Source organism: Vulpes vulpes, chromosome 15 (assembly GCF_048418805.1).
Source record: "Vulpes vulpes isolate BD-2025 chromosome 15, VulVul3, whole genome shotgun sequence".
Lineage (NCBI taxonomy): Eukaryota > Metazoa > Chordata > Mammalia > Carnivora > Canidae > Vulpes > Vulpes vulpes.
In genome coordinates this window covers 51,700,044-51,836,099 of record NC_132794.1, presented here as the reverse complement: position 1 = coordinate 51,836,099, position 136,056 = coordinate 51,700,044, and the positions used below count along the sequence as shown (strand labels likewise).

The following is a 136,056-nucleotide window of genomic DNA, read 5'->3' as shown; positions in this document are numbered from 1 at the left end:
AGCTTGAAGATAAAAATGGATACATAAATAAGTAGGGAAGAAGGGAAAGCTCTTTCCTACAGTTGAACGCCAACTCATAAATGTAGATGGAATGATGGAAATAGAAAGTCATCATTTGGCAACCATCACGGGGAAGTTACTAATAATTGCTAAGGCAGGTGAGTAGAAATTTAACAAGGAACAGGATATTGGTATAATTTCAGAATATCTCCCTACAAAATATTTACTAATCGCAATGAGGGGGGAAGGGTGGCTTTATTGGTGGAGAGACAGAAACCAACTTGACAAGGTGGTCAGGATTAATACCACCAGATGTTAATGGAAAGAGTTACCATCATCCTCCTGCTGGTATGAAGCACCAAGAGCCTAGCAACCTCTCTGTACAACTCTTGCCAAGAATGTATGGCACGAGTCTGGTCATAAAAGCACATCAACCAGACCTGGACTGAAGGTCAGGTTTCAGAAGGGAAAGTCACTACTCTGGAAATCTTTCTAAGTCATGCAAGAAAGAAATACCGAGGAACCATTCTAGACCAAAGGAGATTCAAGAGACATGACAACTAAATACAGTGTGACCCAGGGCTGGATCCTAGACCAGAAAGATAAACTGTCCCATGGCTGGGACAGTTGGGGAAAGTTGGATGCAAATGTATTAATGTTGTTTTGTTTTTCATTTGAGGACTGTAAGATGGTTATTAAGGAAAGTATTAAGGAAAGTTATCAAGGAAAGGAAAGTGAGGGAAGATCCACTGTGGTATTTAGAGGTGTTGAGGTTTCATATCTGCAGCTTGCTCTTAAATAGTTCAGAAAAAAAAAAAGAGTAATAGCAATAATTCTATATAATAACAAGGTTTTATGTTTAATTATAATAAGATGGTATATAGAAAGCCCCTGGCACGTGGTAGATTCTCCCTACAAAGTTTGTTGTCTCCCCCAAGAAAAAGGGAGAAAATATTAAGGCTGTGTCTACACACTCTGTCCAAAATAAAGGTATCACATAAAGTCTCTCTTCAACTTACGAGGAAGCCCACCCAAAGACAGCAGTGCTAATAACAGGTATTGAGCAACATGAAGTATAATGATAGTTCTTTTTGGATTACGAAGCACTTTTGAGTCCATTATCTCATTTTATCCTCGCGTTACCCCAGGGAGACAAGCAATTATCATTATTGTTGCTGGTTTTTTATACTATTATTACAGTTATTATTATGAAGAAATGGCAGTTCAGAGACCTCAGAGTCAGGCTAAATAAATAATAATTAAAATGATGGTTTACCTTTGCTGAGAGAGAAGCATGATTATACTCATAACTTGCATGCACTCACATATACAACCACAACCTAATATTCTGTAGACCACAGAGGCATCTCTCAGGACCCAAAGGAAAATGGCATGATTGTGTACTCACTCTGGAACTAGTCCAGCCTGACCTTAACATGCCTGTAAATGGGCTCTATGATCCTCAATATATGGTTTCTACCTCTGCACCAGTTAGAAGATGAATAAGTTCTGGGGATCTGGTGTGCAGCATAATGATGATATTTAATAATATTGTATCGTATACGTGAAAGTGGCTAAGAGAGTAGATCTTAAACCACAAAAAAGAAATCGTGATTATGGGACATGATGCAAGTATTAGCTAATGCTAGGATGGTCATCATTTTGCAATCTATAAGTGTATCAAATCAACATTTTGTACATCTTAGACTTACACCATGTTACATGTCAATTTCATCTCCATGAAGCTGGGGGGAAATGTCAATGTTATAAAAGACAAACAAAGGCTAGGGAAATGTTCCAGGTTAAAGAAAGCTAACGGGACATGACAACTACATGTAATCCCTGACACGACACTGGATTCTATACTTGAGGGGAATGTGCTCTGGAGGACATCATTCCATCAACTAATAAAACTGGATTATTAACAGTAGATTAGGTAAAACATTGTATCAGTGAAACTTTGTGAGGTTGATAACTGGACTGTGGTGATGGAAGAGACGACCCCTATTGCAGTATTTAGTAGACCTGGTATTGTAGTTTAGTATTTAGTATAATGCATTATTTAGGGTTAAAGGCCATGATGCATGTAACTTACTGTAAATTATTCAGAAAAAAAGTATATACAGATATAAAATATGTATTCGTATACATATAATATGTATGAATATATGTACATACGTATATAAGTGTATGTACGTGTATATAAATGTGTCCATACAAATATTCCATATATTTACAGAGAGAGGGAGAAAGACAACACAAATGATTAAAGAGGAGCAAAATGTCCTAATAGGTAAACCCGACTAAAGGGTATTTAGGTGCTACTTGCACTACTTTACGTTGGCAACATTTTGTTAAGTTTGAAATTATTTCCAAATAAAAATTAGGGGGAAGAGAAAGAAAGGCACTGTAACCCTGGCCCCCACTGCTGGATTCTGGAAGACCTAAGCGACAGGGACAATTCAGCTCTAGCCCTCTCAGTCCCTCTTCTTAGCACATTAATGTAGCGGATGCTTTAACAGCACTCTGGCACTTCTCAGAGATTGCTTTACGTGCTTTATGTTTATTAACTCACTTAATAATGGTTCACACACGGTTATCCCATTTTTATAATTGAGAAGAGTATAAATGAGTAAGCCAGTACCTCTTCATGAAGGGAGGTCACCTTGGACAAGCAGTGAAGCCAGGACTCACATCTGCCTCTTTCTGCTCCATGTTCGATCTTCTTTCCCCCCTTACGTGGTTCTCAAGCCTGGGCGAGCACCCAACTCACCTCAAGAGTTTTTTAAAGTATGGACTTCCACATCCTGCCTCAAATTCATTAGTCAGAAGCACCAGACAGGGGACATAGAGACCTATTTCTGGGTTTTGTTTGGTTATCTGCTACCCTCTTCTGTACCCATTAAGCTCTTCCATTGTCCCTGCTCCTAGATATCTAGTGTCCCACTGAACACACCCTCCCAGGGTGCTCTTACTCATCTGGCCTCTGGCCTATGGACTCCTCTATGGAAACATAAGCATCCAGAGTCCCCAGATGCCTTAGAGGCCCTATCTCAATGTCATAGCTGACATCTGTTGCCAACTGATTCCAGCTGATGGGTAGAAGGCACCATAGGCCATTCCAACCTTCTGTTTGGCTTCTATGCCATATGGCATATGGTAGGCCCAGATGATTCTGTGCTCAAATGCTCACTATCACACCTCCTTCACTGTAAAAAGAGGCCTCTGGTATGAAAAGCTATTACATGGGATCCCTTGTCAAAAGCAGACACTCTGTAAACCCTTAATGATACTAGTAGATGCACAGAAAGGAAAAGAGATATCTGGGGGGATCAGTTCCATAAAGGATGGATCACTGTCCCCTGTAGGATGATAAAGGCCTGATGGAATCAACTTGCCAGCAAATCCAGCTAGACTTCATATTGAGAGTTCTGTCACCAACACATTGGGTTTTCAGCAGTGACAGTAACTCGACCAGCTTTGGAAAGAGGGAATCCCTGCAGAGCCTCTATCCCTGCTATTATGACTCTGCCAACCACGGACCCATTGGGTGAGCACTAGGGTGATCAAGGGCAGAAGCTGACAGGCAACCACCGGATGAGTCATCTCATCTACCTGGTTATGGAGTGACTTTTTCTGGGTATTAATGGTCAACATTAAGATCTACATGTTTTGTGCCCACTCCTGTGGTTCAATCATGTGCTTCTCCAGAATCCTGGTCTCAGATCTCCCACACCATTCCTTCCAGACTTCTAACCAAATTATTCACTGCTTCTTAGGAGTTCATGTAAACTACCTCAGGCTACCTGTCCATACAAAATGGACAAACAAGGGTACTGCTTACAGCTCTGCTCATTCTTAGGATTTCCCTCACCACAGTTCTTAAGGCCAATCCTGAGTGGAGCAGTATTGTGACAGGTGTCCCTTTTTAAGCCCTACAAGAAGACTCAACCTCTTCTTTAAGTGTCATAGAGAACTCTCCACCCTGCCCCACTTCATGAAGCCATTATATAAGCTGGGGGAAGCATCAGTGTGGGTGGACACCATAGGAATAGGGGCCACCTTTTAATGTAACACAGATTGCCAGGCTTAGGCCCAAACTGATCTAAGCATAATCCCCAAGCAAAGGCTCTTTAAAAGAGAAAAAGAAAGAAAAAATTGATTGTGATATGCCACCATGTTTGGGAACCACAGATATGCAGATACCTAGAAGACCCAACACAGCTAGGTGGTAAGGCTTCAAAGTATAAAGTAGATAGGGTCTTTGCCCTCCAGAAGCCTAAAGTCTGGTGGCTGGGGGCAGGGGAGGATCAGTGGATACAAACTTCTTTAATGAAGATTTTAAAACTATCACTTTAAATCAATCGATAATTAGAAACTAGATTATGGTGCTTACAATCAGAAACGGACTATTGAAATGAAGCAATCAGAAATGGCCTCTCCTAATACTAATATTCCCCTCTGTAAAGAATAAGTAGAATTTCACAAAAAAAAAAAGTCAAAATGGACTAAAAATCTATATGTAAGATATGAAACCATAAAACTCCTAGAAGAAAACATAGGTAGTAATTTCTTTGACATCAGCCTTCATAACATTTTTCTAGATATGTCTCCTCAGTCAAGAAAAACAAAAGCAAAAACAAACTATTGGGGCTATATCAAAATAAAAAGCACAGCAAAGGACATCATTGACAAAATGAAAAGGCAACCTACTCAATGGGAGAAGATATTTGCAAGTCATATATCTGATGAAGGAGTTAATATCCAAAATATATACAGAACTCATAAAACTCAACATCAAAAAAACAAATAATCCAATTTATAAATAAGTAGAAGACCTGAATAGCCATTTTCCCAAAGATATGGAGATGGTCAACAGACACCTGAAAGGATGCTCAACATCCCTAGTCATCAGGAAAATGCAAATCAAAACCACAATAAGATATCACCTCGTACCTGTCAGAATGACTAGAATCAAAAAGACAAGAAATAACAAGTGTTGGCAAGGATGTGGAGAAAAAGGAACTTCTGTGCACTGTTGGTGGGATGTAAATTGGTATGAGCATTATGGAAAACAGTATGGAGTTTCCTCAAAAAAATTAAAAATGGGAATATCACACAGTCCAGTAATTTTACTACTGGGTATTTAGTGAAAAACAAAAACAAAAACACTAATTCAAAAAATATGTTCCTTTATGCTTTTTGCAACATTATAGTAGCCAAGATATGGAAGCAACCCAAGTGTCCATCAACAGATGAAGAGATAAAGAAGATGTGGTATACATATATATACACATTCATATGTATCCAATGGAATACATATACATGTGTATACATATACATATATATGCAATGGAATATTACTCAGCCATAAAAAAGCAAGAGATCTTCCCATTTGCAACAATACAGATGAACACAGAGGGTATTATGCTAAGCGAAATAAGTCCAACAGAAAAAGAAAAATACCAGACAGCCCAGGTGGCTCTGTGGTTTAGCAGGGCCTTCAGCCCAGGGCCTGATCCTGGAAACCCTGGATCGAGTCCCATGTCGGGCTCCCTGCATGGAGCCTGCTTCTCTCTCTGCCTCTTTCTCTGTGTCTTTCATGAATAAATAAATAAAATCTTAAAAAAAAAAAAAAAGAAAAATATCATATGATTCCACTTACATGTGGAATCTAAAAAACAAAACAAATGTACAAAGCAGAAACAGACCCATAAATTCGGAGAACAAACTGGTAGTTGCCAGAGAAGAGAGTGGTGGGAAAATGGGCAAAGTGGGTGAAGAGGAGTGGAGGTACAGGTTTCCAGTTATGTAATGACTGAGTCATAGGGATAAAAGGTACAGCATAAAGAATGTAGCCAATGGTATTCTGATAACATTTCATAATAATTTTAATAACGGTACTTTAATAACAGTAATTTAATGAAACAGATGGTAGCTACACTTGCATAAGTGTATGAAGTTGTCAAATCACTATGTCGTATACTTAAAAATAATGTAACATTGTGTGTAGGGCAGCCCCGTGGTGCAGCGGTTTAGCGCTGCCTTCAGTCCAGGGTGTGATCCTGGAGACCCGGGATCAAGTCCCACGTCGGCTCCCGGCATGGAGCCTGCTTCTCCCTCTGCCTCTCTTTCTCGCTCTCTCTCCCTCTCTGAAATAATAAATAAATTAAAAAAAAAAAAAAAAAAAACATTGTCGACTATACTTCAATCAAAAAACTAATTAAGAAATATTTTTAAGGGCAGATTATATATGTCTATATATTCCTTTGTGTTATTATTGATAAAGGCAGGGGGTATGCAAAATAAATATTTACATACTCAAATGTTAAAAAAAAAAAAAAGAGTGAGGACAACTTAGGCACGCAGAATCCTCAGTGAGTCAAAGACTTGGGAGCAAGGGGAAATTGCAAGGAGTGGGGTAGTGGAGGAAGACCCGTGCCTCTGTAGATTTCCTTAGGCAGCTGCTCCAGACTTTCATCCTAAATGCTACCAGTGTAAGACTAACTTACAGAAAGAACTAGAAAAGTGTGCGATCCTGCATGCGTGCACACATGATGGAGCTGGCCAGCTGGAACTCACAGAGGTCTCCGGTAGCTTTACAGTTTCGCCCCATATGGTACTGATGACCAACTTCCCAAATTGTACATGAGCCTAGTTCGAAAATTCTGCCTCCTGTCACAACAGATGGAGCATAATTTCCAGTTCCAGAAATGTGCTCCTAATACCTGCAGCCCGTTTCCCAATGCTGCCCAGTCCCTCCAACAGACACACACATACATACACCATACATACCTACACGGTGTGTTTGTGGGTTTTCTTTTCTTTTTTTTTTTTTTTTTTTAAGATCTTATTTATTTATTCATGAGACACAGAGAGAGGCAGAGACACAGGCAGAGGGAGAAGCAGGCCCCCTGCGGGGAGCGCAATGTGGGACTCGATCCCGGGACCCCGGGATCAGGCCGTGGGCGAAGGCGGGCAGACGCTCAACCACTGAGCCAGCCAGGCATCCCCGACGCGTGGGTTTTTACCAGAGTCAAAATGCAACGTGGTTCCCGCCCCGCCCGGAACAAGCGACCCTCCTAGAGCGAGCCGGGCAATGAGGCGGCCCTCCTGCGGCTCTGGCCTGGCCTTGTCGCCTCCTGCCCCCGAGCCGGGCCGCTTGCCTCTAAGCCTCAGTCACCGGAAGACGCGGGGACCCGCTCCCCGCGCGGTGGTGGAGCCTGGATGCAAAGCGCCGGGCCGGGTGTCGGCCTCAAAGCGCTCAGGGCCGTGGCAGTCGAGGTCATTCCGGTGGGGACCGTGGCTGCGACGGTGGCTGAGCAAACCGCGGAGCGGGAGCGCGTGGGGGGGGGGCGGTGGCGGGAGGCTCCGCGCCGGGGTTAACCACACCCCGCGTGGCTTGGCTTCAAAGCCGCGGTGCTGGGCCGCGTGGGCCGGGCACGAGGAGGGCAGGAAGCCGGCCGCGACCGGCAGGCGGCGCCACCGCCCGGGCCCAGCGCTAGGGCGCCCTCCCTCCCCCGCCGCCTGCAGCCCCGGGGCTAGCGGACCAGAGGAGCCCTCCTGGGACTCCCTGAGGCCGAGCCGGCTGACCTCCGGGGAGGGGACCCCGCCGCCCCCATGGGTACGGCGTCGCACCCACGTATTCGCAGAATGAAACAACAGATGACGGATAGATGAATATTGCTGATGGAGAAGACAGGAGGTGTCCTTGTTGTCCTTGTAATAAAGGTGGGTCTTCAACCCCAGCATCTCATCATCTCATGGGGGAATCACTCCTCTTCCACCCCCCCACCCCCACCCCCCCCCGAGACTGGACGCAACATGGTTGGTTCAAGAGAAGTCACAAACCCAGCTTGGACCGTCAAATCTCCTCCCTCATTTTTACTGTTTTCAGTCAGAAAAGAAGGACTGTTGCTTTAAGGACCAGGTACACACACCTGCCCCTGCCTGGGGCCTGCAGGTGAGTCAGCAGGTGAGGCGGTGAACCTGAGGAAGAAACCAACACAAAGGAAAGCAAGCAAGAGCAAGAGAGGAAGACTTTTGAGCCTCTGGATCTGGCCATGCCTGATTTCCGTCTCAGACTACTTAAGCCAGTAAATTGCTTTTTTTTTTTTTTCTACTTGGAAAATAAGACAATTTGTACTAATACATTTCTCCTTTTCCTCCTGAGCAGAAATATTACAAGGTTGAACCATGAGAAACCTTCCGAAGTAACCCTGGTATCAACAGGTTTTCCAAGACGCTGAGAACAGGCTGAGGTTCAGATCCCTATTCTGCTTCTCATTTGTTATGTGATCTTGAAAATCTTTCAGGCCTTTTTTTTTTTTTTTCTTTCAGGCCTTTTGACAATGAACACCTAGTCCCTAGTCACAGATGACAGCCCATTTCTAGATTTAAAAATTGGATTCAAAACTTTCATCTTAACCATAACCACTCAAATTATGGTGTTTTTATAATTATTGATGTTTAAGCAGTAAACCTACACTATTGGTGAAAAAAAAAAAAGCAATATGATGGGCAACCTGGGTGGCTCAGCAGTTTAGTGCCACCTTCAGTCCAGGGCATGATCCTGGAGACAAGTCCCACATCAGGCTCCCTGCATGGAGCCTGCTTCTCCCTCTGCCCTGTCTCTGCCCCTCTCTCTCTCTCTCTCTCTCTCTCTCTCTCTCTCTCTCTGTGTGTGTGTGTGTGTGTCTCATGAATAAATAAATAAAATCTTAAAAAAAAAAAAACAATATGAAGGCATTCGTCATTTAGAAGACAGCCACCATTAGTCAGATCTAAGGTGAATTAGTAGGATGTAGGATGTATTTACAAGCTGGCTTAGTACCAATTTGGAGAAAGAAAGTTAATAAAATCAGCTCTGGCGGAGCGAAATGGCACACAATGAGGTCCTTGAGTCTCATTGCCTGCATTTGCCCAGATAAGGAAGGAGTAGGGTAAGGAGAGTTTTCTACCCCAAGCTTGTTAAATTTCAGAGTATGGTCTCCAGTCATCAGTAGGGCATCAACTTTGGAGGAAGGTCTCTGGCTGATCACTAAGATAGCCAACGAGGTGGGGACAGAAATGTAAGGCTGGTCAGCAGTTGTCCCAACACCCTCTCCTCACATCCTCCCATTATCCCATATGGGGATTGATGCCCTCTCATCTTTTTAATGAGACCCATGCCCAGGTGCACTCTCCATCATTTGCCTCCCAACCTCTTCATCAAAGTCTGTTCTTTTCACTTCTTGGCTTTGCTTCAGGCCTCTCCCTGCTGTTCACAGTACTACACATGCCAACAGGACCCTCAGGCCAAAGAGATTGCCAACATTTTCCAAGTCCTAGAAGGTCTCCCATAAATCTACCAAAAGGAAGATTTATAACTGCTTTCTCCTGAGAGCTGGATATTCATCAGCTGTGGAAAGATCTGTTAATCCCAGGTTTGGAATACCAATTTTTATATGTCAAAATACTTTATGGTTTTATTCCATGAATATCATTGAGTGAAGCAGTCTGAGTAAAATCCCACTAGGGCAGATGGCTGCAACTCCATAGTTGGCAGGGGGTTGGGAAGCTAACCTCCTGGCAGTGCCTCCCTCCCTGTCCAGAATCTTCTCCTCAGCAACTCTCCCTCTCCATGGTGGCATTACCATCCATCACAGTCACTCAAGTCATCTCAGCCTCTGTATACCTTACCCCTTACTAGTCATCCCAAAGCCCTGGGCTTATGTGCCCTGTCCCTTTTATACTCACCCCTGTATCAAGGAGGAAACCTGGGAAAGATAACCAGTTTCATTTAGAGTCTGCCAGTGAGAGAAGGGTTCTTGCACCAGACTGAAAAGCAGAAGAGAAGAAGCCCTTCCTCCTCAGGCAGTAGTGGGCCTATATGTCTGTAGACGTGAGGCCTTCATAGATGTGCAGGCAGCCGCCTACTTCAACGTGTCAGACAGCTGAGATCCAGGAGGTCAGTATTTCCTGCCATTTCTTCAGACTCCTGATCTCCTGCAACCAGCAATAGTTTTCCATGATATTTGTCTCCCCATCTATTGCCACAGTTCTGTACATTCCCAATGTTCTAGGAGTCAGGAAACTTCCTCTGAAGAGCTAGGTAGTAAATATTTTAGGCTTTGAGGGCCATGCAGTCCCTATCACAACTGTTCAACTCTGCCATTGTAGGGCAAAAGCAGCCCTAAGCAATACATACACAGAGGAGCACGACTGTGTTCCAATAAAACTTTATTTATAAAATCAAGCAGTGGACTGAATTCAGCTCATAGATGCTGTTTGCCGACCTCTGCAATCTTCAGTTTCTTTCTGCCTGAACTATTTATACAGGGTTTCTGTTTGTCTAATACAATGTCTTAAGTATCTATGAATTTTCCCCATCCTCCTTCCTTAGTGTCTCAATTCAAGCCATCATCATCTCTTACTGAAGCTAGTTGGCCCTGGCTTTGGTCACTGCTTCTGGAGTCTTCTCAATCCACACATCACTCAGGCTGCTACAATTCCATCATTCGTATATAAATTTTGGTATCTCCGCATCCTTTTTAGTTATCTTGTGTTAGGGGCGCCTGGGTGGCCCAGTAGGTTAAGCACCTGCCTTCAGCTTGGGTCATGATCCCGGGGTCCTGGGATCAAGCCCTGTGTCGGGGTCCCTGTTCAGCTCCTCTTCCTCGGCCTCTTTCCTCATTCATGCTCCCTCTCTCCCTCTCTCCCTCTCTCTCTCAAATAAATAAAATCTTAAGAAAAAAAAAAGTTACCTTGTGTCAGTCAGAGTCCCAAAAGGGAACAGATGACAAGGTAAGGTCAAGTTAGGATCATTCAAGATAGGCTTATTTACACAGGTGGCCTGGATTAGGGGGACCGCAGGCACACTACAGTCATTTGGGGTTTGTATTGTGGGGCCGCTTTCACCTTTAGACCCATAGGGATGGTGCAGGAGTGGTTATCAGAACCCAAAAAGAGTCGTGCAGAAAGACCAGGTTTGGAGTTTTTGTTCTCATATTGTTTGATTGGTTTAAAATCTGACTCTTCTCAGACTAGTACTTTTGTAAAATACAATCAAAATTTATTAGAAGAAAAAATGATATTTGAAAACACATAAAATACAAGCTCAGTTTTTTTATTATTAGATTCAACAGTTATAAAATATATCTGTCAAATTGCTATAAAAGTTTATAAACTCTTACTCTCAATTTCTGTTATTATCTCATCATGGGGCCAAGACATTCCTGCAGGGAGAGAGCCAGCCCAACCTGGAGCTCTCCTCCCTCTCATCCCCTACCCACAACTTCCAATGGCCAAACCCGGGCAGAAACTAGACAGCAGGGGACACTATTCACCCTGCCCTCACCGGTCTGGCTCCCAGGGCAGAGGACAGGGTGCAGAAAGTGAAGGGTGGAACTGAAGGAGCAGAAAGCAACAGAAATCCCAGCTGTTTCACAGAACTAGGACAAACAATCCTAAAATTTGTATGGAAACACACACACACACACACACACACACACACACACACACACACAAACCACCGAATAACAAAAGTAATCTTGAGAAAAAAGAACAAAGCTGGAGGCACCATGCTCACTACTTTCAAACTGTATTACAAGAAAGCCATAGTGATCCAAACAGTATAGCACTAGCATAAAAACAGACACAGTGGGGGGCACCTGGGTGGCTCAGTTTTTGAGCATCTGCCTTTGGCTCAGGGTGTGATCCTGGTGTCCTGGGATGGAGTTCTGCATCGGGCTCCCTACGGGGAGCCTGCTTCTCCTTCTGCCTGTGTCTCTGCCTCTCTCTCTGAGTCTCTCATGAATAAAAAAATAAAATCTTAAAAAAAAAAAAAAAGACACCGTGGAACAAAATAGCCCAGAAATAAACCCACACATATATGGCCAGTTAAATTACAACAAAGGAGCTAAGAATATACAATGGGGAAAGGACAGTCTCTTCAGTAAATGGTGTTGGGAAAACTGTACAGCCATATGCAAAAGAACGAAATTAGACCACTATCATGTACCACATACAAAAATGAACTCAAAGTGGACTAAAGGCATCAATGTAAGACTCAAAGCCATAAAACTAGAAGAAAACATAGGTGGTAAGCTCCTTGATGTCAGTTTTGGTGATGATTTTTTGGGATCTAACACTAAAAGCAAAGGCAACAAAAGCAAAAATAACAATTGGGACAACATCAAGCTAAAAAGCTTCCACAAAGCAAAGGAAATCATGGACAAAATGGAAAGGTATCCTACTTTGTAAATCATATATGTGATAAGGAGTTAATATCCAAGATACATAAAGAACCCATACAATGCAATAGCAACACAAGAAGAAAAAAATCCAATTTAAAAGTGGGCAGAGGAGGCACTTAGCTGGCTCAGTCAGGAGAGCATACAGCTCTTGATCTTGGGGTTGTGAGTTCAAGTCCCACATGGGGTGCAGAGATTACTCAAATAAATAAAAGACATAAATACATAAATACATAAATAAATAAATAAATAAATAAATAAAGGCAGGGGATCTCAATAAACATTCTTCTAAAGACATACAAATGTCCAACAGACACATGAAAAGATGCTCAACCTGACCAATCATCAGGGAAATGCAAATTAAAATCACAATGTGGTATTACCTCACATTAGCCAGAATGTCTAGTATCAAAAGATACTAGAGCAAAGGGAATCCTTGTGCACTGTTGATAGGAGTGTAAATTGGTGGAGTCACTGTGGAAAACACTTATGGAGGTTCCTCAAAAAATTGAAAATAGAAATACCACATGATCCAGTAATTCCACTACTGGGTATCTACACCCAAAAAAACAAAAACACTAATTCAAAAAATATATATGCACCCTTATGTTTATTGCAGCATTATTTACAATCATCAAGATACAGAAGTTCCCTAAGTGTCACTGATAGATGAACTGATAAAGATCACACACACACACACACACACAGGAATATTATTCAACCATAAAAAAGAATAAAATCTTGCCATTTGCGACAGCACAGATAGACCTTGAGGGCATTATGCTAGGTGAAAACAGATAAAGACAGATACCATTTGATCTCACTTAAATGTGGAATCTAAAATGAAAACAAAACAAAAAACAAGCTCATAGATACAGAGAACAGATTGATGGTCACCAGAAACAGAGATTAGGAAGTGAGTCAAATAGGAGAAGGGGTCAAAAGGTACAAACTCCCAGTTATGAAATAAATAAGTCATGGGGGAAGGACACCTGGGTGGCTCAGTGGTTGAGCACCTGCCTTCGGCCCAGGGCGTGATCCTGGAGTCCCGGGATTGAGTCCCACATCGGGCTCCCTGTGTGGAGCCTGCTTCTCTTCCTGCCTGTGTCTCTGCCTCTCTCTCTCTGTGTGACTCTCATTAATAAATAAATAAAATATTTTAAAAAAATAAAAAATAAGTCATGGGGATCTAATGTACAGCATGATAACTATAGTTAACGATACTGTATTGTATATTTGAAAGTTACTAAGAAAGTGAATCTTAAAAGTTCTCATCACAAGAAAAAAAAATGTGTAACTACATCTGGTAACAAGATGTTAACTAGATTTATTGTTGATCATTTTGCAATATATATGAATATTAAAGCATTATACAACTGAACTTATATGTAAACTATACCTCAATTTCAAAAGATAGCCCAAAAAGGGAAAAAGAAAAAGAAAAAAAAAAAAGATCCCAGCCCAAGATCCTCCATTAACCCATTTTCTACCCTGTCTTCCTGTGGTCCAGTATTCTATCCATACCAAATTATCTATAGTTGCCTCATTCTCCCACCTCCATCCCTTTATACATATTGTTCCCCATTTCTGGGAAGCTTCCATTCTTCTTCTCCTGGGAAAGTCTTGCCCATGTTTCAGGACCATAGAGGTATTAGGGTTTTGGGGTGCTCAGAATATTTTTCTATCAATTTCCTTTTGGTAGCAAGCCCTACTCCTTAGATGTGGGGTGAGCATATGGCCAAAATTTAGCTGGTTATTTCAGTTATTTAGCAGATATCTACTAAGAACTTATTTTGTGCTGTTCTAGAGCATACGTGCTATTCTAAATCATCCTCTTCTAGGTACTACTAATACAGCACTGAACAAAAGAACATAAATCCTTGTACTCATTCAGATAGGGGAAACACATTTGTTTATTAGAAATAAAAATCATAATCCTTCCCCAGAATTGGTTAATGGATATTTGAAAAGCAAAGTTCCTCTTTTCCTCTAGTGAAGCCAACCCGGGAAGACACGCATATTGTTCTCTTTCCTAGCCACATTGAGAATGCCTGTCTGCCATAGAAGATTGACTCAGAGGGAAAAGAATTGGGAGATGGGAAAGAGAAAGTATCTTGATTATATTAATTGACTCCTAGATCTAGCCAAGCCTGAAATCTACCCTTGGATTTCCTAGTTACATGAGCCAGTAAATTCCCCATTTTTGCTTAGGCCTATTTGGGTTGGATTTCTGTCACTTGCAATCACATAAGTCTTAACTAATAGACTCAGCTCAAACTTTACCTTCTTCTGGACATTTTCCCTGAGTGACTAGTAGAAGTCGGTGGCATATACTGAATTCTGTGAGCCTATACAAATAAGACATCTACCTTGGCACTTAACATAAATAATTAAACAGAGCTTACTTAGGACAAAGACTTTCAACTCTGAATCCCCAGGGCCTTATATATATATTAGATACTTCCAAAATGCTTGTGGCAATAATTAATAATGAATTCTTGCAGTTACTGAATGTCTGGAGAGAAAGATTGATTGAGATCAAGAGAGATTGACTACAAAGGGCTTTCTATGATCTAAACTAACTGGCATCAATACAACACAACTTAGGTCAGAGTAGCTGCCCACAGGACCCCTCCAGTAAAAGAACCCACCTGTTTCTATGGGTTATCTCATTACAAATCACTAGGAAGGAAACAGTCAACTTTTTTTTTTTGAGGCAATTAATAACTTCTACCTAACACAGTGCTTGCTACTTGGTGAGCAGTAGGTAAGAGTCTTCACAATAACCCAATAAGGTAAATTCTACTACAGTCCCCATTTTATAGGCAAGAAAACAGGGCCCAGAGAGTCTCCCCTAGATCACACACTGGCTGGATGCAGATTTGTGCACTTAGCTGCTACTGCACATTGCTAACCTGTAACAAACACTGGGAACTTTCCAGCTCTGAAGGTGAGTTTGAAATGAGGCAGAGAGATGTAGTATCAAGTAACAGAATCCAGTGGAATTTAAGAAACAAAAGAGATGATCATAGAGGAAGGGAGGGAAAAATAAGACGAAATCAGAGAGGGGCAAAAACCGTAAGAGACTCTTAATAACCGGAAACAAACTGAGGGTTGCTGGACGGGGTGGGGGGATGGGGTAACTGGTGATGTGCATTAAGGAGAGCACGATGTGATGAGCACTGGGTGTTATATGCAACAGATAAATAACTGAAAGCTACCTCTGAAACTGATACACTGTATATTAACTAATTGAATTTGAATAAAATAAGTTGAGATGCCTGGGTGGCTCAGCCCAGGCATCTCAACTTGGGCATCTGCCCAAGGGCATCTGCCTTGGGCTCAAGGTGTGAACCTGGGGTCCTGGGATTGAGTCCTGTATTGGGCTGCTTCTCCTTCTGCCCATGTCTCTGCCTCTCTCTGTGTGTTTATTTATGAATAAATAAATAAAATCTTTAAAAATAAATATTAATTTTTAAAAGAGACAGAAAAAAAAAAAAAAACCCTAACAGAATCCACATGGCTTCCAGTTAGGACAAGGATGCTAGAAGATCATGTGTCATGATCCCATTTCTCCCAGGCAGGTGGGAATTCTTAGTCTAAGGGGAAGTTGTATTTCTGAGGGCTTCATTCAACTGCTAGAGTTAACGACAACATAATAGCTTCAGTCTCTGGGCCAAACTGCTAAAAGCTATACCTTGGTTCATTTAGTGCTTACATCAATTCTATGAGGTAGGCATTACTGCCCACCCTACAGGTGACAAAGCAGGTTAAGAAGCTTGAGTTGAATGCTGAGACATTAGTGAATGGGAGAGCCAGCACCCAAATCTAGGTCTGTGGTTCCAAGTCCTGTGTTCCGTTGGGCTGTCTGTCCTCCAAGAAGATCTGAAGCCTGGTGTCCTCGCAGCAACCAGAGTTCCTGCCTTTCTGCAGCTTCTGTGCTACTGTTAGCCTAGAGGTGGCCCCAAATTGTACCTGAGGGATGCAATCGCAGCAGTTGTACTACATGCAAATATGGAAAGCTATAACTTAATTTAGGATTTTTAAAGTGTGCTCTGCTCCAAGAAAGTTAATTTTAAAAATCAATATTGAGGAAGAAAACTGTCCAGTATTTCACCGTCCATCTTTCTCAACTGTCTTTTGTGATCTTTCTACCTGTCTGTTGCAAAGTATTAACCTTGATTTTTCTCTTGCGTATAGACAAGGATTCTCCTTGCAACTTGGCAGTTAACCTAACTAGAGAGACCTGGTCTTCATTAATCCATTAAAAAAGCTTCAGCTTGGGGCACCCTGTGGCTCAGTTGGTTAACCGTCTGCCTTCAGCTCAGGTCATGATCTTGGGGTCCTGGGATTGAGCCCTGCATTGGGCTCCCTGCTCAGGAGGGAGCCAGCTTCTCCCTCTCCCTCTGCCCCTCTCACTCACTCATGCTATCTCTCTCTCTCTATTTCTCTCTCTCTCTCTCATTCTCTCTTAAATAAATAAAATCTTAAAATATATAAATAACAAAACAAACAAAAAGCTTCAGCTTATCCAAAGCATTTCTCTTGTTCCTTCCTTCCCTGAGATGATCCTGAAAGTTCCAGGTGTGGTCTTAGGGCATGAACTGGGAACTTTGCTTTAAAATCAGACTGGGGGGATCCCTGGGTGGCACAGCAGTTTGGCACCTGCCTTTGGCCCAGGGCGCGATCCTGGAGACCCAGGATCGAATCCCACGTGGGGCTCCCGGTGCATGGAGCCTGCTTCTCCCTCTGCCTGTGTCTCTGCCTCTCTCTCTCTCTCTCTCTCTGTGACTATCATAAATAAATAAAAATTAAAAAATAAAATAAAAAATAAAGTTTGGGAACTCACTGTGTCTTCTTTTAAAAAAATAATAAAATCAGACTGGGAAAAATAAAATAAATAAATAAAAAATAAAAAATAAAAAATAAAATAAAATCAGACTGGAGTTATCCTGCACATTAAAACAATCAGAGAAGCTACTCTTAAATGTTGGGTTACAAAAGCTACCTTCCTCAAAAAGAAGACTACTCCATGTCTGATAATTTTGTTTGTAGGATATGTGAGGAAAGTATCTAGTGCTGACTATATCCCAATACCCTAAGTAGTTATGGGACATACATTCATTACATTAATTAATTAGCAATTTTCTCAGCCATCACAAAGGATCTGTGCTACTTGTGTCGTTAATTACTCACCAATCTACTCTCTACAACCAACCTCTGGGGCTTCAAAACATATCAAGTATAAAACACAAATAGTACTTGCAGTGTGATTCTTTTTGTTTTCAAAAATTTTATATGTGACAGTACTAGGTTGACAGAAAAAGACACCAATATGAGGGATCCCTGGATGGCTCAGCAGTTTAGCACCTGCCTTCGGCCCAGGGTGTGATCCTGGAGAGCCGGGATCGAGTCCCACATAGGGTTCCCTGCGTGGAGCCTGCTTCTCCCTTGGCCTCTCTCTCTGTGTCTGTCATGAATAAATAAGTAAAATCTTCAAAAAGAAAAAGACACCAATATGTTATGAGTTGTGATAACTGGGGGATGGATTTGGAGTAGTTTTTATTCTTTTTGTTTATCCGTTCTCTAAATTTTCTACAAATGTTAGACATAAGAAAAAACACTAAACATATTTTTAATACCAAAAAAATCTAAATATGAATCAATACTGTCCTTTGTGACTTAAGTCTCCCTTCCCTCCCTACACACCAGTGGTTACTACACCCATAGCTCACCCAGGGCTAATGCCAAGGCAAGGAATTTTGGTTCTTAGAAAGAAGGTCCAGAGACAAGAGGAGGGGGCCAAGGAGAGGTTTGTCAAGTCAATAGTTCTGGCGTGGTGTCTCTTCTGTATTCTGAAGGCATCGGCCTCTGGGTAAGACAGAGCTCTCCACAGGGTGGAACCTGCAGCCCCACCATTGGAGAAACCATCCACCTGTGTCTCTATCCTGGTCTTACCCCTTCTTCTGCTGCCTGATCCCAATAACCGGAGGCAGCCCCAAGGGAAGGTCCCGCCCTTGGCCAACCCCACCTTTGTGGCAAAGGAGATAAGGTTTCAAAGGCCAAGCTTTTCTGGAATTCTGGCCCATAGTGGTTACCACTCTCTCCAGCCTTGGCAATAAATCTGCCCAGCATAATGTGAATCTATAAGCAATTTCCCGATGCTTGGAGGTCTATCCAGAATGCGTGATCCTAAACAGACCCAGAAGGGTTCACCCTGTAAGGGATTTCAACGTGACTTGACCTGGATCCTCCTCAGCTATCCCCAGAATCCCAGCCCATCCCTAAAAATGCAGAAACCGGCTTTACCCACACTTTTGTTCACACCCAGGGAGAAAGTAACGGCTTGCTACTCCCAGGACCCCCAGGAACTTGCAGAGGAAGGCTTTTGAGGCGAATAGCGCCCAGCTCTCCCTGACTGCATGCCTGCCAGCATGGGCAGGCTGCCAGGAGCCAGGCTGCAGCCACCTCAGGGAGAGATTCAGAATGGAAGGCAGAATAATCCCACCACTGCCTGCTTCCCGAGGATCGAGGATCGTGAATGCAAATGAGGTGAGGAGCGTCTTTTGTGGTTCTGCTCTCCCATCCTAGGACTGGGGTGGGTTGGGAGGGGGTGGGTGCCCCCCACGAGCCATGCCAGGATAACAGAATACTACAGACAAGCCAGATGTGTTGTTACCACAGAAAACATCTTCCAACTTCTATTGCTGGGGTCCGTGGCTGGAGTGGGGCCCTGTTCTCTCCCCGAATATGGGCCACTGAAGAAAGTCTACTTCCCAACCAACCAAGGCCTCAGCCAGCCAGCCCCCTGGCAACCCAGGAAAAGATGAGGAAACCATCACATGAACCACAAAAGTATCTCCTGGGCCAAAATAGTGCTTGGCAGGTAGTACATGCTCAGTGAATATTTGTTGAATTAATGAATGAATGCCTGAGCAGTTTCTCAAGTCATCTGCTGATGACTGTCACTCCAGGAAACCAAAGAGACTTGGTAATCCTAGCTTACACTGTTACCTAAACTAGGTAACTGTTCAGGTTTGAACCCTGAACGACTGTAATCTAAGGCATGGCCTAGACTGCTATGCATTTCCCTTTGTGGAGTTCATAAATAAATATGAAACGTACAAAGCCTTAAAATACCAGATTGAGCTGAGACTGGAAGTTTCTACAAATAAATGGATTGGAAACAAATGACTTTGAAGCCACTGCTGAACTTCAAATAAGTGAACTATTTCCTGCAATATTTCCAATGGAAACACATTCAAAATTCTACTGGCCAAAATTGGGACTGAATGGAACAAATGCTCACCACACACATCAGAATTCCTCTAACCCTACCCTCAATGTGCAGGAGTTCCCTGAAAATCAGGGGCTATAAAAGAGTAAGATTTGCAAGGGATTCAGCAGAGGAAATGTCTGGAAAGTCTAAAGGAGAAGGAAGGGGAGAAGCAGGGTGGACTCTCAGACCATGATGCAAGAGAGGAGCCTGAGATAGGAAGAGGGGAGGGTAGGAGGATCGGGGAAAGAGAACCTCTGGCGACACAGTTCTAAGGCCGTTTCAGCTAGGGTGATGGGAAATCATGGAGCCAGCCACATCCACCAGTGATGGGCCAGCACTCAGTTATTAGCCTGGAGGAGGTGTGGCCTCAGCACAAACATGGTGGCAGAGCCAAGGGGCAGCAGCCACTATACCCCTGCAGAGAAGTCCTAAGCATCACGTGTTCAGGCCTGTCACACACATGGTTTGAAATAATATTTTCCCTGGAGTGACTTTTCTGTGAATCCAAACAGGCTCTGGTGAAATTAGGCCAGCTATCACTGGAACCCTTACAGTAGATAACAGGTAAGCTCCCACCACCAACCTCTGCTCCCAACTGCTATAACTTTTCATTCCGCTAGTCAAGATAAAATTGTCTCATAGAGGCCCCTGGGTGGCTCAGTTGGTTAAGCATCTGCCTTCAGCTCAAGTGATGATCACAGGATCCTGAGATCGAGCCCTTTCAGGCTCACTGCTAGGCAAGGAGTCTGCTTCTCTCTTTCTCTGCCCCTCTCCCTACTCATTCTCTCCCCTTCTCCCTCTCTCTTAAATAAATAAAATCTTTTTAAAAAATGGTCTCATAGAATCTCAATCAATGGCAAGCTTTTATTTAAAAAATAGAAATCTATTGTTTCATTTGAATATTTCCAAAGAATCAAACTCATCCTGGGCAGACCACATGGTGGCTATCCAGAGCACTGAAAAGGGAGCCATTTGGTCACCATGATCCAGCAGTAAATTCTTCGAGCGGGGTTAGGTTTTAAGTTCTTCATGCTGCTCTTGATCAATCAGCAACTGTGACTGGGGTTCAGAAACCATCCTTAACTCATCCCCAGATGGAACAACTTGCGCAGAAATGCTGGTCCTCCCCAGTAACCCCTGGAAGAAATGACCGAAGAAGATTATTTGCACTGGAAAAGATGAGGGTGACTTCAGCAACAGGAAGTTGAAAGGGAAGTCAGGTTGCTCAAAGCACATGCTTCTCAGCACATAAAGCAAGACTTGTCTAGTAGAAGAAAGTAGTAGTAGTAGTAGTAGTAGTAGTAGTAGTAGTAGTAGTAGTAGTAGTAGAAAGATCCCATGACCAGCAGGGGACAACCTACATTGGATCCCGGCTTTGACAAAGACTTGCTATAGGATTCTGGACATGTGGACTCAATTCAGCAAACTGGCCTGAAGCCTGTACTACATACAAACTGCAATCCTCTGTATTCTCATTTGCTCCCAAATTAAGTACAGGTAGGTCAGTGCCCTACTACATTTTGGAGCAGATATATTTCCTTGCTGTGGGACGCTCTTGTGCCTTTGAGGATGTTTCGCAACATCTCTGGGCTCTGCTCACTAGATGTTCCCAGTGGTGACAAATACATCTCTCAGTATTGCCAAATGTCCCCTACGGGGCAAAATCGCCCCTGGATGAAAGCCACTAGTGTACATACCCTGACTTAACACTATCTCCTAAGGGTTCGGAGATAGTTAAATTGCCAAAGACAAAGAGGAACAATTAATTTTTTATTGCTCTATTTACTTCTTGAATGCCTTCTATGTAGCTATCTTTCTATGTGTCATCTCATTAATCCTCATCCTGTGAGGCAACGTTAATTTCATTTTGCAGATAAGAAACTTGATCATAGAGTGTTTAAGCAACTTGCCCTAGGACACACAGCTAGAGAATGGCAGAAGCAGGACTCAGACACAAGTCTGACTCCAAAGCTTATGCTCTTAATCACTAGGTTTTATTTTTCCTGGAACACAATAAAAATAAAAGGTGGCAGATGAAAAAGGACTTGACACATGAAAGTGATTTACTATTATTATTATTATTATTATTATTATTTTATTTTTAGTTTTAGTTTTATTATTAATAGGGCAGCAAGAACGAGCCAGGGCACAAGAAACAGAGGACTTGGTCACTGCCAAAAATGAAGAGAAGAGGCTGCCTCCCTCTGTGACTGGCAGATACGGGATCACCCCCTTTCCTCACCCAGAGCAGCCTCTTTCTCACCAAGTACGGTTGAGGCTTCAGATCCTTTTTAAGCTGCCATCACTAATCCACAAGAAACTACACAACAAAGCAGATCCCATCCACCAGTTCTGGTTTGGGTCATGATTTCTCCTCTACCCAGGCCTCCTTGATATAACCACCGGGCACACGCCAGTGAGACGTGTCTCTACCCTCAGTGATGACCTTACCTTAGCATCATATTCCAGTACAGGAAAGGCATCAGGTCAGCCTTCATGAGGTACATGGTAAGTCGCTCCCTGCTCTGGTCAAAGGGGAAGGTTTCCAGCGGCTGAGCATTGTAGTCGAATTCCGCAAGAATCACACGGTTGTAGCCAGTCACCAGTGGACACGAGGTGTAGCCATCATACTATATTTGCATGCGAGATCAAGTTGGAAAGTGGCTTTTTTTCATGGTATTATATAAATACCTTAGAATGTATTATTTACTTTAAATAGTTGCAATTTTGTCTATTTTAATTTTTTGCACAGGAAAAAATGCAAATTCTATACAAAAATATATACTAAAGGCAAAAATTAAAGTGCCCATATTAAGAAAGTGGCAGAGGACACCTGAGTGGCTCAGCAGGTTCAGCGCCTGCCTTCAGCCCGGGGTGTGATGCCGGGGTCCCGAGATCAAGTTCCACATCGGGCTCCCTGCATGGAGCCTGCGTCTCATTTTGTCTAGGTGTCTGCCGTCTGCCTCTCTTTCTCTCTGTCTCTCATGAATAAATAAATAAAATCTTAAAAAAAAAAAAGTGGCAGAATTGTGGGAAAACACTGCTTTCATGAAGAATAGGAGATGATAGAGACAGGGTTTTTTTTTATGAGGCATACAAACCTTTTTTGTTGGTTTTTTATTCTTCATAATCAGAGAAATTGTTCTGTCAAGTATTCCTGACTGGGCAGCTATAAGAGAAATGGAAAAGTCAGAAAGATAAGCACTCCGGGTTTCAAAGAAAACTAATTTGCAAATAAATGCAAACAAGAAGCCTCCATTCCCTATCCCTCTAAATTTTAACTAGAACATGGCTCACCTTACCTCTCGAAGTTCTGGCTACCAGGAGGGGTTCCTTAATTCATCAAAGGGCCACACAGATGCCTCTAAGTTTGAAACTCAAGAGCCAGTTCTCTCCAAACATGAGAGAGAGAGAGGGTAAGGATGGCCCTCCCCCAAACCCAGTCCTCCTACTCCTAGGAGTCAGTGGTTGACAACTTGGACTGTGCATCCAGAATCCCCCAGACTACTCAGATATCCTTTTGTCCTTGTTCAGACAGCCTCAACCGCCCCAGGTATATTCAATTAGGCCAAACAGTTAGCTTTCCTCTGTACTGGAATGCCCTGGCTAAGCCTGGACCAGATACAGTCAGACAGGTAGACAGATGTTTTTGGTTTTAGATGGCAAGAGTGGGAGACTGCTCTTTTTATTATGAAAACATTCAAACTCTATCCCATCATAGATGGCACTTTTTTTTTTTCTGGAGTGTGGAGCAAACATCACAACCATTCACCTGTAAATATTTCATGTGTATCTCTGATATATGAGGAACTTTTAAAATATGAACATAATAGCATTTTTAACACCTGAAATACTAGCAATAATATCAGCTAATCCCTGTGTGTTCAATTTTGAATAATCAGGATTGCCCCCTGGGTGGCTCAGCGTTTGAGCACCTGCCTTTGGCCGGGGCGTGATCCTGGGAGTCTTGGGATCGAGTCCTGCATTGGGCTCCCTGCATGGAGCCTGCTTCTCTGTCTGCCTGTGTCTCTGCCTCTCTCTCTCTCTCTCTGTGTCTCTCATGAATAAATAGGTGAAATCTTTAAAAAAATAAAAATAAAAATTCAAGCAGTTTGTGTCTCTCCAGGTGGAAAACTAGATTTACTTTTGAAGAAAGATGGGTTATGTTTATACTGTAAAATGCTCATTAAAGCCATTGTTTTGTGATCTCCAAAATCAGGAGTCAACTTCTTATGCAAAGGAAAATTCTCCTGCGGTGCCTGGTTGGCTCAGTCGGTTAAGTGTCCAAAACTTGATTTTGGCTCAGGTCATGATCTCAGGGTCGTGAGATGAAGCCTCCCTTTTCTCCCGTTTGGCTCTGTGTTGGGCATGGAGTCTGTTTAGGATTCTCTCTCTCCCTCTTCCTCTGTCCCTCACTCCTTCTCTAAAAATAATAATAATAATAATAAAATAAAGGAAAACTTTACACTTGTGGGCCCAGAGGTAAATATAAAAAATATTATGTAACAAGAAAGAAAATAAAGTTTTATTAGTGAAATCCAAAATATAAAAATAATTTTTTGTAATGTAGGCCTACTAGTGAGAAGAATGGAATTCTTTTCCCAAACCTCAGTAGTCCCTATCATCAAATTGATTACAAATGTTAACCAATAGAAATGATTCCTAGCCAGCTGTACAAAAGCAGCAGGTTGCATTTGGCCAGCAGAGTATAACTTGCTGATGCCCAAATCGAAAGAGCAATAAATTTTTTTCCCAAAATGAGGAGGTTCCAAAAAATGAGTAAATAACTCTGCTTAAAAATATAAACTGGCTGGGGCACCTAGGTGGCTTAATTGGTTAAGAATCCAACTCTTGACTCCAGCTCAGGTCATGACCTTGGGGTCATGATCTCAGGGTCATGAGATTGAGCCAATGTCCGGCTCTATGCTCAGCTGGGAATCTGCTTGAAATTCTTTTATATATATTATTTATATTATATTATATTATAATATTATAATAATTATAATATTAATATTATAATTGTAATAAGTATATTATTATAATAATTATATTAATTGTAATATTACAATATTAATTATATTATTATATAATATATAACATAATTATTATATGTAATATGATTACATATTATATAATATGATATAATTATTAATATGATATATAATCATATACAATATATTATGTATTTATATAATATATAGATTATATATGGATTTATATATAAAATATATTTATATATAATGTTTATAAATAGAAATTATATATACAATATATAATATATTATATAAATATTATATAAAAATATATTTTATATATATATATAAACTGGATGCCCTCATTGTTTTGACATCTCTAAAGATCCTATTTCCATTTTGGAAAACTTTGTTACCCTTTGAGAGCCATGTAGAGTTTGGAATCTTTATTGAGAAGACCCAAGGAGGACTCTGCAGCAGAGCATCAAGGCCAACAGAAGAGGAGAAACAATGGCCAGTAGGTGTCACCTGCAGAGATGTTGGGACCCAGGAAGTAGTCACATTGTCCAGGTTTAAGGGTGTGCTGTGTATGAAAGTGTATGTAAGTTGTGGGGTTTTCCTGTTTTATAATCCCCTTCTGTTATGGCCAAACCTTCTGTTAACTTTTGTTAAAGCTCACATCCTGGTCTTGATTGTGGTGTGGGTAATTAAGGGAGAATCTTGTGGAAGAGAAAGAGCCATGGCAAAGCTAGACTCAGTGTGGCGAGATGGGGGTCTCACAGCAGCATAGTGGTCTGGAATGAGGCAAGACATCTGGTTGGGTGGCAAGTAAAAACAAGGATGGGTTATGGAACAAGTGAAAGCCTTGCTAGGGATACTCAGAACACCTGGGGAAGGGAATCTAATGAGAAATGTAGATCCACTTGGGGAACACTGGGACGTCTGTTATTTTGTCACTATTGAAATGACATATATATGCATTTAACATGAATACAATAAAAGCATTCACTGCAGTACTGTTTGAAATAAAAATGGATTGAGGGGCACCTGGGTGGCTCAGTCGGTTAAGCATTTACCTTTGGCTCAGGTCATGATCCCAGGACTGGGATCACTAGAATCTAGCCCTGCATGGGGTTCCCTGCTCCTCAGAGAGCCTGCTTCTCCCTCTGCCTCTGCCCCTCCCCCTGCTTGTGTGTTCCTGCACAAGCTCACTCTATGTCTCTTTCTCTCTCTCTCTCTCTCTCTCAAATAAATAAATAAAATCTTTAAAACAAAAAGAAATACAAATGTGGGCAGCCCGGGTGGCTCAGCAGTTTAGCGCTGCCTTCGGCCCAGGGCCTGATCCTGGAGACCTGGGATCGAGTCCCATGTCGGGCTCCCTGCATGGATCCTGATTCTCCCTCTGCCTGTGTCTCTGCTTCTGTGTGTGTGTGTGTGTGTGTGTGTGTGTGTGTGTGTGTGTGTGTCTCAGGAATAAATAAATAAAATCTTTAAAAAAAAAAAAAGAAATACAAATGTATTGGAAACCACACAAATATAAATTCATAGTAGACTCATTAAGTAAATTCTGGAGCAACCATACAATAGAATACAGACTGGAAAAAAACAGATGTAAAAATAATAAGGATGCTCTCTACATAGTCAGGAGGAACGTAGAAGCAAAGCAAATGCAAAGCAAGGACAGGAGCTAGATTTCTCACTTATAACTTTTTGTATAATCATATTTAATATTATCTATTCAGAACAGTGAATGAAATGTTTGAAGTCAGCCACAAACTGGGTAATCTGGACCTCACATGCATCCACAGGCATTTTTCACACAGAAATTCAGCAGGTTACATTAAGAGAAACCTAAATGTAGAGTGCCATCCCACAGTCTACCTATAAATCACAAAGAGAAAAGACATCATTACAGCAGAGAGAACCCACAGGCATCCTTTCAGCCAGAGAAATCCAGCTTCACCAAGGACAAGACAAGCTAACATGGCAGGCTACTAAGTGAGGCAGTGGGAGGAACACAGCCTCACGTGTGGAGGGTCTTGCCCTTCAGGATCACCTGAATCTAATTTTAAGAAAGCAACCAGACAATTCTAAGTTATGGGATGTTCTACAAGACAACCAACTCTTCAAAAATGCCAATGCTGTGAAAGTCATAAAACAAATGTCAGAAGGCCTGTTCTAGATTAAAGGAAGCCAAAGAGACATGACATCCAATGTAGTGTTAACTGGCTCATGGATTTAAGGGGAGAAGATAATAAAGGCCATTTTTACAAAAACTAGAGAAATCTAAACTGGCTTGTATAAAAGATTATTAATATGAGATAATACAGTGTTCAATTCCTTGGACATGATAATCGTCTCATGGATATAGAGGAGAAAGTCCTTTTTCTTAAGAGATGCAGGTCGAAGTGTCTGAGGGTGAAGTATTATTATGTCAAAACTCACTTTCAGGGCAGCCCGGGGGGCTCAGCGGTTTAGCGCCGCCTTCAGCCCAGGGCCTGATCCTGGAGACCCGGGATTGAGTCCCACATCGGGCTCCTGGCATGGAGCCTGCTTCTCCCTCTGCCTGTGTCTGTCTGTCTGTCTCTCTCTCTCTCTCTCTCTCTCTCTCTTTCTCGAATAAATAAAGTCTTAAAAAAAACTCACTTTTTTTTTAAAGATTTATTTATTTACTTATTTATGATAGACATAGAGAGAAAGAGAGAGGCAGAGACACAGGAGGAGGGAGAAGCAGGCTCCATGCCGGGAGCCCGACGTGGGACTTGATCCCAGGACTCCAGGATTGTGCCCTGGGCCAAAGGCAGGCGTCAAACCGCTGAGCCACCCAGGGATCCCCAAAACTCACTTTCAAATGACTCAGTAAAAAAGTGTCCAAAGAGTAATAAAGCAAATGTTACAAAAGATATCAACTGGTAAATATCTGAAGGGTAATATGAATATTCATTGTACTTTCCTTCAAATTTTTCACAGGTTTGAGATTATTGAAGTAAAAAGTTGGGGGGAAATTATTAATAATGAAAAAGACATTCAGTGGGTCTCCTGGAAAGCCCTTCTTAGGCTGCAATAGTGAAAATAACACACACACACACACACACACAAAGAAAATAACACAACACGTTCTGCAGGTGTGCAATTCACACAAAACACTCTCATCCCCAGCAGCAGGAATTGTCTGCGTTTTACAGCATCTGGAGAAGACAGTTCCTGTCTGTAGAGGACAGCATCTAAAAGGCAATTCTCCTCATCACTGCTAGTGCAGAACATGGTGGTAAAGAATTTAGTTTTCCAGGCTAAGGCCTTAATCGTGTACCAATCAGGGCACGCTCCACTGTATTTGTCCTAACAGAACAATTTTCTGGTCTGCAAGCTTTCATTGACTTGCATGTGTTTCTTGTGGAAACAAATGCTTCCCCAGCTTTATGGTGTTTCAAGTAGAAGAAAAACAGCCAACCTGCCTAGTGTCACAGGCCAAAAAGGCCACAGATACGAGAGTGCCAGTAGAAGTAAGGAATTCCAGAGAGCTGGAGAAGTGCTACCTTCTCCCTAACGCCTTGTCCCCTGAAAACAACTACTCGAACCTAAAAAAAGGCAGATGAGGTCATGCTACTCTTTCTTCTTTACATGATAGTAAGTTCACAGACAACTTGGCTTCTGTGTCAGGGAGGCTAACGTCATTTTTAGGCCACAAAAGCTTCCTTATTAATGGAATGCCGCTTGTGCCAAGCCTTATTTTTGTTATGATGGTGCCTCAGGGTGACATCATTCTGGAAGAATACGAATCATAGTTCATTCTCTTACCTACAGCAGCAGCGGTCTTCGACGTGGGAAGGTTAGTGCAGTCCCCAATCCCAAACACATTTGGGTATTTCTTGTGTTGAAGAGTTTCTTTATCCACATCCACCCAACCCACAGCGTCAGCCACAGGACTCGTCTTGAGGACATCTGGTGAGCTCATTGGTGGGGTCACATGAAGCATTTCGTACTACAAAGAAGGAAAGCATCCAAATTTGTGTTTTTCCCAGTATTTCTACAGCCCCACAAGCTGTGCCCCGATCTCCCTTACCCATACACTGTACTACAGCTGTGTGGCGCACTGGACACTTTGTGTTTGTACTGATCCACGCCTTCTCCCAGCCCTTCAGTGCTCCCATGCAGCACGGTGATAAAACAACTAGCCATTCTGCTTGATGTGGCCTCTCCGTAAGGAGCGGACACAAACCTTCTGGGCAGGAGGTGGGGGAGAATCAGAAACACTGCGATGATCCTCACTAACATTCTGAAAGAACCCACTGATGTTGCTAGTGTTACTAAAGCCAAGGCAATGGGGTTTCTCAGTTGCTCTCTCCCTGGTTCTCAGCTGTCTACTTGTAAAGTCCGGTACCTCGGTTTTATTCTGCAAAAAAGTTCTGCGCAGAGTCCCTGAAACCTGGGAAGGTTGCGTTTGGAGCCGGTGAGTGAGCATCATTTCCAAAATAGGCAGACTCTCAATACATAAAGGAAATCACCGACATGCCAATTTAATGTGAAAGAAAGGGTGGTGAGAATATTAGCTAGCATTTTGGAGGAGAGAGGGATCTGATTCAGTAAAGGGTTTACCGAACAGTATAGGGGACAAGGTGGATTTTTTTCTTTTTTCCCAGAAAAACCTACAGCAACAGTACCCTTGGCAGCACTGCACTAACCCACCCTGATCAATTTGGATAGTTCAATTTTTTTATGTAATTCTTTTTTGTTTACAAAATATATTTGTAGTTTATCCTTTTTATTCCTTTTATTTATAAACTCCATGTCGAAATTTCAAACTTATTTAAGGGTCCCAAAACATTTCATTAAGGTGAAAACTTCAGCATCTTAAGACAATCCCAATCTTGTGATAGTCAAAGCTCCTTGTTTCCGCAAGGAGGACCATGCCTTAATCAGGGCTTGGCAATCCGTGACAGTGGAAGGAGTTAAGGAGGTGGCTTGTATTTAATTCCACTCTCAAACAATTATAAGCATGGGTAGCCTTGAGGTAAAACAGTGCTGTCAATGGCCAGTGTTCTTCTGAAGGTGATCTTGGGTGGTTCTTTACAGGCACAAGTCCCTGAGCCTGGCTCTGTTCATGAACGTGGAGACTGAGCAATTCTGTAGGATAATGTATGAAATGGCCAACAACCATCATCCACCAAATTATTAAGGCTACGTCTGTTTTTCTATAGTTAACTAGAACCACTTATTTTTTTAGCTGAGGGTAAAAATCTCACCAGAGTCATCTCTATCTATTGGCGTTAATGCGCTTAAATTTCACAAGTAGCACGTGAATTCCGTATATCTTTGCTAAAAGGAAAGTTAAATATTTCCATATAATCATCAGAAGGACATGAAGGTTTACTTGAGCTAACATCCTACAAAAGATATACTAAGGTCTGCTTTATAGATTTATTGAAAATTGACATAGGCATTTAGCTGTAGCTTGTCCTTTATTCATTATTCCCACAAACCACGTGCGATAAATAACTTCAGTTGTCCTTCATTAACATCATCTATTGAGAATAGTGGTCTTCAAACTTTAATGTTTGTAAGGAGCATTTGGGAGACTTGTGGGAAATGCAGGTTCCTGGGTCCCACCACCCTGAGATTCCAATACAGCTGGTCTGCGTAAGCACAGGAATCTGTACTTTAACAAAATCTAGCAATTCTGACATATGAGACCTGAAAGTGACCGCCTTAGAAGCTCTGACTTGAAGGAACAGGTTCTTTTACAATGAAAAACAGATGTTATTATATGGACCTTCACCTTCCATTTGCTTATCTATAAATAAATATTACAGTTTAAAAAAATGTTACAGTTGACTGTTGAACAATGCAGGGTTAGGCTATAGGCCTTCTTTTTCTTATCTTTTCCTTTTTTAAAGATTCTTTACAGTGGTGGTTCTCAATCCTGCTTGTATATGAGAATTATCAAAGGAAGTTGAAACTCCCAATGATCGGTCCACCCCCCCCCCTCAAACTAATTAAAATCTGTGAGCATTAGACTTAGACATCAGAACATTTAAAAGCTCCCCAGGTGATTCCAGTGTGCAGTCAGGACTGAGAGCCACTGCTTTAACACCTCTTGGTAGATTTTTTTGAAATTCATATATTTTTTAAAGATTGTATTTATTTTTTTAAAAGATTTTATTTATTTATTCATGAGAGGCACAGAGAGAGAGAGAGAGGCAGAGGGAGAAGGAGGCTCAATGCATGGAGCCCGATGCAGGACTCGATCCCAGGTCTCCAGGATCATGCCCTGGGCCAAAGGCGGCACCAAACTGCTGGGGCACCGGGGCTGCCCTGTATTTATTTTTTGAGGGAGAGAAAGAGAACAAGTAGGTAAAGTAGCAGGCAAAGGGAGAGGGAGAAGCAGGCTCCCCACTGAGCCGGGAGCCCAATGTGGGGTTTGATCCCAAGACCCCGAGATCAGGACCTGAGCAGAAGGCAGACACTTAACCAACTGAGCCACCCAGGCACCCCTGAAATTGATATTTTAAGGGTAGAATTGGGTCTGGAAAGAAAATCTGAAATCCTATCATTCAAGAGAACACAAATATTATTTTTTTCTTTACAAACCCTTTGGAAGAACCATTTATTTATCCAATTCCCTATCCACAACTTCAACTATCCACAGTACAGCTAAGAACCAAAGTAAAAAAGACCAAATAACAAAATTAAGTTCATGCACTCAAGCTCATACACTTTCCTCATGAAAGTATGCTGTGCACCCTCACTTGTAGCCCATTCACTTTTACTTTACACAGAATTGAACAAATGTGGCGATCTCATTTTCCAGTCAATAAGGAATTAGCAGCAGCAGCTTAAAGTTCTAATGCTGGAGGGACCTGCCACTTACAACTGCCTGACAGCCAGGAAAGAAAACTGGAAAAGTACAAAAAGGACACACACAAAAATCAAATCACAGAGGAGTCTGAGACCATTTTATAAGGTGAGAACTAGCCCTACTAGGCCCTAGGAGCATAACTATACAAAAGCTATTCAAACTCATGACCCTGAGCTGAGGCAAGCAAATATGAGATGAACTTGGGACATTCTGTGACACCAGAAACCAAAAAAGTGCTCAAAAATATGATGGTGACACGTCCCAAGGGCAGAGCCATCTTGAAAGGGTTCCTACTGACCAAATCTGGGACAGTGTGAGCACCAAAATAATTAGACAATAATGAATTATAAACCATTGGGGGTAAAAACAGGATTCATGAATTCATACCAATAACCAGTTAATTAAGAGAGAAGGGAAGGCTTTTGTAGACAGAATACTAACAGACTACTGTTAAAGTAGAAAGAATGCTTGATTATGAAAATCACCATTTTGCAACTGCCATAGTAAAGGCTGGATTAGGAAAATCATCAGTGGATGGTAAATCCAGTGGGAAACTTAATGAGGAGGGAGTAGGGTGTTTGTTTAGTCAAGTGTCTCCCTATAGACTTCTTATAAGTAGCAAGGGAGAAAAAGAGTAGTAATATTACAGTGGAGAAAATTGGGCCATCTCTTGAATGGTGATCCAAATGAACATCATCAGTGAGGGGCAGGTGACCACTATGTGCTCTCAAATGTGATACACTAGAAAGACATGACATCGCTTACATAGTATTTCACCCTAAAATGCATAGCCTGAAACTGATCACAAGAAAACATAAACCTAAAATGAGGAACATTCTATTAAAAAATAAAGTGCTGGAGGTGGGGGGCTATATTATTCCAAAATACCAACAAAGAAAGGCTGTAGAGATGTTCCAGATCAAAGGATGCTCAAGAGACATCACAATTACAGGCAATTCCTACCTGTTGACTGGGTTCTGCCCTGAAGGGAAAAGAGCACCATAAATGCTACTGGGTCAATCAACAAAATTAGAATATAAATGGTAGTTTAAAATACTGGGGATCCCTGGGTGGCTCAGCGGTTTGGCCCCTGCCTTTGGCTCAGGGTGCGATCCTGGAGTCCCGGGATCAATTCCCGCGTCGGGCTCCCTGCATGGAGCCTGCTTCTCCCTCTGCCTGTGTCTCTGCCTCTCTCTCTCTATCATAAATAAATAAATAAATAAATAAATAAATAAATAAATAAATAAATAAATAATCTTTAAAAATAAAAATAAAATAAAATACTGTACCTATGCTAAATTTCCTGAATTGATAACTGTACTGTGTTTATGTAAGAGAATAAGGATCTCTTTAAGATTTACAGTACAGTGTTTAGGTAAAGGGCTATGATGTATGATGTATAATTCATCTTTAGATGCTTTGAGAATATATTCTACTATATTCTATACTATTCTATGTGGGGGGGAGAGAGAGAGACAGAGAGAGACAGGGAGAGATCAAATGATAAAGCCAATAAGGTAAAACTCTATAATAAATGAATCTAGGTAAAGGCTATCCAACATACAGTTTTCTTTGTACTGTTTTTATTTTTGCAATGTCTATAAGTTTGAGATTATTCAGAAATAAAAGTTTAAAATTATGACCTTGAGTCATCAGTAACATCTTAAATGATAGTCGATATACACCACTTAAGAAAGGAAAGACGTGTGCAATACATTTTAGAAAAGGCCTGCACTAAAAAGCTTAAAATGTGAAGTTTTGATGTTGAGAAGATAAGTTATTAGTTCATTTCAAAATTCCTTTTTTTATGGGACCCTTCATTCCTCTAAAACTGCTCAATGAATAAAATGTCACTGTGAGCTGTTTTCTCATTGCTAACAGCTCTTGCCAGAGTGACATAAACAAATGATTCTTCCATGTGTGCTTCTCCAGATGCCTTTACATCTTGTTCTTAATCTTCATACACCTCTACAAAAGTATTATTCCCACTTCACAGAAGAAGAACCAGACACACAGAATCCAAGCCCATGTACAGAGGCTCAATTTCTCCAGGTTAGGGTATGGCTCTGCAAGACCTTTCAAGGATGCTGAAGTGTCTCCTTTTGTGCACAGGTAAAAGAGAAGTTTAAAGACAACCTCTTCCACCAGGGGAAAGACACCCCTGTCACTTGTGAACAACCCACAAGCAGGGCTGTTTCTCTGTAAATCAAGACAACCACCAAATCCTCCATTTAAGGAAGCCCTTCAGGAACGTGAAGCAAGACCTGAAGTCATCAAATACCTTTGGCTTCTCAGAGTGACCCCAGGGGAAGAAAAATGGAGATACAAAATAGGATCAAAATTCACTTGATACTAGTAGATAAACTCTCTTCAGCTCGCATGGACACTGCCTCTTACCTCTTTCTCTTCCCCATCCACCTTTTGATCCACCTTGTCCCCTACCATGGCCCTATATGCTCATCATAACCAGCCTCTCCCAGCATAATGATGCAAGCAGGGAGGTGGGAGCCATGGTGATGCCAGCATCTACTGCAGTGTTCAGCTGACAGCTTCACCTCGCCACTCACTGAAATCACTTGGGTCTCTCCAGGTTTGTCCAGATTCTCAAAAACAGCCTCTTGTCTATCAGCTCTGACTTCAATGAGGTTTTGTTTGTAGTTAACAGTGAGGTTCCTTTCCCGGATGATCTCCTGCAGGGCAGCTGCATACTTCTTCACCCCAAAAATTGTGCCAAGGGAAGTGTTGAAAATGATATTGGCCTTGGATCGCTTCCCCGTCTGGGAAAAAAAAAGGAAAGAACAGCAAGAGCCCACATCAAAGCATTGCTTCAGCCACTTTTTTTTTTTTTAAACCTTAGACAAGAATTAAAACCCTAAGAAGAGAGCTCACCAGCTTTCTCCATCACTATGCACTGGTGGGGTGAGGTGTGAACCAATTCACTGCCTCCTACTTGTCTTCTGTCAATGACACAGCAACTAAGTGTGCATTTGATTGACACAGCAACTAAGTGTGCATTTGATTGACACAGCAACTAAGTGTGCATTTGATCAGGGGTTAAAGAGGGTACCATTCAGCTGAAGGCCAGAGAGGGAGGTCAAGTTCAGAGAAAGACAAGCTGAATTGTTTCCTCGTATTCTTATTTGTTCATCCACTGAATCAATATTTCAGGAGGTCCTAGAGTTGGCCGGTGGTGCTCTAGGTGTTGTGGGAACAGCAGTGAACAAAGTTCCTGTCCCATTGGCTCATACAACTCATATTGCTCATAGATTTCAGAGGCTAGGATTCTCCCAGATGCCTAAGAGCTTATAGGGCCAGAAAGAGAAACTTCCTCTTGGCCATCAAAGACTTGGTAGAAAAGATTTTTGCAAAGAAAATTCCAGGTGGGAAGAAATGGTTTTTCTTTTGTTCAGCTCCTTTTAGGATTTGTGCATCTGGTTCACACTGTTTGTCTTTAGAAGGTGGGGGGGGGGGGGGGGGCAGGAGGAGAAGGAGAGAGAGAGAGAGAACCTCAAGCAGACTCCACCCCCCAGCGTGGAGTCTGAAGGAGCTCAAGGAGGGGCTCAATCTCATGACCCTGAGACCATGACCTGAGCTGAAATCATGAGTTGGACACTTAACCTACTGAGTCATGCAGGTGCCCCAGATCCCACTATTTGGAAGAAGTTAGGTGGGTAAAAACCTCAAAAGCCTGTGCCATCCAATAATTCTCATGACCCAGAATGACATTTCTTAGAAACAGAAACAAGGACTTGAACTGTTCCTTAATTCCCCACAGGGTGGGAACAGGGGGTGGCATAGGTTTGCTTAACTCAGGCAAAGGTTTCCTGAGGAGAGTTCCAAGGAAGCATTCAGGTGGCTCTTCCATCCCACCTGCTCCGCCCTTCCTCTCCCCTGTCCTTTCACAGAACCACAGGCTGCTCTGAATCTTGCCACTGCTTCAGGTCCAACCACACTGTGAGAAACGGTATGTGACATCCCACACAAGGGCAGGAGGGCGAGAGCAGCTTCCCTGCAGCTTTGCGCCAGGTGTACTCGAGCTGGACATTGACTCTGACACATGGGATGAGTGCCTAGTGTTCCCACCCAAATATTCTTTCCACCAAGTTCTGAAGTTCTAGGTCAACATTTTTGTTTGTTTGTTTGCCTTTAGAATTGGCATTTTGCAGGGTGCCTGGGTGGCTTGGCTGGTTAAGTGTCTGCTTCAGCTCAGGCTATGACCTCAGGGTCCTAGGGTAGAGCCCTGTGTCAGGTTCCCTGCTCCTCGGGGAACCTGCTTCTCCGTCTCCCTCTGCCTCTGCCTGCCACTTTGCCTGCTTGTGCTCTCACTTGCTCATCTCCCGTCAGATAAATAAATATATATATTTTTTAAATTGGCATTTTGCCTACTGTATTTTTAAAGATGTTTATCAAGAGCTAGAAAATATTCATAACCTTGAACTTGCGTGGCAACAATTCAGGATATTGTTATATAAAAAAATAAACAATGTACAACCAGTTGTCCAACGATATGGAAATATTTCAATAATCTCTAACATATCTCCCCAATAGATTTCTATGTATACATTAAAAGTATGTTACAAAGACTATTTAATACCAAGTAGTACATCTATTTTTGTATAGTATGATTGTAACCATTAAAAAAAAAAAACAAAACAGGGGCACCTGGGTGGGGCTCAGTTGGTTAAGCATCCAACTCTTGATTTCAGCTCAGATCATGATTGTGAGATCGAGCTCGGCATCAGGCTCCACTCTGTGTGCAGCCTGCATAATATCCTCTCTCTCCACCTGCCCTTCCCTCCCCCGACATGCTCTCTCTCAATCAAAACACAACACATGGATGGGGCGGGAAACAGAAGGACACGTCAAATTGGTAACAGTAGCTATATTAAAGTAATTGGGCTATAGTGACTTCTATTTTATAAACTTCCAATTATATAATTTTGTACATACGTAATAAAAATTTCAAAATAAAAAAGGTATTTTAATATGGATAAAATGGGATTCTGGCATCCCTGGATTAGCAGCATCTGCCCTCCTTGTCTCTATCCCTGGGAAGCATGCATACCTTCCTGAAATAGGCTTCTGACAAGTACATGATCTTCTGTGGGGCTCCAGCACACTTTACAGGGGTATTTGGGAAGGTAAAGATGGCATTGCCCTCCTTGAAGTCCTGCAGAGCTTTCCAGGTTTTCTCTACTGTCTTCACTGAGTAATTGGACCCTATTTTGGGATGGTCAAAACCTTCAGGTAAGCCTTTAATCTGCAAGAAATTACACAAAGAAATTATCTTTTAACAAAAGCGCAAATTTGCAAGTGCAAATTTTCTAAGAAAAGTGCAAAAACTCTTGTTGAGAGCCTTCATTCTCTGCCATTTCTGTAACCTCTCAAGTATTTCAGTCCAGTTATTAGCCCACAGTACTCACACCCATCGGAGCAGGCACTTGGGTGAGGGATCTGCTGCAATCAGGGCTGTGGTGCCTGGAGTAAACTGCCAAACTTCAGAATGGACTCAGCCCACGGGAACCCCTGTACCTCCCTGGCCTTCAGACCATGATTTGAACATCTCTCTTCCCACCACCAAAGTGAGGACAAAAAGCCAGCCATACTTTCTTTTTGGAGACGCCTTACTGGGAAGAAGGAGGACAAGCAGAACCAGGACCCATATTGTCAATAATTACAAACGTAAACTACCCTTTATCAGGTTGTACCAAATAAAACTCTTGGTAAAGGCCATGAAGACAGGTAATTAAAAACATGGACTTGGGAACCCCACAGATCTGGCTTAAGTCCCAGCTTTTCCACTTAGAAATGTTGTGACCCTGGGTAAATTACCTAATATCCCTCGGCCAGTGGGTCTCAAAGTGCAGTTTCCTGGGAACTTGTTAGAAATGCAATTTTTCAGGCGCCACCCAGACCTACTGATTCAGAAGCTCAGGGGCAAGGCCAGAAATCTACCTGGCTCTCTGGGTGGTTCTAACGTACACCGAGAGTTTATGTTCATTATCTGTAAAATGGGGGGAAAGGTAACTGCTTCGGAGGGTTGTTGGCAGAAGGATATGAAAGTGCTTAGAAAAATGGCACCTACATGGGAAGTGCCCCACAAGTGGCAGTGTATTCCTGCTAGTAAGAATACTGGACACCAGTCTTTGGTGTTAGAAGGTTCGTAGAGTGCAGTGAAGATGGCATAGATTGAGTTGAGACTCAACTACCAGTTCTTCCAGCAAAAGCAGAGAACCATCAAAAACCAGTCAGTAAGATGGGCTGGTCCTCGGGCGCCCAGGTGACTCTGCCTCTGCCTTTGGCTCAAGTCATGATCCCGGGGTCCTGAGATGGAGCCCCACATCTGGCTCCCTGCTCAACGAGGAGCCTGCTTCTCCCTCTGCCTCTGCCTGCCACTCCCCCTGCTCATGCTCTCTCCCCCTCCCTCTCAAATAAATAAATAAAAACTTTAAAAAAAAAGATGGACTGGCCCTTCACAACCCTCCTAGGCTGTTCTCCTAGACTATAGGACGACCATGCAACACCCATTGCTCAGCTGTCAAGGAAACAGTGCTATGATCTCTACAATGCTCACTGTAAAAAAAAACAAAACAAAACAAAACAAAAAACCACTATTCCTCCGATTACTGACCATGTCTCCTGCTAGAGAACTTTAAATAGTTGTGATATCAGCAGTCTCAACAGCAATAATTACTATTATTATTATCATTATTACTAAACCATCTTGTATTTTAAGGTTTCTGAAATCTCCCCCCATGCTAACAGTGGCTACTTGCTCATGCCTCTGAGGCAGGTAGGGAAATAGGGCGGCTCAGACACAGATGGGGGAGCTGAAGGAGAATGAGGTTGAGAGACCCACCTAGAACCTTACAAAACCAGATAGGGAGGCTCCTGGTCCCTGCCTCAGGTTCTTCTCACATGCCTACTTCCCAAGCAAAATGCACTCTCTGAGAGATAAACAAACAGCTGGTCTCTTATCTCCTTCATTAGTTTTCTCTAGTTTGAACAAGAGGTTGTTGTTAAGGAAACAGGTGCCATAAAGTGGTGACCAAGTTCCTTTTAGGGAAAGTGGTCACAAAGGGCAGTTTATGACTACTCATCCAATTCAAGTTGCTTCCCTTCCTCTGAAGCAGAGGGAGGCAGGGAGAGTCAGAGGAAGAAAGATCGGATGCCCCCTTTGGCTGACAACTCGCTGCAGAGACGCAATGGAGCTAAGGGGAGAAAGAGACAACTCAGTCCTACACAGTGAGGTAGTTTCCTTGGGAATCTAGAAAAGCCTACTGTTTTGCAAGAATCGCCATTAGGACATGGACATGCTAACCTCGGATTAAACCTTAAAGCTAAAACATATCATCATGGATACCAGAATCTTAAAAAAAAATTTTAAAGAACCATAAAAAGACTTCTGAGTAAAGAAAAACTAAAAGAGGATCCCTTAGAACCCCTTGTCAGTCAAAAGGAATACAAAGCAACTAAATGCAGCATTTACTCTTGTCATAAGTAGGCCAGTGTCACACAAAAGTAGTTTAAAAGAGTACCTTCTCATAGTCCAGCTGGATCCCAAGGGCAATAATAAGATATTTGTAGGAGATCTGCAAAGCAAAACAATGGTAGTTTAGACCAGGATCCCAGAAGTAGCAGCCCAAGGGCTAACTCAGCCCCAGGTCCATGTCCCACCACCAGGTCTCCATTTTCTACTCTGGATGTCTTGAGGTCATGGGTGACGGGCAGGAGACAGGGAGGGAGGTATGCTCCCGTTTGCCATCACTAGTCCACCATCTTCTGTTTCTCACGCCTCAGAACTTCACCAGTATTGTATAACCTGCCAGGCCCTCCTGTATTTTTACACAGTGCAGAGGGATACAAAGAAGCCACAACTATTTGTGTGGCCCCTGTGTTAACACTTCCTCATGCTGACGGGTGAGAGAAGCCCTTCCTAATCTTAAAAGACAATCAGCTTTAACATGTATGATGTCATGTGTGAATCCCAAGCAAATGTGACCTGCCATATGGATTGGATCAGTAGTATTGTAAGTGAGAAACTGTTCTTTTGAGGGTCATAGAAAAAAAGGATGTGATATAATGAACCTGATCTTACTTAATGATCTACTTAGAACTTAAAGTCCCCCTCCTTAAATAAGGGTATTGTGATTAGTCCTGCCAAGGGCAAAGTATCCATATTCATCACAAAGGGAATGTGGGTTTAAGATCAGAAAGAAGAAAGGTGAGGCCAGAAAGTGTAAGCAAGAGGGATGTAAAGAAACAGCACTTGCCTGGAAAACTGGAGGTGGAGAATGATCATAATGAAAGTCAGGAGTCCAGCAAAGGGGTAGTGGGTTGTAATTAATTATCACAATCTTGTACTAAAAGGAGAAGCAGAGCAGCAAGACGAGCAGGTCACAGTTGAAGAGAGAGGACTCCAAGACCAGAAAGTGCTCGGCTCAGGCTGGAAAGCCAAGGGCATCAAGTTTCTGCAGAGGTCCAGCCCTGAGATCCAGGAGGCTTGGCTTCAAGGCCACCTCCACAATGAGGCCTTCCAATTCAGTTCCCCTCCCCACAGGCCCCTTCTGGGAGCTTCCTTAGCACAGTGTACATGATGCTTTATAGCCCTGGTTGCATTATGTAGGAATAAGGTCTTCCCTCACAACATTGAATACAGCAGAGGATCAAGGTTAGGTCTCCTTTATATTCCTGGAATCTAGCATAGTCACAAAACTAAAGTGAGGAACTCGGTAATATTTGTTGGATGGATGGATGACTTCAGCTGTTTGTGAAATATGTAACTTATCAAAGTGGACAGATCATACACACGTCTTCCCGTGTATGATTTGCCTATCCATAGAAAGCTGTGCCCTGAATTTCCTTATTCCATGGTAAAGTGTACCAGGCCCATTAACTATGTGACTGAACTATGTTGAGTCTTCAAGGTATATGAGGTCAGATGGGACATGGGGTCTGGGGGTGATGATCTACAGGCAAAACACGAACACAGTCAATAAGAAAAATCTCTGGTTTGTGTGTGCCCTGATTGTTTAATTAGAGTATAATATTGATTATTTTTAAGAACTAGTAACAGACAAGCTTGACATCGTGGAAAAAAAAATCATTAAGGGAGAATAAACCCTAAAAGAATAAAGAACAAAAAGAAAGCCTCAAGCCTTCTAAATGAATTCGTCTCCAGGCCAGATGATTTAAATTCTAAGGAATTGCAAAAACTTGCAGACAAGACTTTGGAGCAATTACAGAGAACAGTGCAGACATTTCCAGAAGGCCAAATAGGGGCAAGTATTCTAATTTTATACAGAGAAGTGGGGGCAGTAAACCCGGATACTAACCACCTAGTAAATAGGATGTTCCTCCACTGTAAATTTCCGGGCTCATCTACTAAACAAGTGTCTCTTGGTAACTTAGGAAAAGAGCACCAACATAGATTCACAGATTGCAAACTGCTTTCAGTCAGTAGTCAAGAACTATGGGGGCACACAGTGGATACTTAATAAGTTATTTTCTTTTCCTTTTTTCATATGTTCTTTTAAAAATAGTAACAGTAAAATTTCCTGAGCACTCACTTTGCAGGGCATTGTAATAAGTCCTTCACATTTTGATTCATTTAATCCTCAAAACAACCCAATGAGGTAAGTAATACTATTACTCCCATTTTTTAAAAGATTTTATTTATTCATTTGAGAGAGAGAGTGAGCAGGAGGAGAAGCAAAGGGAGAAGGACAAGCAAACTCTGCACTGAGAGCAGAGCCCAATGCAGGGCTCGATCCCAGGACCCTGAGATCACATCCTGAACCAAAAATCAAGAGTCAGATGTTTAATCGACTAAGCCACCCAGGTGCTCCTTATTAGTCCCATTTTATACAGATAAACTGAGAGACAATTTGCTCACAAATATTTACTGAGCACCTTCTATGCGACATATCGTGCTAGGTCCTGGACATACAACATTTAACCAGAAAGACACAGTTCCTACCCCTCCGAGAACTCAGTCTAGTGGGTGAGACAGGTATTATCAGATAACCACACAAATAATTACTAAATCACAGAATGCTGTGATAGTGTCAAGGGGGAACCCAACCTAATCTAGTAGGTCAGGGAAGGCTTTCCTGAAGGGCTATTTCTCATCTAAGATGAGAGAGGGGCGCCTGGGTGGCTCAGTTGGTTAAGCATTTGTCTTCGGCTCAGGTCATAATCCCCGAGTCCTGGGATCAAGCCCCATGTTGGGCTCCCTGCTGAGCAGGGAGTCTGCTTCTTTCTCTCTTTCTCTCTCAAATAAATAAATAAAAATTTAAAAAAATAAGGTAAAGATGAGTAAGAGTTAGCTAGGAAAAGAGGTAAGCTCAGCATGTGCAAATGTCCTGGGGAAGAAGGAGGCTGAGGCATTTGAGGAAATGAAAGGAAAGTGTGCTGGGACAGAACAAGAGACAGAATGGAACCAGAACCAGGTTAAGTCTGGAGAATAATAAGGGCCAGTCCACACAGAGCCTATGGGACATACTCCAAACATACCCCTGTGTCGGGGAAGAGTCAGAGACACACTGAATCTGGATTTCAGCAATGCCTTCAATTCAGTCTTGAAGAAAGAGTAAAGTACTAATTAAGAATGGAATAATTTTGGTAAATTTTTGGCAAAAAATATTTTCTAAAGAATGTTGATTAATTTATGCAAGCTAGAAAATGTTCTCTAGGGACAGGTATTCAAATTAAACCCTTGAACTTAAATGAAGCCATCACGGATAATGACCAGGGGGGGAAAATGCCAATTGGATGACAGAATCATAAATCCACAAGATCAGGGCATGTGGGTGGCCCAGTCAGCTAAGCATTTGCCTTCAGCTCAGGTCATAATCTCAGGGTCCGGGATTGAGCCCTGTGTCAGGCTCCCTGCTCAGCAGGGAAGACTCCCTATTCTCCCTCTCCCCCCACCCCTGCTCATGCTCTTTCACTATCTCTCTCACTCTCTCAAATAAATAAATAAATACAATCTTTTTTAAAATAAATAAATAAATCCACAAGATCCAGGCCAACTGGGAAAATGAACCAAAACCAACAAGATGACCTCTCCCATGTAGATTTCTAATATCTGGCTATAGCACACTTTTGCTTAATGAAATCCTAAAAGAAAGTCCTGCCAGTTTACACCAACTTCCTTCCTCCCCAGCCCTAAAACAGGACACTTGCAACTTTCGTAAGAGTCTGAGCCTCAGGACTCAGAACTGAGAACACCTACCAGTGCCTCTCATTTCAAGAGATGAGACAAGTTTATGATTCTTGAGATGTGCATGAACACAACCACAGAGGGCTCTAGACTATACATGTAATAAGAAAGGATCTAATCAAGGAGGCAGGCACTGTTGTACCAAAGAGGTGATGTATATTGTCAGAGACAGGTGTCCCGGCCCCAGGAACAGTAGACTGGCAAAGGAAATAAGCCCCAAAGCTCAATCTTGTCAACTGAGAACAATCTCCCATTTAATTTTGTCTGCTCTCATGGAGATGCTGGAAAAAAGTAAATCCATTAACAGGGGAGAAATAATTTTTAGGTATTTTATGTATATATATTAAAAAATATATATATATATATCCTAATCTACATATATCCATATATTACATATGGATGGAGAAAGTCTGACTTGACATTGAATCAGTCATATGAAAAGAAGACCCAAAAGTTTGAACTGACCTCAAGCCCAGCATGAATCAGCAGTTGTGCTGATAACAGTTGCTAAAAAGGCAAATGCTAACTCAGGCCATATCCAGTTGTGGGAGAGAACAGTCTCAGTCTATTCTGGGCTGTTCTGTTAAGCTGCCTACTCTTTCAGGCAGCCTCTTTCATGAAGGCGCTATCAAGCCAAATGAGGTCCCAAGCAGGGTGGAGAGATCAGCAAGGGGACTGGCGACCTTGAAACAGGAGAAAGTTCTGAGGAAAGTGGAGCTACAGCCCAAATCTACATCAAGAACAGATGTACACGGCTGATAAGAGCCATCTTCAAATAGCTGCAGGGTTCCTCCACAGAAAAGAAAAGATATTCTTGGCCACACTAAAGGACAAAACAAGGAACAAGACAGGCATTGAGGCCAAAAACACCCTGGGGGCCCAAGGAAGAATACAAAAGAGCCTATGAAAAGGTGGATTCTGACTCAGGAGAGCCAGAACTTTCATAGAACCCGTCTAAAACAATGGAGAGCGACCAACCGCTTGTTGTCAGAGAACTCTTTGACCCTGAGACATGTAAATACAACCCGTTTTAAATTCAGTCCCTCTCCCCATATGCCCCAATTCCAATTACTCTGCTCTATTTATTTTCATTAACTCTCGCTGCCTGCTAACACCAAAGGACTCCAACGCTTACCTCCTTGCCAGTGTCTGTGTGGATGCAGTTCTTGTCTGGATTCAGCTCAACCACTCTAGCTTTGATCCATTCTACACCAGACGGTATCACACTCGCAGTGGGACGGCCAGATGAGGATAACTGCTTGGCACCAGCACCCACCAGCGTCCAGATTGGCTGGTAGAAATGTCTCTGAGAAACAAAGTATTTGAAGATTCGTTTCAACGTGAGACTGATCAAAAGGGTCATGGTTAAAGGTACACAAGCTAGACTCTCAATTACACGCTCCCAACCCAAGGAGCATCACATAGAAAAGCCTGAGATGAGTCTCCCCCATCCCCACCTATTGGTGTCTCCCGTTGTGTTAAGCTCTGAAGGGCAGACACCTAACATAAGGAAAAAAAAAAAAGCAATCAACTATCTTCCGTGACTATATTATTTATTGCTCAAAGTTGATTGGATGCTTAACATGTTACACACACACACACACACACACACACACACACACACTGGATACATTTATGTGCACAAAGAAAAATTAAGCTGAGCAGCTTAAATATGGTTCCTTAGAAGCACCTGGAGACTGCTGTAAGTCTGGAAAGTTTACAACCTATTTTGAAGAGCCTCAAAACTTCTTGAACTTCCAACTGTGTTTCCCAAGCCCACTGCAGACATTCCTTATCAGCCCTAGTACCCTCTCATCTCCTTTCTCAGAGGCTTTCCACCCAAAGCCAATAGGCACCGGATCCTACACCATAATGCCAAATTTCCACTATTTCCTAAAATTCTCTTGCTTCAGATGGCCCTCTCTTGATCTAAGTTAATTGTGAACATTCTAGACTCTTGGGCAAAGGGCGAACTGGTCTAATGGCCTCTGGGAATCCCCAAACCCTCGTGGAGTGGCCTAGGGGATCAAGAACCCTCAACACTGCCAAAATGCCTCAAACTGGCTGGACAGAATTGCCAGCCGCAGAGAAGTTAAAGAGGATACCAAAAAAATGGCTTTGCAATCTCCCTACAGTCAATAATGGATGTGATCAAAAATGAGGGAGGCAGAGGTCTCCAGTGGTGAGAACTCATTGATTTCAAGTCCATCTTGAACAGAAAAAGGAAAAAAAACTCAAGCTCAGATTCTTTTTTAGACTACAAACAAGCATCAGCTCCACCAATCACTAACCTAGACACAGGAAGCAAAGTACCAAGTAACCTGACACCACCTTTGAATGACTTCTGTCCTGCACTTCCTCACGGGGAGGGACAGCCAGGACTTCGGCCTCCCTAATTGCGCCCAGTGCCTCAGAAGAGCCCTTCTCGTGAAAAAGAGTAGCCCGAGTGGGAGAACTGCCCATGGGGTACCTACAATACACCATAGCCCCCACAGAGCTCTCAGACCAGTGCCATTTAAAATGCTGACTCTGAGGCACCTGGGTAGCTCAGTTGGCTAAGCGGTCTGATCCCAGGGTCCTGGGGGGGAACCACGGGCAGGGCTCTCTGCTCAGTGAGGAGTCTGCTTCTCCCTCTGCTTCTGCCCCTCCCCTTGTTTGTGCTCTCTCCCTAAATTAAATAAATAAAATCTTTAAAAAATAATAAAACGTTGACCTTAGTCACTCTAAATAGGAAAATGATGGAGAATGCATCCTCTACTCTACTCTCAGATCACAGCACACCAGTCTAAGACTAAGCCCCAGGCAGCCTCATAGGGGACCAGGGAGACTTCTCGAAAAGGAATGTGCTTTTCTTGACCCACCCTCTCCACCAAACAGGCCCTGGATCTGTTTTGCTTCCCTCCACAGACACAGCTCCCAACTGGTACACACCTAGTTCCTTAGGGAAAATTAGTCAAACCACCAAAAGTCTGGAACATTTTTTCTTTTTTTAAAGATTTTACCCATTCATGAGAGATGCAGAGAGAGAGGCAGAGACACAGGTAGAGGGAGAAGTGGGCTCCCTGTGGGGAGCCTGATGCAGGACTCGATCCCAGGACCCAGGGATCACGTCCAGAGCCGAAGGCAAGTGCTTAACTACTGAACCACCCACGTGTCCCTGGAATATTTTTTTCTGAAGCTACTGGATCATCTTAAAATGTTTTGCATAAAATAGTGCCTTACGAACACTTCCCAGATTCCTTCCTGGTACCTCTACCTTTTTCTGCTTTATAATCTGTTTGAAATCCCTTACACTTAAATTTCTCAAACCCACTAGCACCTTTCCCAGAGGCCTCCCTGCCTCTCACCTCATCACCCATTCTCCAGACTAGAACAGAGGACGGAAAGTACGATGGCCATTGATTTTCCTCTGGACTTGAGGTTGGATTTGGGAGGCCTTTGTGGGTTGAACTTTCTCTCCCCAAAAGATATGTTAAGTCCTCACCCCAGTACCTGTGAATGTGATCTTATTTGCAATAGGGTCTTCACAGATGTAATCAAGTTAAGATGAGGTTATGTTGGATTAGAGTAGACCCTAAATCCAATGGCTGATGTCCTTAAAGAAAGGTATATGAAGGGGCATCTAGGTGGCTCAGTCAGTTAAGCATCTGCCTTCTGCTCAAGTCATGATCCTGGAGTCCCAGGAAAGAGCCTCATGTTGGGCTTCCTGCTCAGCAGGGAGTCTGCTTCTCCCTCTGCCCTACCCCACTCGTGCTCTCTCACTTTCTCTCTATCAAATAAATAAGAAAACATTAGAGATACCAGAGAGAGGGCCATGTGAAGACAGAGGCAGAGGTTGGAGTGCCTCCAGCTACAAGCCAAGGAACACCAAAGATTGTCCACAACCCCCAGAAGCTAGAAGAGAGGCATGGGACAGATTCTGTCTCCCCTCCACAGCCTTCAGAGGGAGCATGACCCTGCTACCATCTTGGCTCTGGGCTTCTAGCCTCCAGAGCTGTGAAACAATAAATCTATTGTTTTTGGCCACAGTCTGTGATCATTTGTTATGGCAGCCCTAAGAAATGAATACAGAGAAGAACATAAAAGCCTAGATCTGGGGGCACCTGGGTGGCTCAGTGGTTGAGCATCTGCCTTCAGCTCAGGTCGCGATCCCAGGGTCCTGGGATCAAGTCCCCCATCAGGCTCCTCTGGGGAGCTTGCTTCACCCTCTGCCTGCGTCTCTGCCTCTCTCTCTCATGAATAAATAAATAAAATCTTTTAAAAAAAAAAAAAAAAAGCCTAGATCTGTCCTCTCTCTCTCTCTCTTGCTCCTGCTCCCTTTCCTCATCTTCCAATCCTTTTTGTGCCCAGGAGAAGCACTCACCTGGAAACATGACAGCACAGCGCCTGACAGCCATCCACACCCTATCCCTGACACGGATGCTCCAAAGGGGGGCACTTACCTCACTAGGCTCCACAATAGCCACGTTGTCGGCACCCACTCTCCTCTTCATGCGGGCAGCCATGGTGATCCCACCACTGCCCCCACCAAGCACCAGCACCTCATAGTGGTTCTTGGCTGCAAGGCTGGCACCTGTGTGCAGCTGAAGCGGGCCAGCCTGCTGGGTGCCCAGCCTGAGGAAGCAGGCAAAGAGCCGGGCTCGAGGGCCAGACACAGAAGTGGCCAGGGGGGTCATCTTCAGGCTGGATCAGGCTAGAAAGGAACAGACAAGGCTATGAGCAAGTAGGGACCCCCATGGGACCAAAGCAATTTCTTTCAGGGAGGAAGGGGAGGCTGGCGTCCGACCAGCTCTAGCTGGCTCCCATCATCTGCTCTTAAGACCATCTTTCCACCTGGCTGCGGTCAAAAGTCTCCTGGGAACACTCTACTGATCATTAACAATCGGCTAAGCTTTCCATTCCTCCCTTCCTCCTTCTTTCAGGACACCTGGGACTTCGTTTGAACTACGTAGGCCTCACCTGTTAAGCTCTCTAAAAATTTGCCCATACTTATCCTTGTCCATCCATGAATCGAGGGCATCCTGTGGTTTATCCAGCTGCCACCCATTCTCCTCTCAGGCACCCTCTGTAACCGTTTGTCTTTTTAGTCCATCAAAGATATAGGAATCCACAGAGAAACAACTATACAATTCCTGGCACCCCAGACCTAGATGAGACGGAAACATTCCTAAGAAACCCACCACCTGCAAGTCAGAGTTCAGACCAAGGTATTTAGGGCCTTGGACCCACTCAGAGGAATCCTGGCTCTGCTTGCCCATGGACACGCAATTTAATCAAATCACTAGCTACACGTAAGCCAAAGCCCTCCACACCCTTGGTAATTTCAACTAGATGATAAAAAAGCCATAAAAGGAGCCCTGCCTGGTATCATAAAGTCATATTTTATGTAAAGAATCTGCACATGCTGCTGACCGGTCTTTTATTACACCTAACTCAGTAAACAATCTCCCCTTCTCAGTGTCTCCCAGAGACACACTTTACCTTTAGGGAAATGTGTGTCTGTGCTGAGCAATTAGTGCTTTGGCAGTGACAACGTGAAGGCTTCTCAGAAGCTGGCCCTGGCTTCACCCCATTCACAAAACTGACCTTACACCTTGGATACCATCTACTTGCATAACTTGAGGGTCCAGACTCAATATATCACCCTCTCTGGGTATTTCACTGCCTCAGATTCCACCATTAAGTTCAGTCCTGTGGGTTCAATAATGTTCTAGGAACCCTTTATTAAAATGCAGGCACCCAGCTGGGTGACGCTTCTAGGTCACTAACTTCTTAATAGGAAAAATTTAATTATATGACTTTTTCCCCCCAACTGAAAAAGAGGAAGGGGCATCTGGGTGGCTCAGTGGTTGAGCATCTGCCTTCGGCTCAGGTCATGATCCTGGGGTCTTGGGATCGAGTGCCGCATCAGGCTTCCCCTGTGGAGCCTGCTTCTCCCTCTGCCTGTCATGAATAAATAAATAAAATCTTTAAAAAAAAAAAATTCTTCCAGAGTTTTTGCACTCCCAACAACTTCCTCAGTATTTCAGATCTGAAAAAAAAAAAAAAAAAGAAAAAGAAAAAAATTCAGATCTGAGGAGCCAGGGGAGGTGGGAGGGTAGGATTTGGCACCCACAGTAAATGGGCCCGGCTCATAAATTGTAGCTACAAGTTTAAAATCAGTCAACCCTTCTAGAAAATAACATTTCTCATCCGTTGACCATGTGTTTCCATTTCTGGGATTCCAGGCTAAGGGAATAACCTCTCCTGCTAAAGAAAAAAAAAAAACCTTTACAAAGATATTTCTCACATTTTCATTCCTAATATGGTGACCCCCTCAGCTAACTGGTTTGTGGATAGGATCTGATTACATCCTGGTTACAGAAAAAAACACAAGCTTACACTGGCCAGGGAAGGCTCAGATCTCTGACTGGTTTAACCAACACTAATTTATTTTTTTATATTTTTTAAAGATTTTATTTATTTATTCATGAGAGACACACACAGAGAGAGGCAGAGACATAGAGGGAAAAGCAGGCTCCCTAGGAGAAGCCTGATGTGGGACTCTATCCCAGGACCCCAGGATCACATTCTCGGCCAAAGACAGATGCTCAACCACTGAGCCACCCAGGTGCCCCTAACCAATGCTAATTTAGGACTGATTCAATGGGGCAGAAATAGAGGTCTGAATGTCAAAATATCAGGGGAGAGGTTAAGTAAAGTATAATTATACCCGATAATGGGTGATTTTTATTTCTTCTGCCTTTCTATGTTTTATAAAATGTCTACTACAGACATACATTAATGTTATAATAATAAAATCTTTATTTTGATAAGTAGCATGTCTTAAGTCCTTTACATAAACATTCAATTTGGAAGTTGGACACCATCATCATCCCCATTTTACAGATGATAAAATTGAGCCAGGGAGCAGCTAAGCGACTTCAAGATCAAATAGCCTGTAGGTAGTGAGTTAAGAATTGAATCCAAACACTCTGGTGCCAGAGCCTCTCCTTTATACCACTGTACTCTCCCATCTCTGTGATCTTTATCAACAACAAAACATTGCCTATTGATAATGTTAAATTAAAAAATCCAGATATATTTTCCACATTATCCAGGAAAGGGCAATTATTTTTTTATGGTACTGACACCTGTTAATGTTTTGATATAACTATAATTGATTTTTCCTCATCTTTGTGTGTGCTTTTCTCAAGTTTTCTTTAATGAACTCTAGATTTTACATTTTAAAAATCACTCAATTTGATCACTTTTTAAAAAATGATTGAGAAGGGGCACCTGGGTGGCTCAGTGGTTGAGTGTCTGCCTTTGGCTCAGATCATGATCCCGGGGTCCTGGGATCAGGTCCCCACAACAGGGGCCCAGCAGGGAGCCTGCTTTTCACTCTGCCTGTATCTCTGCCTCTCTGTCTCTCATGAATAAATAAACAAAATATTTAAAAGTAAAAAAATACAATGATTGAGGAGTGGAGAAAATCATCAAGTAGGATATTGCTGTTTGGGAGGGAAAGAAGGTTGTTTTGTTTTGTTTTTTTTAAGATTCCTTTATTTATTTGAGACAGAGAGGAAGCATGCATGCACATACATGTACATACACGAGTAGGGCAAGGGGGAAGGAAAGGAGTGAGAGAATCTCAAGCAGACTCCCCACTGAGCATGGAGACTGACATAGGGCTTGATCCCAAGACCCTGAAATCACAACCTAAGCTGAAATCAAGAATTGGAAGCTTAACCAACTGAGCCACCCAGGTGCCCCAGGAAAGAAGATGTTTTATGATGAACAGTTATCACATCCTGCCTTTTCAGATTATTCATAAAAATGACAGAATCACAGCAAAAGTCTTTACTTTCCAGAAAAGGAAAACCATTTTTTCATGGTCTTGACACTACATCTTAAACCTGCTGGAAAGAGTTAAACAGTAATGATCTAGAAGGAGGCCTGGCTAGGTTTCTGGTTTCTAGCCACTACATCTAAGGATATTTAACTCCTAGTTCCCTTCCAGCCTAACACACCATGGTTGTTTTTTTTTTTTTTTTTTAAAGTAGGGGCACTTGGGTGGCTTAGTTGGTTGGGCATCTGCCTTTGGCTTGGGTCATGATCCCAGGGTCCTGAGATCAAACCCATGTCAAGATCAAGCTCAGCAGGAAGTCTGCTTCTCCCCCTCCACCCCACTACTCCCCCTGCTTATGCTCTATCAAATAAATGAAGGAGAAGGAGAAGAAGGAGAAGGAGAAGAAGAAGAATTTATGCAAATATTTCCCTCATTCACCAAGAAGGCTAGTTCTGTTCTATTTCAGCAGCTATTCATAGCCTGTTTCTGGATTCAGTATTTACAAACACAAAGTCCTCTCAAATAGTTTAATCAGCTTCATTAGGAACAGTCATCAAACAGAACGTCCTGAGGATTGAATTCAATAAAAACTTTTGACAGAGATTCTGAGAGCTTCTGAGTTGGTGACACATGGAAGTGCAATGAGGGGTGTGGCTATATGGAAGCTCTTTACCACCCACCTATGCTCTCTTCAATTTGGCTGTTTCTGAGCTATAATAAACTTTATAATAAACCAGTAAGCATAAGTAATGTGTTTTCCTGAGTTCTGTGTGTCATTCTAGTAAATTATCAAACCTAAGGGAGGATCATGAAGACCCACAAATATGTAGTCAGCCAGGTAAAAGTGTGGGTCCCCTGGAACCCTATTTACAGATGACATCTGAAGTGGCAGCAGTCTTGTGGGGCTGAGCCCTTAAGCTGTGGGGTCTGATTTAACTCTGGGTTAATGCCAGAATTTAATTGTTGGACACCCACTGGATGTCAGAGAATTGACATTGGAAAAACCGTACATTTGGTGTCTGAAAACATTACTCAGGCACCAATAAGAATTTCTGATATTGGAGGCACCTGGGTGGCTCAGTGGTTGAGCACCTGTCTTAGGCTCAGGGCGTGCTCCTGGCATCCCAAGACGAGTCCCACCGGGCTCTCCACAGGGAGCCTATTCTCCCTCTGCCCATGTCTCTGCCTCTCTCTGTGTGTCTCTCATGAATAAATAAATACAATCTTTTTAAAAATTTCTGATATTGACCTAAACCAAGTCTACAGAAACAACCAAAAAAAAAAAAAAAAAATCAAAGGAAGCAACAATCACACAACCTTAACCAGAAGGCAAACAGAAAAGAAAGGCTAAATTTGACCCTGAAGTCAACCGAAAAGAAATAAGAGTATTTCTGTCAATCAAATGACTAAGCATAAATCTAAGATGATTTCTTAGTCTCTCAAGAAGATAACCTAAAACATATTTACTTATTAGGTTAAGAAATAGGAATTAACTACCAATGAGGAGCGCCTGAGTGGCTCAATAGGTTAAGCGTCTGACTCTTGATTTTGGCGCAGGTCATGATCTCAGGGTCATGAAATTGAGCCCCATGTCAGGCTTTGTGCTAGGCATGAAGCCTGCTTAAAATTCCTTCTCTCTCTCTCTGCCCTCCCCACCTCTAAGGAAAAAAAGAATTAACTACCAATGATACAGAAGACCACAGCCACTTTATCTCTACATTCTTACAAGGTGAAACAGACACATTTTTAAAAAATCAATAAAATTTAACTTTCATTTAACAAGTGCATGCAATACATTTTATAATTAAATCAATTCATGATTCTAAACTAGATTAAAAATTCTTCAGTTAATCCTAAATCAGTTGAGTGCCTCCTGCAGGGGATCAAAATAAATGCTTTGCTGTATCTGTAGTCTAACTGGCAAAGTAAAATCCAAGCTGACAAAGACGAGGCTGTAACCTGGGCATCTCCTACTTCTATCACTGGTCACTGGCTCCAGGCCCTGGTCCAGACAAGTCTTTGGGATTCCACCCTTTCCACAGCTGGCCCTTCCTGCAGAGGCAGTGCAGATCACCTGTGTCAAAATCTCCCTAATCATATGCCATGTGACATGCCACTCACTGGGTGTCAGCTAGGACACTTGGCTGAGTTCAAACAGAGCTGGCCTCTGTGTAAGGATTATTCAGAGCATTCTTAATGAAAGACCCATCAGGCCAGCAAGACTTATAGTTAACCTTTCAGCTACTTTCGCTCTTGGGAAACAGTGGGTCTCTGTATGGTTCACAATTGTTTTACCTCAAGCCTACACCAGGCAGGGCCCTCCTTGCTTCGGGTTTCAATAACCACAAAGCCAACTTTTAACTTGTCAGCTTTGTAGAACACTTCCAAAATCAAGGTGAAAAATAGATAATGAACAGCCTCTAGCTCTGGCCACCCACTCTGTTCCTCCCACTCTGGCTTCCCTGGGCCAAGCTTACTCTGAGCTGCTTTGTCCTGATGGTCTGAATCCCTGGGGTCCCAGTTCTGAGACACAAGGGAGCCTTGTGCACACAGCACAGGTGGAGCTTTCACCTAGTGCCCAGGTGGTGAGACTCCTGAAAGACTCCTCTTCCTCCACAGGCTCCTCCCCCTTGGGCTTTCTAGGCTTATTTACTTAAATCAGCCCTCTAGTAATCCTCAGTTACTTCTCAACCAAATTACTTCCAGAAGACAGGATTTGATAGGAAAAAGTAGGGAGAAACTGTGATAATTGAGAACAGCTACATTTACTGAGTGTTTACTAGTTGTACTTTACTTACTCTCTCTCAGAGACTTCTTACAATTGCTTTGTAAAAGGGATGTTGGTATCCCCATTTTACAGATGAGAAAATTGAGGTTTAGTATAAGTTTAAAGAACTTTCCTAAGGTTACATCACTAATTTAAGCAGCAGGGTTTAATTCAAACTGATTCCTCAACCGAGTTCTAACAGTGCTATTAGACCTAAGAGATAATTGAAGGGAAATGCTACTAGTTGAATTTTATTGACATTCAAATTTAAAATAACTCCTGCCCCCTGTGGAGTGGGCATAGAGGAAATCTACAAATTGAAAAAAAAAAAACATGACGTTTCTTGGGGAGGGGTGATGTCATTTTTGAAGAGCCTTTATCTTTTAGACATACATACTGAGATTCTTACAATTGAAATGATTTGGAATTTGCTTGAAAATATTACAGGAGGTGGAGTAGGTTGGAGCTTAGAAGACACAAGAGTGACCATGAGTTGATAACAATTTGAAGCCAACTATGAATATATGAGGGCATTCCCCATGGTAGTATACTTTTGTATAAACTGAAAAGTTTCCACACACACACACACACACACACACACACACAAAAAGAAAAAAGAAAAAAGAATGAAACAGCAAAAAACAAAAATCAAAAACCAGTGTGTCAGAGTGGGCAGTAACTTTGCCTTTCGTCACTGAAATGGTAAGCTGTGGGCATATTTCAAGTAATAGCAAGATAATAGAGGTACAAGGAAAAGCAACACAATTATACTCATACTTCCCTCCCTGTGCAACTCACAGGGCTCACCCCGAGCCCTCCCTGGAGGTATTGGTACCACCTTACAAATGGGCAAGCTGAGGCTCAGAGAGGCAAGGGGATCTTCCAAAGGTCACACAATGAGTCAGAGGCAGGGCTAGAGCCACAGTGAGTCCTTAATGTGAACAGCAACTTTTTCTGAATGCCCCCTGGAGTAGCAATGCAGGCATTAGCAAGAGCTAGCAATTCGGAGAAGGGCTTCTACCCAGCTCCAGATCTTGGGACAGACTCTGCTGGGCTGGGCTAGGCAGGGCAAAAGGGTCCTGCAACTCCACGTAGCCCCACATACCATCTCCCAGAGAGCCAAGATTCTAGGCAAGGAGAGATTCTGGTTTTATGGTCATCAAAGTCTATACAACTTAGAGACTGAAGTCACAAAGACAAAAATAAATACAATAGTTAATATTAGCATGCATAAAGAAAGAAATTACAATAAATGTCTGAGATTCTTGGTGACTCAGGACTGTTTCATCTGATTTCTCTTTTAGGCAATTTATCAGAAATACAAGCATAGAAATACTTCCTGGTTGCAATCTGGCTGCTCCTGCCCTCCTGGAACTCCCTGCACCCATGAGGACCTCTACAAGACCCTGGCCCTGAGCTTAAACTTCACTTACTTCTGGATAAATCCGCTTCTGGTACCTATAGCACTCCTTTAGGGCACTCTGTCCACCCACCTCTCTGGGACTCACGTCTCTCCTTCTACCAGTTTTGCCAATCCCCCTCCCATTCCTTCCTGATATAATATGGCTTCTCCAGACAGTCAGAAGCTAGATCCTATAAAACTGATTCATGACTGTCCTACAGCAGATTCCTATGTGCCAGGCACTGTGTTGGACACTTGAGGTGGACACATTATATTCATTTTACAACTGAAAAAAGTAAGGCTGCAGGAGACTGGTTATATTCTCAATGGCATGCAGCCAATTATTTTTAAATTAAATAAATAAGTAATAATAAAAAAATAAAAACAGGATTCAACCAGAGGAGATGCAAAAGAGTGAGGGAGGGAGAGAAGGAAAGCAAACATCATCACTTTCCCTGATCCATGGAGAATATTCCTGGGACTTGGCTCACATAATCACGGAAGCTGACAAGTCCCGAGATCTGCAGTCTGCAAGCCGAAGACCTAGGAAAGCCAATAGTGCGGTTTTCATCCAAAGGTCAGCAGGCTCAAGACCCAGGAAGAGCTCACGTTGCAGTTCGAGTGTGTAGGCAGGAGAAAACTAAAGCCCCATCTCACCGCAGTCAGGCAGGAAAGATTCCTTCTTAGCAGGAAGGTCAGCCTTTTTGTTCTCTTCAGACCTTCAACTGATTGGAAGAGGCTACCCGAATTGGAAGGGCAATTTGCTCTACCGATTCCTCCAGCAACACCTTCACAGACACACCCAGAATACTATTTGACCAAACGTCAAACAATCAAGTTGCCACATAAAATTAACTATCATACCCTCCCATTTAACCTATAAAAGGCAAGTCCAAATCTGGAAAACTCACAGGAAGGGAACTGTTACTAGGACTGGATTAGTATCACTCTGGGGTCTCAAGAAAATGTCCAACATTGTCTCATAAATATCATGGTTCCTTAATATGATCTCATCTTAATCTGAAGTACATGCAAGTGAAGTGTGCAGTCATATTTGTGGTGCTTATCAATGGCACTGGATTGGACATTTCATGAAACCTTCCTGGAGATGTTTTGAGTTCTACTGTATTAATAATGTTTTTAATTGTTTGACATTTGGGGGCCTTGCTAATCCTACTGAGACTGCCCCTCCAGTGCGAGCTAACTCCTAGAGACAGTAAATCACTTGTCTGGGAGCACACCTCTGTTACATAAACCAAACCATCCAGAACCCATACCTCAAACCACCTCCTCCACCTGGCTTTTACACTCCAAAAGGCAATATTCCTATGCCCTAATTATTCAGGGCCAGACATCCAGACAACGAGGGTAGCCCCTACACCCCCAAAGCCTATTAAAATGTATTCAAATTAGCCAACCCGGAACCTGGTCAGCCCATTCCCCCTGCCTCACCAAAACTACAATATAGACTTTGCCCATGTGTTCCCCTCAATTTTCCTGCTAGGTGCTTCCCCATGTGGCCAGATGTGGTGTATCATGCTCCTATGCCTGGGGAGCCCTGAGTAAAAACTTCTTCCTTCCTAACAGTCATCTCCTGACATGTTGTAAGATTTAATATGTTTAACAAAGTTTCTCTGCTCCTTCTCTTTACATATCCACTAAACTGTCAGGTGGCAGAGCATTTACAAAGCAATTTAATTACATATTACTGTGGAATGTTATAATTATGTGGGTGATGGGGCCAAAGTTTTACAACTAAATAACATAGATACAGTGTGATTTTTTAATGCAATAATTACTCTGGAAGACTAGACAACTGGACTCTTCTTTCCTTTGTCATACTCTCACCACCTGCTCTACTTAAATGAGCTATCTTTACAACCAAGGAAAATTTTTTCACCTCTTTTTACCCATTTAACCTTGGTAAACGGGAAGTGTCATCAGCCAGACGTGCTCAGAAAGGTGTTTAAGGAATGAGTTTTCTACAGGATATAAATACACATGCATACTCATATTTATGCTAAACTTGTCTCGATCATAGAGTGGCTAAATCTGCAGAACCCAAAATCAGGAATCATGATCTAAGCTACTTTTTTATTTATAAATTTATTTCCTGCACAAAAGATCTGCAAATTAAATTATATTTAGGTACGCTAAATGTGTAAGTGTATCTTTATGGAAAGAATAGAGTTTCATGAAATCTTCATGCTGCTAAGACTGTTTCTACAAGTATTCGTTGAGTACCTTCTGCACACAAGGACCTATGCTGATGGACAATTTCCCCATCCCATTCTTGCTCCCATTCCCAGTCTATTAGCTTTAGATACTAAGGGAAGAACTGCAGATTTGCCAACAAATGCTAATGTAGGCCAAGAGTAAAGTGAGTCAAATTCCGGGGGAAAGATTTTTTTTTTTTAATATTATAAGGTCTAATTGGAATATTGGAATGTTTAAAATAACCCATCAAAAGAAGAAATTTTAAGTGGACATTTACATCATTGCTAAGATTTAAAAACTAAACAAAACAAAAAAACCTTTCTTAGCATAACACCTTAGCATAACATAAATCAAATGAATGGTTTGAATACTTAAACATTTTTTGAAACTTTCTTAAGATTTTTTTATTTATTTGAAAGAAAGACAGAGCATGAACAGAGGGGAGGGGCAGAGGGAAAGAGAGAAGCAGACTCCCCGTTAAGCAGGTAGCCTGATAGAGGGCTCCATCCCAGGACCCCCATGATCTGAACTGATGGCAGACGTTTAACCGATTGAGCCATCCAGGTGCCCCCTTTTTTTTTTTTTAATTTATTTATTTATGATAGTTTACAGAGAGAGAGAGGCAGAGACACAGGCAGAAGGAGAAGCAGGCTCCATGCACCGGGAGCCCGATGTGGGATTCGATCCCGGGTCTCCAGGATCGCGCCCTGGGCCAAAGGCAGGCGCCAAACCGCTGCACCACCCAGGGATCCCCAGGTGCCCCTTTTTTGAAACTTCTGTGCAAGTCTTCATCCCCCTCCCCCCCCCCCCCCCATTTGCTCCACACCCATTTTTTGCCCAGCTCAGGCCCTGAGCTGCCAACAACATCACCTGGACTCCCTTTCCCTCCACCTTCTGGTTGGCTTAGTAGGTAGTAAGTGTTAGCCGGAGCTGCAAGACAACAGGAGAAGTTGGGGTATTTCCTCCCCATTTTCTCTCCACTTTGGACCTTGCCACAGCTGGACAATGGATGGAGGCTGAAAGAATGTTGAAAAGCATGACAGAAAAAGTCTAGATTGTCTTGAACACACTGTTAAAGCATGACTGTCAACAACTGTGTTGGGGAAGACTCAGGAGGAAATGAGGAACACAGTGGGGGTAAACAAATTACCTTAGAGAACACCTAAATCATCATGGACAGACAAAACAATAGATGTACAAACATTCAAGGCTCTGCTGGTGAGGGTTTAAGTGAGGAATGTGTTATTAAGCACTGGAGAATAAGGATCCTTGTCATAGAGGGCCAAAAGGCTTAAGGTCATTGCGTCCTACAGTTATGTGGAAAGTAGAATTATGCAGAAAAGTAGAAATTGAACATTCAGCCAAGATTTTTCCAAGCAAAGTGTTGAAGGTGCAGCCAGATTTCTTCTTGCTGTTTCTAGGAAAATGTGAAAGAAAAGAGATAAACTCAGAAAAGAAGTGTTCAACAAAAATAAACCAGGACTACCAAGTGGCAAACACATGCTACATTTCATGACAAGCAAGGATGGCCCAAGGCAGGCAGCTGGGAACCATAGAGAATCATTCCCAGGTCTTAAAACCTAATGGAATTTGTCCAACTGGATTTTAAAATTTCTTGGGACCAGTGACTCCTTTCTTTCCTTCTATATTCTCCATTTTTGTTTTTGTTTTTTTGTTTTTTTTATATTCTCCATTTTTTACCGGAACCTATGTAATTTTCATCCTATGCCTATGCTACCATTGTATTTTAGGAGCAGATAATTTGTTTCTTGAGTTTCACAGGCCCACAGATAAACAAGAATTGTGTCCTAGGATGGATCATACCTACAGCCTCAGTCACACATAATTTGTATTACTCCCAAGATGAAATTGAGACTTTGGAGCTAATGAGACTCAAATTAGATTTTGTACCTTAGTTAATAATCTTATAGGGGACCTACTGGGGGACCCTGGAGTGATTATATTTTGTATATGGGATAAGCATGAATCTTTGGAAGCCAGAGTATGAACTGTGGCAGGCAGAATCATCCCCCCTACCAAAGATGTCCTATTCCTAGGAATCTATGAACATGTTACACTGCAAGCTAAGGGGACTTTGCTGATGTGATAAGGTTAAGGACCTTGAGATGGGGAAAGTGACTGCATTATGCACGTGAGCCCTTGTATGGATCCTCAAAAGTGAAGAACCTTTCCCAACTGTGGCCAGAGGGACAGTGTGACTCTGGAAGAAAGATCAGAGAGATACAAAGCTGCTGGCTATAAAGACAGAGGAAGCGGTTCATGTATCCAAGATGTGGGCAGCATCTAGAAGCTGGAAAATAAAAAGGAAAACAAAACAAAACAGATTCTCTTCGGATGCCTGGGTGGCTCAGTGGTTGAGCATCTGCCTTTGGCTCAGGTCATGATCCCTGGGTCCCGGGATTGAGTCTCACATCAGGCTCTTTGCAGAGAGCCTGCTTCTCCCTCTGCCTATGTCTCTACCTCTCTCTCTGTCTCTCATGAATAAATAAATAAAATCTTTTTTAAAAATACAGATTTTCCCTTGGAGCTTCCAAAGAGAATGCATGCAGCTCTGCTGACACTTTGATTTTCTGGTGAGATCAATGCTATACTTCTGAACCACAGTACTGTAGGAACAACAATTGAATTGTTTAAGCCACCAAGTCCATGGCAATCTGTTAGAGGAGCAGTAGGAAACTGATGCATCACTTACTCAATCTTCACAACAATCCCATGAGGTACGTATTGTTATTCCCATTTATAGATGCTGAAACTGAGGTTCAGAGAAGTTAAGTGACATTCTAGTTGAATCTAAGAGCTTGGATATAAACCCAGATTTTTGAAAGTCAACCTTAACACTCCTTCCACTAATCCTGAGATCGTAGAGGGGTAAAAAATCAAGTTACCCCATTTTTTGGCAACTGTTCCTACAGAGGTGGCCGGAGTTTGGTGCTCCACACTTGGTAGACTACAGAGGTTTTTTGCCTACTACCACCCACTATCTTGACTATCCTGGGGGATGACAGGAACAGCCCATGTTGGAGAGACACGATCAGAGTCTAGATAGAACCAGAGTCCACAACCACCAAGAGTTTTCAATCTCTCTGGGAAAAGAGATATATCAAAATGCCAACAAATAACTGAGTGACCAGAAGAAAGTTCCCAGAAGGGCAAGGAAGGTAACATAACTTATAGAATCGAATTGAGCTAGAGGATTAAGAGCAGCTGTGACCTGGACTGGATGTTGGGCCAAGGCTGAGATCAGGGTATTTCAGGAGGGTATAATAATGGGGGGGGGGTGGGGGCAAGGGAGTACCATGTACTCCATTCCCCTGGAAAGTAAATTTTGTCAGTACAAAGACCCCATGTGACATGCTCACCATTTTAGTCTCAGCACCAAGCACAACACCTACCACCATGAAGGATCTCAGTACTTGCCTTAGTCTGCCCAGCCTACTATAAAATACCACAGACACAGTAGCCTATAAATAGAAATATATTTCTTACAATTCTGGAGGCTGGAAAGTCCAAGATCAAGGCACCAACATGGTCAGGTGAGGGCCTTTTTTCTGTGTCCTCATGTATTAGAATTGGCTCTGAGTCTTTCCAGATCCTCTTTTATAAGGCAATAATCCCATCCATGAAGGCTCATGACTTAATCACCTCCCAAAGACCCCATCAATGGGGGGTAGGATTGCAACACGTGAATTTTGGAAGGAGCACAAACATTCAGACCACACCAGTAATATTTACTTTAAAAAAAAAAGAATTAACAATGAGATGCACACTGGGTATTATACTACATGTTGGCAAACTGAATTTAAATATTAAAAATATATTAAAATAAAAAAGAATTAAAGGATGAACAGATTTATGGGACTTAATTCATTTTGAAAAAATTTACAGAGTGTGGAGGAAAACACAAAGTTCTAGGGTATATCCCTTCTCAAGTTAGTAAAGGAATGATGTGCACACTTCTAACTTTACCCTTTCGTGACAGAGTAAAGTGCAATGTAATCAATACAAGTCAAACACCTTAGGTGTTTTGAAGAGAGAAAGAGTAATCAGCGAAAGCTCCATGAAACAGAATCTCAGCAGGAAGTAAAAGACTGGCAGCATTTGACAAGTGGAGATGCTATGGGTGAACCAAGAGGAGGGAAGAGCATCAGTAAACGAATGAAAGAGATGGTGCCTGCCTATGCAACTCACTCCAGCCTTCTCTGCTCTGCTCTGCTCTGAGGCCTGAGAGCAGACCTTGGAGATTGGCATCAACTCACCTGCTCAACCAAAAGCCTGAACTCCTGTGGGGTGGCCCTCAGCTACAGTTTTCTTCAGGGTGTTTTTTTTCTTAAGATTTTTTTTTTTTTTTTTTTTTTTTTGATTGAGAGAGACAGAGGTAGAGGAAGAAGGAGACTCCAGGCTGAGCAAGGAGCCCAACTGGGGGCAAGGTGACGACTCACAGATCCCAGGACCCTGAGATCATGGCCTGAGCCAAAGGCAAACACTTAACCAACTGAGCCACACAGTCTCAGGGTTCTGGTAATCACACCCTCTATTTGCTTTTTCAGGCTTTGAATCAATACAGTTGCTTCACCATTCCTGTCAGTTTCTCTTAACCTTACCCACACCTTTGTAAATGGTTATTGCATTAAACCCTTCTTAATAACACGTTTCAATGTGTTGACTGTTTCCCAGAGACCCTGGCTGATAAGATGGAAAGGCCCAGAATGTGTTTGGGCAATGGAAGGTCAACCAGATTTGGCTGTTGTTCAGAGGAATAGAAGAGTAGACAAGAAAGAAATATTATAACCCAATTCTGAAGGGCCACACTAGGGAGTTGAGACTTTCTACTGAAAATCAGTTTTGAGAAGTGACAAAACAGAGGGAATAGTTTTAAGAAAAATGAATCTGGTATCAAAGAGCAATTGTTTTTTAAGATTTCATTCATTCATTCATTCATTCATTCAAGAGAGTGCAAGCAGGGAGAAGAGCAGAGGGAGAAGGACAAGCAGACTCCATGCTGGGCACAGAGCCTGACGCTGGGCTCAATCCCATGTCCTTAAGATCATGACCTCAGAAAAAATTAAGAGTCTGATGCTCAACTGAGGAACTCCCCATCAACTGAGGAACTCCCCAGCCGCTCAGGGAGTTATTTATTTATTTATTTATTTGAGAGAGAGAGAGAGAGAGAGAGAGAGAGAGAGAGAGAGAGAGGCAGAGACACCGGAGGAGGGAGAAGCAGGCTCCATGCCGGGAGCCCGATGCGGGACTCAGGACTCGATGCCAGGACTCCAGGATAGTGCCCTGGGCCAAAGGCAGGCGCTAAACTGCTGAGCCACCCAGGGATCCCCTCAGGGAGCAATTTAAATAGAAGGGAAACCAAACCAGTTCTGGAGGCCAATTTGGAGATTAGCACAGTGGTCTAGGTGTGAGTGATAAGGGCCTGAATAGGAGCTGGCACTAGAAATGCAAATAAAGATTCAGATAAGAAGGAGTAGAGGAAAGAGGATAATTGAATGAGAGGTGCAAAAGGCACCCTGGGAGAAAAGTCAAACCTGACATCCAAGTTGCAGAAGAGAGAGGAAGTATATGAAACAGAAAACGGAGTAACAGGGCAGGCAAGGTAAGGGCCTGGGTGGGTTAGTTCTGGGGTGTTTGGTTTGCAGTTTGGAAAGTGAATCACCTAGAATGAGCATCGTGTAACTGTCGACAAGGAGGAGGGCAGCCCACAGCATACAGGTGTCCACTCGGAAGAGAGAAATATAATTGGAGAAGTACATGTAACTGAAGCTTAGGCTGGGAGCCTAACCCCAGACAACTGCAATCCCATCTAGGGATCACAGGTCACAGAGCAGCAATCTGCTGGCCAAATGCAGACCAGAGCTGTGTTTTGGCTCGCAGTGTTTTCTTAAATTTTTAATTAGCACCAATATTAAAAATTTTAGACATCTTATCAAAAAAATTCCTGGTTCTTGGCCTCATAACACCAAGCCCACATTCTCTCATGCCAACCCTTAGCTGGAGCTGAGCAGTCATGGGTTCCAGTTCGCCCCAGGCCCACCCAGGCTATGTTGCTTATTTGTATCACCTGTCCCTTAGAGAGAGTCCTTGGCAGGGAGAGTCCTTGGAAGTTCTCAATGCCTTAGAAGATCCCCTGGGGGAAGTATAGAGGATGAGCTGGAGCAATTCAGTTGAGATCAGCATTTCCAAGTGTTTGCTAAGTGCCAAGCATGGTGCTAGATGCTGTGGGGACTGCAATGAAAAAGAATGGTCTGTCTGTTTTACCAAGAGAGACCAGAATATAAGGTCCCACTAAGTGGCTGTTTCAGAAACTCAGGCACCAGTGAGGGCTTGGAATAAACAATGAGAACACAGATGAAGGCATAAATACGAAACACATTCTGAACAATTTTTTATGACTAATTAGCTATAGGGGATAAAGATGAAAGAATGTGAACTATGACCTTACTCGGGTGGATATACTGAAGAGAGGGTGTAAGTAACAGTGTTCGATTATTCAAAGTACAGTCAAGGTCCAAAGCAGGGCAGGAGAGAAGGAAACCACACCCCCTAAAAGTCCAATGGGTGGTGTTCTGCAAAGACATAATGCAGGCTGCGCCCTTCCTCTTGGCACACCTCCTCTTGAGTAATGGCAGCGCTGTCACCACTTGGGTGTTCAGGAACTGGATTACTATATTGTTAGCAAATAAACAAAATTGGGCAATTTTCATTTAGGCCTGCAGGGCCATGGTGGAACTCTACAGAGCTGTTATAAAATTAAATATTTTAGGGTGCCTGGGTGGCTCAGTGGTTGAGCATTTGACTTCGGCTCAGGTCGTGATCCCAGGGTCCTGGGATCGAGTCCCACATCAGTCTCCTCACAGGGAGCCTGCTTCTCCCTCTATGTCTCTGTCTCTCTCTGCGTGTTTCTTGTGAATAAATAAATAACATCTTTTTAAAAATAGATAAAGTGAGGATCCCTGGGTGGCTCAGCGGTTTAGCGCCTGCCTTTGGCCCGGGGTGCAATCCTGGGGTCCCGGGATCGAGTCCTGCGTGGGGCTCCCAGCGTGGAGCCTGCTTCTCACTCCTCCTGTGTCTCTGCCTCTCTCTCTCTCTCCGTCTATCATAAATGAATAAATAAACCTTTAAAAAAAGAATTTAAAAAATAGATTAATATTTTAAATATTAAGCTGTACAGCAAGTGTTCTGGTAGTGGACCTGGAGCAAATCATCCAGGAAACAAATATCATGTACTGCTCTCTGATGATTCAGGGGATAGAGCCACATTGGATTTCTTTAGTTCCCTAACTCTTTCGGAACAAAGCATAAGAAATGTCTTTGAAGAGTTACTGATAGAGTTACCAATGAGGACCTGGCAATGGAATGGAACAGTGGCCCCTTTGCTGCCAAGACACTTCCTACAGGTTTCCCTAGCCTACACTCATTTTACAATCAAGAAAATCTGATAGTGGGGGAGGGACAATCTCACCAAGCCATATATTTGCTATTTAAAAAGAAAAAAAAAATCTATTTACAAAAGGAAAATTCTCGCACACTGGCTCCGGAAAAGGAAGAAATAAGTCAGTCAATTGGATTATTTCAGCTCAGCTGAAAGTTAGAGGTTTTGACTGAGTTACGTGGTAGGGAGGAAATGCCTTGCTTTTCTGCTTGCTTTAGCCAATGGGAGTATGGCCACTCATGCTCTGGCGTACGAATAATAACAATTTGGCTCTCCTTCAAGTTCATCATTCACAGTTGGCCTCTACTCAAGTATATTCCAGGCTTCCTCTGCATATGCTTATGTGTGCCCATCCCCGGACTGTAGAACAGGACACACTGGAGTTCCCAGTCACACAGAAGGGATCAGCTTAGGCTAAATCTGTTAAATGATCACAATAAAATTACTCATCAGGCTCAGGAGTGCTGGGGTTAGAGGGGGGAATTTCATTATAAACAAGGACTGGCCAATTAATCAAGCATATCATTCCCTGGAAACCAGTGTGTGAGGTCTTAACACAATGAGAAAAGACTCTTTAATTACCAGTTATACATCTGTTGTTTGAACATGATTGAAGAGATGCCAAACTCAATCCTTTAATTGTTAGAACAGAATAAGGGGTAGGCTAGGTAACAGGTATAGCAGGTTCCCTAAGCCCGGGTCTGTCCTGTGCCTAACCAAATGACACAGTTCCCCATCTTGGTGAAGCTTTGTCTGAGGGGTGCGTCAGGAGTCAGGACACTGGGTCTACATTCCAGGCAGTGCCATGCAGGGCTCGTCCTTAACCATTCTGTGCCATGCTTTCTCCAGCCATGGATAAAGGATTGGACTGGGAGTTTTCAAAGGTCCCTTCTTTTCTAAAACACTGTGAGCTTCTAAATGAGGGGGAAAGGGAAACAGACGTTCATAAGCAGGTACTCAAATGGGAGTACTTACTCTACTAGTTAGATTCATCAGAGCTGTGAAGTATTGCACAGAATGTAAAAGAATAACCAGGCTTGCCCCTGGTGTCTCTTCCCCCTCTAAGAACATCAGTCATATTGGATTAGACCCCACCCTTTGATCTCATTTAATCTTAATTACCTTTTTAAGGGCCCTATCTCCAAATACAGTCACATTCCAAGGCACTAGGGGTTAGGGGCTTCAACATACGAATTTTGAGGGTACACGAGTCTGTCCATAACAACAGTATTTGCCCTTCCCAAAGTTAGAAACATAATTAGCCTCAGTGTGTTCTAAATTTCATATTTCTTTCAAAGTTCTCTTCCTGTCTTACTGCCCACACGTTAGCACTCTTACAAAGTAAACCTCAGGGACGTCTAGCTGGACCTACTTTTCTTCTTCCTGTTACCATCCACATTTGTTAAACTATATAGACTTTTAAGGCTGGGAATTAAGAAGCAACTGGTTAGGGGTCGTGTGGGTGGCTCAGCCCATTAAGCATCTGACTTTGGTTCAGGTCATGATCTTGGGGTCCTGGAATGGAGACCCCCCCACCTCAGGCTGAGTAGGAAATCTGCTTGTCCCTCTCCCTCTGCCCCTCCCCTGCTCATGCACACTTACACTCTCTCTTAAATAAATAAAATCTTAAAAAAAAAAAAAAAAAAAAAAAGAAAGAAAGAAAGAAAGGCAGCAACTAGTTGGCTTCAGGCCTAGTCTGGGCAGCTTCTAGCAACTTCTCCCCACTGCTGCTATTTACCAAGTCTTCAGGGTCACAGAGGACTTATATAGTGGGTGGTTGGGGCAGGGAAAGGTGAGGGGAAAAAATATGCATCTATGCCCAGAAATGTATCATTATGGGTCTGTCTCCATTTCCTATTAGACATTTCCTGTGTTACCACATATCGGATTAACAAGCCTAGACATAGGCAAGATGGAAAAGAAACTGGTCTGTAGAAGAATCCTGGTTTCCTATCAACATTCAGTTTCATTTTCTCTGGCAGAACACCAGCTGCACAGACCCAGTCACGCAACCTATCAGCCCTGACTGACATTTCCAGCGCACCAGGTCCAGATGTGTTTATATGTTCAGTCAGCAAAAAAAAAAAAGCAGCCCAAAATTTAAATAGTCATATCTCGAACCACCAGCTGTCTCCTTAATGAATTTTGGTTTTTTTTTTTTAGATGTAATCAAAAGCAACCCTCTCCAATCCGCTTATTCATTCAATACGGGTTGAACCCGCAATTCATTCATTATTGAGTACCTTCCATACACTAGGACTGGGGACCCCAATGGTGTTGGCCATAAGCTTGTAGTCCAGTGAGGGAGACAGATAATAAATGGTATTTATTTCACATCTCTGTGCCGGGTGTGATGCTCGGTACTCAAATAGATGGGAAGACACAATCATCTCCACCATGCGATGAAAAAGCTAAGGCGCAGAGAAGTTCAAAAGCCAAGGTCATGCTGCTAGTCAATGGAAGTGTCAAGACCACAGCCATGTCACCAGACCTCTGGGAGTGCCCTTTCTACTATGCAGGAATCTTTATTTTTTTACTAATCTCTAACTGAAATTTAACATTTTCTTCAATTGTACACATAGGCAAAAACCACCGCTGTATTAGCAATACCTATGATTGTCACCAATAGAAATTACATGTGTTGGGGTGTCTGGGTGACTAAGTGGGTTAAGTACCTGCCTTTGGCTCAGGTCATGACGCCCTGGGCAACAAGCCCTGGAATTGGGCTCCTTGCTCAGCGGGAGTCTGCTTCTCCCTCTGCCCCTCCACCCTACTTGTGAGCGTTTGTGCTCTTTCTCTCATGTTCTCTCTTCTCTCTCTCTCTCTCAAATAAATAAATAAATAAATACTTAAAAATCACAGGTGTTTTCTTATATCATAGGTGTTGACTATATCTTGAAATATTGTTTATGCTCATTACTACTTCAAAATCATAGTAGCTATTAGATCTGCTGCTAGATCTTCAATGTGTTAGGCTTTCTTTAAAGCACTTATATTACTACATTATAAATTCTTTTAATGTTTTTATAACTGGGGCAGCCCGGGTGGCGCAGCGGTTTAGCGCCGCCTTCAGCCCAGGGCGTGACCCTGGATACCCTGGATACCCGGGATCGAGCCCCACGTCGGGCTCCCTGCATGGAGCCTGCTTCTCCCTCTGCCTGTGTCTTTGTGTGTGTGTGTGTGTCTCTCTCTGTGTGTCTGTCATGAATGAGTAAATAAAATCTCAAAAAAAATATATGTTGATAACTGCTTTAGAAATAGCCTTTTATTTTATGCTTTAAAAGTACTGTTCTGAGGGATCCCTGGGTGGCGCAGCGGTTTGGCGCCTGCCTTTGGCCCAGGGCGCGATCCTGGAGGCCCGGGATCGAGTCCCATGTCGGGCTCCCGGTGCGTGGAGCCTGCTTCTCCCTCCGCCTCTCTCTATCATAAATAAATACAGATAAAAGTACCGTCCTGAGAAGCCTTCCTTCGTCTCCCCCGACCAGCCTGCCGAGGGGGTGCGTGGTGCAAACATGGGCCAGAACCGTGTGTTAGAGCCATGAGAAGCCCAGGCGAAGGCGGAGGCTCTTCTCGCCGTCTCTGAGCAAGAAGCTAGAAGCTAGATCGGGACTTTCATAAAGAGGAGAGGTGCAGAGCAGCGTTAGGAGCCCAGCCCCGGCTCCACCAGAGCCCCCCCGAGCCCCCTCCTTCGCACCAGCCCCGGCCGAGCAGCGCCCCAAGCGCCCTCCTGCCCGCTCCCCGCGGGGGGTGCCTCGGGCGCGCTCAGTCCCAGCAAGCGGAGGCGTCCCAAAGTCCCCCCGAGGCCACGGACACTCCGCTGGTCCCCGTGCCCCGGCGGCTCGCGCGGCAGCTCGGCCTCTCCGCGCCCGCCAGACCCCAGTCCCCACCGAGGGCCAGACGCGGCGGCGGGGGCGGGGGCGGGGGCGGGGCGCCTGCGGGTGTCGCCGCGCGGAAGGCGCGAGGGGCGCTGTGAAGCGCCGGGGCCGCGCAGCGTCGCACCTGCGTGGGCAGGTCGGGCCGACGGGTCGCCTGCGGCCGCTGCGGCCACTCCGTCCCCCCCGGGCCCCTCCCCTGGCCGCGGCCCGAGGTCGGCCGCCGGGGCCTCTTACCCGGGGGCGAGCGGAGCTTCCGGCCACAGAGTCGGCGCAGCCTCTGCTGCGGCTCCCGGCCCCGGCCCCGGGCTCCCGGCCTCGGCCGCGGCCCCGCCCGCCCGCCTGCCCGGCCCCCGGGCGGACGCTAGAGGCGGGGAGAGCGGGCTCCTCCCGGGAGACGTCGGGGAGGTCCTGCCGCCGCCCCGCCCGAGGGCGCCCCCGCCCGAGCCCGACACCCGCGCCGCCTGCGGGCTGCCCCGGGCCGCGAGCGCGCTCCGCGGAGGGCCGGGGCCGCGGGGCAGAGACCGGGCAGGGCCGGGGCAGGGCCGGGGCAGGGCCGGGGCAGAGCCGGGGGCAGAGCCGGGGCCGCGGGGCAGGGCCGGGGCAGGGCCGGGGCAGGGCCGGGGCAGGGGCAGAGCCGGGGGCAGAGCCGGGGTCGCGGGGCAGAGCCGGGGGCAGAGCCGGGGGCAGAGCCGGGGTCGCGGGGCAGAGCCGGGGGCAGAGCCGGGGCCGCGGGGCAGAGCCGGGGGCAGAGCCGGGGCAGAGCCGGGGCAGGGCCGGGGCAGGGCCGGGGCAGAGCCGGGGCCGCGGGGCAGAGCCGGGGGCAGAGCCGGGGCCGTGGGGGCAGAGCCGGGGCAGAGCCGGGGCAGGGCCGGGGCAGGGCCGGGGCAGAGCCGGGGCCGCGGGGCAGAGCCGGGGGCAGAGCCGGGGCCGTGGGGGCAGAGCCGGGGCAGGGCCGGGGCGGGGACAGAGCCGGGTCCGCGGGGGCCGCGGGGGCAGGCGGGGGCCGCGGGGGCAGGCGGGGGCGTCCCCGCGCAGGCCGGAGGCCACCTGTCACCGCCGCCGGCCCTTCGGCACCGCGGAACCGGGAGGGGCAGGGTGGAGGCGGGGCCGTTCGGGGCGGGGCGCCCGGTTCCCAGCGTCCCAGGGGAGCCCCGAGGACTCGGCCCGCTGGCCTCCACCGCGCCTCCCGTCCTACTTTCACCACCGGGCGCTGTTTGGGTTGGCGGCTCTGCCGAAGGGCTTGCGGAGTGTGGATGAGCGGCTCTCCACCAACACGGATCGAGCAGCACCTCTTCACAATAAATTCGCGGTGTTCCAAGTCTTACTACAATTTTAAGCCGTTTAAGACATTGAAAACTATAAGTCACTGATGAAAGAAACTGAAGAAGACACAAGTGGGAAGATCCCTGCCCACGGGTTGAAAGAATTAATGTTAAAAAGCCCATACCACCCAAAGCAATGTGTACGTTCAATGCGATCTCTATAAAAATTTCAATGACTTTTTTTTTTCACGGAAATAAAATAATCCTAAAACTTGTATGGAACCACAAGATCCAGAATATCCAAAGCAATCTTGAGAAAAGAGAACAAAGCTGGAGGCATCATGCCTCACCTACGGCTCCTCCTTCTCCTTCCAAGAAGAGCAGGGACGGTAACATCAGACAGCCGGGAAGGAGGCTAAGAGCTGACTCACTCCTGCAATCATTCTTTCATGGAATGGATACTCCGCAGTCCCTGCCCGCTTCTGTCAAGCGAGCCCTGTGCCTGCTCCCTGGTCATACTCTGTTGACAAAACCAGACTTGGCTCCTACCCATGTGGGGCTTACAAAGTAGTAAAAGCGTGCTTGCAGAGATGGGGCTCTAGGAAAAGCATCATTAAAGGGCAGGAAGAGAAAGGACTCGCACTGAGAAGAACACAGCCCAATTCAAGAATATTTGAGAGAAGGAAAAGCAGACTGGCAGGGCTCTGGGAAGATGGTGCAGGCTCCTGAGCAGGAAGAACCAGCACAGGAATGGGCGGGAATAGGGAATGGAACAGAGGAAGAGACGCTGGAGAAGACAAGAAAGGGAAGGTGGAAGGGAAGGACACGTAGAGAGGCTCTTCCTGCAAACATGCAGATTTATTTTTTATTTTTTTTAAAATACAAATTTATTATCCTAAAATTCTGTAGGTCAGAAACCTGACATGGGTTTCATACTAAAATCAATGTGTTGGCAGGACTAGAATTATTTTCTGGAGTCTCTAGGGAAAAATTTATTTCCTTTCTCCAGCTTTTCAAGGCTGCCTGTACTCCTTGGCTCATGGCCTCCTTTCATTTTCAAACCCAGTAATGTCTGGTTGAGATGTTCACACATCATACAGTTCTGAGTCTAGAACTTCTGCCTCCTTATTCCACATTGAAAGGCCCTTGTGATAATCCAGGATGGTCTCCCAGTCTTTTTTCTTTTCTTTTCCTTTTTTCAATTTTTTTTTTTTTCCACTGAGGAGGGCACTTGATGTGATGAGCACTGGGTGTTATACTATATGTTGGCAAACATGCAGCTTTAAATAGTACTCTCTGCTTGGCTCCCCAGCAAGCCCCACCCTGGTCCCTTCCCCTTCTTCCCTGGGTGAATGGGTAGCTAGAGAAAAGGCTCAGTCCCTGGCCCCAGCACACCCACCCAAGCTGAGAGAGCTGCCCCGGGCCCAAGTGACGTCAGCTCCTGAGGAGCTGCAGTTGAGACCTATAGGGGAGCTGGGGATGGGTTCCTCCCCCATCTACACTGCAGGGACTGAGCAGAACACAGTGCTCATCCAGCCAGACCACCAGGCAGACTCAGCATCACAGCAGGGCGAGCATAAAGGACATAATGATTATGTGTTATGCAGAGTTTTTAAAAGGCAGCCCAAACATCTCCCAAATGTGCTATTTTCCTCGGAGCCAGCCTGCATATCAAATAATAACTAAAATTGCTATCAGGCCCCAGGGTAGCTAGAGTTTCCTCATCTGTTACATAGAAGATGAAGTTGTTTTTCTGACCCGAGGCATGAAGGTATATGGAGGGACTTCACAAACTACAGAAGGTTCTAACTCAATTCACATTCTTGACTGAAAGCAGGAAAGGAGCTCCAGATACCTTGCATAGAAAAGGGGGATCACAGAACCACCAAAATGATGAAGTAATGATGGCAGGAGAGGTGGACGGGAATTAAGATGGCTCTGTAGAATCAAAAAACGAAAGCACAATGCCATCTGGCAGCACCAAGAATGCTCTCACTACCTTTGCAAAGGACACAAATATAAAGGAAATGAGAATTCAAGTCCTCAGTGGGAGTGTCCACTGACCAAATCTATGTCAAAGGTCAGCTCCATAGATATCAAAGCAGAGAGAGAGCACATTGGGTCCTACTGACTTCCACCAGTATTCTTATGATGGTGTTTCCCCCAAATGCGGAAAGGGGTTGAGTACTGGGCAGGTGGAAAAAAAAAAGCTGTCCACTGTAGGTGCCATAAATATAAGATCTTAGTATAGACCGTCTTCTACATACATAAGCAAGGTGGTATGATAGTGAAAACCCTCAATCCTAGAGCAAGAACAGGTTCTGCCAAATTTTTCATTGTTAGAATACTGTAGAGTGAGGGTGTGGCTCAGGCCGGCTCAGACTCTACAGCCACAGGAATCTGCTAGGATGTCAGAAAAATACTGGATCTGGAATCAAATCTTTCTCAGAAACATAGTTCAAACTCAGTTTGGGGCATTTCTTTTTTACTTAAACTTCCCCATGTAAAAAATAGAGATAAAATCTGTCCTATCTCAAGGATATATTAGAAAAAGAAACACTGTGTCTCTTGGGCCATGAAAACCAGAGTATATGGAACTATGAGGACCCATATACTTTGGGTTTGTAAACCATCGGTCTCAAAGAAAATGGTATTAATATGCCTCAGTTAACTGTATCAGTAAAATGGGTAGTTTTTAAAGTGCCTACCTCATATCTCTATGAAAATTTAAATGAGTTAGTACATATAAAGTGACTGGTACCATAACTGGCATAGAATAAGTACTTAGTAAATCGTAATTACTAAAGTAACTATAGGATTATAGCTGTTCTTGTCCTTGTTATCCAGTGTTTAGGCAGGTGTTATATCAGGTACTAAAGACAAAGAAGTTCAACATGTCTGCCTGAAGACAAATGGGTGGTATGACTACTGGCCTGGTACATGAATATTAAACCCGGTTTCTCAAAGATGGGGGTGATTTGAGATCAACTATTTGCTCCATAGGCAGATGTACTGCACACAAAATGCCCCTTAGACCCAAAATTGAACCTGAGAATGGGAGTGATAATCCCAAGAGATGAAGCAAAAAAAAAAATGGGAGGGATGGTCCCAGTCCATCCTCCAGGGCAGATACCTGCTGTGGGTGTTCCTTCTGCCTCAAGAGCAAGAGCTGGTGAATGGAAGGAGTTTCTTTGGAGTTGATGGTTGGCTCCTTGCCAAAGATACCTCTCTTCCCAAACCTGCCCCAGTGCCAGCAGTGAGTCCCATCATTCCTGGTCTCTGTTCTTCTGATACTTTATATCACAGTTACTTACCACTCCCTCTAATGACAAATTGTGTCTCTCCAAGAAAAATACAAACCCATTGAAAACAGGGACTGTGTCTTCATCTTCTTGTCCCCAGGGATTAGCACTCTGTCTTTTATCCAATACAAGTGTGTTGGGTTGGGATCCCTGGGTGGCCCAGCAGTTTGGCGCCTGCCTTTGGCCCAGGGCGCGACCCTGGAGACCCGGGATTGCATCCCACGTCAGGCTCCCAGTGCATGGAGCCTGCTTCTCCCTCTGCCTATGTCTCTGCCTCTCTCTCTCTCTGTATGTGTGTGTGTGTGTGTGTGACTATCATAAATAAATAAAAAATTAAAAAAAAAAAACAAGTGTGTTGGGTTCAGGAGAATAGTTTCTAGGTAAGAGTATAAGCTCCAAAGGGGGGCTCAGTCTGCCTCAAAGGCCAGTAAACTTAATTCACATTTGGTAAGCACCGGGAGGGCTAGTAATTCAATTAAAAAACTCAAAATTTGGGGAGAATATGATGATCTAAGGCCTTCCTGACCTCTGAAGCAGGTAGCAATTCTCATACATTTACCGCTTTTCTACATGTTTTGAACAACACAGGAAAAGTCCATCCAGAAGGGAGCTCTAGGGGGCTATGAAACTGCAACAAGCATTTCCCTGGTGGGCCTAGGGACTCCCATGGTTCCAGATGGAGCATGAAGAATGGAGGGAGCTTGTTCCTGGTTTGTGGTAATTCTATTAAAGTTGGGCAATGGACACAATTGCCTGAAAAAATTGCTGGGTGCCTGAAGAGAGCAGTGAGTAAAAGCGAGCAGCCTTTTTCCAAAAGCCAGTGGCACTGGCCTTGGGGCCACCAACATCCAAAATCCAAAGGGGCCCCTGCCCAGGGTCTTTCCCCAGGAAATGCCACTTTTAGGCTTCCTTGTTTTCTCTCAGGTGTGCTCTACTTTTTCCTTCTCATGTGCATTCTCTCTCCTGTTACTGACTTCTCATTTTTCCATCTGGTGTCTCCTTCTCCCCCAGGAGTTTTAACCTCTACTACAACCTCATGCCCAACAGCCTTGTCAAACAGGAAAGAAATCATGATGAAAATGGAATAAAAAGGTTTAGCCTCTGTTTAACCTGTGTTGCCCATTTGAAATCAGGTCATTTGGTGGATAAGCAGTACCATCCAGCTGGGACCCAGGAGACAGGGGGAGCCTAAATTGTGTTTATTGTTGGAAAGAAAACCCTCAAAGTCACGTTGCAGAGTTTGTTACATACATATGTGATAGGATAGCAGGATGAAGGAGCTGTGTTAGTACAGGCATTGTGAGAAGCAGTTACCAATACAGACTTAAACATGCAAGGATTTTATTGGGAAATGCTTAGAAGAGAAAATAAGAAGGAAACTGGAGAAGGCTGGGTTAATCATCAGAGTACAATGCAAGTGACCCTAAAAGAAGAAGAGAGGGAAGAAAGGTTGAATGGAAGCTTTCTAGACAGCTGTGTAGTCTAAAGAAGGTTCAGCAAAGCTATCTGGCCAAAGTCAGCTAATAGAGAAGACCCGTATCTCCCAGACAGAGTCGGCTTAATGAGAATGCAACCTATAGTCACACAGGGCCCACACCTGGTTTAACGCTCTGCTGCTGCCATCTTGAAATTCTTAATAAAATTTGAACAAGAGGCCTTGGGCTTGCCTTACTATCCTGCTGAGCTCAGTCACTGGCTAGGAGCAGCCCAAGGTAAGCATGCTTTAGCGAAAATGTGGCGGTGGAATTCAGAGTGAAGTAGCTGTTTTCTACATTATAGTTGGAGAGCAGCAGGGCATGGTCTCCTGGCCACAATCCACCACCTCCCGTACCACATAGATCTACTTCTCCACAAAGGTGCAGAAAGCAGCTCCTCCGTGGGCCTCCCTCATGAGGAGCACCAGAGAAAAGGGAGTGTATTAGATGAACTAACAGTCCCCCAGGATCATCATAGTTGATCCCAAGGCCACAGTGCATACTCGCCTTCTCCCTTCTCCAACATCTGTTCTAAACCCCTTTCAGCTTCTGCTATCACCTTGTTAGGTCTTGGGACTTACCTGGTGGTATGACCCAAACCTTTTATCCTGGGGCGTCTGAACACCTGACAATCATACCCTCTCTTCTCAGGCTGGGTTGCTGCATGTGTTCTAGTGTCTTACACTGAACACATGTCCCACAGTTATAGTGGGACAAGGGGCAGTTATAGTGGGACAAGGGAGGAGCATAGAGGTGCCCACATGAATCAACTGAGTCCTACACATACTCCTCCTGGCATCCTCTGTGTAAAAGTAGACTTCCTCCTCTTGATGTTCAGGTTGTTACTTCTACTACTGTGGCAACTCCTCTCTTGCCTGTTTGTCCCTGACACAAAGCTCCAAGTGCCCTACCAGCAGCCAGAATTTCTTATTCCATGGCACCTTCATTGTGCCTCTGGCAAAGGCATTCCCTTTGGGGCCCAGGCCCCTCAACCTTGCAGAGCCCAGAGTTGCAAGGAAAGGAAGCACACATTCCCTGGCGGCTATTAAGAATGATGGTAAGTCTGGGGGATTCCTGGGTGGCTCAGCGGTTTGGCACCTGCCTTCAGCCCAGGGCATGATTCTGGAGTCCCAGGATGGAGTCCCACATCGGGCTCCCTGCATGGCGCCTACTTCTCCCTCTCTCTGTATCTCTCATGAATAAATAAATAAAATCTTAAAAAAAAAAAAAAAAGAATGATGGTAAGTTAAGCCATTCCTGCTTCCACTCCTTGGTTTTCAGACCCTTGTATCCTTCTTACTGACTGAGAACACAGCACCATATAGAGGTCCTGATTTAATAAACATACCATGTCCCTCAGGACAGCCCTCCACCCTTTCAGAGTGCTTTCTCAGAGCTGGAGCTTCAGTTTGTCTTTAGAAGGCCATTCCAGCCGTCTGTAAGACCAGTTATCTCTAGGTAGTGCAGTACATGACACAACCAGAGGATCTCACGGTTATGACCCACTCCCATACTTCCTCTACTTGAAGCAGATCCCCTGGTTGGATACTCTGCTAAATGGGATTCCATACCTGTGGATAAGACACTCCTTAAGCCTCCAAAGAGAAATGTTAGCTGAGGCTCTGTGGGCAAGGAAAACAGACAATATTCAGTTTACAGTTTCCTTCAGGGGTTATGTTCACTCTCCCACCTCCTGTCATAATACAGTCCGAGAAATCTGGGCCTCTTAGATATCTAAGACAATATTACACAGATCCATTTCACTGACGACCTCCAGCTGAATGGACAAGACGAGCAAGAGGAGCTAGAATGCTATAGGCTTCAATAAGATGTATGCACTTGCACAGAGAAAACTCTATGAAGAGCCAGGAATAGCGATTTCAGTGACATTTTTAGAGTTCCGTGGTCAGGAATATTCTGGGATATCCCCTTCCAAAATAAAAGACAAACTGATGCATTGTACCATCCTGTCACAAAGAAGGGAGTACAGTGCCTTGTGTTATAGAACTGGTGATTCTAGAGGCAACACATTCTACCCCAGGGATACTTCTCGGGCCCATATATTACGTAACACAGAATGCTGCCAGCCTCGAGTACAGTTGAAACACGAGTGTCACTAAAGGTTCAGCCAGTACAGTCAGCCCTTCTGGCTGTGCCCCCTGGTGTTAGATGTGTCAGTGGTGGGAAGGCACTGTAAGGCCACTGCATGGGGCTGTTGGCTCTAGTAGACCTACTGTAAAGGACTTTATGCAGTTTCTGTTTTTACCTGGTCCTCATAGGCTTCTACTCCAACTGGAGGGCCATGATGCTCCTTTGGGTCTCTGTGTATCAGTGTCAACTCAGAACCTTTTGTGCAACAATCCTAGCATACAGTTACCGAAGTAAATGACCACTGGTTTCTCCGAGGAAGGACTAGGGGAATTGTCATGGTCTGTACATGCCAGAGTGTTACAGGGTCCTTCCTTCAGCTACCTCTTTAGTCAATGGGTTCCAGATCTCAAAACTGACTCAAGTCTGGGAACTGAGTAAGAGATCATGACTTGCCCTCAGCTTCTTGCTTTTCCAATTCCTTTTTTTTTTTTTTTTTAATAGATAAGGGATCAATAAACAACTATCCATAGACCAAATCAAACCAACCACCTGTTTTTGTAAAGGAAGTTTTATTGAAATACAGCTACACTTGGGTCACTGGGTGGCTCAGTTAAGCATCTACGTTCGGCTCAGGTCATCATCTCAGGGTCCTCGAACTGAGCCCCACACCAGGCTCCCTGCTCTGAGGGGGATCTGCTTCTCCCTCTCCCTCTCCCTCTGCTTGCTGTTCCCCCTACTTGTGCTCTCTGTCAAATAAATAAATAAAATTTTTAAAAAGGAAGAAATACAGCTACATTCGTTTACATATCGTCTATTGCTCCTTTTGTACAACTGATGTGACCTACGAAACCTAAAATATTTGCTACCCAGCCCTTTACCAAAAAAGTTTGCTGACTCCTGTTATAAATGCTAAGCAGCACCCTTGTACGACTATCTGCCTATTTTGCCCCCAGAGGCAAAACTAACACCATGCTCCATTAGCCTTGCCTTTTGGTGGGTAGGGTAATTCTGGCCTTGGGGCTTTCGACAGTTAAGGGCCACTCCTGGCCTCTTATCAATCTTCACATATGCTAACATGCACTTCTCAGAACTTCCACCGGTCCTGGCCTGCAAACTTCTTAGTGATGCTGGTGCCCCTCTCACCAGTACATTCTGATGACTTGGTGGTATGTCCAGTGCTCTCTCATGGGACAAATTCTCTGGTGGGTGTTTTGGCCTTACACAATATAGCCCTTCCAGCATGCCCACTTTGGGTGACTTCTTTATTCCTTCTTATACTGCCTGCCAGGATGAAGAAAAGAAAGTATGGTAGAGAAGCATCCTAAACTGTTGAGCAGAGCTTCAGTGATGCCAATGGCGAGTCCTTTAGCCAAATCTGACCATCAGGGGAAGGCCCAAATCTCCTAGGAGCAGACCACTAGCTAGGAGCAGTCTGTAGGAAGCCTGCTTCAGTGCCAATGCAGATAGGCCTCAGGGCACGGCAACTGGGACTCTAAGTCAGTTACGGTCCCCATAGGTAGAGGTGTGTGAGGCACAGTTTCATCACCATGATGGGAACATAGAGAAAAGACTAGGGTGGATGTGACACAGCCTGCTTTATATGCCAGACTGCATCCTCAACATCAGGTCTGACTTGTAAGGTGGCACAAACTGGTGCTCCATTCGTTACCTCTCTTGGGGAAAGAAGGATGGGTCAGTAGAATAAGAGGACTCCAGGAGGGACTGCAGAGAGGGAAGTTGACTCTTGTGGGCCTCATGTCCTCTCCTTACCACTAGACTTTCAACCCAGATGGGAAAGAGGCATGTGCCCCATTCAGAAGCAATCTCTTCTCTGCTCCCCAATTCTGAGAGGGTAAATTTGTGGACCTCAGGATTTGTCTGAGGCCCAAACTGTAAGGCAGTCAACAGCCAGGAACATTTCATCAGAGGTGAATTCATTTGCCTGGATGCTGCCACTGCACTGAACAGAGACTGGTGCCATTAAGTGAAAACAACAGTCCAGAAGCCAATGCTCCTTAACAGACACAGAATACAAGGTGCCTTATGTTAATTAATACTGCGAAAGTAAGTGTTAGGGTTCATCTCAGGTCTGCATGCTTACCCCCAAAGGAAACTGAAATCCATAGGGCCCTCCAGTGAGAAAACCTGGCTTCCAACTCTAGCTGTGCTCTTTCCCCAGAGCTACTAAGGTACAGAAGAGATGGAGCTGAGGGGTAGGCTGAAGATCCAGAAAGGCAGGCTTTAGCAGGCATCATCAAAGATAGCTTTCTTGAGGTGGTGGTGGTGGTGGTGGTGGTGGTGGTGGTGGTGGTGGTGGTGGTGAAATATCTCAGGACAGCCGTAACGGGAATGTCCTGGCCACTCTGGAGTTGCTCATTTCTCCTAGCAGCTTGGCTTTGCTTCCGTCAACCCCAGCATCATTAGCATCTCAAGGCAAGGCTCCTGAGCCACATCTCACCCACTTTCAGTTTCTCTGTTGCTTGTTTCTATCAAAGAGGTGTGGAGATTCAGTCGGTCTAGAATTAAAACAGTCTTGCAGGAAAATCAAGAGTACTGTGTAGCCATTCCATCCACTTCTCTCCTAATGCAGAAACTCAGGCCTCTTCCACTTCTTTTTCTTTTTTTTAAGATTTTATTTATTTATTCTTGAGAGACACAAAGAGAGGCAGAGACACAGACAGAGGGAGAAGCAGGCTTTTCGCAGGGAGCCTGATGTGGGACTCGATCCTGAAACCAAGATCACGCCCTGAGCCAAAGGCAGACGCTCAACCGCTGAGCCACCCAGGCATCCCAGGCCTCCTCCACTTCTATTCCTCCAATATTATCAGAATGGATTAAGAGAATTAGTAGATGAAATGTATATCCATGTAACTCCCTATCACTACCATAGTTTTATCAAAAGAGTTAAAGGAGCAGGGCGCCTGAACAGTTCAGTCAGGCATCTGCTTGGGCTCAGGTCATGATCCTGGGGTTCTGGGATTGAGCCTCGAATCGAGCTCTGCACTCAGCGTGGAGTTTGCTGGACATTGTCTCTCTCTTTCTCTGCTTCTCCCCCTACTCACACTCACACATGCTCACTCTCTCTCTCTCTCTCTCTCTCAAATCAATAAATAAATCTTGGAGCACCCAGGTGGCTCAGTCAGTTAAGCGATGCCTTTGGCTCAGGTCATGATGTCACGGGTCCTGGGATCAAGCCTCACATCAGCCTCTCTGCTCAGCAGGAAGTCTGCTTCTCCCTCTGCCTCTCCCCCTCCTCCCCACTCCCCAAATCCTGCTTATGCTCTCTCAAATAAGTAAAATCTTTAAAAATAAATAAATCTTAAAAAAAAATCCAGCCAGAGATGAGAATACTCTAAGAAACTGAATGAAACAATAGGAAAAAAACAATAAGCAATGAGAACAGATGTGTGGCTAACAGCAGGACTGCACCTAGGTGCCGATCACCGCCCTCTTCCTTGAATTCCTGGGTGAGTAGGCATGGAGATACATATACTCCTAAGTAGCATCCTTATTATTAAATTAGGCAATGCATTATTAAAACACTTTGAAAAACACAACATGCTGGAGGAACCTGAAAGATGATGACAATTTAGGTGCTTCTAGTTGCAATAAATAGAGATTTCTTAAGGTCACTTCATAAACGGGAAAGGTAGGAAGGAGTTGGGAGAGAGGTACTGTAAAATACCTGTGGAAAACAGTAAACCTAGTTCAGCAATCAAATCCCACAGGAATCTAAGAAAAGAGTCTTCTACAAGAAAAATTGCTCAGGATCCCGCAGCATTTTGAGGGTCCTGATGACTTTGTCCCCCACCTTTTTTTTTTTAGAAGATTTATTTATTTATTCATGAGAGACACAGACTGAGAGAGAGGCAGAGACACAGGCAGAGAAGCAGGCTCCATGCAAAGAGCCCAATGCAGGACTCGATCCCAGATCCCAGGATCACGACCTAAGCTGAAGGCAAGCACCCAACCGCTGAGCCACCCAGGCGTCCCGACTTTGTCCCCTTTTAAAAGTGAAAGTTCACTTAACTCCTCACTTAACACTCAGCTATTCTGTCTCCTTCTGGGTCTTCTTATTTTTCCTTCAATTACTAAAGGGCTGATTCTCTCTGAGTGAGTGTTTTAATACATATTCCTAAGAGGGTAATCAACTAAACCAATGAGAATCTGTAGTTCCCATTTAGGCAGGCTTTTTCCTGCCAGGCTAATTTTTCACCAACTGGCCTAAAGGTTGGCTGCCGTTCGGTACCTACCCCAGATTCTATCAGCTAAGGCCCAATGTGGAGGTTCAGGGGAGTAAAAACACAGAACTTGCCCACAGCAAGATCTCTGGCCTGAAATGTTTTTCTTAGAACAGGATGCTGAGTGTGGTGGATGATAGATTACATGATTGGAAATGAAGGGGGGAAAAAGAAAAAAAAAAAAAAAAAGGAAATGAAGGGGGGAAAAAAAAAAAAAGCCCTCAAGCCCAACATCAAACTAAAAGACTCAGGGTCCCTGGCTGGCTCAGTTGGTACAGCACATGACTCTTGATCTTGGGGTCATGAATTTAAGCCCCATGTCAGGGGGATGGACTGCACTTAAAATAGTAACTTTTTAAAAATCTTTTAAAAACTCAAAGACTCAAAAAGCTCGAAAAGTGTAGTTGTATACTTCATCAGATATTTCACACAGATTATTTTCAAACACCTCACTGTTTAAACAGAAGTTCAGACCATAGAGAAAATCATGGCTTACTTAAAACTATAGTTGAAAACACACAAACTGAGAACACTAGAATTTGTGGAGCTAGGGGAGGAAAGAGTACCACAAGATGGCAGCATTATCCCATCTGTGCTTTATCAGGCTATAAATCTAAGAATATGTTCATCTGCTGAACCTGCTCTAAAACTGCCCACCTCCTTCCTTGAAGCTATTTTTAAGAGACTGAAACAGCCCATAGTTGACAGAGGAAGTACATATCTAAACAGTACATTCTTATCTCTTCTCTAAGCTCACTTGATTCCCAAGATCTGGCTATCATGTTTTTAGTCTAACTGAGTTAATGAAAGTGTGACTTCGGTTATCTAAGGATTATAGGCTCCTGAGGCATATTTCAATTGCAGAATATTTTCCTTCCATTGTAATATTCCTTATTTGACATTTATGTGATCCAGTTTTTTATTATAGCTATTTTTAATAACTGTATATCTCTCTCATACTAGATTCAATTCAAGCTCTTCACTGACGTTAATTTTCTGTGGCAACTTGGCTGGACTCATAGCATCTAGATATTTGGTCAAATGTCAGTCAAGGGGACACCTAGGTGGCTCAGTGGTTGAGCATCTGCCTTCAGCTCAGGGTGTGATCCTGGGTTCAGGGATGGAGTCTCGCATTGGGCTCCCTATGAGGAGTCTTGCTTCTCCCTCTGCCTATGTCTCTGTCTCTCTCTCTCTCTGCATCTCTCATGAATAAATAAATAAAATCTTAAAAAGAAAAAAGTCAAGATGTTGATGTGAAGGTATTTTTTTAGACTTTAAAAGTACTCTCCACAATATGAGTGACCTTAATCAGCTGAAGGCCTCGAGAGAAAAACAGTAAGGTCCCCTGAGGAAGAGGTAATTCCCTCTAGATTGCCTTTGAACTCAAGCTGCAACATCAGCTCTTCCGTGAGTCTCTGGCCTGCCAGCCTGCCCTACAGATTTTGGAATTACCAGCCCCTAAAAGTGAGCCAATTCCTTAAAATAATCTGAAATCTTTCTCCTCTCTCTCTCTCAACACAGACCACAGACACGCGCACACACACACACACACACACATACGCTACTGGTTCTGTTTCTCTGGAGAACCCGGACTAAAACACCAACTATAAACCAGGCCCTACTGCACCATGGAATAAAAAGAAGACTACGAAGTATCCTTGATCTTGAGAGACATGTGAAGACGTAACTAATGCTGTAAATGCCAAGGCAAATGTATTATTAAGAACTATAGAAAACAAGAAAAAAGAAATTCTTTAGGGAGTGGGATGGAAAACCATAAATGACATTTGAGCTGCAAAGAATGAACAGGTGTCTCAACAGGCAGATATTAGAAGATGCAGGGTGCTAGGCAGTAGAAACCCAGTGAGCCAAAATCAACATGTAAAAGGGGGCAAAATAAGCAGCACCAGCCTTGTGTGAATTTGTGACTTCAAGATACTATAACATCCAACATTTCCTGAGCTCTATTTTGTTTTTATATGGATATCATAAAACCTTAAATTTATAAAGCCAGAAACATTTATCTCAACCTTATAGTTTAGGAAACTGAGGTACACAAGGATCAAGCAAGTCCAGAGCCCTAAAACAATTAGGAGTATAAACCACAGCAGTCTTCACTCTCTCAATGGCTTTGAAATAAACCTAGTCTCACCCAAATGCTAAGCTGAAGACTGGATGGCCTCTGGCCTCACACATGCAAGTGGAGCTAACACAGTATGAATATGCAAGAGAACAAATCTTAAGTATCTGATAAATCTCTATAAACAGTCTTTGAACAAATACACAATATAGGAACTATCTGGGTGCCTTACTGGCTCAGTTGGTAGAGCATGCAACTCTTCTTTTTTTTAAGATTTTATTTATTTATTTGAGCATGAGCAGGGGAAGGGGCAGAGAGACAAGCAGATTCCCTGGCTAAACAAGGAGCCTGAAGTCAGCCTTGATCCCCGGTCTCTGACATCATGACCTAAGCCAAAGCCAGATGCTTAACCAGCTAAGCTACCCAGATGCCCTGAGCATGCAACTCTTCATCTCTGGGTCTTTGAGTGAGCTCGAGCCCCGATGAGTTTACTTATTAAAAAAAAATAAAAAATAAAAAAATAAAATAAAATAAAATAAAATAAAATAAAATAATCTTCATCCAAAAGAAAATCTAAAAACTATGTAATTTTAAAAAATATATGCACAGTGAAGTATCAAGGTTTAATGATTAAATATCATTGCCTTGAAGGAAATTTTATATGTATATGAAAGAATCTAATGAAATCAATAGACCCAATCTTGGGAAACACATATATACAAAATTCTGAGAGGTTTATGAATGTTCATGTCCCCTCCAAAGGCTATCCACAGAAGTCCATGGACACTCAGGTTAAAAAACTGAAAAACCTGACCTAAGGTATTCTACTAGTTGGAAATTTCCATTATTTACCAGTGATTCATGCAGGGATCCTTATGAAGCACCTTTTACCAAATCACTAAAAGTTATAATTATTCAAAAAATAACAAATAAGTAAAAGCTGTAGTTATTATTTCTATTCTCAAATAATAAGTAACTTTATGAAGTTGGGTGATTTCAACCAGAATCTATTCACAACACTATCATCTTTCTGAAAAGGATTTCATGAGTAGACCAGTCATTTTGTGATACAATCTGCAGAGAACATTAAGAGGAAGATTACAGGAGAGGAAAACAAAGGAGTGAAATGTTTGAAATAATATGAAAAAGGGAAGTATACAGTGTTATGTACAAAATAGAGCTTGATAAACAACCTGGGATAATTCAGAGACCATTTTTTTTATTAAATATGTAAAAAGTAGTCCACACTGTACAAGCTCAAAATCAGACAAATGTACAAGAGTATATAATTGGCATATTTAGGAACTGTATCAACCCAAAAACACTGCAGATACAATCCATATTACATTCAATGTCTGCATATTTACATAATACCTACTGCAAAATAAATACAAAATTAACTGTCATCATTTTAGATGTACATGTGATATAGGTCAAAACAAAGGCAATTTTTTTCAAACAAAAAACTAAAGGTAACTTTTCAAAGTATCAATTCATTATATTGTGCAAAAATACTGCAAGACTAATATAAGAGTTCCATTTAAGTTCAGTCAGTAAGATATGTTTCTACACTACTGAAATACAGCTAAAATTTTACACTGTAATTACCAATAGTACTTCTGACTTACAACTGACCTAAAAATAGTGGTTGCTAATACATATTCTTGACATTTTAAAAAAATCTTCAAAACTTAAATACAATTCTAAAAGCATATGTGCCTTGCCACTCCTTCAATAAACATGATTTATTTTAATACAGATCACAAAAGTTCAACTAATTAACCAGAATTCTGTATCTATTTCCTACCTGCTATCTATTTCAATCTTAAATCTGACTTTATATCAAAAGTAGTGGTTCAGAATTCATTTCATAACATTAATCCCAAGGATTACTGAGTAGTTTTTAAACTATTTCATTCCTTACAAATATAGACAGTATAGATGGGTAGTTCCTGGCATTAGAATTATGTGGGTAGCTCTTTAAAATCTGCATGGGCCTCACCTCAGAACTAAAGAGAAACAATCTTCCAGAATGACTGTTTTGTTCTGGGGTTTGTTTTTTTTTTTAAGTTTCCAGGTACTAATGGTACACAGCCTGGCGTGGGAACCTCTGACCTACACCACTAGACCAGTGGGTCTCAACTTTTAAAGTACATTAGAATCACTTAGGGAAACTTAAAAAGAGAGACAAAACAAACAGATTTGCTTCAGTTAGATTGAGAGTGGTGTCCAGAAACCAAATTTTTTTTTTTTTTTCAGAAACCGTATTTTAAATAGTCCTTGCAGCTGGCCCATAAACCACTCAAAGAAATAATGCACAGCCTTTATAAATGAGTACATTCGGTGATTGAGGTGACATTGCCCTGCAAGTGCTAATGAACCCTGCCCTAGGCAAGTTTTAGCTATTGTTTGAGGACAAATGTAGCCTTTTAAATATATTTATATTCTTAAATATCAGGTAAAGTCAAGTAAATTGAGAGATGTAATTCACTCATTAAAGGGACCTGCTTTCCAACAAACTAAATCTTTAAACAGATCAGTCTTAAGCAGTCAGCTTAAATCTAATGCCCTCTCTATGGTTAATTAGCCTGATACAAGATCAGAGGTAGTAATTCCAGCTTACCAAAAATGTAATGTAGAGTATAAAAGATACACATTCTAAGCCTACACCCTTATTTATAGGCTCTGTACAGTCTCTATGTAATAGACACTGGAGACCACTTGGATATTAAATAATACTAAAACAATGAATAATATACTCTCAATCTTAAAAAATAAAATTTCATGTAATATTTGCCTCACATAAGTTTCTAGTGAAAATACTGAGGGAAAAATGTAGAAAATACTAAAAGTATCATGCTGCCTCTTTTCTGAAGAAGCTATTTGCTAATTTTCCACCATTCTTATCGTGGTCTATAAAATGAGTAGTTGGTATAGATATCATTCTACTTCACAAATTTTTTTAAAAGCACAGAAAAAGTAACCACATGGAAGGCCACACAGCAGAGGATAGATAGAACTAGTGATTAGACCTCCCATTTGTAAAGTTGAACTCATATCAATTTTTCAACTGTATCTCAGTAAGTATTATAAATACTGAAGCACATCTGAGTGTGTGACAGTTCTATCACCCCTGCCAAACACTAAGGGTAAGGATCATCTACTTTGAGCCCAGAGAACACAGGAGAACAAAAGAGCAACCACATCAGGAAACAGAGCAGACAATCAGCAAGATCTATCTGGAATACTGCCCATATGCCCAATGTCTAAGATGCTATTATTTGCTATGTACACATGTCTCCATCATGTCCTTCACAAAGGCTTATACCACCTCTTTTCCAATGGCATATGTGAATAAACAGCATTTCTTCTTAACAAAGCAATGAAAAGGCAATTACCAAAAACTAGCACTGTGTTGCCAGAAAGGCAAGTCCTTTCATAAATAAGAAATTGAATCTTTTAAATCCATACTTATCAAGACGTCAAAAAATTCATCCTAGTCTTTAATCACTTAAGAGTCTAGACCATTTTCCAGTTTATAAATCATTCAAGGACAAGATAATGAATTTGAAAACTATGCAGAAGTTGGAAAATTACATAAAAATATTCAACCGAGTGGCATTATGTCTCCTACCTGGGGGACAAACTTCTTGAATGCAGAAACAAAGATACAGAGACGCAGTCCTGGGGAAAGCACTGCAAAATGTGAGACAGTGACATAAGGCACTACCTTCCCTCCGTCTCCACTGACGCCACCCTGGACACTGGCACATGGGACAGGGAAGGGAGAGCACACAGACACGCTCAGTTTCTCACGTCCTCTTAGCTAGTTTGGCAGTCAACTGCTTTTCTCTTTCAAATTCCTTCTCGCGTTGCTGCTCCCTTTCCAACTCTTCTTTCTGCCTCTTCTGCTGTAGTTTAAGTGCTCTTTTCTGTGTCAAAAAAATTTTAAACGAAGAGAACAATCAAGGCTTATCAGTTATGGCCTCATCTCAAAGTAGCAGTGATCGGATTTGAGGTAATCCACAAGCGTTAATAAATTTTGCATTTAAGGGGCACCTGGGTGGCTTAGTGGTTGAGTGTCTGCCTTTGGCTCAGGTCATAATCCTGGGATCCTAGGATCAAGTCCCACATCAGGCTCCCCAGGGGAGCCTACTTCTCCCTCTACCTATGTCTCCGCCTCTCTCCGTGGTCTCTCATTTAAATTTAAAAATTAAAAAAAAGTAAAAATAAGAAAACAGTGAGTCATGAATTATGTTATTGAATATAAATATCTAAGTCAGAAAATGAACTGAAAAAAAAAACAATTAAACCTCTACTTCTATAAAGAATGTGAAAGAACTTTCCACTCACTTTTAACTTTGATGTCTTTTCATGAAGCATCAGCATCTCTTTTCTTATATTCACCAACTTGGCATGATAGTGTTTGGCTTCAGTGAACTAAACACGGAAAAGGAAAAGTCAGGTTAAAATAGTCTGAAATTTAAAAAAATAAAATAAAAGCAAAAAAACGACTGAAGTAGTAAAATGGATGAGTAATAAATTACAGTTCATTCTGCCTCAATTGGTCACATCTTTTAAAGCCTTAATTATCTTCACATTTCAGTTGCAAAATTCAAATTTCATTTAAACCATCAGGCATTTGAAAACACTTGATTCAGTTCAAATGAGAAAAAAAAAGGTACTAAACCTAAAAGTAGACATTTATATTGTGTACAAGGTAACATTTTGCTTTAAAAACATGCACTATAGGGGATCCCTGGGTGGCGCAGCGGTTTGGCGCCTGCCTTTGGCCCAGGGCGCGATCCTGGAGACCCGGGATCGAATCCCACATCGGGCTCCCGGTGCATGGAGCCTGCTTCTCCCTCCGCCTGTGTCTCTGCCTCCCTCTCTCTCTCTCTCTCTGTGACTATCATAAAATAAATAAATAAATAAAACCTTTTAAAAAAAAATAAAAAAATAAAAAAAATAAAAACATGCACTATAAAAAAAAAAAAATGCACTATAATCCTAAAATTTTATTAAGACTATCCAGTAATGCTATCAGTTTCATTTAAGAAAAAGTAGAACACTATCTTTACAAGGGAGACCCTGAGTCAGAGTACACAGGACAATTTAAATGAAGTGTCTAGGAGGAAAAACCAAGCTGTGGTCAGAGAATCCTGAGAGGGCTGTGGACAAATCTAGTCATGTTCCTTGGGCTTCTCAAGTGAGACCAAGCAGAACTATCTCTGTAAGGACACTTTTCTTCCCAAGTCATAGTATGTATAGACATTCCATCTCAGCCAGAGATGGGAACAAAGGGAAAAAAGCACCTCATTCTCAGGAGTCAAGGTTAACAGAAAGAGAAGACCAAGTAACAAGAATGAGAGAAGCATCAGTAAAGAAATTAAAAACCTACATGTATCTACAAGTTTAGTCTTAATCTGATGAGCTCTAGAGCTTACAGACTCTCTTTTCTCTCCCTTTCTCTCTCTCTCTCCTATTCTCTCTCCCCCCAACCCCCAATCTCTAAGCCTTAACAGTTTCAGTTCCTGAATGATAAACCACTCTTGGGCTGAGAGAGGAAAATATAGGAAGACTTGGTTTCTGCCCCTGCAGACTGAAGCAACACTAATACATCTGCTTGGTTCCTTCATCTATCATCATTCACTCAGCAAATGTTTGTCAGTGGGGAAGACAAAAGTAGGTCAGCGTAGCCTTGTCCATCCCCTTCACAAGTTAGAAAACCATTAAGTGAAAGACTTTATATTTACTACTTGAGGCTTCTCCCTAATGCTAGAGAAGATGAACTCTTTTTGACCATTATAAAGGGAAAACTTTACTGAGTCATATTTGTCCAAAAAAAAAAGTCCATTTTTTGACGTATATATGAAAACCCACAAATTCATGCAAACCAGGTTACTGCTTAATGTTGAGGTGAAAAAAAGGTAGCCACAAGTTCCTTATTTTTGTTAATTCCCTGCTTCTTAAAATTGAGTATCAGTTCCTCTCATCAAAAAGCTATAAAGCTTCTGATGAAATTCACTACTGTCACATAGACTGAAAGATAGAAAGGGTCTGTAAAGGACCCCCAAAGGGTCCATTTCAGGGTTAATTTGTCATGGCATTATTAATCAGCCATACAATTAAAGAAAATGCTCATTTTTTAAAAAGCCATATAATTGATTAGGAGAGATGCACCTTCCTTAAGTGGAAACACAGTACTCCAAAAGTTCCTTACTTTCAGTTCTCTTTTAGAAGTCTTTAATTATGAGCAAATCTATTCCAGACTTTCACAAATAAGTTCCATTTTCTATTACAAGTTCAACATTTGAAAAGTAACAATTCAAGACTATGGAAGTTCTAGTAAAGTAAATTCAAAGTTTCCTATTAAAAGACAAATTCTAAACTTTAAAAATTAGAAAAATAAATAAATTTTAAAAATTAGAGGAAAGATCCTAAACATATCTAAGTACAAAGTTGCACAGGAATATACCTAGCTATTTCTAAGCCAAGATCTCATTACACTATGTCAACTAAATCATACTTACCAAAGCATTAATATCCAACATAGAATGACATTCTTTAAATTTTGAAATCTCTTGTTCCAGTGTGTCTAGTAATACAACTTGGTTCTGTCTGAAACAAAAGCGCATAGCCAAAATAAACTGTATATACTGTAAGTGCTGGAATCACATTTCATCTTGGTTAATATCAAAGATAAAAGTTAAATTGAAAATGTATTGACTCTCCAAGGCTTAATCTTTTTCAACATAACATTCCAGGGGTGTGTGAACAGCTCAGTTGGTTAAGTGTCCAACTCTTGATCTCAGCTCGGGTCCTGACCTCAGGGTCGAGTTCAAGCCCTGTACTGGGCTCCATGCTGGGCATGGAAACTATTTTAAAAATAATAATAATAATGATAAGGACACCTGGGTGGCTCAGCAGTTGAGCGTCTGCCTTTGGTTTGGCGCATGATCCCCAGGCTCTGGGATTGAGTCCTGCATCAGGCTCCCTGCAGGGAGCCTGCTTCTGCCTGTGCCTATGTCTCTGCCTCACATGAGTAAATAAATAAATCTTAAAAAAAAAAAATAATGATAATAACATTCCAAAGTCACATTCTGATAACTGTCTTTTTATTATCACCTAAATGAGCAATTATTTTATAACTGAATCTAACATAATTGAAATCACCAAATCATTTAAAATCATTTTATTATTTGTTATTTCTAGCAACTCTCTTTATTATCCAAGAAGGTTTTTTTTACTATCTTGCCCCAAAACATGATTTTATGTATATTAAAATTGCAACACTACCATTAAGGGAATGGGGAACAATGACTTTTTAGATTAGAGTTGGGGAAAATGCAGTATTAAGGGATACTAAATCAGAAAAGGTAAAAATGAAGATGAAAAAAACAGGACTAGGGATGCACCTGGGTGGCTCAGTAGGTTGGGCATCTACTTTTGGCTTGGGTCATGATCCCAGAGTCCTGGGACCCAGCCCTGAATTGGGCTTCCTGCTCAGTGGGAAGTCTGCTTCTCTCTCTCCCTCTGCCTGCTGCTATCCCTGGTAATGCTCTCTATCTCTGTCAGATAAATAAGATCTTAAAAAAAAGAAAAGAAAAACAGAACTAGGAATCACAAGATTCCTCACCAATAACCAATTGTGTAATCTTGGAAATTTAGTTTATTTCTCTGGGCCTAAATTTCTTTATTTATAAAGTGAGAAGGTCAGACCAGGTAACTTCTAAGGGTCTTCATTAAAATTCTGATTCAAGGGCAGCCCGGGTGGCTCAGCGGTTTAGCACTGCCTCTGGCCCAGGGCATGATCCTGGAGACCCGGGATTGAGTCCCACGTCGGGCTCCCTGTATGGAGCCTGCTTCTCCCTGCCCGTGTCTCTGCCTCTCTCTCTCTGTGTGTGTGTGTGTGTGTGTGTGTCTCATGAATAAATAAATAACATCTTTTTTAAAATAAAATTGTGATTCAAAACCTTCTATTGAGAAAAAGAAGCCAACTGCCCTGATATTCCTCTCCAGATCAACCAGCACTAGGATCACAAGAAGTAACATTGAGGGGCCACTGAATTATACATTTTAAAGAATACTATAGGCAAAGCAAAATATGACATGGTTTGCTTGCAAAACTATGCTAAACAGGGATGCCTACCCAGGTGGCTCAGTGGTTGAGTGGCTGCCTTCCACTCAAGTCCTGATCCCGGGCTCCCTGCAGGGAGCCTGCTTCTCCTTCTGCCTATGTCTCTGCTTCTCTCTCTGTGTCTCTCATGAGTAAATAAGTAAAGTCTTAAAAAAAATAAAAAAATAAAAAACTATGTTAAACAGAGAAGAATGATGAAAAAAGAAATAGCAACAAAGAGAATGAAGAGCAGTAACAACATCTCCACCATCCAACAGTGAGTTTGAAATACTGAAATACCCCCTAGCTCACAAGTTTGTCCTTTCAGCTCTGAGGCCACAAAATGTGAAATACACAATGAATAAGAAGAGAACCCAGCAAGTCAATGATCCAACATAAGCAAGACAGCAATGACAGACTATATTACAACTAGAAAACAGTAAAGAAAAATCAATGAAACCAAAAAGCTCGTTCTTCAAAAGATCAATAAAATTGATAAACCTCTGGACAGACTTACAAAGAAAAAAAAAGACAAGACATAAATTACTAATATAACCTATAGAAGAGAAATCATCTCTGATTCCATGGACATTAAAAGGATCAAAACAGAATACTTTCATCAATTCTGTCCACAAAATTGATAATTTAGATGGAAATGACCAATTCCTTGAAAGACACAAACTTCCAAAACTCACACAAGGACACACAGATAATCTATGTAGGCCTATATTTGTTATAGGTAGTCAATCAATAAGTAATAACCTTCCAGAAATGAAAATACCAGGAACAGATAGCTTTACTTGCAATTTCTACTGAACATATAAGAAATGAATTATAACAATTCTCCACAATACCTTCCAGAAAACAGAAGCAGAGGGAGCACCTCCTAACTCATTCTACGAGGCTAACATTACCCTAAAACCAAAACCAGGTAGAGATATTACAAGAAAGGAAAACTATAGACCAGCCTCTTTGATGAATACAAACGTAAAAAATCCTCCACAAAATATTAACAAAATGAATCCAAACAATATATAAAAATAATTATACACCACAGTCAAGTGAGATTTATTCCAAGTATGCAAAGCTGGTTCAATATTTGAAAATCAATTAGTGTAATCCGGGACATCAACTGACTAAAGAAGAAAAATCCTATTGTACGATGCAGAAAAGGCATTTGATAAAGTCTAACAATTATGATTAAAAACTCAAACCAGGATGCCTAGGTGGTTCAGTGGTTTGGAGCCTGCCTTTGGCCCAGGACGTGATCCTGGAGTCCTGGGATCAAGTCCCGCCTCGGGTTCCCTGCATGGAGCCTGCTTCTCCCTCTGCCTGTGTCTCTGCCTCGCTCTCTGTGTGTCTCTCATGAATAAATAAAATCTTTAAAAAAAAAACAAAAAAAAAAAAAACCTCAACAAACCAGAGAAAAGAACTTCCTCAACTTGATAAAGAACTTGATTAAAAAAAAAAAAAGCCTCTAGCTAACATCATACTTATGAGGAACTAGATGCTTTCCCTTTACAACATAAGGAAAGATCGTCTATTCTCACTATTCCTACTCAACAATGTACTGGAAGTCCAGCTAATGTAATGAGACAAGAAAATAAAAGAAAATGTATACAGATTGGAAAGGAAGAAATAAAATTCTCTTTGTTCACAGATGACATGTCTGCCTCTGTGGAAAATCCCAAAGAATCAACAAAGTATATGAGTATAGAAAGGTTTCAACTTACCAGATTAATGTATAAAAGTGAGCTGTGAATAACTAGAAAAATTACACCTTTTATAATAAACTCCCCTCATATAAATACTTCATTATAAATCTAACAAAATATATATAGAAGTTATATGCAAAAACTATAAAATTCTCATGGAAGAAATAAAAAAAAGATCTAAGCAATAGATATTCCAAGTACAGGGAATAAAAAACTCAATTTGTTAAGATATCAATTTTCCCAACTTGATCTAAGTTCTATGTAATGTCAATTTAGATTCCACCAAGCTATTTTGTAAGTATCAACAAACTGATTCTAAAATTCATGCAGGGGACGCCTGGGTGGCTCAGTGGTTGAGCGTGTCTGCCTTCAGCTCTGGGGATCAAGTCCCAAGTCCCGCATCAGGCTCCCTGTGGGATGCCTGCTTATCCCTCAGCCTATGTCTCTGCTTCTCTCTGTGTCTCATGAATAAGTAAATAAAACCCTTTAAAAAAAAATTAAATTTAATTTAATTTAATTTAAAAATTCACATAGAAAGTCACAGAATAGCCAACACACGATGAAGAACAAAACTGGAAGACCTACACCACCCAATTTCACAATTTACTATAAAACTACAGAAGTCGAAACAGCATGATATTAGTGAAAGAACACTTGATCAATGGAACAGTATTGATCAGTATTGAAAGAACACTGATCAATGGAACAGTATCAATGGAAAGCTCTTAAATAGACCCACACAAATACAGACAACTGTTCTTTGACAACAGAGCAAAGGCTGGGGCACCTGGATGGCTCAGTCCGTTAAGCATCATCTGTCTTGGGCTCAGGTCATGATCCCAAGATCCCGGGATCAAGCCCCACCTCAGGCTCCCTGCTCAGCGCAGACCCTCTCCCTCGGCCTGTCACTCCCCCTGCCTGTGCTCTCTGGCTCTCTCTGTCAAATAAATAAATAAAATCTTAAAAAAAGAGAGAGAGCAAAGGCAACCCAGTGAAGACAGGATAGTCTTTTCAACAAAGGTGAAGGAACTGAATAGTGATATGCAAAAGAAATTAATCTAAACACATATCTTACAATCTCATAAAAACTCAACAGACCATAGATCTAAATAAAAAACACAAACTAAAAAATCTAGAAGGAAACACAGGAGCAAATCTAGGTGACCTTGATTTAGAGATGAATTTTTACATGAATATCAAAGCACGATCCATGAAAAGAAAAATCTGGTAAGTCAGACTTGTAAAATTAAAAACTTGGGACACCTGGGTGGCTCAGCAGTTGAGCATCTGCCTTTGGCTCAGGGCGCGATCCCGGAGTCCCAGGATCGAGTTCTGCATCGGGTTCTCTGCCTGGAGCCTGCTTCTCCCTCTGCCTGTGTCTCTGCCTCTGTGTCTCTCATGAATAAATAAATCTTTTTTTTTTTAAAGATTTTATTTATTTATTCATGAGAGACACGGGGCCGGGGGGGGGGGGGGGGGAGGTCACAGGCAGAGGGAGAGGGAGAAGCAGGCTCCATGCAGGGAGCCTGATGTGGGACTCGATCCCAGGTCTCTAGGATCACACCCTGGACTGAAGGCGGCGCTAAACTGCTGAGCCACCTGGGCTGCCCATAAATAAATCTTTTTTAAAAATTAAATTAAAAACTTCTGCTCTGTAAAAGATACTACTAAGAGAACAAAAAGACAAACCACACACTTGAAGAAAATACTTGCAAGACATATGAAGGACTTGTATCAAAAGTATACGAGGAACACTTAAAACTCAACAGTAAGAAAATAACCTGATTTAAAAATAGGCAAAAGATCTAAATAGACTTACTGTATAATCATAAATTTGTCTGATCTTTGTTCCAGGTTCCTGGAATGTCTATTTTAAGACCCTTGTAATTTCCCAAATGATAGGAGTATCTTCATTATTCACGAACTCCTCTTAGAGCATGCCAGCGTTTATGCTAATAAGGTGATGGGGGCTGTTCATGCCAGAAAATCAGTCACATGGTTACAATAGGGTTGGGGCTTCCAGCCAAGTGTTATCAGTCCATGTGATACCATGACTGGTACCAGCCCTCTCTCCAGAGAAGTTGGGGAGGGTGTAGGAGAGTGAGTTCAATTACATGGCCAACGATTCAATCAATTATGCTTACAGAGTGAAGCCCCAATAAATACTCAACTCTACTCATCCAACCTCCCCTACAAAATCTTTATGACTTTTTGCCATAAGAATTTACTAGCTTTAAAATACAAGGCATACCACACACTAGGGATAAAGAAAATCTCATGGGAATTAGCAGAAAACCAAAAGTGTTGCCAATTCCCTAACTCAAGGAGTGTACCACACAGAATAGAAGAAGGTAGTACCACTTTCATACTCATTTATCACCTTTCAAATTCAAGGATTATAACAGTACTTACTAATATGTACAAAATGGATATAGTGTTTTATTCTCCTCTCCTTTTGCCCTAATACAGGCTTGTAAGGTAAATTTTCAAAGGGCAGCTCATAGCCAGTTCATAGCTAACCACTAGGAAAAGAAATGATAGGCCAGCTAGGGCAACCACATGAGATCCTACCCAAGAGAAAGTAAAAGGTCAGTCTGCTTTTCTGGGTGGGAGTTGGTAAAGTTAGTAAATATTTTTGCATACTCATCCTACTTCATGAAATCCTGTTTTTCTCTTGGTGTATCCTTCAATCCTTTGTTTAAGTAGACTTATCTAATAGAAATAAAATGGGTCCTCTCAAAAATATACTTAAAGATTTTTGGCAACTCATGTGAACCAGTGCTGAAAACAAATGTGACTCTTATGGGGGCAATTTTGCAACACTACTCAGAAACCGGTGTATACCCATCCTGCAACACTCCCAGTAAGCAGTATTTTCATAAAACACTCTAGGAGTAGTATTCATTACACTTTTTACATTTAAAGTGTTATTCTTTTAAGTGATCTCTACACCCAATGGGGGGGCTTGAACTCAGGACCCCAAGATCAAGGGTCACAGGCAGATTGAGCCAGCTCAGTGCCTCTCACTTTCTACATTCAAATTACATTAAGTACTCCTTCACTCCCATGTGCTAACACTAAAGACAGAAATATTCAACTGTATTAAATGTCACAAAATGTTATATCTGAATATAGTACATACACGTGTAATTTATGACTATGCCAAAGGGGAAATGAGTGCATCTATGGTTTTAGCTAGCTCACGTGAGTTCCTGAAGAGCTTGTTTTGATCTCTGCAGATCTGGCAAGTAGTGAGAAAGCAATCCTTCTGCCAGCTGCTCCACAGCTTTGTCTTCTACAGTCAAGTCCTCTAGTAATCCTTCATCTGGTGAAGTGTCACTTAAACCTGTCCCCAAGAAAAAAATCAAATGTAGGAGTTGTTTAAATGGACATGGGAGTAAAAGAGTACTGGGGAGGGAAGGGGCTGGCAGTGGGGTTCAGAGCACACACACAGGATACTACAGGCATCCTTCCTCTGCTTTTTTTAGCTTACCTTCTGAGTGTACTCTAAAAAACAGGATATAAGCACTCAAAAAATGTTTTTAAGCCATTATATAAGGCAGTGTCTGGATTAAACGAACATTAACATATGTAAAACATATTCTATATGGTTACATATTTTTCAGGGCAGAGGATTTACAGTTTTCAATGGATTATTAAGTGTCTGAGGCCTAAAAGTAGAGTCACTGAAAAAAAGCAATAAATTCTTCTTTTCAGAAGTATGCAGAAATTTTATATACATATAAATGCAATAACTAAAAAATTTTTTTAAATGAATGTAAATAAAAATGTGGGTTAACATTTACTTTGCATATAGCTTAATATCTTATTTACATGTGAAAGGAATGTCATTTTACCATTTGTTAGGAGAAAGATTTTCAAAGGATTTCTCTTGCGACTCAGCACCTGAATTTACCCTAGAAAATAGTGTATTGCATGTAAATCTCAACACAATGCCAGGAACTATGCCTCATACTTCTCCTTCAAAAATAACAGTATAAGCACTGTGTCAGACATTCAAAAACATCTAAAATGAATACTCATCAATCACTACTACTACCAAGAAAAGTACAAAAGAATTTCTAAACAGGGTTCGATGAATGGACAGGGATGCCTGGGTGGCACAGCTAGTTGGGCATTTGGCTCAGGCAGTGATCTCAGTGTCTTGAGATCAAGCCTTGCACTGAGCTCCAGTCAGAGCCCAATGGGCTGCTCCTCCCCAACATGTGCACATGCTCTCCCTCTCAAATAAATAAATAAATTAATAAATAAATAAATAAATAAATATTTAAATACACATGCACATACATATATAATAGGAAAAAGTGGAGTATTATGGATATTGCGACTGATGTATACCATGAGATGAGAAGTGAATAAAGTATATCTGAAAATTAATGCCATTGCTTAAGGCTTGGTTACAGTAACAGTGCAAAACAGCAACTCTCTTTAAGGAAATAAAGAAAACAAGTATTACAGATAAACAATAGAAACACCCAAATAAGGATATGTCAACTTTAAGGAATAACAACTAATACACTTCCCTCACATTAGATAGACATTTTAACTCACAGACTTCGCCCTATTCTTCCCCAATCTTTTGGTTAATTATGGAAGAGTCTACCTTGCTCACACTTCTAAATACATTAAGTTACTAAGTTCAAGGCACTTCACTGTGGGAGATTAAACAAAAAGAAAAGGATCCTTACCCTACTTATAAAAGAAACATTAGATACACACCTGTATTAGCACTAGTACTAGTGCACTAGTTTCCAAGGTTATAAGAATAAATGAAGCAACTGCCCTTCTCTGAAAGGGCTCGATACAGAAGAATTATAACATATGAGAAGTGCCATTAGCAAACCAGAAACTGTTACAGGATTTCAGAGAAGAGAAAGATCATGTTCACCAGGGAAGTCTGAGAACAACTTCTAAAGGCAGTGTGGGAACTGGAGCTTAAGCTTGCAGAATGGATAGAATTTTACTCACTGTAAAAACTTAAAACTCAACAAGACAGAGGTATAAGCTGAAAAGTAAAAATACTCTTTCTTGGAGAGCTAGGCTGGCTCAGTCAGAAGAGCATACACAACTCTTGATCTCAGAGTTATGAGCTCAAGCCCCACACTGGGTGTAGATTACTTAAAAATAAAATCTTAAAAACTCTTTCTCATTCCCTTATTCCAGTCACTCTGCAGTTTCTTATGTGGCCTTCAAAAAAATTGTCTTTGCATACCCATGCATAAGTTTTAATCATAAAGGAAACATTACACATATTGTTCCTTTCTTAAATATAAATATTAAATATCTTCCATATGCACATAAACACATCTACTACATTATTTTGAATAGAAAAGAATTCTACCATATTGGGGCACCTGGGTGGCTCAGTTGGTTGGGCATCTATCTGCCTTCAGCTCAGGTCATGATCCCAGGGTCCTGCTCAGCCGGGAGTCTGCTTCTCCCTCTGCGCCTATCCCGACTAGTACACGCATGCTCTTTCTCTCTCTCTCTCTCATCAAAAAATAAATAAATAAAATTCTACCATACTTTGCTTACCAGTTCTCTGTTACGGACTGAATATTTGTGTGTTGTGTGTCCCCTCTCCCCACTTCCCCCTAACAAAATTCTCTTGTTAAAGTCCCAACCTCCAAGGTAATGGTATTTGGAGGTAATTAGGTTTAGATGAGGTCATGAAGGTGGGGATCCATGATGGGATTAAGATAAAGAGAAACCGGAACTTTCTCCCTCCACCATGTGAGGACACAGTATGAAGACAGCTGTCTGCAACATCAGAAGAGGGCTCTTACCAGAACCTAATAGACCAGCACATAGATCCTGGACTTTGTAGAGCTCTAGAACTTCTGGAAATAAATGTCTGTTGTTTAAGCCACCCAATCTCTAGTATTTTGTTGTAGCAGCCCATGTAGACTAAGATATCTAAGGATGGGTATTTTCACTTTTTACTATTTCAAACAATGTTGTCCTGAGTTGCCTCTTCATATATCATGTCAATGTTCTGGTAGGATTACTCTTAGAATAACGGGACAAAGGGTTTATGCGTTTCTTTTTTTTTTTTTTTTTTTTTTGGTTTAGGCGTTTCTTAAACAGACATTGCAAAATTGCCTTCCTAAAATATAGCACCAATTTATACTTTCACCATCAATCTTTGAAGCCTCCTATTTCCAAATGAGTAAGAATTCTAAAGAAGTGGAGGGAATACTATACGGTTAAAAAAAAAAAAGGCTACATAAGGAAAGGTGGGAATATGGGATTGCTCTGGAAAAAGAAGATAGTTTGTGGTGTGTAGAAATAGGACATATGCAATGTGAGCTTATAGGACCGGCCCTTGGGGATCCCTGAGTATCAAGCTAAGGGGTTTGACCCTTTAGTTAATAAGTAGTAAGGAGCTATTTTAAGGTTTCCAAGCAAGAAAATGACTGAAGCTTTATCTTGGGGCAGTGATATGACAACAGTGGGCCAGGTGCAGTGAAAGAGTAAGAGGCTGGAGGTGGACAGACATACAACTGTCCCTGTAAGAGTGAAACTACAGAAAGGAGATGGAAACTGAGGAGTAGAACCACCTAGACCAGAGGTAGGCGGCAAGTGAGAGGGCAGTCAAGAGCAACGCCAGAGTTCCAACGGACAGTGACCCGGCACCATTAACAGAATCAGGCTCCTACAAGCCGAATGCAAGGTTTGCGCAAAACCACCACGGCCCAGTATCCAGCAGGCAGGGGAGGCGGCAAACCGCACAGAAATACAAGGAAGTCGTATTTATGGGAGCAGCTTATGAAAGTGTAAAGAGGAGGCGATCACGGAGGAAAAGCATGACCAAGAAAGCTGAAAACACTATTTCCAAGTAGATCCTGTATTCCTAGAACCGGAGATAAAAGCCTTGCCTTTCTCATCCGAGGTTCCTCATCTGGAAAGAATGTTTTGACTATTTTCTCGACTTTCCCAAGGACGGTACGTGAACGGTGGATGGCGTGGGTTATGAGGGCCTGAGCCGCTCCTGGAAGTCAGGCTGCGAGAGCTGCGGGAGGGCGGTTACCGAGCAAGACAGCATCCCCGAGTGAGGCGTCAATAATACTTGGGTACAGCAGTTCACTGAATGACAGACCGACCCTCCGCCTGACAAATTCATGCTCAACCATTCACGCATAACAAGTAGCCAAAAGCGCCGGAGTCACACCCAAGCGCAGGACGACCCCACCGCCCGCCGCCCCGCAAACGCCGCTTCCCGTCCAGACCTCGCTTCCCACTCATTCAGCGCGGCACCGGGGCGGCGCGACTCCCCACTTCCGCCCGGGGCCGGAGCCTCGGGGACACGCCGCTCTCCGCAGCGGAGCAGCCCGGGAGACCCACCCACTCGGGTCCCGCCGCCCGCCCCGCCCCGCCCCACAGCACGTACCCGGCGTCGGCTCCCCGGGCCCCAGGCCCTGGGGTGGCCCTGCCAGGGCCCCGTCCGGGGACGTCGGCCCAGGAAAACTCATGTCCTTCCCGCTGGGCACAGGGAAGGGGCAGTTTGTGCAGACGGTCAGCGGCAAGTAGGAGGGCACTGAACGCGTCCGGCGCCCAGCCGGACCCGAGCGGCAGTCGCACCCGGAAATGACGAAAGCGGAAGACGGTGTGACGCCCCGCCCCCGGCCGTCCCCTTTTCTTGCCTCCGCCTCCGCACGACCGCCCGCTGCGCTGCTGGGACTCCGCGCCGACGTCGTCGAAGTCGGGTGTAGGGCGCGGCGTCGGTAGAGTCCGTGGTCCCGGCGGTCGGGGAGCGGGGTGGAGAAGATGGCGCTCCCTGGTGGGTCGCCAGGGAGGGGAGAGCTTTAGTGTCGAAGGTGATCGTGCCGTCGGGCTTTGTTCGCCGAAGCCCGGCACCGCTTTTCAGGTTCTTGTCCGTGTTCCGGAAACACCTTGACAACCGGGAGTGCGTGCTTTCCCCGCGGCTCGAGCCGTTTTAAAAAAAAAAACAAAAAAAATGGGTCTCTAGCGCTTTGAGCTTCGGACTGGCTAATTGGGAATTTGCCAAAATTCCGGTCTTCCCTACTTGTTTTAGGTGAATGATTTTAAGGCCTGGATTGCAGTATCTACTGGGCAGATTCAGCCAAATTACCGGAAACTGCGCGTGCAGACTTCCTGTGGGATGACGTCACGGTTTTAATGAAAAACTTAGAGATGAGCAGAAGCAGCCCCAGACCAAATAGGAAGATCAGCTATGCGCTCCTGCCCTGGATCCTCTCACCTTGAGTGTAATAATGGCTTTCTGACGTTGCACCCCAGAATCGCCCTCTCCCCGTTTTAGGGGGGCAACGAAACCGTTTTTTCTTTTTTTTCTTTTTTTCTTTTTTTTTTTTGCCAAAACCGTTTTCAAAGAAATGTAGATTTATGTCGAGCCTCAGAAACCTGCACCTGCTGCCCATTGCTCTTACTAGTGCATGCACACCCTGTTGGCCACCTTTCCTTGCTTACTATCACGGGCTTAGTCCCCAGAGCCTATGAATATGTTAAATTTCACCCACAAAGGCTAAGTTAAGGTTGCTAATTATTTGACTCTAAAAACAGATTATTCTGGATTGTTAAATGGGCCAAATGCAATCACATGGGCCTTCCAAACAAAGGGGGGTGCACAGGGAGATGTGACTTGGAAGAATGATTGGAAGGCTTTGAGGGACGCCTGGGTGGCTCAATGGTTGATTGAGCATCTGCCTTGGCTCAGGGCATAATCCCGGGGTCCCAAGATCGAGTCCCACATCCCGCTACCGGCATGAAGCCTGCTTCTCCCTCTGCCTATGTCTCTGCTTCTCTCTGTGTCTCTCATGAATAAATAAAATCTTTAAAAAGGGGAGGGGGGTGGCTCTGAACATAGAGGAAGAGAACCATGGGCCAGATTTGTGGTAACTTCTAGAAGCTGGAAAAGACAAGGAAGTGGATTTGCCTCTAGAATGGAACTCGACCCTGCTGACACCTTAATTTTATTCCTAGTGAGACCTATGTTAGACTTCTGACCTACAGTACTATAAGAAAATATATTTGTGTTTTAAATTTGTGGTAATTTCTTACCGTGGCAATAAAGTAGTGCACTACCCTTCAAATATCCTTTGTTCCTTCCCAACAAACTACTAAAATCATGCCCTTTGATGTCTGCAGTGTTCCTGCTCATGCTTCAGCCTGGAATATTCTATTTTTGTCAAAGTCCTACTCATCTTTCAAGGCTTGGCCTAAATAATACCTTTAAAATGATTCACAATCCCACCTCCCCATTCAACTTTCAGAAATTATAGTAATAATCTTTGTTCAACTACAAAGCATCTGGCTATTTAGCACTTAAACCATTCTTCTATTAGTTATTTCCTTTGACTTCCTTTATTAGATTTTAAACTCCAAACAGAAGCTCTTATTCACAGAGAACCATACTGAGTTTTCAATAAATATTTATTGAATGAATGAACTATTGGTTCTCCAGAGCCAAATTCCAAATACCTATAATCTTCAAAGTCTGAATCATTTAAGATTGCAATAAGCTTGCCTGGTAACCCTGATTATTAGTATTATCCCAACTACATATTAAGGTCCTTTAGAAAAGACCTGTGTCCCTCCTTTTTATCTCTTAGCATAGTATTAAGCATACTACTTGGATTTTAAGACTGGTTATTTGAATTTAATAGGATGAAGTTAAGATGTCACACCCTGCCTGTTTTTATCATCTTCTACTTCGCTTTCAAGAAAGATTCATGTTAAAAATTTTAATGAATGTTCTTTTTCAACATTTTACTTTGATGTGACAAAAAAAATGCATCAGCTAAATAGACGAGGACTTTCTGCCAGACCCATCTTGCTTTTTTTTTTTTTTTTCTCCTTTTCCTTTTTTCCCCTACAGACTTTAACTCATTGTATCAAGTGCTTGTTGAAGATCCACAGTCTTCACCCTCCATTATGCAGGTACTGTGCACCTAAGATTGCATATGATAGCTCAAAACATAAGGTTGGAATTTGATGCCAAAGAAGTAAACACAGTTCATTGAGTCATCTATGTCTTTCAAAATACCCTTCATTTACCCATGGTAGGAGCCATTCTCTCTCTCTTTCTCTTTCTCTCTCTCTCTCTCTCTCTCCCTCTCCCTCTCCCTCTCTCCCTCTCTCTCCAATCCCTCTTTTTTGGTTCCCAAGTTTTATTCAAGAAATCATACAAAATATTGCAAATAAGTGAGTTTTAATCCTCATCTTCCTTCTCCAGTTAATCTGGACATAATGTGGGCAGCCCAGGTGGCTCAGCGGTTTAGTGCCACCGTCAGCCAAGGGTATGATCCTGGAGACCCAGGATCAGGTTCCACATCGGGGTCCCTGCATGAAGCCTGCTTCTCCTTCTGCGTGTGTCTCTGCCCCTCTCTCTCTCTCTCTCTCTCTCTCTCTCTCATGAATAAATAAAATCTTTTTTAAAAATTGGAAATAATGTAAATCACAACTCTTTGCTGGGAGCAACTACACACAACCAATCACATAGATGATTCTTCAAATATTTTTTGGTGAGATGTTTTGACTACCTTTTGGAAAAAGTCAAAAGTCACCTCAGAAGTTACAGGAATCTTGCTCTTGCTCCTTTCAGTGGTTACAACCCCTCCACCAAGATTCCCAACTTTTTTATTCACTTTGATTTTTTTTTTTTTAGTCCAAGCCTACTTATTTGGTCACCTTGATTCTCTCTTGAGGAAACTTCTCAAAATTGGCAGCATCCATGGTTTTTTTTTTTTTTAAGATTTTATTTATTTATTTGAGAGAGAAAAGCAAAGGAGGGGAGAGGGCAGAGGGAAAGGGAGAAGCAGACTCCCTGCTGAGCTGGAAGTCTGATAGCTTGATCCCAGGACCCTGAGATCATGACCTGAGTGAGCCAAAGGAAGCTGCCTAACCACTTAACCTACTGAGCCACCCAGGCATCCCCATAATTCCATCTTCTACAGGGCAGTGCAGTCAAGGGTAAACTTCAGAGCTTGCTTTTTTTGTTCGTTTGTTTTCTTGCCCCCCTTCACCATAAGCTTTTTCATGGGAGCCATGGCAGCAGCAGAGGCAGAAAGGGGGTCGTTCTGTTTTACACATCAATCCATTCCATATACCTTAGTTCCTAAGAATGGACTAGCCACCATAAAATATAAAAAAGAGGTAGAAATTCTGGTTTCTATCCACCAAGAATTTATGTTCTACCATTTATATGTAGTAGGATTGGAGAACATGACGGTAAAGTGGAAATTATGTGGAATAGATCTAGAGATTGTAAAGGGTGTAATGATGTCATATTAGTTTCCTATGCTGCTATAACAAATTACCACAAACTTAGTAGCTTAAAACAACACAGATGTATTATGTGACAGTTCTGGAAGTCAAAAATCCAAAATCACCCTCAGTGGGCTAAAACCAAGGTGTTGGCAGGGCTGGTTACTCTGGAGGCTCTGAAGAAGACTGTCTGCTTGTCTTTTCCAGCTTCTAGAGAGTGCCTGCATTACTTGACTGCTGGCCCCATGTCCCATTGCCTTTTCTCCTTCTACTACCATTGTAGCATCACCTCTTCTACTCTAATCCTCTGGCCTCCCTCTTATAAGGACCCTTATGAGGACATTGAGCCCACCTACATAACCCAGGATTACTTCAGCATCTCAAGGTCCTTAATTTAACCACATCTGCAAGGGCTTTTTGCCATGGAAGAGAACATTTATTTACAGATTCTGAGGAATTGAAAGTGGACACCTTTGGGGGTGGGGGCCATTATTCAACCAACCACAAATGCACAGTCATATAGTACACAATTAGAAAGTAACTAGAGAAATTTTTAAAACTTAAAAGAGGAAATGAACTTAAGCCAAGCCTTGAAGGTCAAGTCAAATGTAATACACAGAGAAAATAGTAAAGCCTCCCAACAGGAAAAAACACCACAAGTAGCAAAACAATACTTCAGACTCAAGGACTTCAAGATGCTGTCTTTGGGAAAACAAAACTAACCCAGATTCAACAGTGAATAGAAAACCTAACAAAAAAAAGGTGTTGTATAGCCTTTTAGGCCGAAATAAGTGAAGATGACAAAAGATAACACAAAGTATAGTCATATAACTCTGAAGAAGTCAGTCCAAAGAAACAATGTCCAGAAAGAGTTAAATACTGTATATATTCATAGCAAAAGAAAAACAAGCCCATTTGTCCTTGAAATCCAAAAGAGAAAGAGCTAATATAATGTAATAAATACATCAAAACTATTTTTGTTCACCTCAATTTTGTGGTTTTCCTTAAGTTTTCCTATATCCTTGACTTTTGCTAACTGAAAAGGAGTAGGTAGGGGATTCAAGTAAAGAAAAAAAATGTTAATACATGAAGATTTTCTACTCTTTTTATTGATCAGGACGTCCTATATTTAGAATGTGCTAAGATTGATAAATCTACTCCCAGTTTAACCTACTTCTCTCAGGATTTGCTTCACTTTCCCCTTTATTTGTCTCCATTCTTTACCAAAAACAGAAGAATAGGGGAGAGAGGATAAAAAGACTTGAGTGAGGCATTGTCTGGGTGGCTTAGCTGGTTAAGTGGTTAAACCATCTGCCTTGGACTCAGTCATGATGGGGGAGGTGGTTCTGGGATCAAGTTCAAGCCTCAAGACTCCCTGCTCAGTGAGGAGTCTGCTGCTCCCTCCCTGCTCCCTCTGCCCACTCTCCACAACCCCCATGCTCTCTCTGTCTCTCTCTCAAATAAATAAAATCTTTGGGAAAAAAAAAAAAAGATTTGAGTGAAAAAGATGTAGAACTAGGGCCTTCAGAGAAAAAGCATGGTAAAGGGGAAAATAGAAAAACATCACAGCCCATGACATTATACTTCTAGTGGTTTAAAGGAGTTGCCCAATTTGAACACGCTCACACAGGGTATGTGCTCACAAAATAATAAAAAAGGAAAGCGGGGGCGCCTGGGTGGCTCAATTAGTAGGTCATGCAACTCTTGATCTCAGGGTTGTGAGTTTGAGACCCACAGTGGGTGTAGAGATTACTTTGAAATAAATCTTAAAAAAAAAAAAAGAAGGAACTGAACATAGGAAATCAGAGAAGTAGGTGTACTAAGGAAAAATAGTTTACCAATCTAAAAGTTTGCTTAAGCAATTTTAACCACTTTTCTCTTACATATTTACATGAGAAATATTCTTTTACATTCACAAAGTGCTAACATACTTCCACTCACTGTAACTCTGCTACTCTTTCCATCATTCTGTAAAAATAAAGAAAACCCTCACTAAAGTAGAGTCAGGAAGCTAGCAGGGGGAACAGTATTGCTCAGTTATAGGAAGAATCATCAATAACAGGCCCCAACAGAGAAAAAAATACATTGCATCTCCTATAAAGTAATCAACTACCACTGCAATTCAGCCAATAAGAAACTCATCACACTGAACTTTTGCTTTCGTCCAATGGACTTTTATTAAAACAACCCTTCCAACTCCCTCCTCCTCCTTCTCCATAAAGTCACATTCTTTTTTTTTTTTAAGATTTTATTTATTTATTCATGAGAGAGAGAGAGGCAGAGGAAGAAGCTGGCTCCATGCAGGGGAGCCCGACACAGAACTCGATCCCAGGACTCCAGGATCACGCCTTGGGCCGAAGGCAGGTGCTAAACCGCTGAACCACCCAGGGAATCCCCACATTCTTCTTTATTGGATTTGCCTGTGGGTTTGCTGTAGTGTGTATCCCTCCTATTACAATTCTTCGTTATTCCTGGATAAACCCATTTTTGCTGGTAGAACAACTGACAGTTTTCTTTTTTTTTTTTTTTGTCTGCTTTTTAAATTTATTTATTTATTTATTTATTGGAGTTCGATTTGCCAAACAGTTTTCTTTTAAACAATTCTTTCATTGCACTATGTGAAAACACATATTTTTACATGGATTATTTCACCAACACACTCTCCTAACCTTGCCACCAAAAGGTTTATTAAAATATATGCAGAGGTCAAAAGCAATGGCTTTGAAATGTTTTAAATAGACTATATTTTATTTTTGTTTATTTAAAGATTTTATTTTTAAGTAATCTCCATACCCAACAGGGGCCTTGGACTCACAACCCGAAGATCAAGAGTGACACACTCCACCAACTGAGCCAGCCAGCCACTTCTATTTTTTAGGATAATTTTAGGTTCACAGCAAAATTAAGAGTAAAGTACAGAGATTTCCTATATACCTCCTCTCCCCCTCCCCAGTAGTTTTCATTAAGGTTCCCTCTTTGTGTTGTATATTGTGGGACTGCACAAACATATAATGACATGTACCATCTCTATTAGCATCATACAGAGTAGTTTAACCGCCCTAAAAATCCTGTGTACTATTTATCAGTCCCTCCCCAACCCCTGGCTATCACTGATCTTTTTACTCTTTTTCAGATTGGCATACATTTGGAATCAAACAGTATGTAGCATTTTCAGATTGGCATCTTTCAGTAACATGCATTTAAGTTTCCTCCATATCTTTTTGTGCCTTGGTGACTCATTTCTTTTTGGCAGAGAAGTAGTATTCCATTGTCAAAACCCAATCTCCATGCTTCAGAGCTGAAATATAATGGAAAGACAGAGTTTGGGATAAAGAAGAAGAATACTGTTATTGCTCTGCCTGGCCAAGAAGACTGCAGCAGGCTATGGCCTTCAAAAACTGCAAGCCCTCCTGGAGGAAGGGGCTGAGGTTTTTATAGGGAAAAACAGTATCTAGCTGGTTTTGACAGGAATTGTATACATGCTACTAGCCTCCTTCCTCTCAGCTTTGGGGGTGGTACTGGCTTCCTGAAACAAAAGGCCAAGAAGGAAGGAGGGGAGGTTTACAGAACGGGGGAAAAAGATTACTTTAAAATTGAGCTTTACTGAAGCATCAGTGCAGCCATTTTGATTTGTGTTCAACTTTACGCTTTTAACCAGTTTCAGGTGTATTACAGTTTGTCCATTCACCTACTGAAGGACATCTTGGTTGCTTCCAAGTTTTGCCAATTATGAATCAATTTGTGTAGACATAAGCCTTCAACTACTTTGGGTAAGTATCAGCCTTGATACCAAGGCTATCAAGGAGAAAGATAATGAATTTGGTGAGATTCATTAAAAAATTCACCAAAGTGAATTTGGTAAGAATATGTTTAGTTTTTTTTTAAGAAATTGCCAAACTGTCTTCCAAAGTAACTGTACCATTTTATATTCCCACTGGCAATGAATGAGAATTTCTATTCTCCACATCCTCACAAGCATTTGGCAATGTCAGTATTCGGATTTTGGCCTCCTAATAGGTGTGTAATGGTATCTCGTTGTTTTAATTTGTATTTCCTGATACATATGGTGTGGATACATATGGTGTGGATCTTTTCATATGCATATTTGCTCTTTATCCTCTTTGGTGAAAGGTCTGTTCAGATCTTTTGCCCATTTTTAAATCAGGTTGTTTGTTTTCTTGTTAAGAGTTCTTTGTATATTTTAGATAATAGTCCTTTATCAGATATGTCTTTTATAAATATCTTCTCCCCTCCAGTCTGTGGCTTGTCTTCTTATCCTCTTGATATTATTTCAAAAATGAAGACTTGAGGGGCACCTGGGTGGCTTAGTTGGTTAAGTGTCTAACTGTGGCTCAGGTCGTGATTCTGAGGTCCTGGGATCCAGCCCTGTATTGTGTCTGGTTCATCTGGCTAGCTACTCAACCGGAAGTCTGCTTGTCCCTCTCCCTCTCCTCCTTCTGCCCCTCCCTCACTTGTGTTCTCCCTCTAGCTCCCTCTATCTCTCAAATAAATAAATAAATAAATAAATAAATAAATAAATAAATAAATAAATAAATAATTTTTTTTTTTTTTAAATGAAAACTTGAACAGAACCTAGAACAGAGAGCTGGTTGTCTCCTTGAAAAGAGGGCAGATTCTCAAGTCTCCCACAGTAGCACCTGATCTTTTTTGACATTTATGGGTAAGGGTATCTTTCTGAAATATGCAGTGGAAATAGCAAGAGATCTGATGTCAAAGATGTGTTTCAGTCATAACTAAGACTTTTATTAGCTGTATTAGGATTTTTTTTATTATTGCAGACGAATTAGTCCAAACTTGTCTAAGCCAAACAAGGAATTTATTAAGTCACTGCACTTGAAAATCCAGGAATTGATCTGGCTTCAGGGATAGCTATATCCATTTCCTCAAATGAAATCAGGAATATATTGCTCTCATTCACTCACTCTCTCTCCCTCCCTCCCTTTCTTTCAGTCTTTCATTCTCCACTGGGCTTTCCTCCATATTAGCTTCACTCCAGCAGCTTTCCCTGGAAAACAGCTCCAGGTTCTCATAGTTCTTACAGCTCTCAAGTGAAGCCAACTCACTCCTAGAATTCATTTATTTCATTCTCTTAAAAGCAAAACAAAACAGGGACACCTGGGTGACTCAGTGGTTGAGTGTCTGCCTTTGGCTCAGGTTATGATCCCAGGGTCCTAGGATTGATTCCCTCAGGGAGCCTGCTTTTCCCTCTGCCTATGTCTCTGCCTCTTTCTCTGTGTCTCTCATGAATAAATAAAATCTTTAAAACAAAAAACACCTTAAATTACTTGGATCACAATGCCTACCTGTATACCACTCTCTGTATCCAGGGGATATAGAAGATCCTGATGGGCAAATGTGGGTCCCATGTAATGGAGAGAGGTTGAGCCCCTTGATTGACAGGGGAACTCTAGAACTCTTAGGAGTTCTAGAAAGGCACAGGAGTAGTTCTTTAAAGGAAAATCAGAATCCTGTTACCAAAAGGAGGAAGGAAATTGGCCCAACCAAAGCAACAGATGTCAAATATATCAGTTATGAGATTTGAATTAAGGCACTTAATCTCTGTGGTAATCTTAATCTCTCTGCTTTTGTTTTTTTCATCAGGAAAAAAGGTACGAAGATGATAATACCAGACCCACTACTTGATATAATTCTTGTAAGAATCAAACATTCCATAAAACATAGGAAGGATCTGTAAATGGTAAAACACTATAGGAAATAACAGCACCCCCTAACTAGGTACTCATGTGCCAGAAAAATATTATTTTTGTTATTAGTGCCTTGGTTACATATATTCACCAACCTTAACTTGGTTTCTTAAATAGACTTCTATGATAAGATAAAAGAGACTAAGTGATTTAAATAAATATCAGAGGACTTCACAATTCTGTATTTTATTACAAACTTAGTTCTTTTGTACAAATCAATGCCATACAAAAGGTAGTTTTGAGGGAGGGGAATATCCACTGGCTAAGCTGAAAACTAATGTTACAGACCTACAGAGTTAGAAGATCAAGTCTTGAAGTATAGAAAATACCACCAACACCAAGGCTTTCTTCAGCATCAGGACCTCTTTGAACGTTCTCATTTTATTGGGGGCGGGGGGAAACGGGTGAGGGGTCTATTTTCTTCCATTTTTGTTTAGCATTCTGATGTCTGACTTATGATATTCATGAGTAAATGAATATTCATAATATGGAGTGGTAATCATTTGAAATATTAGTGCTTTGGTACTATTAGTAAAACTAGTGACAACTTTATTGTTAAAATTGTTAATAATGGTTCAAAAGACAATAATTCTTTCACGTTAGAGTTTTCACAAAATTCATTTGTTAATCTTAGTGTGTAGATATCAAAGTGGAAACCAACCATTATTGCTGTTTCTCTTTCTAAGTGATGCAGAAAGTGGGGTTTTAATGACTATAGGCCAGATATATTATTCCAGTACTGAGCTTTCCTTTTAGGATCAATTTATTTAGGAGCACCTGGGTGGTTCAGTGGTTGAGCATCTGCCTTTGGCTAAGGGCATGATCCCAGTGTCCTGGGATCGAGTCCCACATTGGGCTCCTTGCATGGAGCCTGCTTCTCCCTCTGCCTATGTCTCTGCATCTCTTTGCGTCTCTCATGAATATATAAATAAATTTTTAAAAAGGATTTATTTTAATTAGCTAGGGTCTATTTATCATGCTTCATTAAAATTGCAAAATGTAGTACATGCATTAGTTTTCCATAATAGTCCTTATTTCTTACTTTAAAATGTTCTCTTCACAATGTTTATGAATAATTTTCAAAGATCCTCCAGACCAGATGGTGAGATGATATATAAAAATTCACTTTCTTTGTAATGTAATGAGGTCAATAATAGAGTTCAGAAGCTCCACTGCTTTTTTCAATTTAAAAATTCCTATAGGGATGCCTGGGTGGCTCAGCAGTTGAGCATCTGTCTTGGACTCAGGGTGTGATCCTGGGGTTCTGGAATTGAGTCCCACATCAGGCTCCCTGCATGGAGCCTGCTTCTCCCTCTGCCTATGTCTCTGCCCCTCTCTTTCTCTCTCTCTCTCTCTCTCTCTCTCAACCTGTCTCTCATGAATAAATAAATAAAACCTTAAAAAAAATTCCTATGAATCAGGGCATCTGGGTGGCTCAGTGGGTTAGGTGTCTAACACTTGGTTTTAGCTCAGGTCATGGTCTTAGGGTGGTGAGATCGAGACCTGTGTTTATGCAGAGTTTGCTTGTCCCTCTCCCTCTGTTCTTCCCTGCACTTGTGTGCTCTCTCTCTCAAATAAAGAAAAAAAATTTTAATTCCAGTGAATCAAGTTTTTTTTTAAAGGTTTATTTATTTATTCATGAGAGACACAGAGAGAGGCAGAGACATAGGCAGAGGGAGATGCAGGCTCCTCGCAGGGAGCCCGAAGCGGGACTCGGTCCCGGATCCTGGGATCACAACCTGAGCCAAAGGCATATGCTCAACCACTGAGCCACCCAGACATGCCAAAACAAAGTATCTTAAAATCATTGCCCTAGTTTTTGGCCTTCCTATAAATTTACCATCAATATGTTTTGAATTATCTTATGAAAGTGACCTCATTAATTATTCACTTACCTTCATCTTTAAGTAATTTTTTCTAAACTGCTCATTTAATGTACTAGATGAAAAAGCACATTTAAAAGCATTAATTTTGGAGCGCCTGGGTGGCTCAGTCAGTTAAGCATCTGCCTTTGGCTCAGGTCATGATTCCAGGGTGGTGAGATCTAGCCCCACACCCTGCTCCCTGCTCAGCGGGTAGTTCTCCCTCTGCCCCTCCCCCTGCTCATGCTTGTGCTTTCTCTCTCTCTGAAATAAATAAATAAAATAAAAAATAAAAGCATTAATTTTTAGTAACAGCTTTAAAAACAAGACAACAGTCCCCAAAGTCATTTAAGCTCCATGTCACCAAACCAGATTTAAATACACTTTTGGCTCTCCCAGAAATGCAATTTTAGAACTGTTCCATCAGAAATCACCTGATGGGCACTAGTTAGGTCATCTGGCTGGGAGACCTCTGCCATCTCCTAAAGGGAAGTAACTTTGCAATAAGCAATCCGCTTTCTTGCCAGTATAAATTCCGAGTCCCTGCTCCTTTCTGCCTGTGAAAATCTTCCATTTTGTACAACTCCTTGGTACTGCTTTCTATCTGCTAGACTGGATGCTGTCTAATCTAAGTCGATTTTTGCTCAAATAAATTCTGAAAATGTTTAATATGCCTCACTTTAACTTTTAACACAACTAAAGATTTCCAAGTGTCATTTTACATTTTAGGGTTTTGGAAAAGTCTCTATTAGAAGTTCTAGGTGTGGGCTGGGAGGAATGGACTCTTAATTTACATAAAGACACAAATACAGTCTGTCTGTATTTCATCATAAACCTGATAGAACTATTCCTTAATGTCATGACTACTGCAGGATTTTGCCAGTTCTGGTTGCCCTGAAACCTGTTAACAGATTTCAACCAAATGAGATTGAAGATCTAATCGGCTGTATTAAACGATTCATGAATCAGCACCCCATCTAGCAAGTGGAGAGGCACTCTGAGGAGTTGTACAAAATGCAAGGTTTTCATGGAGCGTGGGGACAAGAAAGTCTCTAGCAAAAGAAAAGGATTGTTCCAAAGGAAGCTGTTTGTCAGGGGCAGAGCAAGGCCTCTTACTATGCAGATTACCTCACTTTTGGGGGATGGAGAGGTCCCAGGTGACAGACTCTGGCACTGGTGGAAAGAAACATTTCCTGATTGACGCCTTAAGGCCACTTTTCTTGGGGAGGCCAATTTTATTGGGTATTAAGCTCTGGTTTGGGAACTCTAAGTAACATCACTTGAGGCCTGCGATTTTTTCTTTCTTTCTTTTTTTTTTTTTTTAACAATTTTCCCTTCTCATTGGACTCTCAATTTCACTGAGATGTGATCAAATTTTAAGGCATTAGCACTACTCTCAGCTACTGCTCTGCAGTTCACAGGTTTGTTGCTCCTTTGTGTGGGATCTATAACTTTTTTACTTAGCCTTGTGATGTAGGTGATGGTTTGTTCAACTTCTTTAAGTTGGTTATTTTCCTCATACCTTAGATGTTCCAGTCTTAGAGAGTTCATTTGCTTGGTGGTTAGCAGCTATAAACATATTTAAGGCTTTTGAGAGAATATAATGCACCAGGGAGATTATTATAACCAGGGAGGATTACTATAAGCAGGGTAATTCCCAGTATTTGGAGTGTACCTTAGAGCCATGGTCCCCAGGACCTAAACCAATCAAAATCAAATAAGCCAAAGAAAGACCCCATGGAAGGAGTTCACTTTTTTAAACCAAACAGTTTTAACCTCCCCAGGAGGGTAAATCCAGACATAGCAGGTGGTTTTGGACACTGCACAAACACCTCCATGATCAGCTAAAAGATAATCAAGAGCTATTCAATTATTAAGGATAATTTTAACCAGAGAGTCTAAGGATTTTAGGGGGCTGCTGTTGCTTTATTTTTTTTATTTTTTTTTATTTTTCTTTTATTTTTTTATTTTTTTGCTGTTGCTTTAGCAGCAGATTTTGTAATGATTTTAAGAATTAAGAAGTTTTTGTTCAAAGCTTCATTTGCATTTATCCCTAACCAGGGAAATAGGAACCTGCCAAAAGAAGGATCCTTTTTTTGTTTTAAAGGTTTTTTTGTTTGTTTGTTTGTTTTAATTTAGCTATTCATGAGAGACAGAGAGAGAGAGAGAGAGAGAGAGAGAGAGAGAGGCAGATACATAGGCAGAGGGAGAGGTAGGTTCCATGCAGGGGGTCCGATGTGGGACTCAATCCTGGGACTCCGGGATCATACCCTGAGTCAAAGACAGATGCTCAACTGCTGAGCCACCCAGGCATGCCAAGAAGTATCCTTTTTAATTTAACTTTGTAAATTTAGGGACACCTGGGTGGCTCAGCTGTGTATCTCTCAGGAATAAATAAATAAAATCTTTTAAAAACAATGTAAATGTAGAAGAGTTACTAATGAGATTGTCACCAGCTAGACCCCAAGACCTGACTTTTACTGCCCACCTGCTTATACCCACCAACCCTTTGTCCCATGTTTTTCCTTTAGCTCATCTTTCCAGCTTATCTCTTAACTCAGGCAAGAGACCTGAGTGGCATAGTTCCATGATGGAAACTGAAACTGCCCTTTAAGCAGTAATGACTGCTCTGACAAGACATCCAGCTGGCCCAGACCACCCAGACCAGTTGAAGCTCAACCTCCAACTCACACCTGTGCAGATGGACCAGGGAGTCACCCATGGAGACTGATGACAGCTACCTTTACCTCATTATAATGCCAAAATCTCTGCCCAAGGACGAGTATAAGCCTCATTGACATAACATACAATGTATGTATAGGCATGTTTCCCTAAGGCCCATGCACACCTCTACCTACAAGAATCCCCATGATATCCTATGCTGCAAATCAAGTTTATTATATGTGACAACTCCACTTGATATAGCTTCTGTGACTCACCAAAGGAGCAAACTCATGTTTGTTCAGTTGTAAGATGTCTTATTTTATTTGTGAAAAATTGGAGGCACAGTTAGATTTTTTTCCCACCCTGAATAAAAGAGGTAACCATGGGGCACCTTGGTGGCTCAGTGGTTGAGCATTTGCCTTTGGCTCAGGTAATGATCTTGGGGTCCTGGGATCAAGTCCCACACCGGGCTTCCTGCAGAGAGCCTGCTTCTCCCTCTGCTTATGTCTCTGTCTCTTTCCATGTGTCTCTCATAAATAAATAAATAAAGCTTAAAAATAAATAAAATAAAATAAAATAAAATAAAATAAAATAAAATAGGTCACCCATCCCCCCCTTAGCAATGACCTGGGAGATACCGCTGGGAAAGCCATCCTTTTGGGCCAGTGCCAGAAAAGGACAGGAGAAGAAAGAGAAGGGTTTTGTGTTTAAAGTGTGATGTCTTGATCCAGCATCTGGGGTGGAGGCAGTCTACACCTTGATGTCAGCTACTTTTCTTCCGTCAATTTGATTTAGAGGTCTCTAGCATCTTTTCATTTTACAGCTGGGCCAGTGGTCAGGAGCACTTGGGACAACCCCTTTAAGGGCATGAGGGCTGTTTTTCTCTGATGATGTTTTACAATACCAAGTTATTAGGCTCTCGACTATAAAAAAACAGGTTTCTTTTTTTTTTTTAAGATTTTATTTATTTATTTGAGACAGAACACAAGCAGGGAAAGGAGCAGAGAGAGAAGCAGGCTCCCCACTGAGCTGGGAGACCAACTCAGAGCCCAACCCAGGACCCTGGGATCATGACCTGAGCTGAAAGCAGACACTTAACCAACTGAGCCACCCAGGTGCTCAGACAGGTTTATTTTAACAGGATCCAGGAAAGCTTCTCAACCTGTTGATGACAGGCTTGAGCATAAAACATTAGAGACTTATAGTAACTGGCCATATTAGCATGAAACAGCAGGGATCAGTAGAAGGTTGTAGACTGATAGAATTTCTAGAATTTTGCAAGGTTTTGTTAAGGCTCTACTGATTTGTCCAGTGAAGTGAGTGTCTTGACTCCTAGAGATGATGGAAAGTACACCTCAGTAAGAAACATTTTTTTTTAGACTCCATTTACTTATTCATGAGAGACAGAGAGAGGCAGAGATATAGGCAGAGGGAGAAGCAGGCTCCATGCCTGATTCAGGACTCAATCCCAGGACTCTGAGATCATGCTCTGAGCCAAAGGCCGATGCTCAACCACTGAGCCACCCAAGTACCCTAGGAAACTTTTTTTTTTTTTAACCAGTTTTTTGTTTTTGTTTGGTTTTACTGTGAAGACATCAGCCTTGTAGCAAGGAAAGATTTAAACCCACCTGGAAAACACATGTACAAGTATATAATGATAATTCTTACTAACTGGCAGCTTAATAAAATCCAGTTGCAGGTATTAAAATTTTATAGAAGTCTCTACACTAATGCCTATTTATAACCTGAGTCCTCTTAAATGTACGATGGTGGGCAAAGGAGGACAAAAACTGAAAATTGGGCTTTGTCAAGGAGCCAAAAAAGAAGCAAGCAACTGTCTTGGGCTTCTCATAGTCCTGTTTCTTAAATTTATGACCACTGTGTGTCTATATTAATACTAATTTTTTCAGATGCAGACTGTTGCCATGTCACAAGGACATTACGATGGCAAAAGTGTGGCAAAAAGGGGCCATTTGTGCAACAGAATGGACTTTTTCTGTATGTGCCACAATCTTACAAATATAAAAAAGGCTTAGTATTATTTATTTGACAATATTTTCTATGTAATTTACATAGTAAATAAGCCTAATTAGTTTTACAACTCTTTTGTAATACTTCAGGTCAAAGAGACTTAAGAATTTGATTTTGGGAAGTTTGTCAAAAATATTTGTTTTAAAGTTTTGTGTTTTTTTTTAATTTTTATTTATTTATGATAGTCACAGAGAGAGAGAGGCAGAGACACAGGCAGAGGGAGAAGCAGGCTCCATGCACCGGGAGCCCAACGTGGGATTTGATCCTGGGTCTCCAGGATCGCACCCTGGGCCAAAGGCAGGCGCCAAACCACTGTGCCACCCAGGGATCCCTTGTTTTAAAGTTTTTAAGCACTTATCTAAATGGGGTCTTGGATCATTATAAAACTTGATATTTAAAAGATAAAGAAACTTATAAAAACCTTATCAAAAGCAAATTAAAAGTCCAAGAAAACTGTTCTTTTAACAGAGAGAAGACTGGGACACCTGGGTGGCTCAGCGGTTGAGTGTTTGCCTTTGGCTCAGGGCATGATCCTAGAGTCCTGGGATGGAGTCCCACATCGGGCTTTCAGCATGCTGCCTGCTTCTCTCTCTGCCTATGTCTCTGCCTCTCTCTTTCTGTGTCTCTCATAAATAAATAAATAAAATCTTAAAAAAAAAAGACCAAATTTTAACTTTGTACCAGCTTAATTTTGATATTAAAACTTATTTTTAATAAATTTATTTTAATCTTAGCCACCTTGACCACACATTAAAATTTTTTGAGGGTTTTTTTTCTATATTCTGATTTCATCCTATTGTTACTGAAATCCAAGTTCATCTGCTCAACCCCCAAAAGCTAATACTTGAGAGACAAGTGTTGGTCTGAAAGGAAGGGTTGCTAAGGGTGCCTGGGTGGCTCAGTTAAGTGACTGGCTCTTGGTTTTGGCTCAGGTCACCATCTCAGAGTGGTGAGATGGAGCCCTGAGCCCATACTCAGACTTTCTGAGCATGGAGTCTGTTTAGGATTCTCTCTCTCTCTCTCTGCCCCCCTCCGCCCCTCCCTCTGCTCACTCTCCCTTTGTGCACTCATTCTTTCTCTTTCTCTCTCTCAAAAATAAATAAATATTTTCTAAAAATTTAAAAAGGAAAGGTTGCTTTATTCATGAGGCCAGGCAACCTGGGAAGATGGTGGACTAATGTCCAAAGACCATCTCCACAAAGTCCTCGACCAAGCAGGGTGTTTTTAAGGGGAAGGCACTTGAAAGTGTCCACATGCAGGGGAAGCATTCTTAATGTGATCTCAAGTGGACTTGCCGGCATAAGGGAAGGCTGTTCAGTAATGTAGTCAAGCTGGATCTTCTACAAATAGATTGTTCTTTGTTTCCCCCCAGGCCAGTGTTCTGTTGAAATCTCAAAGAAGCTATAATTAGTCAAGCTATAAGCTAGATGGCACAGGTCAGTGAGTTAGAGATATGTAGCCTTCAAACTGCTTGGAATACAATTACACAGTGTTTCCATTTCAAACCAACCTTATTTTAGGACAAAATTATTATTATTATTATTATTATTATTATTATTATTATTATATTACTGTTATTTGTGAGGCATCCCAATTAGGTGGGGGCTGGTGGCACCCAGAATTCAAGGCAGCAAAAAGAGATAGAAGTTTATTGAATACACTGCAAGGGAGTAGTGGGCAGGGCAACAAAGGAGACACCGACTGTAACAAGACAGTGGTGAGGGGCCGCCGTTATCGGGCACAGTGAGTAGGTATGAGAATGCATGAAATCGTCCCTTTTTTGGTAATCTTAGGAACTGAGCCTGGTCCTAATTGGTCAGTTAGGGCCTATGGCTATTTCGAGGTGGGTTGCTTGAGCCTATTTGCATTACATGTTTGCATTCAGCCCGGCAGTCACTGTGAGCCCTTTAGCCTTACTCAGGTTTTCACTGCTCAAGCTTGTTGCTTAAAGGTAGCCTCTAAATTATTATTATTACTGAAAACATATCTCATTTTCCTGACATAGGGAGATGTTTCTTATTGTTTTTAGTAGTTTTAATTACACATTAATCAGAATTTTTAACCTTAGAAACCTTTGGTTTCTAGTTACAGGTGCCAAGGGCAGGTCATCCTAAGGCCACTCTGGCGAATGTTATTTTGAGTTAAAAGCAATTAAAACCCAAAGATTTGGGAAAAGCTCTTCACGTCTCTCTCAACTGCCTGCTTGTACTAAGAGAGCTATTAAGAGTCTCGTTCCTTAAGTAATTTACCTACATCATAGAGCAACCTTTGCCTTCCAAATATCTCCTCTCACCTTCCTGGAGGTTCTTCTCCTCCTTGTATCCTCAGACCTCATCCATCCCCTTAGCTCATATAAGCCTCATGTTGCCTCATTGTCTTTGGAATTTCTATGTCTATGTGGATTTCCTGTGCATATGCCATTAAATTAGATTTTCTCCTCTATATGTATCACATGTCAATTTGATTCTTAGTCCAGCTAGAAGGACCTTGAAGGATAAAGGAAATTCATCCTCCTTGACAAATTGAAAACTAAGTAAGCAATTGTGATAAGTCTGGCATATAATTTTCACATCTTCAAATTAATAAATATTTAAAATTTTTAGAAGCATGTGTCTTTTTAACTTAATGTAACAGTAACATATTTAAATAATTTTAGCTTCTCTTTACTAGGAAGCCATAAATAGATAAACCTATGTTTAGTAATTAGTGTTAGAGTATTTCGTCTTATTTGGAAATACTCTAGATATTTAATGAATTTAACTTAACCAATTATTTGCCCAAAAACTTTGAGGAAACTATTGTTGGGGAGGACCCTGATCCCTTACCTAAATTTTTTAATTTATCCATTTGTTTGGGATGCCTGGGTGGCTCAGTGGTTGAGCATCTGCCTTCGGCTCAGGGTCTGATTCTGGAGACCCAGGATTGAGCCCCACATCAGGCTTCCTGCATGGAGCCTGCTTCTCTCTCTGCCTGTGTCTCTGCCTCTCTCTCTGTGTTTTTCATGAATAAATAAATAAAATATTTTTTTAAATCCATTTGTTTTTAACAATTGTATTTAGATTACTTACAAAGACTTTATGAACATTAGACAAAGTCAGTCATTATTTTAAGCCATAATTTTTGTGTTGATAAGCGATAACAAAGTTATTTGGCTAGTAAACTTACGTAGATAAAAGTTTTATATTAATGTTCATAACTCTAAGGACATGTTTCATTTTAATTAAGCCATCAATCCCAGACTAGCTTTTATATCAAAAAGGAATTTTTTTAGATCACATGGACTTGAAAAGCATTTGGGTTAGTTTTTATCTTTTTGAGTTTTTAATTTACAAGCCCAATCCTTAAAAACACTTGTTTGTTCTTTAAATGAACTAAATAGAGCCCTTTTGTAAGCTAATTTTAGCAATACAATCAGGAGGTAGAAACACACTTCCAACCCATACAAGGACCACATGTGAACATGTAAGATAGACATACCTTATAGCTTCTGTTTGAAAATTCTGCTATGAAATAAATACAAAATTTACTAGTTATAAAGGTTGGATTTGAAAAAAAATTTTAGTAGATGAAATAAGTTTATTGATCCAGATAGCTAAAGCTTTTTTTTTTTTTAAGATTTTTTTTTTAAATTTATTTGAAAGAAAGAGAGAAAGAAGCAAGCATGAGCCAGGTAAAGTGCAGAGGGAGAGGGAGTAGGACAAGCAGACTCCTGCTGAGCAAGGAGCCCGAAACAGGCTCAGTTTCACAACCCTGGAGGATCAGGACCCTGGGATCAGGACCTGAGCCAAAAGCAGGTGCTTAATGGACTGAGCCTCCCAGGCAGCCTCGCTAGAGCTTTATGGTCTATATTTATGGTCTTTCGTGGGTGAGGACAAGAACAGAGAGTGCACCATGAAGGCCTCAGGCACATTGCCAGAGTACAAGGTGGTGGGGGCACTGCCTACAGACCCCCAAATGCCCCAGTCCACCCCTCTATTGCATGCATATCTTTGCACCTAATCATGTTGTTGCAGAGTCCCACTTCTGGTACTTTTGTGAGATCGTTTGAGTGTGACAAGAAAGAATTCTGAAGAAGTGTTCTGGTATAGCTTAGTAAGTTTATTTAAGTAGCAAGGGGAAAGGACCCGTGGGCAGAAAAAGCTGCATTCTTTCTATATGAAGCTGGTGGTTATATGCTTAGTGCTCAAGGGGGAGGGAACGTGCAGGAAGAATTAGATCATAAATATCTTCTTCAAATTTCTACTTATAAAACTACTTTCACAAAAAAATAAATAAAACTACTTTCACAAGATTTCTTTGGCACTTATCATTTAGCTTGATATTCACTATTGGTGAGACATACAGGCAGTCGTGAGACCCTTTAAGAATGTAGCAGCCAGCACCTATTTGATCCTTGTCAAAACTATGCAGGCTATAGGTCAGCCGTCTGAGCTAAAGGTGAATAATTTTCTTCTTTTATCCTTCATCACTTTGTGTCTCAGCTGAACAAGCTGAAGAAGTCTTCAGGAGAAATTGTGTACTGGACAGGTGTTCAAAAAATCCCCAACGTGGGTGAAAGACTTTGGCATCTGGCTGTGCTACGACTCCCACGGTGGCACCGACAACACGTACAGACAGTACCAGGACCTACCACTGCTGGCAATGTCACCCAGTGCTACCAAGACAGGGGTGTCTGGAACCCTATTCAAGTACACTTGGTCCAGATCACGAAGGTAGAGGAGACTGCAGCCAGCAAGTGCTGCTCACGAGACGCCAAAATCTAATTCCCAATACCCCACTGGGTCCTACCTTGCCAGCACAAGCCATGCTTCACCACCAGGAGACCCAACACCTTCTCTTAGATGCAGAGCTTCCCTGTCCCCAGGTCTGCCCAAATAAACTCCTTGGAAAAAAACAAAACAAAAAAATAATATTTATAGATAGATACATACAGACGTAGATACATGGATTTGTGGAGAAGACACTTAAGATTTATATTTGTCCTTGGCAAATAAAGTTTTTTTTTTTTTAAAGATTTTATTTTTTTTATTCATAGACACAGAGTGGGGCAGAGACACAGACAGAGGGAGAAGCAGGCTCCACACAGGGAGCCCAATGTGGGACTCGATTCGGGGTCTCCAGGATCACACCCCAGGCTGCAGGCGGTGCCAAACCGCTGCACCACCGGGGCTGCCCTGGCAAATAAAGTTTTAAGTGGACTTTCCTCCTCGTTTTTCTTGATCAGCATTACCTCCCTGGAATTTGCATTTTAAGGACATGGACTAGATTAAGAGTTTCTGGAAAAGACGAGGCAGATACTGTGTATTTACAGTGCAAAGGTACAGAAGGAAAAGACAAGCACTTTCTAGAAGGACTTTCCTTCTCTTAGGGCCAGAATTTTTACAACACTTATAAGCCTTTTAAGATAAATAAGGGAGGTTTTGGGACTGGTAAAAAGGATTGGTCTTTGAGTTATTTTTGGAGTCACACCTCTGGGCCTGTAATGACTAGATCTGTAAGACAGCCGTTTTTCATTTCTCAAAGAACTGGATTGTCGTCTAAATAATATCAAAGGACTGACACCACCCATCTAGCAATGAGAAAGTTTTCTTTTCCTGTGGTTACATTTAGCTTAGCAGAGAAGGCCTTAAAATTTTTTATCAGGCTCCAAATATTAGCTTTTAATTTGACCAAACTTCTGATAATAATGTTATTAACTTTTCAAAATATCTTGTTCAATTTTAGCTGGCACAAACAGTAAAGACTGCTGGCAGTATTAAGCAGCCTCATGAACTCGAGAGGGGTCCTCAAAGAGGGTGTAAAAGGTATTATTTTTATGGGATTTAGAGCCACTCCCAAAGATAGTACAGGCCAGACAGGCAAAAAGCCAAACCACATTAAGATGCTAAAGGAGATGAGCAAGGAAACAGCTATTCCCAGGAGAAAAAAGATTAATAGCCAACGGGGTCTGGATTTGGAAAGAAAGGGATAACGTGAATTTTTATTTCCCTCTCTCAACTGGAATCAGGAAGTAATCTATTAAAAAAAAAACAACAACAACTTTTGGGGCTTCTCTCAAAGTTTAATTTTTTTTTTTTTTTTTTTTTTTTTACTATAGCCCTTAGTCTTTGACCAAGGAGTGAAGAATATCTAAGGAGGATCACTTGTAACCTCAGGCAGCTTTATTTTAAGAGGGAACTCTTTCTTCAGAATGGAAAGGCAGTTCAGAAAATTAGTAGAGTGATCACTCAGGTTAAAAAAAAGATAGGGGGACAGCCCCGGTGGCTCAGCAGTTTAGCACCACCTTCAGCCTGGGGCTGATCCCGGAGACCCGGGATGGAGTCCCACATCGGGCTCCCTGCATGGAGTCTGCTTCTCCCTCTGCCTGTGTCTCTGCCTCTCTCTCCTTCTGTCTCTCATGAATAAATAAGTAAGTAAGTAAATAAATAAATAAATAAACAAACTTTAAAAAAAAATAGGGGTGCCAGGGTGGCTCAGTAGTTGAGCATCTGCCTTTGGCTCAGGGCCTGATTCCAGGATCAAGTCCCACATCAGGTCCCCCCAGGGAGCCTGCTTCTCCCTCTATGTCTCTGCCTCTCTCTCTGTATCTCTCATGAATAAATAAATCAACCTTTAAAGGGGATCCCTGGGTGGCTCAGTGGTTTAGCGCCTGTCTTTGGCCCAGCGCGCGATCCTGGAGTCCTGGGATGGAGTCCTGAGTCAGGCTCCCGGCATGGAGCCTGCTTCTTCCTCCTCCTGTGTCTCTGCCTCTCTCTCTCTCTCTCTCTCTCTCTCTATGTCTATCATAAATAAATCTTTTAAAAAAATAAACCTTTAAAAAAATAGAGGAGTTATGTCACCCTTATGGTGTTTTGTCTTAAGTAACTCTTGTGTTTATTAGCTTTTTATAGTGAACCCTTCAATGAGACTATTTCAGAATCTTTGGAAACTTCTGCAAACCAATTAAAATAGGTATCCCATTCTGTTTAATTTGGGAACTCTTGCTTTCAAAGTGCACTCCTTAAATGAACAAACTTGTCTAATTGAATGTTCCCTATAGTGGCCACTGTAATTCTAGGTTATTTATAATAAAATTGTTTCATTTTGCTAGATTTCTGGGACTATAGTTGTTAGGTATAAAGTAAGCAGGTGCCAAGAAGGGAGTGCATGTGACTCTTTAGAATGTAAGGATTTCATTAGTTAAGTCTTTGGGTTTCTCTGAGCCTAATACCTAAAAGGGGTGTGCAGCAGGGCTGTGGATTGTGCATGTTTCACAGTGTACCTCATTGCATGGAAGTTTTCTTGAGGTTAGTGGGTGACCTAGTGTCTAACCCTGTGACCTGTGACCAACTTATCCTATCACATTAATCCTCTTCAGGCGGTGAGCTCTCTAATAGCCTTTAAATGCTCAACACGTGCTCACCAATTTTTGCAGCTTTTTGGTCTCTGAGATCCTACTAGTAATAGCCTTTATTTACACAAAATAAGACGGACAAACCTTCACCTTAATATATTAGTAGTACTGTGTCCTGGCCATAAGAAGGCCCTGTGCACACCACCACCAATTTCCATGGAATCTTGCTGCGGTTTTCCACCTGAGGGATTGTGGTCGGAAAGTCTAGAGGCTTGGCTCTGAGCCGACTCTCTCTCAGTTGGGCACCAGGCAAATATGCCAGCTCAATTGGCTCTGGGCATAACTGTCTGCCAGCTCAAGCTGACGCACCCTGTGAAGAAAAGCCAATTAGATAAAAAGCTCAAACACAAAGCAGAGCAGAACTTAGACCAACAGTAGCTCACTCTTGGAAACCACAAGAAAGACAGTGAACTCAAAGTGGTTGCAGATACCACACCTGTGATTCTCACGGTCTCCAAATGCTGCCGGAAGTGTGCTCTGGATCCCACCACTGCCACCAAATCTATTAAATAACAAAATTCAACCAAGTGAGTTTGAAGATCTAATCGGCTGTATTAAACAATTCATGAATCAGACAGCACCCCATCTACAAGTAGAGAGGCACTCTGAAGGGTTGTACAAAATGGAAAGTTTTTATAGACAGAGGGTGGGGACAAGAAAGCTTCTAGCAAAAGAAAAGGATTGTTCCAGAGGAAGCTGTTTGCTAGGGGCAAAGTATGGGGTCTTATGCAGATTACCTCCTCTCTGGGGGATGTAGAGGACCCAGGTGACAGACTCATTGGCACTGGTGGAAAGAAATACTTCCTGATTGACTCATTATGGCCACATTTCTTAGAGAGGTTGAAACTGCAATTATATTGGGTATTAAGCTGTGGTATGGGAATTCTATCTAAGTGACACCATTTGGGGCCTGCAATTTTTTTTTTTTTTAACAGACCCATTCCTTACCTTTCCCCTCTGTGCTCTGTATCACAGTGGCCTGTGTTCCCTGGTCCCTGTGTCATGTGGCTTCCAGCTGGGTTTGGCCAGTGTGTGTGTGTGTGGCAGGGGCAGCACTGGTAGAGCCTGGAGGCTGGGAGATTAGGAGAGTAAAACAGAAATCAGGGTCTTTGTCCCTCCTTCCCCTCTGCCTCAGGAATCAACTGGAGCAGTGACTGGCTTCCTTGCCTGGCCCTGGTTTCCAACTGGAGAGTCCTACCGTGATCCCAGCTTTGTCAGGTATGTCAGTCAGCATCCAATCACAGGAGAGAGAATAAGAGATTCACCCAGGAATATGAATGGGGAAAGTTTAGTAATAAAGAATTATTCAGGGATCCCTGGGTGGCGCAGCGGTTTGGCGCCTGCCTTTGGCCCAGGGCGCGATCCTGGAGACCCGGGATCGAATCCCACATCAGGCTCCCGGTGCATGGAGCCTGCTTCCCCCTCCGCCTGTGTCTCTGCCTCTCTCTCTCTCTCTATGACTATCATAAATAAATAAAAAAAAATAAAAATAAAAATAAAGAATTATTCACTATAACAGACACTGGGGTAATATAGAACTGGCTAGTAAGAAATAAAGAGAACTCTAAAGAATTTTAAAATAAAGAACAGTCACAACCTTCCGCTAAGATAGAGAACCCAAGTACAATTCTTCCCAACCTTACCAAACTAAGATCTAGATCTTATTGGAGACAGAATAGCCATGGCTCACATGTCGTTTTGGAATATGGGTGAGGTTTGGTGAGGTGAGATCTGGAGCTGACCACCAAGAAAGAATTTTAGAGACATCTTTGGTGCAAAATGGTGATTCTATTAAAGCACCAGACAGGACCCATGGCCAGGAAATGCTGCTGCCCAGGAGGTGTGAGGAGTGGCTGATTATATACTTGGGAGTTGGGGTAGGTAAGGAAAAAGGAGATTTTCAAAAGGATTTTCCTATGGTAAAGAGGACTCAGAAGGTACTGGAGGCCTTGCCGTTGTCAACTTAGGGCTGTTTTTCCCTCTAGCAAGGCATTACCATTAAGAGAGTTGGGAACTTCCTGGAGGAATGTCACACATATCCCACCCAGGAGTGGGGTGGTTGGTTTGCAAGATGTGAGCTTTGTCCTCAGCTAGCCTTCTGTGCCCTCATCCACTGGATGGTGGTGAAGTTTGCTAAGGTGCCATGCCAGCAGAACTTACTGAAGTACTGAGGAGAGCCAGCTCCAGGCAGATGCTTCACCTTGTAACTCACTGCCAAGCCACCTAGGGGATGCTGGGAGAAGCTGCCTGTAGGGAGGCACCACGTGCTACTGGCTAGGGGATACTGCCGAAGCTGGGCACTGCGAGGCAGAACAGACTGTGGGAGCACTGGCAGGAGGTGACACCGGGAGTCAGGAAGGGGAGGGGAAAAAAAAAAAAACAAAAAAACAAAAACAAAAACAAAACTCCTCCTGAAATGTCTCTCCAGCGCCTCCTACTGTCAAGGGTTAATAATATGCCAACTGCTAAAGGAGAAGTACTTAGATGGAGTAATACAGGGCCTGTATTAGTTCACCAACGCATAATATATTACCACAAACTCAGTAACTTAAACAATACGGATTTATCATCTCACTCCTTCTGTGGATTAGGAGTCTGGCACATTTTGTCTGTGTCCTCTGCCTAGGATCTCATAAGCCTGAAATCAAGGTGTCAGCTCTGCATCCTCTCATCTAGAGGCTCAGGGAATAAATGATCCACAATCCAGTAGCCAGTAGAATCCAGTTCCTGACAGGTCTAGCACTAAAATCTCTGTTTTTTTGTTGGCTGTTGCCAGGGGACCACTCTCCTTTCTTGCTATGCTGGCTCCCTCCAGAGGCCCTCTTAAACTTTGAATCTCTTCTCCTAGGAAGAGTACAGTCCCTTTTTAGGGATCACTTGAGTGCCATGCCCACCCAGGAAAATCACCTTTTTGATGAACTCAGTCACCTGATTTGAGACAACTACATTTGCAAAGGTCCTTCACCTTTGTCATCTGGTATAATCCAATCATGTACGTGCAAATCCTTCATAATCACAGTTCCACCCACACTTACAAGGAAAGGATTATCCAGCATGTATACCAGATGGATAGAGATCTGAGGGGCCATCTTAAAATTATGCCTATAGACAATGAAGGGTAGATTTGGGGTGGAATACCCCTCATTCCTGGGTTCCAGAAATACCACCTCTGCTCCAGCCAAGAAAAAAGCAACCGTCCACCATCGTTAATCTCTGGGTCGCTAATCTCTGGGATGGTAATCACCATTCCGTTGATTTTTTTGGTTGTTCCAGCACTTATATATTACAACTTCCTACAAAATTCTTTGTGTAAAATACTCAGAATAGTTCTTTTTCTCTAGTTAGACTCTTATTAAGACAAAGTTTTGCTGGTGTCTTTTCACTCAGGCAACTTTGGGTAAAACCATAAAAGTGGCAGAGTTTATAGATGGAAATAGGGTCTGGATCACCTGTTTATGCAGTTACCTTGTGCCCTCTGACCCTGCTTATACCTAATTCAGATGCACCACTTCCAAATTACAATGGTGGGATGCCTGGGTGGCTCGGTGGTTGAGCATTTGCCTTTGGCCCAGGTTGTGATCCTGGGGTCCTGGGATCGAGTCCTGCTTCTCCCTCTGCCTATGCCTCTACCTCTCTCTGTGTATCTCTCATGAATAAATAAATAATCTTAAAATTACAGTGGCTTGCTGGTAGGCCCATTTGGCTTAATGACTTGGTGAGTCTTACAGAGCCTGACTCATAGCAGTTCTGGCCACATGGATACATGATGTTGCATCATCAGATGCTCCATTTCTATCAAGGCCCCATAGCACAATAAGATCTGATTTTCTAAAGGGTTTTGGGTTTTGTGCAGATCATGGACCTTATTCCAGAACCTAGAGTCTACATGGGATTGTTCTATTGGGGTTTGCCATAAATTGCACAAGGCAGCTTTTCCCATCATTAATACCTCCAACATCACAAGGTCTTCTGGATCTCAAGTTCCAAGCTACAGTGCAGCTTATTCCATGGGCTCCAGGGAGCCTTCCATGTTGCTGAGTAAATGGATTGAAATGTGGAATATGCTGTTTCCAGAACACAAAGAAATCTATGAGGTGTCGTGCTTCCTTCTTAGTGGTGGGAGGTAAAATCATCAGCGGTGAGAGTGTCTGCATTGTGTGAATGATCTTGGTCCCTGGATGCCCCATGAGAAGATTTAAGTGGTGTTCCATGCTCAAAATAAAGACAGAAGGGAAGTTGCAAACACAAAGCAGTTTATTAAAGCTAAAGTACACTCTCAAAGTGGGAAAGCTGGCAGGTTCCTTGAAGTAGAACCATCCCCTAGGTTGTTTTGGAATTGGATAATATTGGATATCTCTGGGCAGGAAGGAACTGTGACATACAATGGGGTGGTCTCTAACAGAGGCTGTTTCCAATCATTTGGGAAATTCCTTGCACATGTTGGGAGTAGGAGGAGTTTTTGGCCCTCCAAGATTTGTACCAGAACTGTCAAGGCAGCCTTTCTCAAAGGGCTGTGCCCACAATGCAAATATATGATAATGAGTCTAGGGGTTACCCTGAGGCAAAAGTAGAAGAGTGCATGTTCTGTACCTGTGGCTCTTGATCTGTCAGGCCCAATGTCTTGAAAGCCACAAGGTCAGGATGTTGAGCTCCAGGGCTTCTAATGTGTAGTTTTTGTTTGTTTAAAGACTTATTTATTAGAGAGAGAGAGAGAGATAGAGAACACACATGCAGAGGGAGAGAATCTCAAGCAGACTCCCTGCTGAGCTCAGGATGTGGGGGGGGGGGGGCGTTAGGGGAGAGGGCTTCATCCCAGGACTCATGAGATTGCGACCTCAGTCGAAAGAAGAGTCTGGGCTCAACTGACTAAGCCACCCAAGCTCAGTATGTGTAGCTTTTTCTTTTCTTTTCTTTCTTTTCTTTTCTTTTTAAATCACCATCCTTGCCTCTAACTCCTGTCTCTATCATTCCCCTTCAAGGACTTGGGACTCTCCTTCAGGGTGTTCCTTTCACTACTCCTGTCTGTCTAGCTTCTACCTAACATAATCACAATAATTTGTCCTTTACTTTAGAAAGGAATGTCCTGACATGCCTAGACTACCAGATCTCTAAAAACTTCATTGATGCTGTAGGCTACTCAATCTTCATAAGGTTTATCTTTCACTGACTGGAGCACAGGTGTCTTTCCAAGTTCACCAACATACTTGTGCCTTCTGGCTCATCCAGTCTAATGAAGTCATCCATAAATACAATAGACCATGTGATATTCTGCATCTCCAGGTGGTCCCGGTCCCTTTGTACTATGTCAGAGGATGAGAAGTTAACATGGCCCTAGGACAACATAAATGTGTCCTGCTGTGCCCATCTCACAGAATTGCAAACTGCTGCTTATTTTCTTTTCTTACCAGGGTGGAAAAGAATGCATTCATATTACCGACAGTCTGTATCTCAGACCATATTAATCTCTGGCAAGGACTTCCACAGACTTTACCCACAGAGCTCTGGGTCTGAAAACAGACTCTGATATAGAAACTGGGCAAGGAATCATGACTTTTTTGGGGGTGGCTGCTCTAAGCCTCCTGGTCATCCATTCTTGATTTTTTATTTTACAGATTGAGCAATACTCAAAACTCCTACTGGTTGTCCATTTACCTTGCCTCTAGACACACATCTCTTAGCCATCTTCATAACTGTCTACATGTTAGACTCCTCTGAGGGCCACTCCACCCTTTCTTCTAATGATAATTGTACCTACTTTGCTTCCAATGATTTTAGTCCTACCACATGGCCACTGTTACTTTAGTATCCTATCAACACCATGGATATCAGGTAGCTAAGTCTTATAATGGCAGAGCTTACTACTGAAGCCCTGGCCTGCAGAAGATAGTCACCATGGAGTTTCTCAATGATTCTGGTGCCGCTTTTACCAGCACATTCCTTACCACTTTAGAAATTCTACTGCAGAATGTAATGAGCAAGTGGGTTTTTCAGACTTATATAGTATATCCATCCTAGAATACACATATCTCTAAGCCTTTTAATCCTTTACTGTCTCCCAAAGCAGTCTGAATTTTCTATTTCACTTTTTCAAAGCTTCCTCAAAAACCATTCCTGCAGCAAATTAACACTATTCCCCAGAGTGTTAAATCCTGTTGTAGAGAATGCTCTCATAACCATAAATTCTTCTTTCTCCAACATTTTATCTCATCCCCATTAATTTAACATCCTTAGGATCCAGTCCCACATATATTGTCTCAGCTCCTGCCAATACATGTTGGCTAGATCCTGCAGCTCCTTGGCATATGGTCCATTTCCTCCCTGAGCAGCTATGGAAAGTGCTATGTTATATTGTTTCTTGACCCTAGTAATTAGTGCGATGGCCAGCAGCGGGGATGGGGGCTGATTATGGGGAGCAAGTACATGTTGTTTAATAAGGTAATAAGGTAAAGGCCTATACATTACCTTCAAGTAGAAGAGGATAAGTGGCCTTTCACAGGAAGGAAAGTGTTACTTCCTCAGGCCCAGAGGGCCCAGGGGAATCTGAGGATTCCACATTTTCAAGTTCATCAACCTAGATAAGATATCCTCATCCCAAGTTTCAGGGTCCCACTCCTTCCCATTCGTGACCCTAATGGTGTGACAGACTTGGCGTGGCTGAGAATTCACTCTTCTATGGAGTTTTGCTATTTATAAAGTCCTGGACCCAATCTTCAACTTCTGCTTCCATTCGGCTACAGGATTTGAGAGTCTGCTTATATGCTGCCAAGAAGGTCCTCTGGCTTTCATATTTCATCTTGAATTGGAGGTTAATTGCCCTCAGTCTTTCATTGCGTTTCTTTTTCCTCCAATGCTTCAGCAACACAGAGCAAGTGCCATTTAATTCCATAGTCCTTATAAGTACTACTTCTCTCAAATGTCTCAAAGAACTGAGTTACTATGCCTTGCATCCCTCCCCCTAGAGTCCTAGCCCAGCTCACTACCAGTAAAACTTTTAATAACTGCACAGCTGCAGCATGCCAGGCACTATCCAAACTCCACCGACTGTCAATGATGGGATCCTCGTTGCTGGCCAGCCAGTGAGTTTAGTTGCTAGGACAGGTTGGGCACCAACTTTCCTAGATAGGACTACCTAGGAAATTAGATTCTGAGGCAGAAATTTGTACGCAGGAGGCTTATCAGAGCATACTTTCAGGAAAAGTATCTGTCATAAGTGAAAGAATTGGGATTGGCTAGAAGAAGATGTTCTGAACTACTGAGGAGCTGCATCAGAAGCTTCAACTGATCCTGTGAGTTGTCTTAGATAGAGGCAAGAGCTGGACCTTTTATACTGGCATCAATTAATCATTGGATGCAGATACCCCCTGGGAAGAGGTATAAACTTGAGGCAAGTTAAGTGTCCTTCAGCAAGGAGCTCAGCTGTGTGTGCCATCAGTAGTCCACATAGCCAGCAGCTGGGAGAATTAGCACCTCTGTCCTGAAGGAGGGATCTGAGAAGCACACCACATCTACTGTAGTTAGTTTTTGCTCACAACCTACAAACTCCCAAGCTAAGAGAAAAGACAAATGTATTGAAGTAGTCCAAAAGAGATTAGACAACTATCATATTCCTAAAAGATTTGCTTCTGAGATAGGAATGCTGGGGAAATGGGTTAATAATGAAAGAAAAATTTTTCCATTACAAGGAAGTAACCTGAGGTCATTTATGAATTCCTTGACATTCATGACAACGCCTTTCCCTGAATCTCTTCCTACCCATCTGATCACTTCCCAGTTTCCTTTACGAACTCTTTTCTGCCATCTTATTCTCTCTTCTGAAGATGTGGCCTACATGTCCCCCCTCTGCTCCGTACTTCCTTGTCTATTTCATTTTGTCCCTTAGGTGTGAAGGACACCCAGATCTATGTCTCTAGCTCTCAGCTCACTTCTGAGCTCCAGACTCTTATCTTCTTATGACCTGCTGGCCATTCATGCCATCTTACCTCAAATTCAACACATCCAAAACAAAATTCCTTTTTTAAATAAATTCCCTCATTTATTTAAGTAGTCTCTATACCCCGAGACCAAGAGGTATATACTCTTCTGACTGAGCCAGCCAGGCCCCCCAAAACAAAATTCCTTAATATAACATTTAAGTGCCATCACAATCTGGTCCCTATCTAATTGGGCTATTGCCCCTCTAGGTTCACTGAGAGTCTGCCTTTTCCACTGGTTATTTCCTAGATGCACATACTCTTCTTTCAGACTGGGATGCTCTGTTTAGCCTTCTCCATTTATCAGAATTCAATTCATCATCCAAATCACAAATTGCAAATATCTTTATTTAAGAAATCTTTCCTAACACTACCATCAGAATTAATCTCTTCTACCAGGCTTTGTTTATACCTCAGTAAAGCAGTTACCATAGTCTGCCCTGTGTTAGGGTTATTAAATTAGTGTTTTTCCTTTCTCCCTAAGTTGTGAACTCTCTCAGAACTTGCACTGTCAAGTAGTTTCACTCACCTTTAGGCATTCACTGCCTAGCTTAGTCTCTTGCCTGTGATAGGATTTATATGAGCTAGGATACATATCCAGTTGCTATAACAAAGACCAAGGTGATACTGGTTCAAACAAGATAGAAAAAAAGTCTATCTCTCTCTCACACACAGGCAGGGACACAGAATTCCTTGTAGCTAATAACTCTGTCACTACTTGAGTGTTGGTCTCATCTGCATGTCGTAGAGAGCCCCACCATATCTACCTGTCAGACAGCAGGATGGAGAAGGCGGGTTGTGTCTACAGCCTCACATGGTGTGGCCTAGAACTGAACATACACTTCCACTCAAATCCCACTGGACAGAACTCAGCCACACTTAACTGTGGGAGAGACTGGGAGAGTTAGTTTTTTACTGAGCAGCCATGTACACAGGTAGAACACTAGGAGGAAGGGGAGAATGGATGTTGGAAAGAAACTAGCAGTCTTGCTATAGGATCAATGGATGCCTGCTTTAAAAAAAAAAAAAAAAAAAAAAAAAACAGGGATCCCTGGGTGGCGCAGCGGTTTAGTGCCTGCCTTTGGCCCAGGGCGCGATCCTGGAGGCCCGGGATTGAGTCCCACGTCGAGCTCCCGGTGCATGGAGCCTGCTTCTCCCTCTGCCTATGTCTCTGCCCGTCTCATTCTCTCTCTCTCTCTCTCTCTCTCTCTCTCTCTCTGTGACTATCATAAATAAATAAAAATAAATAAATAAATAAATAAATAAATAAATAAATAAATAAATAATAAAAAACATTAAAAAGCATTCACTTCACTTACAGAATTGTGCTAGTAGCCTGGGAAAGAGGAAAGGTAAAAAAGAAAAAAATAGGCATGATTGCAACAAGATAGCAGCTGAGTAGGAAAGAGAAGAGAGAGGACAAGAAAGAAAGTAGAGAACCAGAGACTCCTCTTCAGTTGGCATTATCACTAGATGCCACCAGCTGACTGGGGTCCAGTTCTCTACCAATAAGATGGCCGTTCCTCCCTCAGCAAGGACTTCTTCAAAGTCACTTTGGCCATACAGTGGGATTCACATGTCTGATTTGTGTCAGAAATAAGAAACAACTCAGGACTGTCACAGCTAATAATAATTCCAAGTAACTAAGATATCTCATATATTAAGAGTTTTCTCTCTTTCAAATTATTATTTGACCAAAACTTCTAGACTCGCTAGGTTTCCCTTCTATTTAAGGGAAGAAGACAGAGAATGGCAAGATGGACTCACAGAAAAGACTTAGGGAAAAACTGTTGTCCTCCCTGCTTATACTATATTCTCTGTGTTAACCAAATTTAAAGACTACATTTAAGGACGCCTGGGTGGCTCAGCGGTTGAGTATCTGCCTTTGGCTCAGGGCATGATCCCAGGGTCCTGGGATTGAGTCCCACATCTGGCTCTTTGCATGGAGCTTGCTTCTCCCTCTGCCTATGTCTCTGTGTCTCTCATGAATAAATAAATAAAATCTTTAAAAAAATAAATAAATAAATATTAGGTTTATTAGGGGGCCTAGAGGATATCCAATGTTCCCTCCATAATTCATTCATTTCCCCTTTCCTGTCTCTCCTCCTCCTCTCCTGTGCTAATTAATAAAAAAAAAAAAAAGCTGGTAGCCCTAATCGTTATAAAAGTCACGCATATTTCTTAAAATGAAGCATACCCCAAAACTGGAACAAATCCAAATATCCACCAGAAAAGAATAAACAAACTAGTTTATTCACACAGTGGAATCCTAGGCGACAGAGAAAGGATCAAATTACTGGTACACACAACAAGGAAAAATATTAAATTCATTGTGCTGAACAAAAGCAAATAGACACAAAACAGTACATTTTGTATAATCCCAGTTGCAATGAGCTGTAGAACTGGTGGAACTAATCCACAATGATAGAAGGCAGAAAAAGGGCTGCATGGGCTTGAGGGGACGGGGGTTGACTAATCAGAGGCACGAAGAAACTTCATGCAGATTTCGCATTGAACGTGGAGCCTGACATGGGGCTTGATCTCAAGACCCTGAGATTACCACCTGAGCCAAAATCAAGAGCTGGATACTTAACCATCAAGCCACCCATTTAAACCATCTTTAAGTGTACAGTTCTGTGGCATTAAGTACATTTACATTGTTGTGCAACCATCACTGTCTTCATCTTCCCCAACTGAAACACCATACCCATTAAATACTAACTCCCCACCCATCCCCCTCTCAGTCCCTGATAACTACCATTCTATTTTGCGTCTCTATGAATTTAACTATCCCAGGTACCTCATACAAGAAGAATCATACAATATTTGTCCACTTGTGGTTGGCTTATTTCACTTAACATAATGTCTGTAACGTCCATCTGTGTTGTAGCACATGCCAGAATTTCCTTTACTTTTAAGGCTAAATCATATTCCATTGCATGTGTATTCCACATTTTGTTTACCTGGTCATCCGTTAATGCACACTTGGGTTGCTTCCACCTTTTGGCTATGTGAATAACGCCACTAATAACCATGGGTGTACAAATATTTGTTGAAGTCCCTGCTTTCACTTCTTTTGGATATATACTCAGAAGGGGAATAGCTGGATCATATTGTAATTTGAAGTTTAATATTTTGAGGAATTGCCATAGCAGCTGCACCATATTACATTCCCACCACTAATGCACAAGGGTTCCAATTTCTCCACATCCTTGCCAACACTTGTTTTCTGGTTTTTTTGTAATAGCCATCCTCAGGGATGTGAAGTGGTATTTCATTGTGTTTTTTATTTGAATTTCCCTAACGATTAATGATGTTGAGCATTTTTTCATTTGTTAGCTATTTGTAGATCTTCTTCAGTGAAATGTTTATTCAAGTCCTTTGTCCAATTTTAAATCAGTTTTTGTTGTTGTTGTTGAGCTGTAGGAGTTTTTTTGTATATTCTGGATATCAATCCCTCATCAGATATAATTTGTAAATATTTTCTCCCCTTCCATGGGTTGCTTTTTCACTCCTCTGTTGATAGTGTGCTTTGATGAACAAAATTTTTAAATTTTGAGACAATAGAACTTACATTGTTTTTTGTTGCCTCTGCTTTTGGTGTCATATCCAAGCAATTATTGACAAATCTAATATCACAATGTTTTCCCCCTATGTTTGTATTTATGAGTTTTATAGTTTTAGCTCTTACATTTAGGTCTTTGATCCATATTGACTTGACTTCTGTATATGGTATAAAATAAAGGTTCAATTTTATTTTTTTGCTTTTGGATATCCAGTTTCCCAAAAGTCCTTGTTAAAAAGACTGCCTTTTCCCCACTGTATGGGGAAAGGGTGTCAAGACACCCTTGAAAATAATTTACCATATATGTGGGTGCTTATTTATGTGCTCTCCATTCTATTCCATTAGTACATATGTCTGTCTTTATGTCAGAATCCTAGTTTAGATAGCTATAGCTTTGTAGTAATTTTTGAAATTGGGAATTGTGAAACCTTGAATCTTGTTCTTTTTAAGATCATTTTCTCTAATCAATGTCCTTGAGGTTCCATATGACTTTTAGGATGGATATTTCTGTATCTGCAAAAAAAATGTTGAAATTTTGGGGTACCCAGGTGGCTCAGTCAGTTGAGCATCTGACTCTTGATTTTGGCTAAGGTCATGACCTCAGGGTGGTGAGATCAAGGCAGTCTCTGTGCTCACTGGCAGTATGGGGTCCTGCTGGAGATTCTCCCTCTCCCTCTGTACCTCCCCGCCCACCCCCCGCCACCCCTCCGCTGCTGGCATATACACCCACACTGTCTCTCTTTCAAATAAATCTTTTTTAAAAGAATATTGAGGGTCACCTGGGTGGCTCAGCAGTTGAACATCTGCCTTCAGCCCAGGGCATGATCCTGGAGTCCCAGGATCAAGTCCCACAATGGGCTCCCTGCATGGAGCCTGCTTCTCTCTCTGCCTGTGCCTCAATCTGTGTATGTCTCTCATGAATAAATAAATAAATAATCTTAAAAAAAACAAGAATATTGAAATTTTAAAAGGGATCACACTGAATCTATACACTACTTTGGGTCATATTAACATATTAAACAAGGAAAATTGTGATGATGAAAAGTTCTATATCTTGATTGTGATGATACATGAAGGTATCATTTTTCAAAATTCACAGAATTTGTACACTTAAAATGAGTATACTATATTGCATGTCGATTATACCTCAATAGGAACACCTGGGTGGCTTAGTCAATG

General features: G+C 42.3%; 2 protein-coding genes, 2 long non-coding RNA genes and 1 pseudogene across 7 annotated transcripts; 2 read left to right on the top strand and 3 right to left on the bottom strand.

The window, feature by feature from the left end:
* Positions 1 to 20,356: 20,356 nt before the first annotated feature.
* Positions 20,357 to 68,489, bottom strand: SQOR (sulfide quinone oxidoreductase). Of its 3 annotated transcripts, none has more exons than XM_072738421.1 (10): positions 68,351 to 68,489; positions 47,008 to 47,258; positions 43,701 to 43,871; positions 38,880 to 38,933; positions 36,407 to 36,601; positions 33,909 to 34,118; positions 28,284 to 28,467; positions 22,614 to 22,681; positions 21,964 to 22,142; positions 20,357 to 20,649 (listed from the first exon to the last, which is right to left on the bottom strand). In XM_072738421.1, exons 2-10 carry the CDS (start codon positions 47,239 to 47,241, stop codon positions 20,592 to 20,594), a joined length of 1,353 nt encoding a protein of 450 aa, XP_072594522.1. In that variant the 5' UTR covers positions 47,242 to 47,258; positions 68,351 to 68,489; the 3' UTR covers positions 20,357 to 20,591. The 3 variants fall into 3 exon arrangements, with proteins under 3 accessions (XP_072594522.1, XP_072594523.1, XP_072594524.1); XM_072738422.1 differs by lacking the exon at positions 68,351 to 68,489 and adding an exon at positions 67,691 to 67,850; XM_072738423.1 differs by lacking the exon at positions 20,357 to 20,649 and having other exon boundaries at positions 22,007 to 22,144; positions 22,615 to 22,681.
* A 15,277-nt stretch (positions 68,490 to 83,766) lies between these two features.
* BLOC1S6 (biogenesis of lysosomal organelles complex 1 subunit 6) lies at positions 83,767 to 100,626 on the bottom strand. Of its 2 annotated transcripts, none has more exons than XM_025998647.2 (5): positions 99,813 to 100,626; positions 95,606 to 95,747; positions 89,101 to 89,188; positions 86,921 to 87,007; positions 83,767 to 86,499 (listed from the first exon to the last, which is right to left on the bottom strand). In XM_025998647.2, exons 1-5 carry the CDS (start codon positions 99,892 to 99,894, stop codon positions 86,380 to 86,382), a joined length of 519 nt encoding a protein of 172 aa, XP_025854432.1. In that variant the 5' UTR covers positions 99,895 to 100,626; the 3' UTR covers positions 83,767 to 86,379. The 2 variants fall into 2 exon arrangements, with proteins under 2 accessions (XP_025854432.1, XP_025854433.1); XM_025998648.2 differs by lacking the exon at positions 99,813 to 100,626 and adding an exon at positions 99,652 to 99,774.
* On the top strand, positions 100,098 to 101,493 carry LOC140595624 (uncharacterized). The gene is made up of 2 exons (XR_011997371.1): positions 100,098 to 100,202; positions 100,458 to 101,493. It is a non-coding gene; the product is annotated as an uncharacterized lncRNA (long non-coding RNA).
* An 18,267-nt stretch (positions 101,494 to 119,760) lies between these two features.
* On the top strand, positions 119,761 to 120,790 carry LOC112919813 (large ribosomal subunit protein eL20-like; annotated as a pseudogene).
* On the bottom strand, positions 120,714 to 123,844 carry LOC140595625 (uncharacterized). The gene is made up of 3 exons (XR_011997372.1): positions 123,779 to 123,844; positions 123,433 to 123,652; positions 120,714 to 120,831 (listed from the first exon to the last, which is right to left on the bottom strand). It is a non-coding gene; the product is annotated as an uncharacterized lncRNA (long non-coding RNA).
* Between the last annotated feature and the right edge of the window lie 12,212 nt (positions 123,845 to 136,056).

Bases quoted from the DNA above. Each gene is read 5' to 3' on its own strand.
- SQOR (XM_072738421.1), bottom strand. From the start codon at position 47,241: ATGACCCCCCTGGCCACTTCTGTGTCTGGCCCTCGAGCCCGGCTCTTT. The intron at 28,468-33,908 runs GTGAGTGGCGAG...CCTTCTTTGTAG, and splicing joins GAGAGACCCAAGTGATTTCA to TACGAAATGCTTCATGTGAC. The intron at 22,682-28,283 runs GTAAGAGAATGA...TTTCTCTTATAG, and splicing joins GAAGACCGCTGCTGCTGTAG to CTGCCCAGTCAGGAATACTT.
- BLOC1S6 (XM_025998647.2), bottom strand. From the start codon at position 99,894: ATGAGTTTTCCTGGGCCGACGTCCCCGGACGGGGCCCTGGCAGGGCCA. The intron at 89,189-95,605 runs GTGAGCTAGCTA...CTTTTGTTTCAG, and splicing joins CAAGCTCTTCAGGAACTCAC to ACAGAACCAAGTTGTATTAC. The intron at 86,500-86,920 runs GTGAGTGGAAAG...TTTTTGACACAG, and splicing joins AAAAGACATCAAAGTTAAAA to AAAAGAGCACTTAAACTACA.